This window comes from Cyanistes caeruleus, chromosome Z, assembly GCF_971803275.1.
Source record: "Cyanistes caeruleus chromosome Z, bCyaCae1.hap1.1, whole genome shotgun sequence".
Classification (NCBI taxonomy): Eukaryota; Metazoa; Chordata; class Aves; order Passeriformes; family Paridae; genus Cyanistes; species Cyanistes caeruleus.
The window spans coordinates 5,605,081-5,725,929 of record NC_141732.1 but is presented as its reverse complement, the minus strand read 5'-3'; the positions used below and the strand labels follow the sequence as shown (position 1 = coordinate 5,725,929).

At 45.8% G+C, this 120,849-nt stretch overlaps 6 protein-coding genes and 2 long non-coding RNA genes across 12 annotated transcripts; 3 read left to right on the top strand and 5 right to left on the bottom strand.

The window, feature by feature from the left end:
* The first annotated feature begins 11,233 nt into the window (after positions 1–11,233).
* Positions 11,234–23,506, top strand: LOC147648023 (uncharacterized). Its single transcript, XR_015280228.1, has 4 exons — positions 11,234–11,477; positions 12,446–12,483; positions 12,915–13,025; positions 20,593–23,506. It is a non-coding gene; the product is annotated as an uncharacterized LOC147648023 (long non-coding RNA).
* A 6,665-nt stretch (positions 23,507–30,171) lies between these two features.
* Positions 30,172–36,170, bottom strand: LOC147648022 (maestro heat-like repeat-containing protein family member 7). Of its 2 annotated transcripts, none has more exons than XM_086867428.1 (16): positions 35,528–36,170; positions 35,258–35,428; positions 34,929–34,996; positions 34,668–34,784; positions 34,331–34,479; positions 33,856–34,003; positions 33,419–33,606; positions 33,192–33,329; positions 32,798–32,912; positions 32,481–32,621; positions 32,110–32,286; positions 31,831–31,986; positions 31,570–31,671; positions 31,099–31,201; positions 30,767–30,823; positions 30,172–30,490 (listed from the first exon to the last, which is right to left on the bottom strand). In XM_086867428.1, exons 1-16 carry the CDS (start codon positions 35,652–35,654, stop codon positions 30,291–30,293), a joined length of 2,157 nt encoding a protein of 718 aa, XP_086723554.1. In that variant the 5' UTR covers positions 35,655–36,170; the 3' UTR covers positions 30,172–30,290. The 2 variants fall into 2 exon arrangements, with proteins under 2 accessions (XP_086723554.1, XP_086723553.1); XM_086867427.1 differs by having other exon boundaries at positions 34,668–34,796; positions 35,528–36,115.
* Positions 36,171–41,764: 5,594 nt separating this feature from the next.
* Positions 41,765–44,094, bottom strand: LOC147648021 (uncharacterized). Its single transcript, XM_086867958.1, has one exon. It carries the CDS (start codon positions 43,545–43,547, stop codon positions 42,003–42,005), a length of 1,545 nt encoding a protein of 514 aa, XP_086724084.1. The 5' UTR covers positions 43,548–44,094; the 3' UTR covers positions 41,765–42,002.
* A 2,303-nt stretch (positions 44,095–46,397) lies between these two features.
* Positions 46,398–49,295, bottom strand: LOC147648020 (uncharacterized). The gene has a single exon (XM_086867733.1). It carries the CDS (start codon positions 49,016–49,018, stop codon positions 47,318–47,320), a length of 1,701 nt encoding a protein of 566 aa, XP_086723859.1. The 5' UTR covers positions 49,019–49,295; the 3' UTR covers positions 46,398–47,317.
* An 802-nt stretch (positions 49,296–50,097) lies between these two features.
* LOC147648019 (uncharacterized) lies at positions 50,098–51,661 on the bottom strand. 2 transcript variants are annotated; one of them, XM_086867732.1, is made up of 2 exons: positions 51,444–51,661; positions 50,098–51,243 (listed from the first exon to the last, which is right to left on the bottom strand). In XM_086867732.1, exon 2 carries the CDS (start codon positions 51,222–51,224, stop codon positions 50,253–50,255), a length of 972 nt encoding a protein of 323 aa, XP_086723858.1. In that variant the 5' UTR covers positions 51,225–51,243; positions 51,444–51,661; the 3' UTR covers positions 50,098–50,252. The 2 variants fall into 2 exon arrangements, with proteins under 2 accessions (XP_086723858.1, XP_086723857.1); XM_086867731.1 differs by having other exon boundaries at positions 50,098–51,293; positions 51,444–51,660.
* Positions 51,662–51,795: 134 nt separating this feature from the next.
* Positions 51,796–53,156, top strand: LOC147648018 (uncharacterized). The gene is made up of 3 exons (XR_015280329.1): positions 51,796–51,889; positions 52,806–52,909; positions 53,034–53,156. It is a non-coding gene; the product is annotated as an uncharacterized LOC147648018 (long non-coding RNA).
* A 7,565-nt stretch (positions 53,157–60,721) lies between these two features.
* Positions 60,722–74,556, top strand: LOC111945641 (RNA polymerase II elongation factor ELL2-like). Of its 2 annotated transcripts, none has more exons than XM_086867730.1 (11): positions 60,722–60,838; positions 61,504–61,688; positions 63,827–63,893; positions 65,154–65,395; positions 67,459–67,583; positions 67,999–68,089; positions 69,413–69,734; positions 71,716–71,782; positions 73,422–73,593; positions 74,027–74,071; positions 74,212–74,556. In XM_086867730.1, exons 2-11 carry the CDS (start codon positions 61,560–61,562, stop codon positions 74,308–74,310), a joined length of 1,359 nt encoding a protein of 452 aa, XP_086723856.1. In that variant the 5' UTR covers positions 60,722–60,838; positions 61,504–61,559; the 3' UTR covers positions 74,311–74,556. The 2 variants fall into 2 exon arrangements, with proteins under 2 accessions (XP_086723856.1, XP_086723854.1); XM_086867728.1 differs by having other exon boundaries at positions 60,723–60,838; positions 65,151–65,395.
* Positions 74,557–84,244: 9,688 nt separating this feature from the next.
* On the bottom strand, positions 84,245–98,863 carry LOC111944987 (serine/threonine-protein kinase PAK 3-like). 2 transcript variants are annotated; one of them, XM_086867719.1, is made up of 15 exons: positions 98,593–98,863; positions 97,655–97,692; positions 97,092–97,214; positions 94,028–94,162; positions 93,406–93,750; positions 92,792–92,959; positions 92,253–92,469; positions 90,168–90,231; positions 89,430–89,478; positions 88,588–88,700; positions 87,869–87,986; positions 87,083–87,182; positions 86,415–86,611; positions 84,935–85,072; positions 84,245–84,514 (listed from the first exon to the last, which is right to left on the bottom strand). In XM_086867719.1, exons 1-15 carry the CDS (start codon positions 98,669–98,671, stop codon positions 84,422–84,424), a joined length of 1,977 nt encoding a protein of 658 aa, XP_086723845.1. In that variant the 5' UTR covers positions 98,672–98,863; the 3' UTR covers positions 84,245–84,421. The 2 variants fall into 2 exon arrangements, with proteins under 2 accessions (XP_086723845.1, XP_086723846.1); XM_086867720.1 differs by lacking the exon at positions 97,092–97,214 and having other exon boundaries at positions 98,593–98,833.
* Positions 98,864–120,849: the final 21,986 nt, after the last annotated feature.

Below are 120,849 nucleotides of genomic sequence, written 5' to 3'. Positions count from 1 at the left end.
GATGTTTAAGGCTCAGCATGAGGCCACATGTCCTGGTACTACTTTCATCTTGAAGTGTCTATCTGAACACCACTGGAACTCAGGAGTTTGTATCTTTATGCGTGCTTTTATGTATCTTTTCTCTCTTTTTCTTCTTCTAATTCCCTCTTCTTGGAGAAACATCATTTTGAGTAATTTAACATCAAACAAATTTGAAGTCTGCAAAGTGGAATGGGTCAAGTTAATGCTCTGAGAAGTGTTTAATGTTGATTGGGTGCTGTACCAAACCTTTTGCCAAAGCTCACTGATTTTCTAAAGTTTTCCAGTAAAGTTGTTTGGACCCCTCAAGAATCTATTTTTGTTTTTTCTCCCATGCATTTAACCCAGAGTACAAGAACCATTTTAACATAATCCCTTTCAAAATGCCCTTTAAGCAAGTTGCTTGGGACTTTACAGATGGTTGTTCTTCCTCTCAACCCTCTCAAAATACCTTTCTTTGCTTTTTCTGTGGAATTCCAGCCTTCAGCCCTCGTTTGGTTACCCTTTTGCTAAGGACAGATTCAGCATTAAAGGCCAGCCCTGCTGGGAAGATGAATATATACCTTTGAATCAGCTCCAGCCAAGCTCCACAAGTCAAACAGGCAGATGTATTTCACCAAAAAAGAATACCTCAAAAAGCAAAGGACAGTTCTCTTTTCTTCATCTAGATTAGGATATACATCAGACATAGTTAGTTTCTTAAGATGAACTCAGTAACAAGACATGAATTTGAAATCAACACTGCCACCATCAACAAAATAAAACTGCATTCGGGAAGGAAAATGTAATTGGTTTAGAAGCACATACTGTAAAGGCAGAACAACATCATACATTAACATTTCTGTGTATTTCACACTCAGTATTAAGGTGTTGACTTGTTGGGTTTAACCTGTAGTCCCATGAATGATTATGTCCCTTAGAAGGGCCAGAAATAGGATGCTCAGATATATAAGAAGTAAGAATTGTAGTGGTTTTCTTCTTGTTGCTGACTTTACTGACATTAAGGCAGAACATTCAGTGTTTACAGTGACAGTACAGATCCTACTGCATAAAGGGCAGTGACATGGAAAAAGAATTGTTTACAGCAAGACTGGTTAGAGGCTGTTCCTTAAAAAGTTTGTTTCAAGTGCCACAGAAAGAAATTCTGACTTAGTACAGAAAGTGAAACAATTAAAAATTTTGGGCAAAAACTCCCATCTCCTATGTCTCAGCCTCAATGTAGAACGTTGTCCATGGGGATATTTTAATGTGACACAGGGAAAACTGCTACAAAATGCTGATAACTGAATGACCATTGCATCTGAAGCATATGTTGATCCAGCAAGCTCACACCACACTGATGGTCTGTAAAGGATGCCTGTGATTTATGAGCAGAACACCATTTACCCACTTCCCAAAAAGTCTACAGATTTGTCAAAATACAGACTACAAATCTCTTGTTTATAAGCATTTCTTGAAAGACATCTGGCACTTGCTTTTCACAGGATTCATCTGTAAACCAGCACTATATTATACTAGAATTGTTATGAGATTACACTTGCACAGACCCACATCAACTATTTAAGTATGGGACTTCGAGCAGCAAACGGTGCAGCTCTTTGTGTCAGAGACTGCCCTTAAGCATTTTCACACCACCATTCACAGCAATTCAATCCTGATAGCAGTGGCTCAGATTTACTACAGCCTACAATATAAAGACAAGATCACTGAAACATTGAGACTCAAATAAAACAGTAAGAAGAGCAACCCCAAATTGAAAACAGTAAAAATTAGAAGCAAGAAATAAATAGAGATCCTTGATGCACCAACTTCAGGACACAGAAAATCTTTTTAGTAATGGATTGCCTACACCTACAATACGTCTTTCTTAATGCTATATTAACTGGATATTTATACACAAAAGTGACTGACTACATCACTAAATCCATTTTTATGCTACTACAAGAAAAACTCCAGCTTCCATTATTTCATGGAATCTTTTCTATTTTAAAGCAGCACAATGACAGTCTCCTATTCAAAACTCTATGCTAGCTATTCATAAACCATTGGGAAAGAAAAGTCTCAAAACAAAACAAAACTAAACTGCAAAGCATAGAATTAATTTATCCAAACAACATTTTGGAAACCCAAACTGCTGTTCGGGAACAAAAGATGCTCACCCTCTCAGTATTATTTTTTTATAGCACGCTACTCAAAATGATTCCTATTCAGCAACTGCTCTGATTTGCTCCAATGCTGAGCTAAGAGTCACCTCAGACACTGACTCAGTGAGGTAGGGATTGGCTTTATTCGGCGCCGGGTACATGGGGGTCACTCCTCCTAACACACACACTCAGCACTTTACACAGCACAGTTTATCGTTCAATTTCATGCATGTTCATTACATTCCTTGGGATAGGACTGGTTATGCAAGTTACTTCTTGAAAGTCATTCATATCACTAGCATTACTGACTCACCCATGCAGTGTCCTGTGGTGATTGCTCTGAGGAAGGCTGCGAGTCTTCCACAGGGGTCATTCCAATGAAGGCTGGCAGTCTCCCTCACTTTGCACTTTTCACCTTTCTTTCTGAAGCATGAACAGTCCTTCATCAGCAGTTTCTGTGCCAGTTTCAACAGGTTCTGCTCCTCTTCTCTTCTCTTCTTAAGGTGCATTCTGTTTATGTTGACAAGGCTAAGGTGCATCCTGCTTCTTAGGCTTGTGATTAATATTTGCTGACTCTTAATAGTTAATTCATGCTTACATGAGTAAACTATTGATCAACTCCTTTCAACTCCAGCAGCAAATAAACCCACAAGTCCATCAGAGACTAATCAAAATACAATCGAACCACCACTGAAAATGTAGCTTTGCTTCCTAGGAACTCCATAGAGAAATAGACCCAAGGTTTCTTCACTTAAAAGCCTGGGTAAATCCAGGCTCATACTCACTGTTACAAATGAAATTGAAATTTAGTCAATTTACGTCTATTGAGTTAACAGCAATTTAATAACAACAAGAACAAAAAAAAGATACAGTTTAGTGGGATTGAATACAAGAATACAATTTAATAAAAGAATATAATTTAGTGACTTGAATAGCAATTTGGTATAAAAGGACTACCATTTAGTAAAAGAATACAATTTAATAAATATATTCATGTATATATATGTACATATACACACACATACATATATATACACATACATATATAGACATATATATATGTGTGTGTGTGTACATATATATACACACACACACACACATATACATATATATATAGACACATATATGAATATAGCTTGCCAGTACTTAAGTATGATTAAAGCATAAGCAAAACCGACCGGGGTATGGAGAGGGCTTCCCGCCCTACCTCACGTACAAAACAAAGCAATTCAAACTAAACTTATATACTGTATGCTTATACATATCCCTTAATGTTTCCCGCAAATCTCATCCTATTTCCAATTCTCTAATTTTCCATCACTATTCTTCACAGCGCATGCCTCACTGGTTGCTAGGGGGTCTTCAGTCTTCTTTTGGGGGGCTTTTGGATGAAGGCTTACACTCATCCTCATTGTCCTCTGGATGGCCTTACAGGTTGCGTGTGCACACTCAGCGTTGTGTTATGGAAGTAAGCATTATGTTCCACTAATTAATCTTACATTTCATAATTTCAGGCTTCATGCCTAAAGGCGTTCCAACCTTGTCCATCTCAAGGTCAATTTTGTCTTGGGACATTACTTAGCTCAAAACTACATCCTGTACCTTAATTTTAACATGTAACACCTGTAAAGGGATACATCTGCCTTGTAACACTAATTCCCTTGATTGCTACTAACAATAACTTTCTAAATAGTAACAATTTAGTTAGCATGAATCATTTCCATTTATCACACTCATGATATCCAAGAATTTGCTGCCAGGGTGTCACAATCCCCAAGATGGGATTCCTGATGTGGTTCTTTGATTTGATTTTAGAGTACAAAAGATTATCAGGAAACCAGGGACTTAAAAAGTGAAACACACTTTATTGAGTGCTCATCAGCACTAATATGTGATAGAGGGGAAAGAGGAGAAAGCAAAGCAGAAGGAAAAGAGAGTAAGGGGATTATAGCTACCAACGTCGAGGTCCACTCAGCCATCCATCAACACAGGGTCTTCTGTCCATTGGGGAGATCTCAAAGGAAGGTAAGTTTGGGGTGTAATTTTATAGATATTACAAAGCAAGGGGCATAGGGCCAAAACCAGAGGAGATTGATGATCATTGTGATGAATTCCATTGTGCAGGGGGCAGGGGTAGGGTAGAGAGCAAACCACATCTTGCAAGCCTTTGTACACCAGCAGGAACGAGGGCAGTGTACCGTGCAACCACCTGCAAACAATCACCGAGCAAACATCCACCTCAGCTAGGCCCAAACCCCTAAACCAAGTGCCTTGTGACATTCAGGGCCTCAGTCTCCGTCCCTGAGACAGTTGTGAGACAGATGAGAGAATCTTCATCTCTTACACAGGGTGAACACATGAAGCTCCAACACCCAGGGACACAGAGGCAGAGACAGACACGGACACAGACACAGACACGGACACAGATACGGATGCAGACACAGACAGAGACACAGACACAGACACAGACACGGACACAGACACGGATGCAGACACACACCGTTGGATGCACACACATCCCTTGCACTCACGCTTTTCCAGCTGAGCTGAGGACAAGAAGTGACCATAATATCCCGGGCTCTCCAGCTTCACTGCAAGGCATCCGACAGCCTTGAAGGTCCAAAGTGAGCACTGGTCGGAGCTCTTTTTGCCCGGAGTGAGCCTGGAGGAGCTCCAACAGCCCGCAGCCCCTGCCCAGGCACAGCCCGTGGCTCAGCCGGGGCCGCTCCGCCTGCGCGGGGCCGCTGCCGGGGCTGTGTCGCGGCTCCTCCCGCGGCTCGGAGCTGACGCGGCCCCGGCGGCCCCGGCCCGGCCCCGCTGCGCTCCGAGCACGGCACCACCGCAGCCAGGGGGTCCAGGAACGGGCGGACATCCCGGGAGAGGGGAGAGAGACCTTGGCAGAGGGAGAAGTGACCAGCAGAGGGGAAAGATGCTGGCAGAGGGGAGGAATCCTGGAAGAGGAAAGAGCGGGAGATCCCGAGAGAAGGAGAAGCTCTCGGGATAGAGGGGGAGACCCAGGGAGACGGGGTAGAGCTCGACAGAAGAGAGACCCTGGCAGGGGGAAGAGCCCGAGAGCAGAGCGAGAGCACGGGAGAGAGGGAGAGTCCGAGAGAGAGGATCCCGGGAACGGGGGGAGAGCCCTGAGAGAAGGGGAAGAGTCCAGGGCAGAGGGAGAAGAGCCGGGGTGAGAGGGCATCCTTGGGAGAGGGAAGACGGCCGTGGAGGGAGGGGAGAACCGCCTTGGCAAGCGGGGAATCCCCGGATCGGGGAGTCTCGCAGCTGGGCTGAGAATGGGCGCGGGTCAGCGCGTTTTGGGAGAGCGCTGCTGCGGGGATGGGTCCGGAGCCGGAGGCACGTGGAAAGCAGCTGCTCGCAGCCCCGGCGGCGGTGAGAGCACGGCCTGTCCGGAGAGGCAGCGCGATGGGCACCGCTCAGGCTCCCAGCGAAGCAATGGCACCGCTCGGGTTCGCCGCCGCATCCGCGACAGCTCGGAGCATCGGAGCCTCCTTGGAGCCAAGGCTGACCTGCGCCAGGTGCATTGGAGCATCACCTCTGTCTTGAGAATCCACAACGAGCACTGCTGGGCAGGGACTGCAGATCCCCATTGGAGGCAGGGAAAAAAGAGCTTGGGGTGGCCCAAGACTCTGGAGGTTTCACTGAGGGAAAAGCCTACTCCCCAGGGATTCGCCACTCCTGGCGTTCGCCTGCGCCGGAGTGCAAAGACCACCGTAGAGCCAGCCGGAGCTCCGGTGCAGCGTCACCCTGTCCCTCTCTTTGAGGTTTCTGCCGTGCAAACAGGGACAGCTGAGTGGGACTTGTCCCTGCCCCATCCTCAGCCTGGCACGGTCAAGCAGACAGCAACTGCCCCAGGGTTACTGCCAGGTTGTGTGGCAGAGGTTACTGCAGGACCCAGTGCCACTCGGCTGTCCCTGCTGGGAAGGAAGGTGCCATCCAGCACTGGAGGAGCAGGGCATGGAAAGGTAGACACTGCTCGATCTGCCTGTAGAAATTAGCACAGTGCCTGTCTTTCAAAGAGAGGGGCCTATGTGAGGCTTTGGAGTTTCCTGAAAGGTAGAAACCCCAGGCACAGAAAACACCATTTCTAGAGCAGTGGCGGGGAAAACGTCCCATCAAGTTTAGACACCAGAATTCACGGATGAGTGGGACTCTGGCCCAGGTTTGCCTGTGATGGCAAGGCACTGCACATGAAGATGGAGGTGCAGATGGTCTCATCTGCCCCATTTCTGGGTCTTTCCAGGAAGCAAAGGAATCCTGAGTGAGCCTGTGAAGCACAGAGCTCGGAAAGTCATGGTTTAATGTTTTTTGTTGGTTTTTTTCCTGTGGACATGTCGTGGTTTTAAACCAACAACTAAGAAAATTACTTATTTCTTGCTGTGAGATATGGATTAGAACAAGAGCAAAACAGGCACACAACATAAAAAGGGAAAAAAAGAAAGTTTATTGACAAACTACAATAATAAGAACACCACAATAAACTTCCAGAAAAACCTTTTCATCCCCATCTACCCACTATTCCCTTGTTCACATGACAACAGAGACAAAAACTTTGGAACTCTGATGGTTAAAACAGTCCCAATTCTTGCTACAGTCTTTTCACCAGTCTTTGTAGGGAAACAGAAGTTTCTTCCTGATAATTTATGGAGTTTCTCACAAGAAAACTGTTTTTGTTATAGTTTTCCATTGCCCTAATGTTAGCTGCCCAGAGCTGCTATTATTAGAGCCCACACCTCCCATTTTCACCTCACTCTGAGGTGTGTATGGGCCATAAGTCTAGAGATAGCATTTTTAAGGATAAGTTATTCAAAGGCAAAAAAGTCTTCTTCATCTGTTTCTGTGAGTTTCACTAGAAAACAGTTTTCTCATTGCCTCTCAAGGTTTCAAATCTCCCAGCACTTCACTATACCATAATTACTCTACTTTTTACTCAAATTTACACTTTGAACACTTTATTCCTCCCTAGATACTGTATCATGAATTAAAGGAGTTCTTTTCAGGACTTCATTTTCCATCTCCACAGTTTTAACAGAAAGATATTTCAGCTTAATTAAAGCATCTTCTTAATTCTCTACCTTTCCTGAAGCTTCTTTTCTTTCCTGTCACTGGTAGTTTATAAAGTCTCTTTTCATGTTGATCATTCTCTATCTCTCTCTCTGGATAAAAAGATTAATCCACAAGTCTCATCTGGGTAATGAAAGGGTTAAAATCTTGCCCAGGCTTTTTGTAGATGGTTCGGTGATCTCTGCCAAACAGGAGCTGGAGTCGTCTGCGATGGAAAGTTCTTCATAGCTGCACTGGAGAGTGTGGTCGCTGCTCCAACCCGCTGCAAGTCCAGGGCCTCTCTCTTTCTTCACTCGGCAGTTTCTAGTGAATGTAGTTACAGCAAAACCTGCAGCCGAGCCAGAGATCGGCCCGGCCCGGCCCGGGCCCAGGGAAAACCTTCCGCAGGCCCACCCCCCATCTCTCGGTCTGGAGCTGCTGGGCCCGGCCCAGTCCCCGCCCGGCCGCATGGCCTGGGCAGGGAACGGGAGGCCTGGAGCTCTGCCACCCTTCACAGCCAGGAAACAAAGAGAACCAAGAGAGCTCTGGTTTTACACTTTAAGGTAGGTTTCACAAGTTGATCCCACTTTTCAATGGCCTAAACTGATGTCAATTCTCAGCAATGATCGATAATTGGTCAGGAGAAAAGACTCCAGGCAGTTCCAAGCAAATCCAACTCCCTTAAAGGTAAAGTAACTCCATGAGAGGACAGCATCCATTTGTAACATCAGCCTAGCCAGCATCCAACCCTGTCACCACTCATCATTTCACTGAAGAAAAAAAAGATGAGAAAAATATGACAGAAGACATTATTTTCATAACTAGTGTACAGTAGGACTGTAGTGTAGGACTGCCAAGCAGTTTTATAGAGTAACATTGCCAAGTAGTAGGACTATAGTGCAGGACTGCCGAGCAGTTTAGCAGAGTAGGATTAGTAGAGTAGGATTGTAAATAAATAAAGTTTTCTGAAACATTAACTCAGTTGGAAAATTCCCCTCCTTCTGACTCTTTCAGAAAACTCAAAGAAAACCATATTGTTTAATGGGTGTGTGTTGCATTCCGTTTGTTGATTTTGTTTGTTTAACTTGTTGGTAGGGTCTTGTTATTCCCCCACGGTTATGTAATGGTTTTACCCCCCCCTTGTCAATTTTGTAAACCCCTCCCCTTATTCTTAGACCTTCCCTGTCCATCACCCCCAGCCTGCCCCTAACCCATGTCCATCATTGTAAACCCTACCCTTTGTTCCGGCACCTTCCATGCCCTTCACCCCTGGCTCAGTTTGTGGTTGGTTCTCTAACTGCTGTTCCGCCTATGTCCCACCCCTATTAGTCCCCAGTATTGTAAACCCCTCCCTTAACTCCTCCCGCATTGTACCCTGACTGGTCCCTGGTTTGTACCCTCCCCCACTTAAATCCCGAAGCACGGAGGTGCTCGGGGCTCAGCTGCTCTCATCCTTCACCGTCCCAGTCCTTTCCCAGTCACCGCTCCCTTTTCCTCAATAAACCTGGTTCCTGGGAAGCAATCGAGACTCTGAGCCTCCTCCATCCCTCCACTGAGACTCGCGACGCCTGAGACCGCAGGGCCTGATTGCGAAGGGCTCTGAAGGTTCGGTCTGAGGAATATCACTCCCAGACCGTTCCCCACTCTTGGCGTTGCCAACAGCCAAGTAGTGCAGAGCTAGCCAGGGCGTAAAGGGCCATGGAGTACGGCGTCAGGTGGGAACTTGACCCTTGCAAGAGAAACAATGGATTGGTCAATGGGTGGGCAGTTAACTTTTGAAAGAGGGACAGTGCATAATGGAGGCATTGTTGGCATGGAGTCGGTATTCTGAGCCATTGTGGTCTCATCTCACGTGCCGGCCGTGTGGGAGCTAAAGCTGTCACTGGGAAAATTGCACTCCTGAGCAGGAGATACAAGGCCTGGTTCTGGGCTGGAGGGGTGAGAAGGATGAGATGCCGACTGTTTTGATGCAGGGGATTTCCTGAAATTGCACTGCCTACCTGCCCCTCCCGCCGAGCACCATGCTTCATCTCCTTCTCCTGCTCAGCAGGTTTCTGGGAATCCAGGGCTTGGTATGTATTATTTGCTACTGCAACTAATGGAATAAATGTGCTTTGCAACCCCTGTTGTGTCTTGGCTTCTTTTCTGATGGGTCTCCTCCTGAACCTATGACAATGACTACTTGAGACGCTCAGATCAACCCTGCTCTCATATCAATGAATTCTGAGAAGTGATTTAAATATGTCAAATAATCAGGCAATATTTAGCCTGTGACTTTCAGCAAATTATTGAGTATGTCTCTTAGTTCCAAGGATACAAACTAGTAGGTGAGATTGCTGGGTGTGCACAAGTTAGGAAAGGTGGTGTAGTTCTTTTCGTATTACTTCTTGTATTACTTGTTGCTGTGGGATCTCAGTCTCCTCAGGGCTGTGTTCTCTTGGGATGCTCCTTCACAAGGAGCTCCAGTTATCTCAGTTCTCCAGGTCAGGAAGAAAACTTCAAAGCTCAGAAGGCTCTTTTTTCTTGTGTTTATTAAGATGTTATCAAAATACTTGGCAGGCCTTCCCACACTTCCTGCACAAGTTCAAAACACCATCACCTGGCTCACTTTGGCTCTGAAGGCATAAAATAGCCCCAAACCATGTGGCTGTTTCATCTTTATATCCATTTCTACCCAATTAATAATGGACACATGTATTGTTTTTATATATTAACAAACAAGTTTTCTGTATCTACTTACGTAACTAAAACTGTGGCTAACTTTCAACCAATCACTCTTTGTGCTCTTACAAACTGCAGAATCGTGGAGAACAACTAAGAACTTTTTCCTCCATCTTTACTCCATCTATTAAACACTCTAGAATCAGTATTTTTTACTTCAGTGATACACTAAACATCATAGTACTTTCTACTTAACTTTTTGTAAGTCCTGCTTTACCCAGGGATATTTGGAAGCCATTCTGTCAGTGACGGACAAGATCAATACCTTTTTGGAGAATACGACAAACAGAGAAATAATCCTCCATTTCTGGATTCCTACAGAAGGGATTCCCCACACACCCAGGGCAGAAATAAAGTAATGCCTCCTTTCTAACTCTCAGCTGGCTGTGGGAATCAGCCTTGCTTGTTAACTTTAACTTTGGCAATTTCCATTGAGCAGGTAAGAAAGGTCAAAATGAAATTTTCCAGCTGTTTCCCTCTGGTTTACCTTTTTGGGGGACAAAGCTTTCTGCTACAGGTGCCTTGAGTGTGTGCAGAGTAATGCAGCTCCCACACACTCCTTGGTTTTCCTCCCAACTCATCATCACTTGTTCCCAGGTGTGTCCAGATCTGGCAGGAGAAAGAGCCCACAGCACAGTGGGCACCGTGCCCTGCCCAGCCCAGAGCTCTCTGGCACTGAGCAGCAGCAGCAACAGCAGCAGCAGCACTTTTCAACCTGCTCCTGCCTTGGCTTCACCTGGGGGACAGAAGCCTCTGGAAATCAGCACTGCCACTCATGTTCCCAGCTTGGAGCAGCTGCTGCTGCTGCTGCTGGGTAGATCCTGCCAGCTCAACTGCTTCCAAATGGGAATAAAGGCCAAGGTAGAGATGGACAAACAGAGGAGCCCTGGACACATCCAGTAAATGAACAAATATATGGAGAGATTTGTTAAGAATTATTTCAGCTGTTATGGCAACAGTGTTTTCTTTCCTGGTTCTTTGCAATGCTTTGGGCCATTCTCTTGGTCTGGTTGCCTTGTCTTTGGTCCCATGTGAGTGCTCAGCTGGGGAACAGGCTGTAGGTGCTTGGGCCACTCTTGCTTTTACTCTTGGATCCCTTGAACAATGGGATTTGTTTCACCATGGGAGTCTGTGCAGCTTTGTGACAGAGGAGAACTTCCCAGGCTATTTGGTGTTTGCTGCAGGGGAGGTTGGGTTACTTTGCATAAATTTGCATAAATTTCAAGGCAGAACACTTGCTTTGTGATGTCAGGGCATGGTTGCCACATTGTCGTGGTGACAATCAGAAGGTTGCCTTGGTGCACAGAAGGCCTCAGTGTCAGAGCAGCTCTTGGGCTTGCTCAGTGCAGGAGCATCCTCCTGCTTGAGGCATTTGTCAGTGGGCAGCTGCACACTGACAGGAGCCTTGTGATTCTTGTGTTGGAGCAGTGTCCGCAAACTGCCACAGCAGTGCTCCAATGATGGAGCCACTCGCTGCTGCAGTTTGAGGTGTTTACGGCTTTGTTTATTCCGGGTATTACCTGACTAATCTGGCATGTAAGTAGAGGTTTTCCCTGGGTGTAACCTAACTTGGCTTTTGTAGGTCTTCCTGCCTTTTCTTAGTCACTGGGTTGATTTTGAAACAGAAGGATCATTAGGATGCCACTGCTTTACTAAAGCTCCTATCGACACATTCAGCAAAAACGGGGTATCTGTAGCCAGGCGTCTGTAGGCAGCATTTGCAAGGCAACCTGCAGGGGTTCTGTTCCCTGTGGAGGAAAAGGAGAGAAAGGAAGGAGAGTCTGTGGCAGCAGAGTCTGTCCTTTCCTCACTTTGCTGGGTCGAGCAGGACACCTCTGAAAATGTAGACTGAGAGATCTTCTCGGAAGGCCTTCTAAAATCTCTGCAGTTGTTCCCAGAATTCAGAGAAAGATGATCTTTTTTTTTTTTTTTTAATTTTATCATGAAAGGATTTGACTATCTAAGTTCACTCTTTTCTGAGTGCTAGAACAGCAATTCCCTTTGCAATGAAGTGCAAACTCCAAAGCAGTGTGTGTCTGCTCCTGAACCCTGGAGCTGGTGCTGCACTGTTTCACAATAGATCTGCCACAGGCCAGGGGGACTTAGGAAAGCTGTTCTGGGCAACTGTTTTCAGAAGTTACTGAGAATTAATGCATATAACTAATAAAATAAAATAAATAAAATAAAATAAAAAAAAAGGTATTTGTAGGAGAGAATTAAAAAAGATGCTGTATGTCTTGGGTAGAACAGAAGATTTGAGCATTAAAAAATAATATGCATTATCTTGATCGAGATTCTATTCATATATGTGCAAAACAGGCCAAAGTGCAGGACCGACCAAGAACATTGCCCTGTTCCCTTGCTGCATGTGTGAAAGAATTGTGTCTCCTGAGGGATGCTGTCAGAGGAAAATACCCTCTGTTTGGGTTCACTTATTCTATGGGATTCAGCAGCCCAGGCAATTTTCTCACCCCATTGCGTTCATTTTCCCTTGCTCACTGTAGGTCACCTGAGGTGTGTATTCGGAGGTGCCAATCCTGAGGTGAGTGAGAAAGGAACCTTTGATATTCAAGTGTTTAGGAATGGTAAAGCAAACTGTTACATTAGCTTGCAGCACTAGAGTATAGATAGCCAGCTGAGTAGGCTGAAAAGAAATACTTTTCCATGCAGCAGCAAAAGCAAAGGTGTGGCTGCTTCTTTCCTAATTTTCCATTTCAGAGCTTTAAAGAACTAAAAGCTCCGTTTTGCCCAGGGAACCTTGCTTGCTGCTAGTAGCCAAAGAGGAATGTGGAATTCACAACCATATGCAATAGGCTTGAATTAACCCTTTTTCAATTAGTGGGAGTGACTTAGATTCCTTTTGTTATCAAAGCTGATGATTTTGCCTGAGTAGAGCAGGTTGTAGATGTGAAAAGCAATCAAGTTGGAAGTAATAAGTAATGGCCTGTCTCTCCTGCTTGTCTCTTTCCACAGAGCCCAGAACCAGCAGCAGTCTCTTCCCTGGCTCCCTGTGCTTCTGGAGAAGAGGCCAAAGAAGAGCAAATTGAACAAGCGGAGCACAAGTAGCCTGAAAATTTCATGCCAGTAAGTGCCAGTTCTGGATGGAGCTGTCTTTAGTGAGGGGCAGAGCTGCAAGTTTCTGGCCAGCCAGCGCTTGCTGTTGGAGGCTGAGGGTGCTGAGGGCTGGAGTCCTGGCAGCACCTAGCCATTCCCTCCAGCACAAGACAGCTGGGAATTGGGCTTTGAGCTGTCGTGCTGAGGCACCAAAGCGCTGGTGCCTGTGGGTGAGCATGTGGCTGCTTGGCTCAGTGCAGTTCTGTCTCTTGGCTTCTCCAATGCCATGGCCAAGGGCACTGGTGGGAGTTCTGGGCCTCACGGGGCTTGGTTTGTTTGCTTTCCCTTTTTAGAATTCTGTGTTCAGCTAGTGAAACAGCTCTGTAGTTTTGTGAACAATTCTTCACTTTTACAGAGTCTGGTGGCCCATCTGTCCTTTGGCTTTTGTTAAACTGTTGCCATGACATGCTGCCGCATTTTCCCTAGCCAGCTCCCAGCACCGGGCCAGGAGTGGGCTGCTCCGGGGAAGCGCAGGAGCTTAGGGCTTATGCTCTATGGCACTGGCTGTCCAGCGTCAGGGGCAGGAGCAAGGACGAGGGAGAGGTCTTACATGTGGCTTCCAAAAGGGATTTATTCTCTTGAAGGATCCAGAAACAAAAGATAAAAGAAACGGGGTGTACAGCAACTTCTCTGCGGGGGAGGAGCAAGGGGCGTGTACATATAACAACCCAACAGGGAAGACTTAGGGGAGGAGCACAAGGCGGGGTTATATAATACATAAACCAATGGAGAACACAAGGGGAGGAGAGTGGGGCACATGGGCCAATGGGGCTCGGAGGAGCAGGGGAATTCCAAACGGGGCGGTCCAGGCAGGGGTTGGCACAAGGGAGGATTGACAACTTCATGGGCGGGGGAACAGCGAACATTCGGGAACAAGGGGCAGGTATCAGGGTGGATTGGCAACCGGGGTAGGAGGGCACAACTGGGAATAAACTATTACCAAGGGTGGGGGGTACGACTTAACAATACAAAAGATAATTGGATCAAATAAAATGAATAAAAATATACCACAACACTGCCAGGAGATGATAATGTTGTCCATGAAGCTGTGAAGGCCATGCTTGTCCCATGAGGCCAAAGAAACAAACTGCGTGGTTCTGAAGCCTTCCTCTGAGGTTAAAAGCATAAGCAACAAGCTTCTGTGGATACATTTTGTGGTGAAGTCTGCAGCTTTGAAAGCTGCTTTGAAGCCTCGACTGTGGGGTGACTGAAAATCCTTGAGAACAGGAAAGGCGTCTCCAAATTCCAGATGCTGTCTTTGAAGTCAAATGTGTAACGTGGTGCCCCGGGGGGCTGCTTGGGCCCAAAGCACCCAAGGGTGTCGCTCAACAGCAGCTGAACGTGAGCCAGCTTGGGCCCAGGTGGCCAAGAAGGCCTGGGGCATGCTGGCCATGTGTCAGCAAGAGTGGGGCGGCAGGAGCAGGGCAGTGAGCGTCCCCCTGTGCTGGGCAGCACCGCGGCCGCAGCTGGAGTGCTGTGTCCAGTCCTGGGCCCCTGTGATCAGAAAGTCACTGAGGGGCTGGAGTGCGTCCAGAGAAGGACAAGGGCACTGGGGAAGGCTGTGGAAGACAGGTCCAATGAGGAGGTGTTGAAGAAGCTTTAGCCTGGAGACAGGCAGGCTGATGAGGGACCATCAGCATCCCCTCACTGCATCCAATTATTATTTTAGACACTAGAGGGGGTCACATTAATATGGTTTTTTTGGTTGCATTTTTGCACTCTTAGGAATCAAAACCTGTTGGTTTTTTTTTTACTTTTTCCACAATGGAAAGTTGTTTTGCTGCATATTTCCTGCCTTTTTCCAGTACTGGGAGAGGTTCTGATACAGTTTTAATTTTCCATATGGCAGTTGTGAACGATGGAGTATTTTAGCACAAGAACACTATTTTGAGGTGGGGACTTTGGTGCAGGAGGAGCTGTTCAGGTTCTTGGACAATCAGCTGGGCCTTGCACATCAAGTTCAGATTAACAGTGTCCGTGTCTTTGGTAGCTCTCATCCCAGCCCCTGTCACGGGAGCAGTTTGTTGTGTTTGGAAATGGGGCAGGAAATCAATGGCCTTGCATTCCAGCTGGTCCTCAGTGATCAGTGGAACTGAGAGGGGCAGGGCTTCATTTCTGATTGCAGCCACTTCAGCACCATCAGTGTGGTCGAGTCCAAGAGAAGAACTTCTCTCTGCACAGATGCAGAGTGCAGTTCCCAGTGCAGTGCTCTGGGTCTGATCACATTCCATAAGAACCAGCGTGCTCCAGATTCCCCAAGTGTGATTTATTGAAGCAACAGGAGAGCAAGTTCAGCACTGCTGCTGATGGGGGCACTGGCTACCAAGTGTTGATATGTGCTGGGACAGAAAGAACAGTAAAGAGAATTTATATGTAATAATCAGATCTCTATATCTGAGATCTATCATGTATGTATGTATGTATGTATGTATGTATGTATGTATGTATCTATCTATCTATCTATCTATCTATCTATCTGTCTATCTATCTATCATCTACCTAACATTTACATTGTGGAATCTTTCCATCTCTTCCTTAAAGCAGTTGAAGGTATAAAGGTCACCTAAAGGCATCCCTTTGAGGACAGGAGGAGAGACAGGTTCCATTGACTGATCCAGAGCAGGCAGAGATGATTCCCTCTGCAGAGATCGTTGATTTTCCCCCTCAGAGCTCTTTTCCTCCTCCACTGTCTTCTGCTGTGAAATCTTCTTTTTATGCAACAAATTGCTGCATGTCCTAAGGGAGTGGAACAATCTCAAGCTCTAGGTGGAGTTTGGAGACTTTGGTCATACATGCATTACATGACACATGGTTTCCTTCATTGGCATCCCTCGGGGTGTGTCAGTTCATTTGTTGATGGGGCCTTTGGAGGATCTCTGTTAGTGCCGCTCAGAATTCTCAGCTGACAAAAGAGGGAGGATAAACACCTTGGTCCTCTCCCATATACTCAGGTGGCCATAGGGGCTCTCTGACCTCCATCAGAGGATCAAATTGCACACATCCTTATCTCCTGACCGAGCAGGATTTCTAACAAGAGTGTAGATGTCAGAAAGGCAGGAATGGTGGTGCAGGCCTGAGGAGAACATGAAGTCCACAAGTGTCTCTCACAAGGGATGAAATCACACAGGAAGCCACCTGCAGAGCCAGGGTGGAGCTGTGGGACAGGGCTGAGTGTGAGTGACTATGGAAAGACAAAGAGGACAGAGTAGAAGGGGAGGGAGGCCCTCAGCAGACCCTTGAGAAATGGCACACATTTCCTGTCAGCTGCCCAAGAGTCTGTTGGGGATTCAGACCCAGCTGGACCCTGATTGTACTGCCAGTGTCACTTTGGAATCTGTGTCTCCCCATGGGCAGAGAACAAGCCAGGAGAGCATCAGCACAGTGCTTTGGGAACGTGTGAGCCCATCAGTTGATGACTTCAGCGGGAGAAAATGCAGCACTCAATATGAATGATCAGCAAGTCTCATTTATTGGTAACTCTAAAATCACTTATATCGCACCAATAATTAGGCTCATACATAGTGCAAAAGCAAGCTTATTATTGGATATTTTCATTTAAGGTCAACTCCACCTAATTCCACATTCCTGTGATCACTCATCTGTGCTGAATTCACATTCTTCTGATCACAGCATCCTGTTCTCAGTTAACAGTTATCACTAAGGTCTTCCTGACTTTGCAACATCTCACACTGACTATACTCTATTGTCTAATTCTTGCTAACTGCTGCATGGGAATATGACCTTTGCTCTCTAGCCATTCCTCTATAATTCCCCTGTTTTCTTTTTGTACTAACAAAACTGTAGAAGTAGCCTTCTTTACCATGTTTAGCAAGCATTGCAGTATGCAAGGAATAAACAGTAACACAATCACAATGATCAATATAACAACAATTGCCATTTGTGCCAAATTTTTTAACCATCCTGTGAGACCTAGGGATTGAAACCAATTTTTTCATATTGTTCTGTAGTTGTTGAAGACGTGTATGAATAGACACTGAATGGTCAGAAAGATTCATGCAACACATCCCATCAAAGTCTTCACAGCCATGGCCCTGTGCTAATAGCAAAAAATCAATAGCAGCTCTATTCTGCAATACAGCATGCCTAACACTGTTCATATCTGTTATGAATTCACTCAAGAGAGTGATATGGTTCAATCAGAGAAAAGTTTTATTAATTACAGCAAGCAAGCAATAAGCAAAAGATCAGCGCTGGGTGACAGGGGAGCAGGAGAGTTCCCACTCCGCGAAACTGCCGCACCGCTGGTTTCCGTACTCCCCCTTTTAACACGGTTACGTGTCCTTTCTCTGGCGTCTCTGCGCATGTGTCTCCAGTTGCTAGGGGGTCTTTTTTCTGCCTTCTGGTGGTCATGGGATGAAGATCATAGGTCTTCCTCAGTCTTATCCTTTTGACCTTTCTTCACTGTTTTCTGTTAAGGCTTATCTTTGGTGACTTTCTGGAATTCAAGAAAGCTCACAAGGCTGTTAGTGATTTATGCAAGCGTCAGTAGCAACCTTCAACCTCATCCTGATTCCACAAAGCATAGTTTTGTAAAGCATCGTATCTACATGTTTAGGCGAACAAAGGGTCTCTGCTTATCACAATCCCCCCTTTTTTCTATTCTTTACTTTTGTTCACTAAATCTTTGTAGTTCTCTTTTACTTAGTTCTAAATAATCTTCTGTCTCTTCCGTATTTAAGGCTTCATATTTAGCTTGTATTAACATAAGGTGAGCTACTTCTAACTTGCTTTTCATGATGCTAATGATTTTGTTGAAGATGCAGGGGCCAAAAGTAAGTCCTAAAATTAATAAAATTAGCGGTCCCGCTATGGTAGATAGCAGAGTTGTTAACCAGGGAGAATAGTTAAACCAGGATTCGTATCAACTTTGTTGCATTTCTTGTTCTCTCTTTCTCTTTTCCAGTCCTTCCCGTAATTTGGCCATAGTTTCTCTTACTACCCCACTTTTGTTTACATATACACAGCATTCTTCCCTGAGTGCAGCACATAGGCCCCCTTGCTGTAAAAATAATAGATTTAATCCCCTTCTGTTTTGCAAGGCCACTTCAGCTAGTGAGTCTAGGGAGGCCGTGATGTCTTTTATAGATTTATCAATTCTTCTTAAATCCTCATCTACTGAAATTCTAAGCTCTCTGAACCCCTGCTGCTGATTCGCTAAGGACACTACACCTGTTCCTAGTCTAGCTCCTCCTATGCCTAGCAATATGGCTACTGTTAGTGTCCTGAGGGGTTCTCGCTTCACCAAATGATGTTCTGGGTTTTGGTATTGTGTATACACATATTCTTCAGAATGATAGATAATCCGGGGAACTATTATAACCTGTATGCAAAATTTGTAGGTTTCATTAAAGGCTGTTATAGAAACACATAGGGTTACTCCTAAGGTGTTACAAACCCATTTAGTATTAGGTGCTGGAATCAGCCACTGAGCCGGCTTGCGAGGGTCCTTAATCTGCATTTTTTGTCTGACATAAATGATTCTTATCTGGGGGCACATTTCCTAGACATTTTCCTTTTCCAGTGACTCAAGATAATGTTATTCCTGGGGTATCTTCTCTTCCTGTTTTCCATAAGCAGGCAGCAGGATTGGTACCGTTTACCCTTTTTGGTTCTGCTATGGAGCCTATGGCTTCATAAAAGGGTGGTTAATGTTATAGCATAACCAACATTCCCTAGTTAAATTTGGGTGTGTATTATTTAACACTTTAAAGGTAGCCTGTAAAATTTTCAAAAAGGGCTTCGTTTCCATATTCTTGGGTTATCCCTACCGTGGTTGATACTTGGAACTTGCTATTTTCTAGTTTTTCTGAATCGTTATTCTGATCCCTTACTTTGGGGTCTACTGCTCCCCACACCACTGGATTTGGTCCAACAGATCTCGAATCATGGGGAACCACCTTTTTCTTTATAAGAATGTGCACTCCCCGATCCTTTCCGGGTTCCCATACCCTGAGACCCCAGGTTCGTCCCAATAACCACCCAGGGTCTTGGGATTGTGTGATATTGATATAGTGAAATTTGCAAGTCCCAACATACATTACTGCTCCCGAGGGATCTGTCTTGGGCTTTATACATCCGTGTGGACCCCTTTCAACCTTTAGATACTTATCTGGGTTCTGTACTTTCCACCCCATGGAAATTGTCTCACAGCCCCAATATCTACAATAAAATTCATCAGGATAATTACAATATCCCCTGCCTGGATTAGAAGCTGGGCACATATATAGTACCTTAGGCCCGGGCCGTTTATAACTAGTACCCTTCCACTTAATGAGAGAGTCTAGTGTAACTTGAAAGCTAGGGGCTCCAGAGGTGATCTGGATAATGACCTGGTCTTCCCATCAAATTAAAGACCAATTGAAGGGTTTGTGATTCTTGCTTGTGCAAATGTTAAATGTGCTGATTAAGATTATAAATGTTACTGACTTCTTTAATGAGCATTGGCTTCCCCTGCTATAATAGAGACTTTTCTTTTGTGAAGAGTCAATTTGGATTCTCCAGAAATTATTTCGCTGGGTTGTCTCATTCTCACTCTTGTGGCATTTCCAGGACCATGACCTTTTGGTCCCATGTATATTGTAGTGTTTCCCTCCACAGTTTATTACTCTTCTGCCTCTCCTGTCGTCAACCCGGCTGCCGCGGGACACGGAGTGTACCATCTTCTTGGCAGCAAGAGTACTCTTCAGGAGGGGAATTACTCCTTCTTTTATTGATTCTTTGTATGTATTTTTCCCAACTTTTATGTTTTACTAAAGGGGTATTGCATCTCAATTCCTGGAGCCACTGTCTGCACAACCCAGCTACTATATTTGCTACAAAAGGCGCAGGTTCGTTTGGATGGTAACAATAATACAAGGGATTGACTCCTTTTGAGTAGATGGCCCACCACTTCTCTGATCCTGTCTCAAACTGTCCTGCCCGTGTTCTGGTTACTAGGGCCCAATCAGTGAGTCTCCTCTGGTCAGTGTAGCAAGATCTACACACGCCTCTTGGTGGATAGCCTCTATGACAGTGGGTCCACCAATGTTCTTCACATATTATACATTTAAAACAGACAAAAGGGTAACAATTCTATATAAAAGCCTTTATGGAGTTTACTATTCATAAATTTCTAAGCAGGTTAATAGTTCTTGGATGTTATTTTGTTCGGGATATCTTAAGTTTCAAATCCCCAGCCGGGCTAACCACTTCCCAGTTATTAGCTTTTGGTGGCTTCACAGGTCCTTTTATTTGACTGGCATGTGTCCAGCCTTTCTCTGCCGTTCGGACTGCAGAATCAGTTGTTAGTAGGACTTGATACGGTCCCTCCCACTTCGGTGTTAGGGGGTTCTCTTTCCAACTTCTTATCAGCCACTCTCCGGGTTGTACCTGGTGTAATATAAAATCCAGTGGTGGTGTTTGAGCTATCATCCCTTTTTCCCACAATGCCCTTTTGAACTTCATTAATTTTATTAAGTACTTATTGATGTATTGATCACTCACATTTGGATGTGTTTGAACTTCCTCTATATTATAGGGCATACCGTATAACATCTCAAAAGGGGAAATTCCCAAATCTGCCCTTGGCTGGGTTCGAATATTCAGAAGAGCTAGTGGAACACACTTAACCCATGATAATTTCATTTCCATCACCAGCTTGGTAAGTTGCTTTTTTATTTCCCCATTCATCCTTTCTACTCTTCCAGAACTTTGAGGGTGCCAAGGGGTGTGTTGTTCCCACTTTATTCCTAATGCTTCTGCCACCTCTTGAGTTATTTTTGATGTAGAGTGGGGACCTTTGTCAGAGTCTATTGTCTCTGGTACTCCATATGTAGGGATTATTTCTTCTAATAACACCTTTACAACTGTTTGTGAAGTTTCCCTAGATGTTGGGAAAGCTTCTACGAAATGGGTGAGATGGTCTACTAGGACCAGGAGATATTTAAGTCTCCCTACCTTCGGTAGTTCTGTGAAATCAATCTGAATATTTGCAAAGGGTCTTTTTGCCAGGGGTCTCCCTCCATACGGTAATTTTCTGAGATTTTTCCTATTCGTTTGTAAACATGGGAGGTAGCTTCTAGTAATTTGCTTAGCTAAGTCTCGAATACCTGTGCTCATATACCTTGCAGTAAAATAGTCTGTTAACCCCTGTGCTCCCCAATGTGTCCTTTGATGTATTTTTTCTAATATTCTTTGAGCTATGGCTTTTGGTAGTACTTCCCGGCCATCTGGGAGAAACCATCTCCCCTCTGGGTTTTCTATTGCTCCTGTCTCTGGGAGTTTTAACCTCTCTTCCTCAGTAAATCTACTTCTTAAGTCACTATCCCTATGTTTCAAAATTTCTTCATGCCCCCCTCTTTCTTTTAGGACCATGGTTCGTAATGCCGCTCGTTTTGCCTCCTGGTCGGCGGCATTATTTCCTCTACTCCTCAAGTCCATTCCCTTCTGGTGTCCTTTTAAATGAACCACTGCCAACCTTTTGGGCCTTCTCAGGGCTTTTAATACTGCAATTATGAGCTTTTGATGAACTAAATCTTTCCCTTGGGAGTTTATTAAACTTCTTTCTTCCCACAGTTTACCGAACGTATGCACCACTCCATATGTGGTGGTGCATACGTTCCACTATATCTGGAATCTGTACATATTGTCCCCTCCTTTCCTTCTAGTAGTTTCAATGCCCTTAATACTGCACACAATTTGCAGGCTTGGGCTGACCAAGATTATTCTAATGGACCTGATTCTAGGACTTGCAAATCAGGTCCTTGTACGATGGCATAGCCTGTTTTCCTCCTTCCTTCTATTACTCTGGAGGACCCATCCACAAACAGCTTTTCTCCGCTTTCTAATTTCTCTTCTTCCAAATCAGGTCTAAATTTGGTTTGTTCCTCAATTGTAGTTATACAGTCATGTGTCAAAGGTTCGCCTTCAGGTTCTCCATACAAAAATGCAGCCGGGTTTTGTAAAGTAGTGGTTTCTAATATTAAGTTTGGGGCCTCAACTAAAATTCCTTCGTACTTTAGAAGTGTAGCATCTGAAATCCACTTATCCGCCTTTTGTTGTAACACACCCCGAATGTTATGGGGGGACATTACCTTCAAATTGCTATTAAAGGTGACTTTCCTAGCTTCCTCCAACAGTAGGGCACATCCTGCTACTACTTGCAGACAAGTTGGCCAGCCCTTACTCACGGGGTCCAAGATCTTTGATAGATACCCTATCGGCTTCTTTCTCCCTGCCCACTCCTCAGTCAGGACTCCAAAGGCAATTCCATTTTCCACATTTACAAACAAATAAAAGGGTCTTCTCAAATCTGGGAGACTCAAGACAGGAGCATGAATTAAACTTTCTTGTAGCTCCCGGAATTTTTCTGTGTCTTCTGAACTTCATTTCATTAATCCCTCCTATGTCAATTTATGATAGAAAAATTTAACTTTGCTGCTATAGTTTTCAATCCACTGTCTACAGTACCCTGTTAACCCCAAGATTTGACGTATCTGCCTTTTACTTTTGGGAACCGGTATTGACAGAATTCCTTGTATCCTTTCAGGGTCTATCTTTTTCTCCCCCTTTTTAAGGTAATGGCCTAAATATTTTTCTTCTTCTTCTACAAATTGGAGTTTTGCCTTGGATACTTTCAATCCCTTTAAACCTAGGAAATTTAACAACTTAATACTCTCTCTCCTTATATCTTCCTCCTCTTTCCCAGCTAAAAGCAAGTCATCTACATATTGTATCAAAGTCACTCCTGGGTCTGTCTGATAATCCTGTAAAAAAAAAAAAAAAAAATCTGCCCCAATGCTTGCCCAAACAAATTGGGGGATTCCGTGAATCCCTGGGGCAATACCGTCCATCTCAGTTGTTGTCTCCTCCCCGTATCTGGATCTTCCCATTCAAATGCAAAATAATCTCGGCTAGTCTCATCAAGAGGACAGGCCCAGAATGCATCTTTTAAATCTATAACACTGTACCACAAACTGTCGGGTCCCAGCTTACTTAGTAACGTGTACGGGTTTGCAACTACGGGGAACCGTGCTACTGTGCGTTTATTAATTTCTCTTAAATCTTGTACCAAACGATAAGTCCCATCTGGCTTCTTTACTGGCAATATGGGTGTGTTAAAAGGTGACATACATGGTTCTAATAGTCCCTTACTTAACAGTGTATCAATTTCTGGTTTCAACCCTCTTCGTCCCTCAAGTGACAAGGGATATTGTTTTATTCTAACTGGGATATCTGGGTTTTTAATAGTGACTGAGAATGGGGTTATCCTCAACCGTCCCACACTCTCAGGTGTATACCACACTTCTGAGTTTATTTTGTCTTCATCTTCTACTCTTAAAGGGCATAGCCTTATCTTCAACTCCTTATCAACTGTATCTAAATGTATTCCTAATTCAATAATTAAATCCCGTCCCAACAAATTATCATCTGCTTCTGGTACTAATAAAAAATTTCCCAACCCAATTTTTGACTCTGATTCTATTATCACATCTTTAATAAGCCCCACTTCAAAGGGTTCCCCCTTTGCCCCCACTACCGTGGCAGTTTCCTTGGATATACTACATCCTTTAGGTAAAAACTGAATGATTGATCTCTCAGCTCCAGTATCTACCAAGAATATTATTTCTTGGTGCTGGGGACCCACTTTTAACTTTATCAAGGGCTCTTTCTGGTGTTTTCAGGTCCCCAGAATAAAGAGTCCCTGACCCCCCTAGTCTTCTTTGAACATCTTTTCATCCTGGATCCTCACCCTACATTCTCTCTTAAAGTGTCCTTTCTTTCCACAATAAAAACAAACTTTAGTGTTCTGTCTTTCATTTGAATCTCTGATCGGTCTCTGTTGTTTCCCTTTCCAGCTTTGATCTCTACTCTCTCTCACAGCAGCCACCATCATCTTAATTTGCCGCTTCTGAGCCTCCTCTTCTCTCCTAACATACACTTTTTGTGCCTCCCGCAAAAGCTCATCCAAACCTCTGTCTTGCCACCCATCCAATTTTTCTATCTTCCTCCAAATATCCTCCCAGACTTTTGCCACAAATTGTGCTTTAAGCAGTGCTTGTCCCAATTGGGTGTCTGGATCCATTCCGGAATATAGTTGAAAATTCTTTCTTAACCTTTCCAACCATTCCGTAGGAGTTTCGTCTTTCTTTTGCCTCTCATTGAATGCTTTATTTATATTATGACCCCTTGGGACTGCCTCCCTAATTCCTTGAATTATAATAGTCCTCAAATCCTGCATATGTTCTCTGTGTGCTGGATTTTGATGATCCCAATGGGGATTTTGGAGGGGCCACTTTACATCTGCCAGTGGTCCCTGGACATGCTGAGCATCCCAAATGCGCATTCCTTCCCTTCTAATCATGTTTTTCTTTTCTGCCGTAAATAAAATATTCAGGATAGATTGTAATTCCTCCCATGTGTACATATTGGGTCCTAAGAATTGATCAACTCTTTCTGCAACCCCCAATGGATCTTCCAGGAAATGCCCCATTTCCTTTTTGAAGTCTCTAACATCCTCCGAACTAAGAGGGACAGATACAAACCCTATTCCAGCTTGGGGGCCACCCATTGGCATCTCTCTTAATGGGAATAGGTTCTCCTGTTTCCTTCTGGATCTATTCCTGGTAACAGGCCCCACCTCTGGCAGGTCTAAATCCTCCTCCTTGGGGTTTGGAGGGGGAGGAGCTCATGGTGGTGGTGGTGGTACAAATGGAGGGGGGGGTATTATCAAAGTGTCTTCTTTTCGGGGTTTCTTTTTCTTTCCCTTCCCCTCCCCCGAGTTCTCTGTCAGCTCAAATATAAAAACCTTGGGATTTACTACCCAGATCTCTGCATAAGCACTTTCCTGTGAGCTAAAGGGGATCTTTGTATTTACCCAGGAATTTAATTTTTGTTTAACCCAATCTTCGGTTGATACAAATATAGGCCAAAATACATTCTTTGAAATTTCCTTTCCTCCCCATATTTCTACACAATAGTAAATCATTTTTGCCCTATCTTTATTTTCTGTTCCCGGGAAATGTTTCTAATTATCTAGTATAAAACCCAATGGACTATCTCTAGGTACCGGTGGGAGTTTAATAGATACAGGGTGCTTGCTCTTCCCCTGCCCCATTCTTCCGGAGTGCCTTCAAATCACACAGCCTCTTTCACTTCCCCTGGTTTGTGGCCCACGCCCTCGTGGGCTAATGGGAACCGTACTACTGAGGGTCCTCTCTCGCTTGGGGAATCTGGCTACCAGTCCCCCTCTCACACACACACCACTTTGCCACACTCCGGGATCCCAACCCCGACCGAACAGTTCCCGTAATACTCACGAGTCCTGTGTATTTGCTTATTGCCTTAAATTTAGGTTCGTCGGTGCAACCGAGGCAGAAACCGGTCCTCCGAGCCGCTAAATGTTAGCAGGGCGCCCCCCTGGTAGTGCTGAGAATCTGTCCTACAGATTGCATCCGAGTCACGGGACCAAATTTGTTATGAATTCACTCAAGAGAGTGATATGGTTCAATCAGAGAAAAGTTTTATTAATTACAGCAAGCAAGCAATAAGCAAAAGACCAGCGCTGGGCGACAGGAGAGCAGGAGAGTTCCCGCTCCGCAAAACTGCCGCACCGCTGGTTTCCGTACTCCCCCTTTTAACCCGGCTTCCGGGTTACGTGTCCTTTCTCGGGCATCTCTGCACATGTGTCTCCGGTTGCTAGGGGGTCTTTCTTCTGCCTTCTGGTGGTTGCGGGATGAAGATCATAGGTCTTTCTCAATCTTATCCTTTTGACCTTTCTTCACTGTGTTCTGTTAAGGCTTATCTTTGGTGACTTTCTGGAATTCAAGAAAGCTCGTAAGGCTGTTAGTGATTTATGCAAGCGTCAGTAGCAACCTTCAACCTCATCCTGATTCCACAAAGCATAGTTTTGCAAAGCATCTTATCTACATGTTTAGACGAACAAAAGGGTCTCTGCTTATCACAATAGCAATGTAATAAAGAATTGGGTGAATAAAAATTCGGAAGAAAAGGTTTAAATAAAGTATGTGTAATTATAACTAATGAAAATATGGAATAAAGATTTCTCCTCCAGGTCGAGGTAGAATTCCTTTTTCAAAGTCACGGATTGCAAAAGAACCCCCCCAGATAACAAACCTCAGCAGGCTCATCAACTCGGAGGAAAGGACAGGACAAAGACCATCATAAAAACAAAAGAACTAGCCTGAAAGTCTACCTCCGGACCAAGACAACGCCCGGCCGATTTCGGCCGGAGACCATCAAGCAAGACAAAAGGGATGAGCCTCAGGAAAATGGTCGTTGCCAGAATTGAACACCACACCCGCCAAACCTATGCTAAAGAAACTCAATCAAGGACAAAGAAGAGACTACTCCTCCGAGATATCCATCGGCACTAGCCCGGATCCCTCGACTCTGCTGTGATGAAATATGTTAAAATACATACAGACTCACTTTGCATTTCAGGAGACTCTGCCCGGATACTTACTGACTCAATGTTCTAGGCCAGGAAATCCATTCACCCGACAATCAGGGACACTTGGTGAATGGAAACTGGTTGGAATTCTAGCCTGGGGACATAAAATCCCTATAAAAACCCAGGCCAAAGAACCCTCAGACGTGGATTTGGGAGCACCTATACCTTGTGTATAGACCCTGTCCACCCAGCGCTGTGCTGCTTATTTTATTGTGGTTTTTTCTCTTTGTTCGAATTTATTATTGTTTGATAATAAATTTTCTCTTTTATATAACCCGAAATTGCCTTTGCATTTATAACAGCAATAATTGAGATTGTTGTAAACACCAAAGTTTTTTGTCTTTATGTTGTCATGTGAACAAAAGAATAGTTGGGTAGTGAGAGAAAAAGAGCAAAAAGTGAGAGAGTTGGGTTTTCTGGAAGTTTTATTCTGGTTCTGTTATTCTTGTAGTTTTGTTAATAAACTTTTATTCCTTTTAACTTCTAATCCTGTTTTGCTCTTGTTCTAATCCATATCTCACAGCAAGTAATAAGGAAGTTTTCTAGTGATTTTTTAGTTGCTGCTTTAAAACCACAACAGGGGACTTGTAAGGAGTGGCCTGTTCTGTACTTTACACTTGCTTCCCAGAGCAACAGGTCTGATCACAATAGCCTATAGGAATTTCCCCACCTCTTGGCCAGCTGCCCCTCGCTTTGAAACAGACTGTAAAAGTGACTTTCTAAGTCACCTTCTTAGAGAGAGATCTCCCCACAGAAGAAGACACCGGTGACCCCGTCTTGTGTGTTGGTAGCCATAACCCCCCCTTTTTCTCTTCACTTTGCCTCTTTATCCCTCTCTCCCCCTCTCTTTCTCTCCCTCTCATCTATCGCATAACCCATGTTACTTGCACTAAAATAAAAGTGCATTATTGCTGTTGTGATTTAAACTGAAATCCCTTGGTGTCCTTTTTGCACTTGGAGATCCAACAAACCTCTCATGACACCTGCTTGTGCTAGCAGATCATGACATTTAAATTGGTGGCATGGACAGCATTTCTGACAGACAGAAGAGGCTGCAGGTTTTGTTGTGCAGTCTGTATTAGGGGAAGGATGTTTCGCTCCAGCTGCACCTAGCCCGACACTCCCAAAAGAGTGAACAAAGGGGGGAAACTCGAATTTCCCGCAAACTGTACACGCCTAGGTGAAAATCACCCCACACTCGTTTGAGGGCTCTGTCTTCAGACTTCTGCAAAAGATCTCAGTGCAAAAGGGCGGGACTGTTTTTTCTTGTTGCTGTGTATGAATTTTGACTGCTTGGTGTAGCAAAGAGACAACAAGAATTTTAAACTGAAGGAGTGCTTCCCAAGCAGATTTGGTCTCATCACCTGTCGCTGTCGGACACAAAATAAGTCACACGGATGCAGCTCAAGAGATGGTGAAGAAGAAGCAAACTTTATTTCTTCTCTCACAATTTATAGCTTTCTGACCATGGCCAGGGATTGGGTAGTCAGCATAACACCTTTCCAACCACACTGGCCGTAAGAGATGTCCATCAAGAGACGTGTAACAGAAGGAATGCATACATATCTATGTTTATAGTTACTGTCCTGGGAAAGTTCTTTAGAAACTATGTCAACAAGCTCCAAAGCGGAGTTTTCAGGGCGACAGTCACCCACACAGGGAAGCAAAGGGTGATACAGCAAAAGCTGTGTGTGTGCATAACTTAAGTTGATACCTCCCTGCAGTGGTTTTCCCTTTGTAAAAATGAGTGAAAATGGCAGTGCAGAAGTTAAAGCTGCATTTTATGCCCTATTAGCAAAACACAGTGCCAGACCTTCTCTGGGAGGGGAAGAGTGTGCACTTAATAACTGGTTTAATTTGGGAAATGTAATTGATACAATATGTTCCTTACAACATGAAACAAAATTTAAACTGGGCAAAAATATATACTCTGCTCAGTTTTGGGAGCTTGTCTTACAGAAGCTATAGAAACTCACTTTAAGCAAAGAAGCAAGGAAAGAACTATTATAGACTCCCTTCAAAACCTGGTTGAAATTTTGCAAAAACAATTAGATGAAGAAAGGAATGAGATCCACCTGTTGCCAGCGGCCCAAAGAGATGTGTTAAAAATTCAAAGTGTGCTTGCCCACCAAAAGAAATAGAGGAGAGAGAAACCCCTCTCATTAATCAAATTTACCCTCAAAAAGAGCTAACCGATGAAAAATTGTGGGGAGCACTGCTGTCCTAGCTGGAAACCTTTAATCAAAACAGAATATAATGATATCAATGATGAAGATATCGATCCGCATACAACCACTGAAGAAATCCTGTACACTGCCGCTGAATTGGCTAAGTTGAAAAAGGCGTACAGGCATTTCCCTCACGAGTCAGAGACAAAATATGTATTGTGATTATCTCTCACTGGAGGAGATCAGATTCAACTGACAGGTGAAGAAGCCAGTGGGTACTGGGGACATGGGGTCTTCTCAACAGCAGGAGACAGATGTAACCCGTGGTCCCTAACTCAGCGTGCAATTTATTGGGCAGCAGGGCTTAACCCCTTGGAAAGAGGAGACTTATAGCTATAGTTGGTACCCCTGACCAACTACTGGAAGACATGCACAAAGCTGCCTGCTTGCAAATGATACATGACAGAAAATCAGCTACTGGTTATGAATCACCAATGCAATTACCTGTGAAATGATGAGCCCTTTAATTTGAGGCCTTCCAGAATCACTTAAACCTAGAGCAATTCTCCTTCAAAAAACCATAGCAGCTCTAACTCCTGTTGTTGGCACTAAAATAAAAGTGCACTGTGGGGGCCAAAGAATCGGGTGCTGGTGATCCCCTGCAGATCTTCATCATAGGCCAGGCACTTTGCCCTCCCAGTGAGAAAAGTGTCTCTCCCAGAAACCCTTTGGTGTTACATGTTAAACTCTTGTACCCCATTGGTTTTCTTCCCTGCCATTCCACCCTGCTACTTGTATCCAAGTTTCCCCCGCCCCTTCCCTATATAAACCCTGGGGTTTGTTTTTGTTTTGTTTTGTTTTGGTTTGGGTTTTTTTTGTTGTTGTTTTTTCCCCAGTTGAGTGGAGCTGCTGTGCTAGCCCCCTTGGCAGAGGGCCCTGCACTAATAAAGGCTGATTTCTTTGTGGTAATTGCTGGCCAGAGCTCTAGTCCTTTTTCTCCCTGCATTGCCTGGGAAGGAGCTGCTGCTTAACAAGTCATCACTTGCCAGGCCAGGAGAGGGACATGCCAGTGCCACTAAGAGCCGTCCTTCTCAGGACGCTTTTTCAGGAAGGTCGCAGCACCCCTGACATCCACCCCACCGCAGCAGTGCACCATTACTGTGATTTAAAATTAAATCCCTTTGTGTCCTTTTGCACTGAGAGATCAAACGAATCTCTCACGAGGTCCACCTGTGTTAGCAGATCATGACAGAGCCCTCAGCAAACCAACCAGCACACACACAAGGACACAGATGGCACTTCCTGGCTGGGACAGGGCTTGTGCCTTCAGCAAAAACACCAGAAGCCAAGGGTTTCTGGCCATTTTCCCCGCACCATTCCACACCTGGGCAGCTTGCCGAGCACAAGCCCTTTTCCCCGTCTTCCGCTATACCCTGTACACCATGGGCAGCAAAAGAAAGCTCCTGGGAGCTATGTCTAACATAACATATCCTATATTTATATACTAAAGAAAAACAAAAAGAAGAAAAGAACAATCTTCAAAAAAAGGGAAATCTTTGCCTGCTCATGTGGCCCCAGCAGACAGAGCCTGCCAGATCAGCTCTCTGCAGACCTCCAGCAGCACAGCCAGCTGAGGTCCGATAGACGAGGCCGTGACCTCCATGCCCTGCGGAGCTGATCTCGCAGCCTCTGGAATGTGGAGATCGGAGCGGGGTCTCCTGCCCTCAGCAGGCACAACGTCTGAACTGCCAGGCTTCCGACCTCCAGGCTGCTGTCATCCATCGTGTCTTCAAGGGCTGGAAGAGAGACAAACAGATCCCAGACCTGCAAGGGCCCCCGGAAAGCCCCCTGCCAGAGCCATCCCAGCTGGCTCTTGCCATGGCCAAGAGGGAGCAGGGACCAAGGGGAACAGCCCAAAGCTGCGACCATGAGCACCCCACATGCTCCTGAAATCCCGGTGTGCTCTGCCCACGCTGCCCCTCATCCGCACATTGAGCAGAGCCCTCCGCAGCCAGGCCAGGACTTGCAGCTCTCCCCGCCAGCCCCGCTGACAGCCCGCTGCCCTCACTCACATTGGTAAATGAGCTGCAGCTCTTTCTTCTGCCCCATCAGGAGCCGCCCGGCAATCCCTGGGAACACAGAGCCTGTCAGGGCCCCGGCGGCACAGCTCCCTGCCAGCGGCGCTGCCAGCCCTGGGGCCACACGCCCTCCCGCCCCGGCAGGGCTCAGTCCCAGCCCTTGCCGCATCCTGACTCAGCCCAAGGGCACGGCTGCCAGAGGCCGGCAGCAGCCCCGAGAGCAGCCGGGGCTCCAGGGCGCCGGGCCCGGGGGCCGCTGCCGGGACAGCAGCAGCCGGGGCCGGGGCCGAGCTGCGGCGGGGAGGGAGCCCGGGCTCGTGGCTCACCGATGAACCTGATGGCTGCCGCTCGCAGGGGCTCCTGTGGGTTCTGCAGGTATGGCAGTGCCCGGTGCAGGTGCTCGGCCGCTCGGCTCTCGTCCTGTGCCAGCTGCAGAGAGCGGCAGGAGGGAAGGGTTGGCGCGGGCTCTGCCCCTCGGCCGGGCGCTGCCTGCGGCCAGCCCTGGCCTCCCGTAGCCGCCCAGCCCTGAGGCACCGGGCAGCAGCCGCTGGCGCCGGGCTCTGGAGGGGGCAGAGGGCCGGCTGCTGCCCGGGGAGCCGCGGTGCCGGCCCGACCCGCAGCCCCAGTGGCTCGGGGCTCCATCGGCAGCCGGCTCGGGGCCACAGGAGCCTGGAGAAGAAGCCGTGCGGCCCCCGGCTGCGGCACTGGGCAGGGGCGCAGCTGCCAGCCCCATACACCGAGCGCCGGAGACAGGGGGCTTCTCCAGGCTAAGGCTGGGCCTTCCAGGCCGTCCTTACCAGGACCTCAGCGAACTTCCACAGTTTCTCCTTCTTCACGGTATTTCCAAGATCTCTCCTCTTCAGGAACTTGGCCATGCTAAGCAGTGCTCTCTGAGAGGCCTGGAGAGCAGCAGAGACTCGCAGATGGCCCCACAAGGCAGGGCACAGGACCCGCATTCGTGTGCCAAGGCCTGCAGGAGGCTGCAGCCAGCAAGGTGCCAGGGCAGGAGGCAGCCGAGCCCCATGCCCGGGTGACAGCAGCAGCCAGGGAGTCCTCACCTCTGCTACACGCTGCTTTTCGTCATGGCAGTGGAAGAAGAGTGGCAGCAGGCTCTGGCACATTTGTGTCTCCAGGGCTTCTTTTTCCATTTCAACTAAAACAATCACCAATGTTTGGAAGAGCAGTATGGACACCAGCTGCACCTGGCTATTATTCTATATGGAAGGAAGAGAAAAAAACCTCAGCCCTGTCGGCACGGGGCTCAGCAGAGCACAGGCCTGGTGCACCAAGTGTCCAGGCAGCAGCCAGTGGCCTCGGCTGGGGGCACAGAGCCTTACGTGGTCAAAGAGTGGTGGGAGCACCTCAGCCAGCTGCAGGGCGATGGGGCTGGGTATCAGCATCTCCTTGTCCAAGACTACAAAGCTGAGTACCATGATTGTCATCCTAACTATTTCTCCATCTGCGTCCCGCAGGAGCTCCACAAGCCTTTCAGTCAGGCTCCACATCTTTTCATTCTGTGTGGAAGACAAGTCTGTGAAATGCCACCCTGCTGCCACAGGGCCAAGAGACCAAAGGCCTCTCCCAAAGCACTCAGGCAGCTGAAGCGGGAGGCAAGAGAGCTGCCAGCAGCTGCCTCGGTGCCCGAAGCCCAGCCGAGCCCAAGTGACTTTGTTCCCCAGTGCAGCTTCTGCCACTGCCCACTTCTCACCATTGAGGGATCGTCACTGAGCTTGAAAAGGGCTCTGAGCACTAGATGACGCTTGTCCCTGCACTCGCTACTCAGGTGCCTTGAGAAGATTTCCAGGAGCCTGTTAGCACCACGTTCACTCAAGTCCAGGTAGTCCAGGATCTGAAAGGCACAGGACAGTGACAGGGGAGCCAGCCGGCAGGAGCAGGAACCACACAGGAAACAGGGCCCAGGCGGCAACCCAGGGCATGGGCACCGTCCCAGGCAGCTGCAGCTATGAGAGGGCAGAGAGGTGGCAGACAGCTCTGCAGGGAGGCAGTTCTGGCCATGGGGCTCACCTCCACAAGGAATGCCAGGGCAGGCAGATCCCAGCGTGCCTCCTGTGTGCTAAGAACCCGGAGCAGGTAGCGAGCAATCCGGGAACACAAGCGTTTGGAGACACAGGATATCTCCCTGCCAGGGTGAAAAAGTAACCAAGTCTATGAGCCAGAGGGACAAACATCTCCCAGGAATGACTGAAAAGTCCTGATCTTTCACCATGATCCTGCAAGGGGATCTGAGCCTTTTGGGAGGTGACTGCTCATGGGAGCCTTCCTCTCCCAGACTTTTCCAGTCTCCTTGGTCATCCCTTGGTGATGAGGCCCTTTGGCCCTCAACAATGGGGACTGTAGACACAGGGCAGCCTGGGCACAGGGCACAAATGCCAGAGGCAGTGGGGAGAAGGGGTCTCACCTGGCCAGCAGACCCACGGCATAGTGGTGGGTGTCGGCACAGAGCAGCGTGTCCCAGCCACACTTGCGTTCCATTGACAACACCACTTCATTACAGCGCATTTGGCAGAGCAGGGACTTCAGGGTCTGCACTGCAAACCTGTGTGCACAGCAAAGCCCAGGTCATACTGGGAGCACTGGCTCCTGCCCTGAGGACATGGCAGGGACAGGAGGACTGGGATGGAGCACCTGCTGGGGCTGGTGGCAAGGCCGTGTTGCTCCTGGCATCCCTTCCAGAAGGCATTGAGATCCTCTGATATATCCAAAGTGCTGAAGAACACTTGGAAGAGCAGATGCACAAAGAGGCGGGGGAAATACACATTCACTACCCGTGGGACACAGGGCACCTGAAGGAACTTCCACATCACCACTGTTGCCTGCAGAGGACAAAGCACCCAGGGATAGTGCCCAGTGCCAAGGTATCTGTGTGGCAGGGCCTGAGCGTGGCAGGGCAAGGCAAGGGGAAAGCCTTGGGGATCTCCACGCCTGGTGCCCCTGAAGCTGTCCCTAGGCCAGGTTTCAGCCCAGTCCCTGAGGCAGGCAGATGCGGTGGGGGAAGGAGGAAACAGAGCTGTTTGAGAGGCGGTCAGCCATGGGGTGAGCAAAGGCCAGTTGCAGAAACTCACAGCCAGGGCAAAGACACCCGTGTTGTCCCCATCAGAGGTGCACTTGCTGTGCTCTGGCCAGGTTCTCAGCACATCGAGGAGTATCTGCATCACTGGCTCCACAGTCCTGCTCGAGCACATGATGGTCTTCCACATGGTCACTGCAGCTCTGTGGGGTGACAGTTCTGTCTCATGGGGATCTCAGACACATCCCCGTGGCCTGGGCAGCAGTGTCAGGGGGAGCTGAGCTGGCTGCCAGCTCTGCCTCTGCCCGCTGCCCCTCACTGGCAGCGGCACCCAGGCAACCCAGCCCTGTGGGGACAGGGCCCTGACGGGGCATGGCATGGCAGCAGGCTCAGGGGCCAATGGAGCAGGGCTGGGAAAGGTCCCAGATACACAGGACCCTGGAACTCTCTGTTGGTCAGACACCTGGGCCAGGCTGTGCAGGCTGATGGGCTGGGGAGCCCTGAGCCCTCTGGGCACATGGGCCTCATACCTGTCACACGTTGGGGCCACACGCAGGAGAGCAATGACCACGTCAGCGGGCTGTGCCTCGGTCAGATCCAGCAGGGTCCTGCCCAGCCTGGAGTCAGCAGACTCATTAGCCATGAGGCACTGGTGGATGTACCTCACCATGGCAGGTACCTGGAGAAAGCACAAGGGGAGACTTGGAAAGCTGCCAGAGGGAGTTAGGAATGTCCCCAGCTTCCCCAGAGAAGTGCTTCCCTTGTCACCACGCTGCAATGGCCTCAAAGGCTTAGAGTGATCAGCAGGCGTGGCTTGGGAGGCCAAGCGATCCCTGGAGGATCAAACCCTGGCCACAGGCTGCTTACTTGCTCTGGAATGGAAACACCCTCCTCCAAAATGAATTCCAGCATGGCAGCACTGGTGTCGCTGGTGTAGACGTCACCATCTTCCATGGACCCAGTGCCCATGACGCTGGTCTCTTCCTGCCAAATGCGCTTGATGAATTTGCATGTTGGGTAGGGGAAGGAAGGGTGGGAAGAGAGGGATATTGCATGGAGTGTTCCGAGCATGGTGCTGAGCTGAGCAGTGCAAGCAGGCCCAGCCCAGTTGGGGATGGCTGCAGGTACCTGTGCAGGTGTTTTGTGGAAGAGGCCACAGGCAAGGTCCTGCTCTTGTGTCTGGTCCACGGCTGCATCTGGGAAAGAGTGAGAGCAGCCAGAGCTGAGGGGCTGCAGGAGTGGCCAGAGAACGCAGCCCAGCCCTGGGCTGTCCCCAGGCAGGGACAGCCCCGAGATGCCCCAGGGGATGGAGCACGGCCACTGCTGGAGGGCAGCCCCAGCCCCACTTGTGTCCTGTCCCTGGGTGTGTCTCCACAGGATAGGGTGGGATGGGATGAAATGGGATGCAGTGGGTTGGGATGCGGCAACCAGCCTTTTGTCCCAGCTCTGCCACTCACCCTCCTCCAGTGGCTGGAACTCCTGCACCTCTTCAGTCTCCACTTCTGGGGCAGCTCCACGACCTTCTTCCTCCTCCTCCTCCTCCTCCTCCTGCTCTTCCTCATCCACCCAGGCCAGCTTGGGCACTCTCGGGGGTTGCTGCTCCAGATCTTCTCCAACACTCTCCCATCCTTTCCATAGGAACAGCACCAGGGGATGGCATAGCATGCAGTGGGATGCGGCCAAGCTAGCAACAGGCACTAGTCCTAAGGCCAAACTCTGCAACTCACCCTCCTCCAGCGGCTGGAATTCCTGCATCTCTTCAGTCTCTACCTCTGGGGCAGCTCCAGGGCCTTCTTCTTCTTCCTCCTCCTGCACCCAGGCCAGCTTGGGAACTCTTGGGGGTCGCTGCTCCATGGCAGTGCCTGGATTTATGGTACTTGCAAGAGAGATGCCTTTAGAAAAGCTCCGAGGCAGGGAGTCCTGCAGTCGTGCCTGGAAGGCACCTGCAAGACTCAAGTCCTGGCAAGACTGCAGGACAGCAAGTTCTGCACTCGGGTCTTGAGGGCTCCTGCCACAAGGACAGGAGGCTCCTCCTCAAGGATTGTGCCCTGGTCTCAAGGGCAGTAACTGCAGGGATGGGCGATGCCTCAGAAAAGCTCCGAGTCCCACTGTCTGCCCTCGAGGGCACCTTAAGAAGATAAGCCTCAGCAAGGCCACAGGTCACCAAGTCCTGCAGTCTGGCCTCGAGGTCACCTGCAGGAATGACGGCTCAGAGAAGCTCCGGGTCACACACAAATGAGTGTGCTGTGCGGGGGCTCCTCACAGCACTGCTCTGGCGTGTCCTGTCTCGTTGCATGCACCGAGCACTCTGGTGTGGTCTTGTCACCACCAGCTCTTGTCCATTCCACCGTTCCATTCCACCGTTACCATGCTGCACCATGTCACTAACGGCCCTTGCACACACTGCCACCTTCCTGGTTCCTCCCCCATTGTCGTGGTTTTAAACCAATAACTAAGAAAATTACTTATTTCTTGCTGTGAGATATGGATTAGAACAAGAGCAAAACAGGATAAAACTTAAAAGGAAAAAAAAAGGTTAATTGACAAACTACAATAATAAGAACACCAGAATAAACTTCCAGAAAAACCTTTTCATCCTCTATCTACCCACTTTTCCCTTGTTCACATGATAGCAGAGACAAAAAAAACTTGGAACTTTGGTGGTTAAAACAGTCCCAATTCTTGCTACAGTCTTTTCACCAGTCTTTGTAGGGAAACAGAAGTTTCTTCCTGATAATTTATGGAGTTTCTCACAAGAAAACTATTTTTGTTATAGTTTTCCATTGCCCTAATGTCAGCTGCCCAGAGCTGCTGTTATCAGAGCCCACACCTCCCATTTTCACATCACTCTGAGGTGTGTATGGGCCATGAGTCTAGGGATGGCATTTTAAGGATGTTATTGAAAGGCAAAAAAGTCTTCTTCATCTGTTTCTGTGAGCTTCACCAGAAAACAGTTTTCTCATTGCCTCTCAAGGCTTCGAATCTCCCAGCACTTCACTATACCATAATTACTCTACTTTTTACTCAAATTTACACTTTGAACACTTTATTCCTCCCTACATACTGTATCATGAATTAAAGGAGTTCTTTTCAGGACTTCATTGTCCATCTCCATAGTTTTAACAGAAAGATACTTCAGCTTAATTAAAGCATCTTCTTAATTCTCTACCTCTTCTGAAGCTTCTTTTCTTTCCTGTCACTGGTAGTTTATAAAGTCTCTTTTCATGTTGATCACTCTCTCTCTCTCTCTCTGAATAAAAAGATTAATCTGCAAGTCTCATCTGGGTAATGAAAGGGTTAAAATCTTGCCCAGGCTTTTGTAGATGGTACGGTGATCTCTGCCGAACAGGAGCTGGAGCCGTCTGCGATGGAAGGTTCTTCATAGCTGCTCTGGAGAGTGTGGCTGTCTCTGCTTGCTGCAGGTCCAGAGCCTCTCTCCTTCTTCACTCGGCACTTTCTAGTGAATTTAGTTACAGCAAAAACCTGCAGCCGAGCCATAGATCGAGGAAAACCTTCCGCAGGTCCCCCCCATCTCCTGGCCGGGAGCCGCTGGGCCCGGCCCCATCCCCGCCCGGCCGCATGGCCTGGGCAGGGAACGGGAGGCCTGGAGCTCTGCCACCCTTCACAGCCAGGAAACAAAGAGAACCAAGAGAGCTCTGGTTTTACACTTTAAGGTAGGGTTCACAAGTTGATCCCACTTTTCAATGGCCTAAACTGCTGTCAGTTCTCAGCAATGACCGATAATTGGTCAGGAGCAAAGACTCCAGGCAGTTCCAAGCAAATCCAACTCCCTTAAAGGTAAAGTAACTCCATGACACAGAGGAGTCCTGATTGAGGCTGTGAAGCATTGAGCTTGGAAAATCATGGTTAATTGAGTTTTCTTGATTTCTTTTTTTCCCTTTTGGGCAGCATCCATTTGTAACATTAACTGAGCCTGTGTCCAGCCTGGTGCCACTGATCATTTCAGTGAAGAGGTGGAAGGAGGAGAAAACACTGTGATAATCCCATCAGGACCATTTAATCCAACACCAGCATAGAGTCAGATTGTAGACTAGGATTGTAGAGTAGGGTTATAGAGTAGCATTGTGGACTAGGATTGTAGGGTAGGGTTATAGAGTAGCACTGTAAATCAATAAAATTTCTGAAATTTTAACTCATCTGGAAGATTGCTTTCTTTCTTACCCTGTGAATAAGCTCAGCATTTCCTTCTGAGTTGTCAGTTGTCTCTTAAAGGTGCAAAGTGATATTCATGGCTTCTTTGGTGTACTTTGAAAGTGGGGAAGGCTCTTCTTCAGTCACCCTCTCCAAAGTCCATTGCCTTTGGAATTTGGCTCACTGGCTGGGTTTTGGCCAGCTGTGTGGTATGTCTAATTGAGGCAGAAAGGGCAATGGCATTTGCAGGTACAAGCAGTGGAAGGGTGCGGCAGCCAAAACATCCTGTGCAGATGTAGGCCTTCAGCTGTGACTCCAGAGCATTTGGGTTCCTGCCATTTGGATTTGTATCCCTGTGGTGGTTTCACATTGATTGATATTTGGAGAAGAAGAAAGAAAGCACCCACGGAAGTGATTTCTCTGAGAGGAGCTGCTGGGAGCTCCTTCTGTGCCTGGGAAAGGTCAATAGCTGGCTAGTGCTGAGAAGTGACAGCATTTTGAACCATTTAGAAATGAGGTCTGCCTCTGTGAGATCTACATTTTAAAAAATAAAGCTTGGGAAAACTCTCTCTTGGCTTCTGGACCCAGAAGGTGACGGAGCTCTGGTGAGGCCGGCCCTGCTCACCCACGGCCTGTGCTCCTGGGAGAGGCTGGGCCGGACCCCAGTGGCTCCTGGACAGGAGATGGAGGCTGCAGAATCCCAGCCCCAGGCAAGGCTGGGCCACAGCTGCTGACATCTCGCTGACACTAAACCCTCTCCCCAGCACACACCGATGGCTCCAGGCCGAGCCTCCCCTCCCAGCAGCTGCTGGGCAGAGAGAGGGGGCCCAGGGTAGCCTGAAATCATCATCATAATTGCTGCAGCCACTGCCCACGACCATCTGCAGACCGGGCAGGATTTAAGCCTTTCATTTAACCCTATCAGTGCACAGATGAGACCTGCAAACCACCATTCTCCCCTCAAGAGAAAAGGACAAAGAGGGGGCACGTAGAAGACAATATGAAGATACTGAGGTCAGTAAAGAAAGATTCAAAGAAGGTGAATGAGGAGATGTCTCAGTGTTGGGCTGAAAAATTCTTTTGGTAGCACCATGGAGATAGACAATGATACCTGGAAACATCTCCTTCAATTCATGAGAGAGGATGGGGGAATGAAGCATTCAAACTGTGCATGTGAACAGAGGCATGCATTGATAAGAAGCCAAGCAGATGTTGCAGTAGCTGTGATCCCATGAGAAGCTTGAACAGAGAGCGAGAGAGATGAGAGTGAGGAAGACGTTTTGTCCCCAGGGAGAGAAGAAGAAAAGCTCTGTTCCCAGAGATGATGACAGAGACAGATGAAGGGAACCTTTGCCGTTGAACAACTCATCCTTAAAATAATAGCACATGAGTTCATAGCCCATGAAGACACTTGTAGCAGGGCTGTGAAAATGGGAAGGATTTCACAATTGCAGAACTTAACCTGGGCAGATGCTATTTGTGGAAATGAAAAGCCATGAGAGAACTGTTTCTTGTAGAGAAGTCTCGATGGCATGGCAAGAGAAATCTTCTCTCCCTACACGAACTGATGGAAGACTATTGTCTAGTTGGTACTGATTTAACATCCCATGTTTTGTGTCTAGGCTGTCAGTTGGGAAAGGAAAGAAGTTAGTCACGGGGAAGGAAAGGAGTCTTGGAAGTATTATTCTGATGCTTCTCATTCTTGTAGTCCTGTTAATAAAGTTTCTTTATACCTTTTATGTTTTGAGCCTGTTTTGCCCTTCTCCTAATCCATATCTCCCAGCAAAAACAAATGAGTAAGTGCACTGGTGATTTTAGCCAGTGCTAAACCCACCACATTATTTAGTAATTATAAAATAGAATTATTACAAGAAAAATAATTGTCCTGGTGTGACTTTATATATCTTGAGTTCTGCACCTTTAAGGTTTGCTTTGGGAGCTGGGGGGAAGTTGAAGCTGCTGGAGGCTGATGGGACTTTTTTCTCCTGACCAATTACTAGTCATTTCTGAGAACTCCCAGTGATTCTGACCATTGAAAAGTGAGATCAACTTGTGAATACCTATCGTAAGGCTTAAGACTGGGAATTTCTTGTTCTCTTTGGTTTCCAGCGTTTGAACAGGTAACAATGCTCTGGCTCCGGCTCAGCCTCTTCCTCCCCAACCAGGCCGGACAAGGCCGCGGAGGGTGGGGGGAAGGAGAAGAGCGGAGGCGGCCGGCCTGACTTGGTTTGCAGTTTGTGCTACTGAACTGAAACCTGACTCCATGAACATCTGCAGCTTTCCAAGACTTGAACTCTTTTACTACCTGGATGAGACTTACAGATTAATCCCTTTTTTCCAGAGAGAGGGGAAGAGAGAGAGGGGGATAATCAACATGAAGAAGACATGATAAAACCATCAAAGTCAGTGAAGAAAAGAATTAAGTTTTAGATGGGGAAGAGAGAATAAGGAAATGCTTTAATAAGCTGAAATATTTTCTGTTAAAGCTATAGAGATGGACAATAGTGTTCTGAAAATAAAGAACTCCTTTAATTCATGACAGAGTTTATTGGGAGGAATGGAGTGTTCCAAAGTGTGGATTTTGAGCAAAAGGTGGAGTAGTTGTGATACGTGATGTGCTGGAACAGAGGGGGAGAAGTAATAGTTGAAGATTTGTGGCTTTGTAGAGGCAAAGAAAATCTTCTGTTTCCAGGGAGGCTCAGAGAGACAGATGAAGAGAACTTTTGCCTTTGAATAACTCATCCCTAAAAATGACATCCCTAGAATTATTTGACCCGTAACATTCCTTTTAAGTCTGTTTTGCCCTTCCCCTAATCCATATCTCACAGCAAGAAAGAAGTAAGTTTTTTAGTCTTTTTTTTTTTTAGCTTGTGCTTTAAAACCACGGCACACCATCACCGAGTGCTGCCATGCTGGGCGTGCACAAAGTTCAGTGTAAACTGGAGTCCACAGCACCATAGACATAACTGGCACATTTTTCTCCATTACTTCATCAGGAGAGTGCAGGTGCAGTTTGCAGGTGCACAGGAATCCAGTATAGCCCCGGGGCTGGAAACACAGCCCCAGTATTTATCATGACACTGGAAAAGGGTGAGGCTCTAGAACATTTGCAGTATATCCACTACATCATTGTATGAGGCAGCACAGCAGGGCAAGTTTGGAAAGGAGAGAAGATAATCCAGATCCTCCTGAAAGCTGGTTTTGTCATAAAACAAAGTAAGGTCAAAGGAGCTTCCCAGGAAATTCATCTTCTGGGAGTAAAATATCAAGATGGATATCATGCGATTCCAATGAATTCAGTGAAGAAAATAACAGATCTGTCCCCTCTGACTGAGCAAGAGGAAAGTTTCCTAGGCCCCCTGGGTTTTTGGAGAATGCATATTGCAGAGTAGAGTCAGATGTGACTTAGAGGAATAATTTTAAGTGGGGTCCTGAACAAATTAAACTGTTTATACAGTAGCCCTTGGGGTAGTCAATACAGGACAAGATGTGAAAAATCTGGTGGATTTATGTTGGGGTGGGTAAAAACCTTGACTGAAGGCCATGTAGTTGTGGAGAGTAAAGTATCACCCACATTGCCCCCTGTTTAGTTTTATGTAAATGTTGCCAGAGAGTTCTATAGTTTCTTTGTTATCACTGGTTAAGATTTGGTGCATTATTTTACATATTCCTAATCCTCAGCTTTTTTTGGTCCCTTTCCCTCAGATGCCGCCCTTACCTTGGTTTATATAAGTTACTGTGTTACCCTGTCCCTCGACTCTTGTGTGCATCCCCATATGATGAGTTCGGTGGGAGAAATGCAGCACTCAATATGAATGATCAGCAAGTCTCGTTTATTGGTAACTCTAACACCACTTATATAGCATCAATAATTAGGCTCATACATAGTGCAAAAAGCAAACTCATTATTGGATACTTCATTTAAGGTCAACTCCACCTAATTCTACATTCCTGTGATCGCTCATCTATGCTGAATTCACATTCTTCTGATCACAGCGTCCTGTTCTCAGTTAACAGTTATCACCAAGGCCTTCCTGACTTTGCAACATCTCACACCAACTGTACTCTATTGTCTAACTCTTTCCCAGCTAACTGCTGCATGGGAATATGACCTTTGCTCTCTAGCCATTCCTCTATAATTCCCCTGTTTTCTTTTTGTACTAACAAAACTGTAGAAGTAGCCCTTTTTACCATGTTTTGCAAGCATTGCAGTATGCAAGGAATAAACAATAACACAATCACAATGATCAATATAACAACAATTGCCATTTGTGCCAAATTTTTTAACCATCCTGTGAGACCTAGGGATTGAAACCATTCCTCTAAAGGATTTGTTTCTGTGGTTAATTTTTTCATATTGCTCTGTAGTTGTTGAAGACGAGCATAAATAGACACTGAATGATCAGAAAGATTCATGCAACACATCCCATCAACGTCTTCACAGCCATGGCCCTGTGCTAATAGCAAAAAATCAATAGCAGCTCTATTCTGCAATACAGCATGCCTAACACTGTTCATATCCAAAAGCAAATCAGACAAAACCTTTGATGTAATATTAAACTGTTTTCCTGTCCAACATGCCAGTCGTCGTAACTGTGTTAAGGCTTGAGCACTAGATACTCCAGGTGTAAAAATAGATGACACAATCACTGTAGGACGTTCCCAAAGTTCAACCTTATCTTTGCATTCTGGCCCCAATTGGAACACACTTCTCTTTGTTCGTAACCTGGTTCTATTGGCTCCTAAGAGTTGCTGTACAGTGGGTGCAAACAAAGTCAATTTCCCAAAATAACAAGGCCCACCATAAAGGTTTGCTGGCAATCCTTGCCATGCACGATCTCCACAGATTAGAAAAATACCAGGTGGTAATTGTAAAGGTGTACTACTAGAATTTACTTTGTGAGACCAATTGCCACAGTATGCATCATTATTTTGCAAATATAGCAAATTTTGTGGAGAAACATTTGTACCATTTGGCCCATGAGACCTTTTGGCATAATTGTTCCTAGCCCAATTGACAAAAACCAAACAGTAGTTGCTAGGGGCTGAACCTAACAGTCTTAACTCTTGTGGTTCTGACCCAGTAACATTTAAACCTGTAGCAATGTTCCAATTTTGAGCACCAATGGGATTTGCTGAGATTAAACCTGTGTCACAGATATTAATCATTAATTTACCTGGTGGAATTTCACATAATGTATTGTTTGCTTCCTTGGGTGTTTTCCAATTCTTTGTCCAGTTTTTAAACATTGTGGCATTGAGTGAATCATCTAAAGGTGCGCCCACTAAACAAGTTCGAAAAGCATCCGAAGGGGTAGCCATTGAAAGGCAAAAATTATCCTGTCCAGTTTGATTAGCCCACGTTACCCACATATTTTGTCTTTCATCCATGTCAATCAAAAACCCTTCATTTCCCTCTATTATAGTAAACCACAACAACAACCTGATCAGAAATAGTCCTTTAAGGACTTTAAAAGGATTGCGGCAGTTCAGCCAGCATCTTGGCTGGATCCCATGTGAGATCTTGCTTCCCTTTTCTTTTACCCCTCTGCCTCGCCCGTCGATTCGGTTGCTTCGAACCACAGGGTGTTCCATCTTCTCGGCAGCAGGGATAACTTTCAGGGAAAGACCCTTTCTCTCGAGACTGCCGTTTTAAGAATTGCTCCCAATTTTTATTTTTTACCCCTGGAATATCACACCTCACCTGTGTCAGTGTCTTGCGACAACGTATTGTGGTTATTTCAATAATATATGGTAAAGGGGTATTAGGATGATAACAATAATTTTCTGGATTTATGCCAAAAGCAAAAATCTCCCACCATCTATCAGATCCTTTTTCAAATTGTCCTGTTTGCACACCTTCCTGTAATGCAATCTCAGTTAAATTTCTTTCAAAGTTATAACACTCTGTACAAATCCCTCTTGGAGATCGACCCCACTTAGAATGTATCCACCACTTTTCTTTACACACTTTACAAATGTAACATACAAAAGGATAGCATTCACAATTCGGTACTGTACACAAGATTTTCATGTGAGAGTTCATCAGATCCCGTCTCTATGTTGATGGTAGAGAGCGAGAAGTATCTGCTAAATTTTCTGGATCAGCTGAAGGTGAATCACTGGGATCAGCAGGTTTAGTCCATCGCCTCGGCACCCAGACAGGCCCTGTGGGGGTAGACACACAAAGAAAACCACGTCCCCAATAGAGTACTTTGCAGGGACCTCCCCACAGACCTGTTTTTGGATCCTTATAGCGAACCCATATTGGGCTTTGAGATTTCTCTGCCTCAGGTGCACTATGACGTATTGCTGCAGGCAAATTACTGTTTCCAAAAATACACAGAAAATTTAAAACAAATAAACAGCGCAATAATCGTTCTTGTGGATCTTTGATCTCCCTAAATTTATTCAGATATTGTTTTAGGGTACCATTTGCTCGTTCCACTATTGCCTGACTTGTGGGGGAATGTGGAATCCCTGTTATGTGTTTGATTCCCCATGATTGCATCACCTGCTTAATTCTACTACTGCAATTAGCAGGCCCATTGTCTGTTTTAATAGAACGTGGAACTCCCATGACTGCAAAACAACTTACTAAATGTCGCTCAACATTCCATGCTTTCTCACCAGATTGAGCTGTAGCCCAGATGTAATGACTGTAAGTATCAATGGTGACATGTACATATTTAACTCTCCCAAACTCTGCAACATGAGTAACATCCATTTGCCACAACTCATTAGCCTGTAATCCTCTAGGGTTTACCCCAAGACCTAATCCACTACCTTGATTATGAAAACTACAAATAGGACATGCTTTGACAATAGCCCGAGCCTCCTCTAAAGGTATCTGAAACTCTCAATGGAGACCTTTCGCATTTTGATGAAAGATGGCATGAGCTTCTCTAGCTAATGTCTGTGGTGGGACAGGACTATTTTGTGACAATGAAACCAATCGATCTGCCCTAGCATTTCCTTCTCCTAAACCCACATCCCATTTGTGGCTACGAATATGGATAATAGCAAAGGCAGCAGTCCTCAACTTTACTGCTCTTTGAAGTTGCAAAAACAGTTCATATAAACGAGGATTTTTTACTTCCTTAATGTCTGCATTTTCAATACGTTCACTCACTCCTGCAACATATAAAGAATCAGTTACCACATTAACAGGACCCTTAAACTGCACCAAAACCCAAACAACAGCAACTAATTCAAGAGTTTGTAATGTGTCCTCCTTTTGAGCTGGAATAATGTGATGATTCCATTGTCCTTCTGAATTTTGCCATGTAGCAGCAGCTGTACGAGATTTCTTTCCAGCATCAGTGAACACAGTTGATGCCTTTGGTAATGGCACAAATGATCGTTTGGGCTTTTCAATCCAGTTCTGCTGGCCTATCCATCGTAGTGGTATTCGAGGCACTTCCTCAGTACTGACCACACTACTATTGTTAAGCAATGCTTCCTGCAGTGTGGAGCTGTGAATTAAGTACCAATCCAAAGTGTCCTTTTTTATTGGTATCTTAATTTCAGCTGGATCTGTGCCCATAATTTGCCACAATCGCTTCCGACCTTGTTTTATCAGGTTTGCTAAAATTTCAATTTTTTGAATCAAGGTATGTCTCTGATGTAGTGGTGGCAATAACCACTCTAATACCCATATCTCCCCCGTTTTCTTTTGTTGCTGCGTTAAGGCACCGATAAGATATTGAGGGCCAAACCATACAGTAAGATTAATGTCCAAGTCTGGATCTCGCCTACGAACAACACCTGGCTGGATACAGTCCATTATTTTATTGAGAGTTTCTGGTTGTTCACTGGTGACCTGTATAGATGCTGTAGGATCAGTTCCTTTTAACAAAGGTCGTAAGTATTGTAAAAGTTCATTAGGAATACCCACAACAGGTTTAAGCCATTGTAAATCTCCAAGCAATCGCTGAGCATCATGAACAGTATGAAGTGACATGTTCAATGACAGTTTCTGAGGGGCAACATACTGCTCAGTTAAAGTCCACCCGAGATATTTCCATGGGGATGACTGCTGTATTTTCTCAGGTGCAACAACCAGTCCATTCTGAAGTAGTTGTGTTTGAATGTCCTTAACTTGTTTATCTGCAAAAGGTTGTGACTGAGCAAAAAGAATATCATCCATATAGTGATAAATAATAGTTGTAGGCCATCGAGCACGTAGTGGCTGCAAAGCATTATCAACATAAAGTTGACACAAGGTAGGAGAATTACGCATACCCTGTGGTAAAACTGTCCATTCAAACCTCTTGTCTGGTTCTGCTTGATTTAATGAAGGCAAGGTAAAAGCAAATCTGCAAGTATCCTGTTCATGCAGTGAGATAGTGAAAAAACAGTCCTTTAAATCAATTATTAACAAGGGCCAATCTTTTGGTAACATTGCAGGATTGGGCAAACCAGGTTGTAGCACCCCCATTGGCTCCATTTTTTCATTTACTGCACGTAAGTCATGCAGCAATCGATATTTCCCAGATTTCTTTTTTATAACAAAAATAGGAGTATTCCAAGGACTTGTTGAAAACTTTAAATGTCCTTGTTGATATTGTTCCAGCACTAATTGATGAGCTTGTTGCAGACTTTCCTTTTTTAAAGGCCACTGTTCAACCCATACTGGTTCCTGGATTATCCATTTGAGTGGGATTGGGAAAGTCCAAACAATGGCCTCTATTCTAAAGGGTGCTCATTGGTCAAAACAACACCAAGTTGTGACAAAATATCTCGTCCAATTAGACATTGAACCTTGTCTGGTAATGGAACAATTGACAAAATAGAGCTGATGACCTTCCCATCTAATTGAATCTGGATTTGTGGAGACCTTTTTGCTAAAGTTAAACCTTCCACCCCTGTAACAGTAACCATACTAGGCAACATAGGCCATTCCTGGGGCCAATATTGTGGAGCAACAATACTTGAGTCTGCCCCAGTATCCAATAGTCCTTCTAATTGGTGGGATTCTCCATTATAATTGAGAACAACAGTTCGCTTGGGTCGAGTGTTTAAGTCCAGAGTAAGTAATGTAAGTCCTCCTGTAGAACCAAATCCACCCGTACCCCGTGATTGATTTTTCAATGGTGTCAATTGATGGGTATATTGCGGCAGCAGCACCAATTGTGCGATTCGCTGTCCCTTATCAATTCTGGCTGGTGGTGCCAGTGTATATGCCATGACATATATTTCACCAGAATAGTCCACATCAATTACTCCAGGTAAAATAAACAATCCAATTAAACTAGCAGATGAACGTCCCAACACTATTGCACCCATAGCTTTTCCATTTATTATCAGTGGTCCAATAATTCCTGTGGGAATCTTGTAGGGCTGTGATGTCAATAAATCCACAGTCACTGAGGCTGCCAGGTCAAGGCCGAGGCTCCCTGCTGTGGCAGGCTGGAGGGAAGTTGCACTGATGTTCCGGCAGCTGCTATTTGTGTCCTGGCACGGCGGCTTCTCGCGCTGGCTTTCCCGTTTCCCGATCGCCGGTGGCAAGCACTATCAGCATGAGCATTGGACCGACACTGATTGCACCAAACAGATGACACAGTACATTCCTTTCGAATATGTCCAAGGTTGCCACAGCGAAAACATTTGAATCGGGAGGCTGGAATCCTGCCATTGTTGGTTGTAGCCGCTTGTAGGGGTGCAAGAGCTGCTAAAACCTGACTCTGATCAGATGCTAAGTCTTTAATTGCCTGGACTAACATTGCCTGTGAACCCACTGGTATATTGGACATCCTCTCTAATGCCTCTTCAATAGTCCAGTTAGCATTTAGGGAATTTAAAACTGACCTGGTTGCTGGATTACAATTTTGTAATGCACATTGTTTTAACAATGCTCCCCTCATATATTCAGGAACACCTGCCCGCTCTATAGCTGAAGCCGCTTTATCAATAAATGCTCCAAATGGTTCATCTCGCCCTTGCTTAATACCCATATAAGATGGAATACCTCCTGGCTCCTTAATCCGATCAAATGCAGCTCGCGCTAACCGCATACCTTCTCTCAATTTATCTGGTCCCAAAATAGCTTGTGCTTCAACTGGACTATATGGTCCTAGTCCCATAAGTTCCTCCAAAGTTAGTCCATGCAGTGGATCACCTGCCTGTCTCTGCACATTCACACTTTCTTGACAATAAGCTTGCCAGTGTGCATTAAACAACAACTGCTGATGCTGACTAAGGATCAATTTCATAATACTCTTACAATCTGCAGGCAACAAAATCTGTGTACCCCACAAATAATTAATAATCTGTCTAACCGGTTCACTGGTCACTCCAAACTGACTGACTGCAGATCGCAACTGTGATAACCATTTCCAATCTAAAGCTGTAATTTGAGCTTGTATTCCTCCCCCTTGCATTGGTGCAAAGGTTACAGGACATGCTACTTCCAATACAGCGTCTGCTATTTCCTTATCTCCCTCTTGCAAAATATTCCGTGCTAATGTAGCCCATGTTTCTCTTCTTTCCCGTGCAATAGCCTCACTTAACTCACGCCCTACCCCAGAGACAGATTTATTTCCCATAGGGGAGGATGGTAATGGTGCTGAAGGCTCCGTTCCAGAATCAGGGTTAGTAGGTGAAGGAATTTGAGATGATACAAAAGAATTAGCAGCTGGAGCAGGAGTCAGTGGCTGAGCGGGGGAAGTCAGTGGTTGCGCGGGGGGGTTCAAAATTACTGTATTTGTGGCGGGTGGCAATGGACACTCATTAATTCCCTGTAAAATTCTGTTTTTTGACATAGCTGTAGATGCCTGTGTGGCAGCTGCCTGTTCAGCCTGATACTGCAAAAGAACATTATGAACTGTCCACCACAGTTTTCCCAGTTTTTTAGCAGCTTTATCATCATCTAAAGTAGCGTCCCACAATTTATCTCCAAGTTTTCGCCACTCACTTAATTCATGAACTGTATGGGGATTCTGAAAACAACCCTGAGCATACCCATAAGCAAGAAGTCCAGGAAGCTCCTTGCGCAAATCAAAATCTTTAACCTGTCGCTTTTCTAAAAAGCAGGTAAATAAATCATATGCTGCTTGCCTTTCCATCTTACCATCAGCACTGTTGCAGCCCTACAAGGTTTCGGCAGCACGTTACGGCAGGACTCTCCTCTAAGGTCACCTGGGCACGGCAACCCTACTGTGTGATCAGGACCCTCCTCCGAGGTTGCCTGGAATGCAGCACAGCTGTTGCTTTTCACCGTCCTTGCTGCGGAGGACCCGTCCCCTGTCACCGACTCTCGTGGCCAACTCCTTTAAAAGGTCCCAAAGGTCCCAAAAAGCTCTGAATGTCCCAAAAAGTCCTTAAGGTCCCAAAGGTCCCAAAGGTCCCTGTTCGGGTGCCATTTGATGAGTTCGGTGGGAGAAATGCAGCACTCAATATGAATGATCAGCAAGTCTCGTTTATTGGTAACTCTAACACCACTTATATAGCATCAACAATTAGGCTCATACATAGTGCAAAAAGCAAGCTCATTATTGGATATTTCATTTAAGGTCAACTCCACCTAATTCTACATTCCTGTGATCGCTCATCTATGCTGAATTCACATTCTTCTGATCACAGCGTCCTGTTCTCAGTTAACAGTTATCACCAAGGCCTTCCTGACTTTGCAACATCTCACACCAACTGTACTCTATTGTCTAATTCTTTCCCAGCTGACTGCTGCATGGGAATATGACCTTTGCTCTCTAGCCATTCCTCTATACCCATATGTGTTTGGATTATGTGTTTGTTATTTTGCTTATTAAAGATCTTTTTTTTTGGGTCACACAATCATACCCATCCCTATTTATTTTCTCCACCCTCTGCCCTGAAAAGGTTTGTTGCAGCCACCCGTGCTGCATGGACCCTGTCCAGGCACCCAGCAAAGCCACTCTATCACTCCCCTCTGCCAAGTGGGCAGGTAAGAGAAAATATAGAGGCAGGCTGAGGGCATGGTCCTGTGGCAGGAGCAGCTGCCCCTGATGCCTGCTGTGCCTATGGCTTCTGCTGCTCTGTGGGTGTGCAGCTGCAGCAGAAGCTGTGGGAAGAGGTGCTGCTGCCATGGCCATATGGCTCTGGGACCCCATGGCTGTGCCCCCCAGTGCCTGAGTGCCGCCCACAGCAGTACCCAGAGATTTTCTGAGGGAAATCACAATTTATTTCCTTCTCCTTGAAAAAGGTTTGCAAGAGCCCAGCTAGAGCTACTGGTGGAGCAGCCTCTGGCAGGCCTAGGGAGAGTTCTAGGGCCCGGGCTCCTTCTTTTGTCAGACATGTGGGGGCCCAGTGCACAATCAGTCCCTACCCTGGGAGGAGATGCAATTGATGCCCTGGACAGGGGGAAGCCTCTGATGCACCAGCTTCCTCCTCCTCATCGGAGCCTGTGGGGCTGCTGTTGGGAGTCCCTTGCTGGGAACTGCTGGAGCTGCAGCTGTTGCTGCTGAAGCTGGAGCTGCAGCTGTTGGAGCTGGAGCTGCAGCTGTTGCTGCTGAAGCTGGAACTCCTAGAGTTGCTGGAGCTGGAGATCCTGGAATTGCTGGAGCTGGAGCTAGAGCTGGAACTGGTGGAGCTGGAGCTGGAGCTGGTCTCAGGGCCATTGTTCTCATCTTCTGTGGGCAGAAGCCTCTGGGCCTCCTCACGGTGCTGGCCCATAATGATGCTGATGACATCATGGACCAGTGGTGCTGTGTGTTCCTCGAGGAGAGGCTGCAGCACCTCAACCAGAATCCCAGCATTTGGCCCGTGGATGCAAAGGCCATGCAAGATGCTGCTCTCTATGGCATCTACCACCCACCACCAGCCCTGGTATATTCCTGCCAGCCTCTCATGCAGCCAGGGCCGCACGGATTCCAGGAGATGCTGTTGTTGACGGAAAGTTTCTGCCCAGACCTCAGGCAGGACACTCCCCACAAACTCCAGCCCTGAACCTTCCTGCTCTGCTGGAGACACTGTCCCCTGTGGAGAAGATGAAGGGGACACCACAGGAGGATGGGAGCTGTTCTCATCCAGAGAGCCAGGAGCTCTCTCTGCCTGGCTGCTGCCATCTGGCAGCTCCTCAGGGACTGTGATGGGTATCTCCAGATAGTCGTCTTCTCCATGATCAGAAAATCGCACAGTCACTATTGCTCCTCTGCAGAGTGGGCACACTGGATTTCTCTGTGTCCACCGCAGGATACAGCCCAGACAAAACTGGTGGTGACAGGGCAAAGTAGAAGCCACATCCTTAAAAGTGTCCTGGCGGACGGGGAAGTTGCTGTCAGTCTCTGTGGACATTTTTGTGCTCTTCAGCACACTGGGGAGAGATAAGGATCAGCGGCTGTTTTCCCTCACTGCTCCCACCTCCTGCAGGAGGGAGAGGCCATGGTCATCAGCTGTTCTGGGGCAGGGAGGAAGAAATGGCCAGGCTCCTGGGGAAGGCCACCCTCCCAGCTCTCTGAGTCCTGTCATGCACCCCACAGCCGCCCTGGTTGGACATTTTCCTGCACAGCTTACCCTCAGTGCTGCATCTGCAGTGCTTGGCTGCCTGAAGCAGGCAGGGCAGGGAAAACAGGAGTGATGGCTCTGAGGCTGGCACCAAGATGGGCCAGTAACAGGCACCACCCAGCACTAGAGAAGCCTGGCTTGATCCTCCAGTCCTCACAATGTTGCTTGGATGGAGTTCAGGCTGCAGCCAGACTGGCCCAAGCTCTGCCAACTGAGTAGAAGCAGTGAGGAACACAAGGTCGTCATCCATTCCTTCTGTGATGTCACAGTCCACTGCTTGGTGATATCAGTCCCCACTCATCAGTGACAGCAAAACCTTTCACCTTCTGGTCACCCCAAGATAAGCAGTGAGGGGAGTAAGGTCACAACCCATTGCTCAGGGATGTCACAGTCCACAGGTTGGCCACATCAGCCTCCTCCACCTGGTGATGTCACAGAGCAGACCTTCCATCCCTGTAGGTACATGGCATCAGAGAGAAAAAAAGGAATATAATTTCTTACTTCCAGCTTCTACCTTCCCATATTGCTCCCTCCTTGGTCACCTGCAGCTTGTGTCTGTGTCTGGGTGTCTCATAATGCTTTTAAAGTTCTCCCTGGGATACACTGACAGGGCACAGGGAAATAATTCAAAGCAGTGCCAGGAGGCATTAGTGAAATTGGCCAAATAGAAACTTTCTAACACAGTTTTGAGTATTGGAAAGCAGGCATTCTTTATTACACTGTGCTGGTCACTCAGAGGATCCCTCCTCTAATTGAGTGCCCCGAGTGTCAGGTGAACAGAGTTTTTATCATACACACTGATTACATGTTCATTCGCTATCCCTTCTTACTTTGATGTATATTTATTACTTTATTTTACAAATTTGCACCCATTATTGGAAGTCCTTATAGTTTTTGGGGTTCTGTACTTCAAAAAGTACACTGTTCAGTGTACTTTTTAGGTGGCTGTCCCTCGGCCCTCACTTTTGAGTAAGCACAATATCATTTTTTGCACAATAACTTCTGCTTTGTCAGCTTTGCAGAGCTGAGCTGGCATCCTGCTTTTGTTTTGCATGACTTCTGTTTGCCTAAGTTACATCCTTCATCCACTTCTTCAAGGCTGTGCTGCTCTGTTCTGTGGTCCTTACCAAGTCCCTCCTTTTCTTGAGATAAACTTCCTTGTGGGAACTAGTTTCTTAATACTTCTATTTCATTTTACAGCATGAGGCCTTATAACAGGTATAGACTGCTATTTTAACAAAGTCCAGGTGTGTAAAGTTTGGTCCAGATTTCTTCAAATCCCCAGGAGATGTCATCTTGAGCTAAGGAGTTTTGGCTCTTTTGATTCTGGAATAATGTATCCATGATTTTGCTGTGTCCATTTGAATGCAGTAAGAGTTGGCTACAGAAGTTGGAAAGGTCCTACTTTGGCTGTAGCAGAGCAGTTCCCCAGTCTTTCAAGCACACCCAAGCTCCTGGCTGGAACTTGTTCACTGGTATGTCCAGTCCTGTTGATCTGGTATCTTTGGGTGACTTTACTTTTAAGATAGCTTTGGGAGCTGGGGGGAAGTTGAAGCTGCTGGAGGCTGATGGGACTTTTTTCTCCTGACCAATTGCTAGCCATTTCTGAGAACTCCCAGTGATTCTGACCATTGAAAAGTGAGATCAACTTGTGAATACCTTCCTTAAGACTCAAGACTGGGAATTTCTCTTTCGGTTTCTGGCTTTTGAACAGGTAACAATGCTCTGGCTCGGCCTCGTCCCCCCCAACCAGGCCGGACAAGGCCGCGGAGGGTGGGGGGAAGGAGAAGAGCGGAGGCGGCCAGCCTGACTTGATTTGCAGTTTGTGCCACTGAACTGGAACCTGACTCCATGAACATCTGCAGCTTTCCATGACTTGAACTCTTTTACTACCTGGAGGAGACTTACAGATTAACCCTTTTTTCCCAGAGAGAGGGGAAGAGAGAGAGAGAGGGGGGGATAACCAGCATGAAGAAGACATCATAAAACCATCAAAGACAGTGAAGAAAAGAAGTAAGTTTTAGATGGGGAAGAGAGAATAAGGAAATGCTTTAATAAGCTGAAATACTTTTCTGTTAAAGCTATGGAGATCGACAATAGTGTTCTGAAAAAAAAACCAAACTCCTTTAATTTATGACAGAGTATATTGTGGGGAATAGAGTCTTTCAAAGTGTGGATTTTGAGCAAAAGGTGGAGTAGTTGTGATACAGTGAGGTGCTGGAACAGAGGGGAGATGTAATAGTTGAAGATTTGGGGCCATTAAGTATTGCCTTCAGCGAGGTAGAGGACCTGGTTCAGGAACGGCACGGTGACCAACCCCAGGTCACTCAGTCCATTTGCACACAACACCAATGCCATGAATGGCAAAAATGGCATTTATTGGTGAAGAATTTGACACTTTAAAACCTAGGTTCACAGTGTCACTCCCATCTGGTTTCATCACAGCTAGGTGTTATTGGCTAATTACGAGGGTCATTACCGTAAACGATGGAGGAGGGGGTTAACTATCTTTCTGTTACATCCCGATATCTTTTGACCGCCGGGCCCTAGCTGCCCACAGTTAAGAGGCAAAGAAAAATCTTCTGTTTCCAGGGAGGCTTACAGAGACAGATGTAGCCCTTCTGCAATAGTGGGAAACTCTCTCTGATGACATTCCCAAAGGTACCCCAATTTAGGTATTACTTGGTTCAACAGTATTTTAGCCACTTCCCTAGAGTGGTTGGTGTGACAAGGGAAGTCTTCTGGCCAGCCAGAAATGGTACCCACCAGAACTAGGATGGATTTATACCTCCGTGTTCTGGGAAATTCAGTAAAATCCATCTGCCACTATTCACTTGGAACACCTCCAGATTTTATGGCTCTTAGCACTGCGTTGTGAACATCAGGCTTGTTTCTATTACAAACTATACATTTTTTGAGTCTTGATTGTACAATCTGAGCCATTTCAGACCCAATTATAGATTTTTTGCAAATTTTTCAAAAGTTTTTCAGTAGTCCAGTGAATGGCTTTGTGTTTGCAATTTGCTATTTCACAGAAGAGTGATCCTAGGACTACTTTTTGCCCAGTTAGGATGACTGCCAATCTTATGGATGAAACCTTGCTTCTATACTTTCAATTCTTTGACAATCCCTAGCACTATACTCTGTTTTGTCTACTGGGAGAGGTATCTCTGACAAGAGTGTTAAAACTTTGTTTTCTAACATGTCTTTTTCTGCAGCCTCATTGAGCTTAATATTTCCCCATTTCCACTTTGGTCTTATCTACTTGGTGTGCTCTGCAATGCCTGATGGCACCTTCCACTGGTTTCTTGATACTTTCAAGTTGAGCCAAGATTTGTTTTCTGTTTTTGATGGATGTGCCTTGAGATGTCAAAAGGTCCTCTTCTTTCCAGAAGTCCCATTTGCATGTACCACTCCAGAACTTTATTTTGGGTCGGTTCAATTGTTAACTCATTTTCCTTTACCCAATTGCAAAGCTCAAGAGATTGGAATTAGTTCTACTTTCTGGGCAGAAACATCAGAGGGGAGTGCCCCCAGTTTGATTCCCAACCTCGTGTTGTGGAGTCACTGCATATCCAGGTAGCTGGAAAGGAAGATTGAGGACATGGTCCTGTGTCAGCAGCTGCTCCTGCTGCCCACTCTGGCTTTGGCATTTGCTATGCTGCAGGTATGCAGATGCAGCAGGATTTCCTGGGGGAAGTGGTAGCGCTGCTGACACGGCCCTGAGAGTCCAGGGGCCCATGGCTGTGCCCCCCAGCACAGGGGGTGAGCCACGGGGGGGCAGAAGGGGAAGGGCATTAGAAGGGAGAGAAAGCAGTGTCCAGGGACCGTGTGAGGGAAATAACAATTTATGTCCTTTTGGTTGAATGAAGAGTTCCAAATGCCCTGCTAGAGCTGCTGGTGGATTGGCCTCTTGCAGGGCTGGGGAGAGCCCTGGGGCTAAGGTCCCTTGTCCTTTTGGGGCACCAGGTCCACCTGGGCAAGTGGCCCCTGTTCCAGCCAGGAGCAGAGGTGCTGTTCCTTCTGCCCTGGGCAGAAGGACCTGCCACTGTCAGCCCTTCTTGCCACAGGTCCTCCTGATGCTGGTCCTGCCCTGCAGGGATGGGCACAGGTGAGGAGTGGCTGTGAAACCCAGGGCAGGGGGTTTAACATGAACTGCTCTCAGTGAGTTGTCTGGAAGTAAGAGTTTTCCTTCTTCTGCTAACCAAGGCTGTCAGTGTTTCTGTGTTTGTATTAATCAGAAAGATAAGAGTATAGGTTTGTGGTTTAATGGAGAGCAAAGGGGTGTCTGAATTCAATTGATTTCAATTTTTTTTTTTTTTTTTTTTTTGTAAAATGACAGTTTGTCCATGAAAAGTCTGCAAAACACGCACATCTTTTTGGAAGTGCACAGAACCCACTGTCTGTGACCTCAATACTGGCAGAGTGACCCTTCAGAACCTTGAACTGACTAAGCAAAGGCATGAACTCTTTTGTCTTTGTTTAGAGGAAGAAAAATACCAAACCTGGAAAATCTGACTTATTCAAGAAAGTATAATTCTGTTCATCATTCATTCAGACACCTGTGAAGCCAGGCCAATAATGCTCTCTTCAATGATTTAACACAGCTGATTGACATAAAATCACTTGGAATTTTGGCCTCAACTGTCAATGATATTTTGAATATGAGAAAGTCCATGTAGGGGGGGAACAGAATGCATTTGGACCATTCAATTTTTAAATTTTATTTTCAACACACAGATCCTCTCATTTTTCCTTCTTTAGCCTTAAGCATTAAAGTCAATCATCTGCAGCTCAAATGTAACTGTTTCTGCTCTTTTGCTTATTTTTTTTGTTTTTTTTTTGATGAGCTGAAAATATTCAATTGTAATTTGCTTTATAGAATTGTCACTGTGGTACTGGAAAAAGACCACAGGACTTTTCTCCCACCATAGATTTTTAAATATTTTAAAATATTTTATTATATTTTTATTCTAATAATCTTTTATTATAAAGATTATTTGGCAATATTTAATTTTTGCTTTCTTTGTAACTTTATTAAGTCTGCACTTTAAAACAAGCGCTACCTAGCAGGCTTTCAGTTCAATTACAGCAGCTGCTTTTCAGCTGGCTAATTTTCCTGTAGGACTAGACAAGGAAAGTAATCACTTGCATAATAAATGGAATTGATTTGTGCTAACTAACTTGTAACTATTTGGAAAGTTCCTATTAGAAGCAATCAAAAGAATCAGTGTTACAAGGCAGATGTACCCCTTGACAGATGTTACAGATTAAAATTGAGATACAAGATTTAGTTTGGAAGATAAGTGATGTCCCAAGATGAAAACAACCTTGAAATAGACAAAATTGGAACAACTTTAGGCATTGGGCCTAAAAATCATTAAATATAAGACTAATTACGAGACATACATAACATAACGCTTGGTACACACATGTAAACCTGTAAGGTTATCCAAAGGACAATGAGGAAGAGGAGAAGCCTTCGCCAAAATACCCCAAAAGAAGACTGAAGACCCCCTAACACCAAGTGAGGCATGAGCCGTGAAGAAAAATGACGTAAAGTCAGAAAAATGAGAAATAGGAGGAAACTTAGGGGAAACATTAATGAATATGTACAAGCATACAGTATGTAAGTTTAGCTTGAAGTGCTTTGTTTTGTACATGAGGCAGGGTAAGAAACCCCCTCTGTACCCTGGTCAGTTTTGTACGTGAGGTGGGGTGAGAAGCCCTCCCCGTACCCCAGTCGGTTTTGCTTATGCTTTAATCATACTTAATACTTACTGGCAAATTATATATATAAATTGTATTTTTTATTTAATTGTTTTCGTTTATTAAACGGTATTCTTTTATATCAAATTACTATTTAATTTACTAAATTCTATTCATTTTTATTTAAACTGGTGTTAACTCAAGGGACCTGGTTGTCTGAAATTCTAATTTCATTTATAACAATTGGGAAATTGAGTTTTCCACATTGTTGCAGAGTAGGAATGGTATTCCCCGGTTTAGCGCTCACACTGAACCACCTCAGACCATGTGCCACTCACTGACTTCCCCACCACTTTCCCTGTGGCAGGATGGAGAGGAGAACACAAATAGGTAAAGATCATGGGTTGAGATAAGAACAATTTACTAGAAACAGCAGTGAAACAAGAACACAAACAGTAACAACAACACTAAAAGCAGAGTGTACAAGAGGTGAATGAGTCACATAGGACCACAAAGGACTTGACATGCCCCATGACTTACAGCACACTGGCCAAGGAAGAACAAATGCCTTCCATTTCCCCCTGCCATGTGGGAGGTGGCATGCAATTACCCCAAGGTCCTGTCCATGCTCCTCCTGGCTGCTGCAAAAGTTACCCCTGTCCTGGCTGGATCCAGGACACAGGATCTGCCCTGTGGGTCCTGGCTCCTGCTCTGGATGAGAGCCCCCACGGCATCTGCCCCAGCAAAAGGGACTTGAGGACAACCTCTCACTCACTGACATTCCCCCTCTGCCCCTGCCCCAGCTGCCTTTTTGCCTCCATCCCCTTTTTTTGCTGCAGCACTGCTTAGGAGTACTTAAAATGCTCCTTTCCAGTTTTCTTTAAGTGCCTCGTTGCTCTGCATTTTGGCATAGACACAGTTTCCAGGTTGATGAGATGTACCTGAGCATGCAGATTCATCAGGGATGGTCAAACCAGAAACCTGTGCAAAGATGAGAGCACTTGTCCCAGAGATAATAGACATGGTCTTAAATTTTCATTTCCTATCATATTATTTTCTCCAGAAAGGATTGCAACTTGGTGAGGTCTTCCATAGAGCACTTCATATAGGCTGACTTTTTCTTTAGAAGCCATTTGAATTGTGGTTCTCAGAAGGGCAAGGGGAAGTGCTTGTGGCCAGTGAGTTTTCCTGACCAATTTTACTCCTTTGTCTTTTTACACTCTGATTTGGTCTCTCAACCTGGCCACTGGGGTATGACCTCCATGGGCTAAGTAGGTCCCATTGAACTGGGAATGTTTTGCATAGATTTTGTAGAATTTAAGGCATGAAAAGAGAATCTCTATCTGATGACATTCCAAATGGGATCCCCAACCTGAGTATTATTTCTTGTACTTCTCTAGCTTTGTTGGTGTGGCAAGGAAAATCCTCTGGCCGTGCAGAATATGTGTCCACTAAACCTAATAAATAGCTATATGGCTCTTATTGAGGTAACTCAAGAAAATCTCTTTGGCATTAAGCTCCTGCACTACTTCCCTTTTTTGTGATAGTTACTGGCAGTCTTCTGTAAAACTGTGCATTGCTCTGTAAGCAGATTTTACATTTTCTCTCTATACTTGTCACAATCCCTGTCAGCCTAGCGCTAAGTAGCTGCCTTTTCAAATTGTCTACCATGCTTTCAATACCCCAATGAGTTTCTTTATGTTTATCTTCTACAATTTATCTCATTGCTTGTGGCACTCTAACTTGTTGGTTTCTTGCTACCCACCACCCTTCAGGATTCAATCAGGCATTAAAAGCTTTTGCCAATTGATTATCTGCATCATGGTGTTTTGTGACTGGTTTGGAAAGGTTCACAACTTAGGGAAAAATTGCTTTGTTCTGCCACCTCTCTAGCAGTTTTGTCTCCTACTCAGTTGCTGATGCTGGCTGGTGTTTGGCTGAACTGGTGAGCTTTGCAGTGCATTATTGGTACTTTAGCAGGGAACTGGACACTCCCAATGCTTTCCCTATTTGATTGGAGATCCTGATTCCCTGTAGAAGGATCGAGAAACTTAGTAGGATTCACGGCAGTAGGTGTCTTTAGTGCCATGTCTTTAGTTCCAGGAGTACTGCCTGTTACTTTAAGATTCTGCTCAGGGATAACCAGTGACCTCCTTTTTGCTCTAAACTAGACACAAGCAGATGCAGGACAGAAATTGACATTTATTTCCCCATTAATTTTCAGACCTATTCAATCAGTCAGGACCATGGGCCCTCCTACTTTGATGCACACAGGCCATCCCTCAAGTACATTATTCAGTTCTTTTTTGAGAAATATGCTCCTTTCCACTGGTTCTTTCCTGCATTTCTAGTCTTTGAGCTAAAAATGGATCTACTGTGCAAGGTGAAGGCAGTCATGTATGAAGAGTGCCAAGAGCTCAGTCAATTCTGGTAACCCCAGAGCAGAAGTCATGAAATTTAAGATATGAAGAGCCTGTTGGACATTCAGGAGTCCAGTGTAACACCTCCTTGATTTCCTTTGATGTTTCATACAAAGGCTTTTCCAATAGTCTGTAATTGGGGATCCATAATCAAGACCATGCAGTCAATCACAAAAAAGGACACAGTTCTTTTCTAGATCTGGTGTTGGACAATTTGCTTTCTTCCTTTCTGTTCCTCAAACTACCCTGTTCTTGTGTGTGTGGAAGCCAGGAGACCAGACATGCACAGATATGGACATGGTCTTGTAGAAAAACACACACACAAAAAAAGGAAAGACAAGATTTCTTGGTATATACAGGATAATTTTATCCTGTATACAGGACAGGATAAATAATACAGTATTATTTACTGTAATACAGGACACATTTTCAATTACATGCTTTTGTTCCCTCCCCCTGTAATGACAAGACAAGGGTTTTGGTGCATGGTTTAAATCAGGAATAAGCTTGTGTATGGGGAAAATGCAAATATAAACACAGTGTAAAATATTTTCCAGATGTGTCAGTAACTTCAATGGCCACCAGTAGTCAGCACACCTATCAGCCTGTAATTGTGTTCAGGATCAGTGCAGGCTCTTCCATGTCAGCTCCTCCTGCAGGGCACGTGGGGGCCTGGGTGTGCTGCTGGCTTGCTTTCTTTTAGGAGGCTGGGATGAGGAAGGCTCTGGGGGTTTTTGTCAAGGAGATGATATTTGAGTGACCGTGTACGTGCTCAAAGGCTCACAGACTGACCGGCCTATGGCAGGACTGACCAGTGCTGGGAGGGCTGCACCTTGCTGCCCTGCTTAGAGGTGTTAAGCTGCTCCTTCACCTTGGAGACAGCCAAGTACAACACTTTTGTGCAGAAACACTCTGTTAGCCCTGGTTTGCACAGCTGCAGCAACTGGGATGGTTGGAGCACCCCTTTCTGCACTTGGAAACCAGCTGAGTCATTCATGGGACAGGGCTGGGAATTCCCCACATTTGCCCATTTGGAATTCCCTCTGCCCCAAGCGTGTCACATCCCGCTCCTCAGTGACATCCCACCCAGCCTGGAACATGGAACTCCCCGTTTCCAAGGACACGTGGCCATTGTCACCGGCACACAGCAGGCCCGCTCAGACCCTTCCGTGGCTGCAGCGAGAGTGGAGGTGTCACAGTGCTAGGGAGTGTTGCTCCAAATTCCTTGGTTCTAGCACAAGGTGATCAAGAGGCCAATCCACGCACTGAGTGGAGGTAATTCTTTACAGTTCTGTGCAGAAAGTGGGGCTCAGTGGTCAATCCACAAAGCCACTACCACAGGAATCAGAATGTTTTAGTATTTAGACCTTTCATCAACTAAAGTAATTAGTGTTCTTTGTCTCCAAGTTACCTAGTTCTTCTCATAATCACTATTCCCTCTACTATTAGATTATGATCCTGTCACTTCTCATGCTAATTAGTCTGCATGTTCTGTCTCTATGTTCTTTGTGAGAGCTTTCTGGAGTGAGTGGCCATGGTTTGCCCTGCCGGAAATTCCCTTTTACGCCGCTGGAGTAGATTCAGCACAGTTGCTGCTTTGGCTTTAGTAGTTGGCTCCTAGTCTTGGGGGTTCTGTCAAATGTCCTTGTGCCCATAAATTCTGCATTCTTTGTGTCCACCATCAGTGGTACAAACTTCTTCCCAAGCCTTGCTAAGCTCCCCTAGGTCGGAGATAACTCTTGCCTGTCAAGCCCTACACCTTCAAAAGGCAATTCAGCCAAGAAGTAATTTGCCTTTCCAACACCTGGCCATCACTTAGAGCTTGTTGGCTACTTTGTGTTTCATGGAAATAATCTCCCTTCTTGTTGATGAGTCTTGGAAGCCATAAAGGCCAAAGAGCAAAGAACACCTTTTCCTAACATCAAGTTTACATTTCCCAGATTTTGTGACAGAAGCAGTGGCTGTGTGGGAGCGGGAGCAGCCAAGGCAGAGCCGGATGGCCGAGCAGAGAGCCTGGGCACGATCCACCATGTTCCACAGGGCTCTAATCCACACTGCGCCCCGCAGGGCCCCCAGCACCACTGCCATGCCCGTCAGGGTGACCCAGAGGTCCCAGGACCAACAGGTGAGGGGTGGCTGTCGGGCTCTGGGCGTTGACACCGTGGGGGCTTGGCCGTGGTTTTGGTGTCAGGGGCTGCTGACCCTGCGGGTCCTGCTGTGCAGGGCTGGGGCCCCACTGGTGCTCCAAGGGCCCCTTTGAGGCAGCCGCCCCGCTGGAGGCGATTCACAGGGATGACACCCAGGAGGTGCCAGTGGAAGTCACAGGTTCCCTGATGGAAGTGGCTCTCAAGGATGACACGGAGGAGGTACCAGTGGAAGCTGGAAGTACCCCATGCTGTGACATTCAGTAACCTCATGCTCTGGGCATGGCTTTTGGTCCAAATGCATGGATTTCTCATTGTCCCATGTTTTTAATGGGGTCACTGAAAATGTAAGGATAAATGAAGCCCTTGAACAGGAATTTTTTTTGATATTAGGAGTAGCCATTACTTTATTCCTGGCTCTGGTGCATAGTGGAGAACTTCTGCCACATGCATGCCACTTCCAAAGCTTTTCCACTTATTCATACCTTTTTATCAAACCAAGAAATTACTGTTCATGGCTTCTAAATGACATCATTCTTCTCATTAACTACTTTTCTATTGTATTGGCTCGGATATTGGTGTCACCTTTCTCATTTCAATTAGCCCATATTTTTCAGACTGTTGATTAACTTTTTCCCAGACGAGTTGTTTTGAGCTCTGAGGCAGAAATGTTTTTATTAGTGTTTGTCTCCTGGTTACTCCAACATGTTCTTGGAGGGCTATGAAGTGTAGATTCCAGGTGTCCAGCCTTTTATACCTCAGGCTTTGTTCATTGAAGCTTATCAGGGTTAGTTTTGGAAAACGACAACTTCTGGTGATCTAACAATCCAGTTGTGACAGTTGACTGCCAAAAGATTCTTAGCTACCTGCTCTCTAAAGTGGGAAATGACAGTGCTTAAGACTGATAGAGTGCTTATGATTAATATACTGCTTATGATTAATTAAACAATTACTTACAAAGTTAATTAAAATTATTAGGTAGGAAAAAATGCAGGCTAAACAAACAATGAACAACTGCATAAGTAATGCAGGCTTACGTTTTGGTCACTTACACAATTGGTTTCCCTTCTTCTATAAAATGCACAGATGCTCTTAGAGCATAGTCCTTTGTTAAGCTGATGTAAAAGGATGCGAAGTTCAGGTGACTCCCTGTTCCCCTTCATGTCCTCTCCCTGTCCCAAGCTCTGCCAGTAGTGATGAATGAAACAGAAATATTAATGGAATTGTGTTGAGGCAACACTTTGTGCAAGTGACATGGATGAAGGATGAACAGTCTCACAAGCAAAATGTAGAAGGATTTCTAAAAGACTGCTGAATATTGCTTTCACAGATGTTTGCAAGTGATCCTCCTATTTCTTGAAAAGTTCAGGCCAATTTCAGATGAGCAGCTTTTCAGCTTCACTGACAGCCAGTTTTGCCTTCAGAATGAAGCCCTTGCATGGCAGTCAGGTGTTTTTGTTAAAAAATATGATTATGCTAAAAGACATTTTAGTGATTTTTAAGCAGCACATTCAGGACTAAGTGATGAGTTCAAGCCAAGCAAGCCAAATTTTGTCACATCTGACTAACTTAGGAAATTGAACTGTTTCCATTTTAACATCTATGCAAATAATTGCATCTTGAGCTGAGGAAACGAGCAAGGGTTTCCATGCCTTTTACAAATGAAGTTGATATTTTGCAGTTGAAGTTGTTCTTGGAGCTGACTCCAGAATGGGTTTCCTAAGTTCCAAATAAATCCCAGTGTGGGGTCCTGCCCCAACTTTGTGATCTTTCTGTGAACCACTCTTGCCACGTTTGTTAGCTGAGTGCTGGCCGGTTCAATTACACTCAGGCACTTGATTTCAAGGGAAGCTGGTGCCCATCAATTCCAGCAACTGGGAAAGGATGACTTGGTACTTGAATGCTTGGCTGCATTAGAGGCTAAGTGACGGTCGCTCTCTCAGGGCAGTTTTGTAGCCGGCTGCTTTCAGAGGGAGAATTGTGTCAAAGCAGCCCTTTGTAGTTGATAGGAGAGCAAACCTTTCCAAATTCAGCTCTTGTTTAAAATTAGGGACCTGCTTAGTCAGCAAGAATGGAGTGCGGGCTGAATGTTTTACAGAAGATTTCTTTTTCCTTTTAGCCAAATACCGGGGAGGCGTCACACACTGGAAGTGCGCAGGTTGTCAAATTGTCTAACCCACTTGGAGGTATGGTTGCTTTTCATATTTTGCTCCATGTCTGTAAGACTTGAAACATGGTAACTCATTTTTGCAGCATATTCTTGAGACAAGGGGGTGTGTTCAGAAATCTCAACTACGAGTGCTTTGCTCTTAGGTCAGCTTTGCAATCCCTTGTCACAATGGCATTCAGCCATTGGCCTGTTTTCCCCTGAGGAAGCCTGCTTGTTCTTCCTTGTTCCCATGCTGATTGACGGCTTGGAATTTTGAGCATTGAAGTCAAGGGTTGCACCACTGCAAGCACATTGGGCTAAACCATTCACCTTAAGTGGAAATTGAAAGAAAATGACTTTGAGGAAGTTGCATAGAGAATTTCATCAGGTCAATATGCAAAACTTTGCTTGATTTCATTTTTTGTCTTGGTCATTATTAGGTGACTGTTGCCACAATACCCTCTTGGGTTCTTTTCAAGGCAAGTAAAAGGAAAGTCATGATGTCATCTTCCCCATGGATTTTGTCATTTCCCACAAAGAAAACACTCCAATGTGCTTAGGTGGTGTCGTTTGTTTTTTATCTGTTGTGAGTGTTGTTTCCCCAAGGAGCCTGGCTCCAGGCACACACAAGGTGGACATTGCCATTGCAGGCACTCCGTGGTGCTGCCTGCAGCAGTGAGCTGAGCCAGGTACAGCCAGCTGCCCTGAGAAAAAGGAGCTCTCACCTGGCTGTGGCTGCAGTCCCCTGCCTGCAGGGACATGCCTGCCACTGGAAGGGCAGCTCTTGCCCTGCTTTAGCTCAGTCTAGAGCATTTTATGGCAGCATCATCCTGGCTTTTTGGAGAGACAAAATTCACCTTGCCAATTTCTCATTGGGGATGTTCCGTTTCACATGTGAATGATGATTTGTGTGATTCTTGGTGGTGATTTACATAGATCCTAAGGGCATATTTAACATTTAGTGACTGGGGTCTGAGGACTGGCAGTGGTGGGACAATCATGGAACTTGGGGCCACTTTTGCTTTGGGCTGGCACTGGGAAACACAGGTGAGACAGATCTGGTTGCTGGTAGGCTACAGGGTACCTCTGCAGCATGCTCCATGCGGTATCAGTTAGGGAGTGGGATTTGTCACAGAATCAGAGAATGCGCTGTGTTGGAAGGGATCCACGTGGATATTTAAGTCCAGCTCTGTCCCCAAGAATTGCATCATCCTTTGAAATCAAGTTTCTTGACTTCTCCCAACCTCCCATTTCACACTTCTTTATCTCTTTTCCTTTCCTTTGGGAAAACAAGCAGATGTCAAAAGAGCTGAACCGAGCGCTTCATGTCCTGAACCAGAGGGAAAAAAAGCAAAGCCCATGAAGCCTGCAGACAGTGAACAAAATCCTTGCACTGCTGTTTATCACCGACCCTACAAGGACAGGGTGATTCACTTACTTGCTCTGAGGGCTTACAAGAAGCCAGAGTTACTTGCTCGCTTGCAGAGAGATGGAATCAAGGAAAAGGATAAGGGTACCCTTGGAAAGATCCTCCATCAGGTGAGATTGTGGAGTTTGTGACAGCAATTTTTCCACAGTACTACTCTCTTCTTCCTCATTTTCACTTGTTCCTATCAGCCCTCTTTCAATTAGAAATTAGAAACTAAGCAGTGGCTTATAGAATGCTCCATACACCTAAGTTCAGTTTGTCCATCAACATAGTCCAGATGCCTCAAGCTGCAAGTCCATGTGAGGAAAAGGAAAGAAAACTTCAAAATATTTGAGGTCTTGGTGTTTTGCTAGAATAGCTGGCAATGAGTAACGCTTTGTAGGGTTGTTGCTGCTCATGCCTCTTTTAATCCTCTCTCTTTTCCTAGCACTGTTGAACTGTTTCATGCAGTAACTTCACAGGGGTTCCTTGATTTTATGAAGTGGTTTGTAGTGGTACCTAAAATTTCCTAGGATAAGTTTGAGAGGAGAGACGTTTGGAAAGTGCACAGGGCAGCATTTCCTTTTAACAGACTTGGTGACCTCTCAATGGTACTTGGCTTCTGCTGGGATCTGTGAGGATTGCCTGCCAGGAAAAGGTGTTCCAAGCAAAAGCTCCATGATAAAGGTGGTAGCCTAAATTTGAGCACAGGGTTTCTTTCCTGTCGTGTAGATTGAGTCTTCATCTTGCTTGGAACAATGTTATTCAATGCCTTCTCCAGTGCTGCTCTATCTTCTACTGATATTTCTTTAGGATAACCAGTTAGAAGATGCACACCCATGGAAAGATGCAGTGGTTTTGTCCTTCTGTTTTAAATATTCCCTGTTCCCTTAGGCTAAATGTCAAGTAGGAATATTTCTGTTTTAGGTAGGAAAAATTGTTTCGAACATAGTCAAGGCAGGAAAATTCAGCATGGACAGAGTTTCAGTTGATCACACAGGGACTTTTTAAGAACTTGATAGAAGGATTTCATTCCTTGACATTCTGAAGTTTGTTGCTGTGGTTGCTCAGGGCAGTGGCAGGGTTTTTGCCTGCTGAAGACACAAATTGACAATTTCATGAGAGCCATATTCTACCATGCCAAGTGAGGAAGCCCATTTAGATTTCAAATAGATTAGAAAAATTTCACAGCTCAGCTCCTTAGAAGGTAGAGGGTGAAAACATTTTCTCCTGTTCCACTGCAATGTTTAAGATTGCTTTGGAGGTAATGTCCTGTAGGAGGTGTGAACTGCCTCAAGGTACTGGTTTGCATTCTGAAAGGGCTGTGTGAGCACTGCACACTCAAATGCCTTGCTCAGGCTTTTCCAGATAGCAGAGCAAGTGGGAGTTTCTTTTGTATAAATGTAAAATGGGCAGCCTGAGCTGGCTGAGATGTGGTACACACACTCTTGCTTCCCTTCAAACACAACCTTAGTTCTGATTTTAAGACAGGAATTCCTAATTCAAAGTAGCTTTGTTACTTTTACATTTCTTTAAGCTGTTGACAGACAGACATCATCACTGACCCAAATCAGCAATATTTAGCATGTTTTCAAGGAGAAAAAAAGGGTAAATTGTTACAGATGGTGGTGATGTGTTGATCATGTATTCAGTGTGTTGTAGGGGTCAAGCTTTCCTGTGGGCTTTTCTATGGAACTCTGAGCAGGTGTGAAGTGGTGAAGCCTAAACCAGCCCTTTTGATATCAGTGATCTTGAGGTTTTACTACTGCATTTTACCTTTTTGAGTAGACTTGGTAGTTGTCTTGAGGAAGATATGAAGCTCGCTGCTTTTCAAAGGAATACAGCAAGGCATGTGCATGGTCTTCTCATGGCAGCACTTTGCTGGAATGAACCCTGGCTCTGCCACATGAAGAGGGACTCTGGGCTTGACCACAGTTCTGTCTTGTAGCACTTCATGTTGGTTTCCAAGGAACACTTGCTAGATAGAAATAGAATTATGTGGTTGTTTCTATTTGGTGACACTTTAATATAGCTGAAAACTCATGCAATAAGGGAATCATTCATCTCTCTACCAAAAGATGTTGTTTAGTTCGAAGTGGGTGTTCACAAATCATTGTTGAGAACCAATTCTATTGCTTTAGTTTACATACAGCACCCATCATGAATGGTTGTTCTCTTAAATGTCTGCCTGTAGGTAGCCAACCTGAATCTAAAGGATAATTCCTACAGTCTGAAGGAATATCTGTTAGAAAGCATTCAGGACAATTGGCCTGGTTATACTGATGTAGACAGAGAGAATTTGAAGTTGATACTTTCCAGGTAAGTTCAGTCTTTAGGGGAAGGATAAGAGTCTTTTCAGAAGAAGGCCCTAGGAAATGAAGCCTAGATTCTCAGAGTACGCTGAGGTAGCAGGGACCCATTGGGATCCAACTAATGGCCAACTCCTGGCCCTGCACAGGACACTGCAAGAATCACACCATATGCCCAGGAGTGTTGTTGAAACACTTCTTGAAGCCTTGCTGCACTGACCAGTGCCCTGGGGAGCCTATTCCAGGGCTCAAGCACCCTTTGGGGCAAGAATGTTTTGCTGACATCCAGCCTAAAGCTGCCTCAACTCATCTTCATGCTGTTTTCTTGAGTAATGACACTGAAGGTCAGATTTACCGGCAAGGAAAGACTTATGGCTGTTGACCATTTAGAGCTTGTAGCCTGAACTCTTGCACCATCCTTCCAGAAAAACAGCTCCATCTCAGAACACAAGCAGCACCAGCCAAGAGCCATCTCTGGAAGCTTCTAAGAGAGATGCTTCAGCAAGGCCTGCTCAGGTAGTTTGTGCATTTTTAACATTCTGGAGTGTGTATGAAGTTGCAGCACACTTGCTAAATAGCTTTCACACACTTGCTGCTGGTGTAAAAGCTGTGCTGGGAATGTGCAGGACCAGGCCAAAGCACGTTAGTCAGTAATTCTGACTGCTGGCACAGGAAGGTTGTGATCAGAAGAGAGGCTCCTGCAGGGCTCGAGCAGCAGCGTCCTGAGCCAACTTGTTGCTCTGCCTGGAGCCTTGAGCTCAGTCTCCACCCTCAACTCATTCCCTGCAGAAGGGCTCAAAGGATTAGCTGTGCATGTATGACAGAGGCACGTGAGAAATCTACTGTACATGAGAGGCTGCAGCATGGTGGAGCAGATGGGGCCCTCTCACTCTCTTTCCCCCCTCTCTCTCTTTCACTCTCTTTGTTGACTCCAGCTCCAGACTATGCACATGTCAGGACCAATGCAGGATCTCCAGACCCTTGATATTCTCTCTTGTGTCTCTCTTTTCTCTGCCTTTATTTTTCTCCTGTCTCACTCTGCCTGGGCACAGCATGGCTGTCCTGTTCTACTCCATCCTCGGCCCTGAAGTTTGCAGTGGGAGTGGGGAGCTTGTGGCCGTGTGCTGTGGCTTTGGAGCCAGCACCTTTGAGAAGGTCCTTGGGAGGTGCTGAGAGATGATTGAAGGGCACTGAGGAAAAGTGAGGGCCCCTTAGTCACCACTTGTGAAACTCTCTTATAAAAATTTCAAGATCCCCATCTATGAGCTTTTGAGTGTGAAGTGTGGGGTGGCTGCTGGAGTGAAGGTCACTCTTGTTGAAAGCACAGGAATTCCTTACATGTGACTGAGGTTTTTGTTCAGCCTGATGAGAATTCACTACCATCCCACCTTGTACTGACAGATTGTGGCAGTGAAGATTAATCCCGTCTTTACCACATAAAACCTGAAGCCAGTCAGGTGCCTCTTTAGTAAATCATGTGGGTGTGTGACAGCAAAAGCTGAGTCTCTTCCTGGTGTGTACTAGTGGAAATTGAGACCTAGGCAAAACAGACCAGACCTCCCCCTCTGTGGGGAAACCTTTGATAGAGCTGCTGAAGGGAGTGTCTTTCTCCCACAACTTGGAAGAAGGACATGCTAAGTCTTAAGATGAGAAAGTAGGAGTGAGATAGAGAATGTATTTACCTGCAGTATTTCCTGGTTTCAATGCTGTTTTCATTTAAGATGTATTTTCAAGCACTGCCAGTTCAGAAATGCTACTTTTTCAGAATGGGAGGGAAACCTGATCTAGATAGATAAATATATCGACATAGATGAATGAGTTCTTTTGTTATTGTTGCAGAAACGGCCTCTGGCTTCTGACTTTAGCGGTCCTGTGATGAGCAAGAAGCGGAGAATTGCTCGCCAGCTCAGTTACAACCAGCCAGCAGCTGATGGCCACTTCTCTTCCTTGCTGCTGCCTTCCACATCCACTTCCACTTTGAACATGTCTCCAAGTGTTGGCTCCGTTTCCCCCTGCACCTGTGAGGTGCAAGAACAAGACAGATTTCAGAGTTCTAGCATCCCAGAGCGTTCTGGGGTGCAGGAGGAGATCCCCAATTCTAATGGAAAGAAAAACCAACTGGGGAGGCTGAAGCAGCTGTGTCCCTGGGAATTCGATGAAGGTATTAATGCGCTGCCTTTCCTAAGCCCTGGGTGGATAACCGTGGTGTAAAGATTTGGTTATTAAGAGAAGCTTCTGCCCAAATTAAGGTGCAAGTGCAGCCCTTTTCCAGTGTCAATAGTAAAAATGTTATTTAACAGTTAATACAAACCGGGGAGATAAAAAGAAATTAGGGAAGAGAGGCAGGGTGGGAGAAGAGAGAGACATTAAGTAGGAAGATATCAGTACCACCTGGATTCTGTGTTGTCCAATTGGTCCTTCTTCCCTCTGGTCTTCTTGGTGGTGGGGGTTCCCAAGTTGCTCTGGAAGTACCACCTTTATAGTGGATCCACAGGGTGCTCACAGATGTTCCCACACCTTGGGCTAGAAGTGATGGAAGTGTTTATTCCCTTACCCACAGTGGAATGTTTGTCTGGTGTCCTAATTGCAAACCTTCAGCACTGTTAGGCCAAGGCTAGTGCTTTCCTTCATTCCATCTGTGCTTCTCTCAAATTCCCCTTGTGCTGCCTTATCTCTTATGGGAGCATCCTTCTTGGACAATGTTCTCAAGTAGATAATTGTGTTCTTGCACCTGCTGAAAAGGCAGCTTTGAAGGCTGCATACATGAAGGCACTGCTCTACATTTCTGCTCTACCATTATTCCTTGCTTGATGGTCATGAAAAACTCAGACTCTTTTTTCTGCCATTGCATTCCATTGTAACTCTTGGTTTAAAAGACAGCAGCAGCAAAGGCCAGAATCTGTGCTGCTGCAACCTTATCTAAAACTACCTTAATTTTTAGAAATTCTCCCTCTGTAGTGCAAAACCAATCAAGAAGAAAGAAATGTCCAATAGATTGCTGTTGGGAGAACGTGGTTAAAAGGAAGAGCCAGGCACTAGAAAGTCACAGGGATTGGATTTTTTCTTTTCATTTGATTTCTAGTAAACACACAGTTGACTCAGACAGTTGATTGAGCCACCACTTTTTCCATCAGCAGCTTTTCAAGTCTGCATGCTGGAGATAGAAACCTGTCAGACATTTACTGCAGACTAGTTTACTGAAACATGTAAACATCTCAATGATTTCATCATTGTTTGTTGAACTCAGCCTTTCCATGGCAACTCCATGGAAGCTACAAAACCTGGCCTGTGGTTTGCTGGAGTTGTAGTTTGAAGTGGCCTGGGAGCTCCTCTCCATCCTAGCTGCAGAATTTCTTTCTTCAAAAGCTCTAGAAATGGTACAGACTGAAAACAGCATTGAAAAACTAACCAGAAAATCCACAAGGGGCACTTGATTTGTCATCAGAGGGACACACCCAGTAGGGCAGAGTTCAGTTGCTTTGTTAAATCTATGTCTTGTCCCTTTTGGAGGTTGAGCTTGCAAATGACAAGGGTTTTTTAGCCTGGAGGCATGTCTGCTCTTGCAAGTGGTGCTGTGCTTGTAGAGACAGGTGCCTTGAGACGGTCTTAGCACATTTCTTTTCAGCACATACACATGGTAGCTGCAAACCTTGGATGTCTTTTGGAAAGATTCCTGCTTGAGTCTCTAAAGATGTGAGCATTGTTCTTCAGAAGCGAGTTAGAAAATTCTGCCCGGCTGCTGTTGGAAAAATCTGTACTGTGTTTCAAGTTGGGGCTTAGGCTGAAGCTTTTGTGTGGACTGAGCCATGAGAGCAAATGCACTTTTGGAAATGAAATGCCCACCCCAAAGCTTACCAGCTGTATTGAACATACTGTGACTATTGCTATTTCTGTCCAGTTTAATTACCCCTTTGACACTTCTGTTTATACTTCTGCTACACCATGTAGCAATGCAGAACCTGTAGAACAAAGTGGCCATCCTCTTTCTAAACCCTGGGACTGGCTACTGTGGAGAAGGTCACATGTGCCCTCCTATCATGAAATGCTATGAGAAGGAAGCTCTAAAAGGACTAGTTCAAGCCAATACAGTGGGTGTTTTTGGATATTTAAGATTATATAATAAAGATCCTACTTTTTTGCAGGCGAAACAAAAGATACTTCCATTGCCTCTACATGCTCTGCAACAGCCAACCAGCCAGACTACTTGAGGTGAGTAAAATTGCCATTAACTCTTGCCACTCTCAGTGGGGTGCAGTGTCAAGCTGTTTCCTGTGTGGAAAGGATAAGTTGGGAAAGGTTTGGCTGGGCCTCCAAGGCTCCGAGCTGAGATGAGCACCGAGGTGGGTTAGGCCTGGAAAGGCCCTTCCTTGCTGCAGTGCAGGTGCCCAGGGCCAGCTGCAGCAGTGGTGCTGCATCCCGTCATGGGATTTGCAGTGCAGGAGGGGAGGGGGAAGTGTGTGTGTGTGTGTGTGTGTGTGTGTGGTATAAAGCAGTGGGAATTGCTCTCAGCTTCTGTCAGAGCTGTGATGTTGGCAAGGGCAGTCATGCCTCCTGCAGCCCTTGGGCTCTGGGGCAGCCGCGGCCTTTGGAGCAGGCGCGGCAGGGCCCTGGCTCATATTGGATACAGCCAGGGATGTTCCGTGGGGAGGCTGAGGGCAAGGCGGGCCCTGCAGGGGAGCAGCTGAGGGAGGCCTGTGGTAGGGCTCTTGCTAGGAGATGTCCCTGGGCAAAAGCCAGTAGTCCAGGCTATTGCTTCTCCGCTACCTCCCAAAATGTTGAAAGGCCTCTGCAGTTCTCTTTTCAAAACCATGCAGCACACCAGTCAGGTGCAGCTGGCCTGGGGTGCATCAATCGTATATGTTGTCTGTCTTGGTACTGAATTTCAAGTTGTTAAAGATTTCCTGCTTGTAAATATTAATCTCAGATGCTTTGAAGGATTCATTCCCATGAGGAAAGAGTTCTTGTCATCCAAAAAGAAGCCTGTCTTCAGGGCCAGAGCAGCAGAAGTACTGGTGTGGCAGTGTTGAAGTGATATCTATTATTCTCATTGCCACTTCATCTTGGATTTGTGTCATGAGTTTGATAGAACTGCACTTGTGTTGATTTGAGGGGGAAGGGAATGAAGAAGGCTTTACTCCCATCAGTGGCTTCAAGCATTAATGACTTTTGCCCTCCTTAAGAGCTGATGTGGTTTGGGGTTTAGTTGTGGTTTCAGACCAGTCTGCAGTTTGTTTCTGTGCCTCTGATACAAGTGCCTCAATTCAATGGTCAGTGATGTAACTGCTGCTCACTAGAAAAATGAAATTTTATCCTTAACTCTGCTTTGCTGTTAGACAGACAAAAATGGAGCTCAAAAGTCCAGCTCTGCACCCAGTTCATCAGAAATGCAGTCCCTGCCAAAATAGTATTGCAGATGGATTTTCAAAAAGAAATGTAAATGAAAAAGTTTTCCTACCCAGAAAGAAAGAAGATAAAATTAGGCAATGTTTCTTCTCTCCCTGAAGATGCTGTGTTTGTTAGTCCTTTGACATTGGAAATCAGTGCCGATGTTTCCTAAATGTGATCCTCTTGCTAATGAAGAGAACCTCTACAATATAAAACAGTAGTTACTAGGTGTCATAGAAATGTGGCAGATTTTTAGAGCTACCTGACTTCATTCTCTTGAAGTACATCAGCTTGTATGTAGAATCATTGAGTCCCAGAGTGACTGACTGAGAGTTTGGTGGTTTGTGTTTGACATTCACCATGTGCTTGTTGTAACAGTACAAGTGTGCTTTCTGGAATAGAAACATATCAGAATATTCTCTTAGAGTACACTCCTAGAAAAATAGTCTGATTTTTCCATCAGAAAATACGTAGCCATAGTCTCCTTGGACCAACGCCAGCGCTACAAGGATGACTTCAATGCAGAGTATGAGGAATACCAAAATTTATATACTCGGATTGACAAGATCAGAGAGCACTTCACACAGCTTCAGGAACAATGGAAGTCTGTGACCACAGGCTCTGAAGCCCATCAGGTAGAGAAGGATAAAGCCATGAAGACTGTGCTTCATCAGAGCAGTCCTTTGGATTCCCTGGAGCTGCTCAGTGAGATGCAGGGAAACTGAGGAATTGGCATATATGCTCAGACACTGCTTGGGCTGGGTCAGATTTTTCACAAGACCCTGCCCATAAAACCCTGTTTGAGCTGTCTGAGAACAAACCGTAAGGTGAGAGGTGTCCCAAGCAGAGTCTTAGAGCATGTGCTCCTTCTGGTGCCTGTTGAGAGGCTCAATTGCAGATCTTGGGTGATACTGGGAGTTGGGGATTTGTTGTTGCAAACCTCCCAGAAGAGTGGTGGCTCACAGAGAAGAAAATCTCGGGAGTCAAACGGAATGCATTTGTAGTGCTTTAGTAAAGTTTGTATTTTATGGTGGTAGTGAAACATTCTTTGTGTGTTTTTTCTTGAAGATGCTGCTTCATCGAATCCTAGCAGATTATCAGCAGATACAACAGGTATGTTTGACACCAGATCTGCAGAGCGTGGTTACTGCTGAGTCTGGCTCAAGGCTTTTTTAAAGCAAAGCACATCTTGTAAACTCTGCAGAAGTCTTTGCCTGACCTATTTTTTTTATTTTTTTATTTCTCCTTCATAGGGTAGCCCCAGCTACTTTGAAATGAAGAACAGGTGCCTGTACCTCCACAACAAGCTGTCACATATTCAGAGCCTCATATCTGAATTTGACAAGCATTAAGTGGAGTCCTGGCACCAGGCAACTGCTTCAGCCAGAAATATCTATGAACTCTGGATTTTTTATTACAACTAGAAGATTAGGTTTTTAGGATTATTTACATTAGTGTTGAACAGTAGGTTCTGCTAGCAATAAAGAGTAGGTTAATTCCAAAAAATATAGGATTAGTTCAAAGAAATTTAATAAGTTTAAGAATTTCAAATATGATAGTATTGAACTTTAAGAATAAAGAAATTTCCCTTGTGACAACTCCTTCTCTCATTGTTACTTGTATCATATTGGAGAGGCATTTTTCTTCTGGTCAATTATTTTCTCCAAGATGTAGGTTTGTCCACTGAAATAAATTTATCAGGAAAGTGTTGAGGCCCAGTACCTCTACTATGAGGTTGCCCACATTTTAAGAAAATATTAGAGGAAAAGGAAATTCTTCATGATACATATAGGGGTGTTTTCCAACCGTTCTCCTTAATGCACACTCTTTGCCTTAAGTGGTCCAAAGAGCAGGAGTCTGGACAACCCCCTCCCCCAGTCAGCTTGTTTGGGAGGGTTACAGAGGAATGTGTTATGGGCTGCTCTAAGCTGTCAGCTGAAGCAGCTGCCAGGACTGCTTGGAGATCATGGCCTCATCTTGTCAGTGAGCCAAGGAATATCCAGATCTTTTGCAAGTGTTCCATAAAACACAAGGAGAAGTGTTGGAGGCAAGGCTCTTCATGGGGTTTTAAAGAGAAATTAGTTTAATGTATCCCTATGAATACTCTGTCTGTTTTGTAGATTTATCCAACATAATAGGTCACAACCAGTCTTTCTAGAGAGACACAGATATTGATTCCTACACAGACCTAAAGGGATTTTGAAGTCTTGTCTTTTACCTAAGTCTCGTGCCATTAATTTCTTCAGCTGAAAGGGTAGAGGTGTGTCCAGCAATGCCATAACCTTCTTTTGGAGAAGAATATGAAACTGACTGAGGGAGGACAATATCTGGGAACATTCAAAGGGGCTGTGAATGCCCCTTTCTTTCTTGGAGACTATTTCACCAATTCCTCAATTGTCTGCATGCCAACAATGTTAAGCCTCCTGTATGTGAGACATCTTGGGGTGTTTGGTCATTGAACACCTGATCCATTGTTGCCCTTCCGTTCAAGTGAAGTTCAAGAAAATGTCACCTCTATAAACCCTGAGACTTGGGTCTTGCTTTGTCTGGGCCAGGGGCTGCTCCTACAGCTCGTCAGTGCAGCAGCACAAGGAACGGTGACGTGGGGAGCACGGGGTGAATTCTGCTGGGGTGCCTTCCCTTGGGCACTTGAGGACTGCTGCTGGTGGACGGAGCATGCAAGAGTGCTGCTGTTGAGAGTGTGGGCTGAGACAGAGGTTTTAGAGGCACATCCTTATTCTGGGTCACATTTCACTCTTGCTGTCAACTGCCTTTAGGATGTGTAATGTCCACATACTCCTTAGACCTGTGTGTTTCTGGCTGTCATTTCTGTCCACATCCCTAAAAACCAAAGGAGAAATAAAAAAACGCTCTATTCCAAACAGGAAGAAATAAAAAATGCGACAGTCTTATATGGAAAATGACCTTCTGAATTTTACAATTAGAATGACACCAATTCAGTAAATGATAGTTGCTGGAAAGCTGCTTTATATACCTGTTAAAAATGATTGTATGAGCTCAGGGCATTTGGTGTAGCTTGGATCTAACTCTGCAAGGGGAACAAAGTAGGAGCATACTACCCAAGGCAGTATGGTTCTATGATTCTAAGAAGCTACAAAAAGTATCTCCAGTGTAACAAACAAGTATGCTAATATATATCCATAAGTAATCACGTGAGACTGATTAGAGAAGTGGGTTTTTTTTTTATTTCTTTTTATCAAAATTTTACATATTCAATTTAAAAAATACATCATTCAGTCAAGGTACGCTAGAAGAAAAACATACAAATGTTTCAGAACATACCTATTTAAATAGTTATTCTTTATTCTAACTTTCTATTTTCTTTTCTGACTTCCTAATTTTTTGAACTTTTCTCAATTTTTCTAACTTTCTGTTTCCTATTTTCTAGTGGGTTTTTTTTCAAAACCAATACACCATGGCCTAAGGACAATAACCAAGGTTTTCCGACTTTCATGTGGAAAACTTTACTAGTGCTGAAAACTTTTTTTCTCAGTCTCTATAAAGCTTAGTGCTACTCTGGGAAAAGGACACACCTATCTAGGACTGCAAGAATGAGGGGTGTAACCTGTTTTTCAAAGCATTATTTTCTAAAAGTTAATTTTGAGAGTTATCTCGAATGAAGGACTCAGGAGTTGCATCTACTTCAACTTAAGCCTGAAGATATCATTTCAAATGCTCTAGGTACTGTCCAGGCACATACAAATTCACCACTGACCTCTTTCTTTGATCCCAATGCTGCCAGTGCCAGGGCAGTTTGGGAGGTGTTGGAACCAGTGGAAGCATTCCAGAAACATTTCATTTGTTCAAAACCACTTCCTTAAATAACTTTATTTTACAAATTGGTTTCTGATTTTTAATTTCTACCACGATATAAGGTGGGGGGTTTATACATAGCAGTTTTTCCTTTATGCCTTACACAGTTATAAATACCTAATTCTTCTTATTATTAATCTAATATCTGTGATAGATACATCACAGCCTCCACTAAGACCAGGGAAGAATAGCAACTCACAAAGCATCATTATCTACTTTCAGTCATATTTCTAAATAATAAAAGTAGCTGCTTTAAAAATAATTTTAAAATACATACATTTCTACAGAAGAACACCTTAGAGAATGTGGTAGTTTGGCATTTAGGAAAAAAGTGGAAAACATCCATGGACAGGATTTCTCTGAGTGAGGCTGCTGGGAGTTTCTTCTCTACTTGAGACCAGGCCAACAGCTGGCCACTTCTGAGATTGACGGCTTTTTGCAGCACTGAAAACTATGTTCACTTTTGTGAATACCACCTTTGAAAGCCAAGCCCGGCAACTTCTTGTCTCTTTGTTTGCAGCCTTGAAAGGTATCGGAGCTCTGGTGCGGCTGGCCCGGTTCCCCCGCGGCCTGTGCGGCCTGGGGGAGGCTGGGCCAGACTCCAGCAGCTCCCGGGCGTGGGATGGAGAGTGCGGGACCCCCTCGCCCAGGCCAGGCCAAGCTCTGCTCTGGCCCCTCCTGGGAAACCCTCCAGCTCCCATTCCAGCGGGGTGGCTGAAGCCATTTCCAGGGGGACCCCTGGCCCCAGGCTGGGCCGGGCCACGGCTGCTGACATCTCGCCCCCCTTGGCCCGCACAGACGGCTCCAGGCTGAAAACCATCCACTGCCTTCCAGGGGCTGCCCAGCTGAAATCTGACACCATGAATACCTAGCCGTGGCCTGGGCAAAATTTAACTCTTTCACTGCACAGATGAGATCTGCAGACTTTAATTGCCTCTCTAGTGAGAGAAAAGTCAGAGTAATCGACAGAGAGAGAGAAACCATAAAGCATCATGGTCAGTAAAAGAAATTCAAACGTCAGATGGAAGGAGAATGAGGAGATGCTCTTATCAGCTGAAATATTCTTTTGGTGGGGCCATGGAGATGGACAATAATGTTCTGAAAATAACTCCTTTCTTTCATGAAAGAGTACTGGGGAGAATGAAGTATTCAAAGTGTAAATCTGAGCAAAGGTATCCGTTGACGAAGCAGAGCAGACAGTGGAGTAACTGTGATCCCATGAGATGCTTGAACAGAGAGAGAGAGCTGAGAAAGACCCTTGGCCCCCAGGGAAAGAGCAAAACCTCTGCTCCCAGGGATGATCACAGAGACAGATGAAGAGAACCTTTGCCTTTGAATAACTCATCCTTCAAAAATACCCCTTGAGTTGATGGCCCATGAACACACCTGTGTCTGAGTGGTGTGAAAATGGGAGGAAGGCAGGATGGCCGATTTTTTTTCCTGGGAAGCTGCCTGTCCTGGAAATGAAAAGCCATGAGAAAACTGTTTTCTTGTAGAGAACTCTCCATGGAATGACAAGAAAAATCTCCTTCTCTCCCTACAGAGACTGATGAAAAGACAAGTACTGTCTAGTTGGTAGTGCTTAAACATCCCAAGTTTTGTCTCTATGTTGTCAGATGGGAAAAGAAAGATTGCGGGGTTGTGGGGGGAAACTTTCTGGAGGTTTCATTCTGGTTTCTTATTTTTGTAGTCCTCTTAATCAACTTCCTTTATTCCTTGTAAGTTTTAAGCCTCTTTTGCCCTTTTCCTAATCCATATCTCACAGCAAGAAATGAGTAAGTACTCTGGTGTCTTTTAGCTAGAGCTAAAACGCACCCCATTATTTGGTGCATAGGCTGGGAAATGAACATTGACAAATCTAAACTAGTACAGAGAATGAGAATAAAATTTCTAGCCAGATTTCTTTCTAAGAATTAAAATTTATCAGATAGTCTATGTCTGCAAGTACAGCACATCTGCACCTGATACTGGCAGCATGATGGGGATGCCCAGTAAAATGGAAACATGGTTTATTGTCAGAAGAGTAGTAAGCATAAATCTCTGAAGAAATAATAAGTATCTCTATACTGCCTGAATTCTCTGTATAAAACCTGTGCCTATCAGTGTCTAAAATGCATACTGCCCAGATATTGCTCTGGTTTGGATATCATGTTTTCCACAAAGCCTATTCTTGAATACCTATAAAACATTTCAAGAAAATGAAAACCAGTACTTTCTTATGTGTTGTAAATACAGAAATCATTGGCAACAGACTAACTCCTAGTAAAGAAACTGGGGAAGCTTCTAAAATCTTGAAAATGCAGGACTACAGGCAGCTTAGACTGACATTCACAGAGCTTTTGTGTCACTTTTGCACAGCACTTCATGGTGAAGCATTTAATCCCCACTTTTGATACTTGAGCTGTCTTCTGGTAGAAACATACAAGGATGCTATCAAATGTCTAGACAAGCCACCGTTTAGCTGTAGGCACAAATTTTTCTATGAGTTTGAGCTTCAGAAATATTCATTTTATTCACATCTACACAGTAATTTAAGTTTTGCTTTAATTTTTGATAACTATAGAATGATAAAAACTACTTTTTTCACATGTAAGTTCCATCAATATTATTCCCTACTAATTTTTGTTTAATAATTTCAGTTTTCTTTCATCATCTTGAAAAAGCAATGTAATACTCTATATTTTAGACTCCTGATATACAAGACATAGATAATTATATTCATCTTCTAAAGAACTTTAGGATCTGCAGATGCCAAGTTTTTTTAAGAAATCAATCATTCTAAAACTAACCATCAAATTTTGAGTCTGCAGCAGTCAGCTGAGTCATAAATTGTTTTTTATTTTGTATGTATGTATACAAAAATAAGGAAGGAAACACCTTCTCAAGTTCTGAAATGTTGGAAAGCTTGAATCAGAAAGGAATTATAAATATGACTCCTTAGCAACAAAGGCTAAGGAAGAAATACAAATGAAAGCACGGTTTGAATAATTCAAAGAAACCAGTCTGCTATGCCAGAACACATTCTTTCCCCCAGTAAAACTAAGCTGAGACCCCTCTCCCCAACCTCATAAGGAAAAGTCCAAAGTACCCCTGAGATAACTAAAAATATGCAAAAGCAGCAATTTCTATAGGTCGCACACAAATGTTACTGTATTAGTATACTTTCAAAGATTGGTTAGTAAAGGAATAGAATATTCAAATGTAGAGGTTATAGAAGTAATTGTAAAGGAGAGCTCGCTCTCTTGCCTCTCTTGCTACTCTCTTGTCTCTCTTGCCTCTCTTGCTGCTCTCTTTCTCTGCTCTTGCTACTCTCTTGCTTCTCTTTTCCCACCTCTCTCACTTCTGTTCTCTTACTCTCTTTCTTAGCCATCTTAAGTCTTGAAATCATGTATTCATCTTTTATCCCCTTTTGTCTTGTTCCCTCTGAGCCTGCTTTGAGCTTCATCTGCTGGCTCCTAGCAGGGCTCTATAGCCCACGCCCTGAAATAAACTAACATCTAACTCAACTATAGATGTCTCTGCCGTGCCCCAGACCGTCCACACCCCAAAGTACCTCTTACATTGAAAAGTATCACCAAAAAAAATAATAAAAATGTCTATGACTTTAGAATGGAATTTGAAAAGAACAATTTACCTGTAAAACTATATTGAAAAATATAACAATTTTGATACCTTACTAAAAGAAAAAAAAATTCATCTCCAGCAATTTGTTTTTCCACCTTTTTCTCCCAAGTGCAGTTTCCAGGTACATTTGATGTGGCAGAAATGCCACAGTCTCCAGTTACATACCAAATTACAAAGGCAGATGAAAAAGCAGAATTGAAAGTACAAGAGTGATCATGAGGGATTGAGTTCCTTCATTAGATTTTGCTTCTAGAAGAGCACCTATGCTCAGGTAAAGGCTGGGTTCATTTTGGCATTAGCACATACAGTGTACACCCAGGGCAGCAGCATGACAAGTTCTTTTGGTCAAGAAAATGCTAAATAGCATCTGCAAGGATCATGCCAGTCATAAAATTCTGGGGTTTTCTCTTATGTCTCAGAAAGCATCCACAGCTAGGTTTGTCTCCTGGGGTGTAGCTTATGAGCACACAATGATAACTAAAATTGAACTGAGTCCCCGCTGTGGAGGTTTGAGCTCAAAGTCCCACCACAAAAGTCAATATCCCTGGCAGCACTAGCAAATCTGGGAGGGTCATCACCTCCTCCATGAGCAGCACATTGAAGATTTTTGTTGCCAGATATTGTGGGGACAATGATTATGATTACCAGACAGACTTTTCCCAAAAATGTCACTTCTGCTAGTGAGGTTTTTTGCTCAAAGCCCATGAAAGGCTGTTGACCCCTCTGCCTTTCTTCCCTGGCCATCAGTACCGTAGAGACATGCTCTATCTCCCTCTCTTTATTCCTGATGGGGAAAAATACAATATGAGCACACTAACAAAGGTGTTCTGCAGACTGTTGCAGCAGGCTTTCTTCTCCTACTTAATAGGAGGGAAAATGATGTCATTCTTTAGATATTTGGAGACACTAAAGAACATAGTGATGCATAGGCATTCCTCTGGAATGAAAAGATCTACTCATAGTGTTGTGACAGAACTACAGGCTTTCTCTGATGTCATAAATTAGCAGTAACTCCATTGCTTCTTAATCCTACCCTTTCTATTGTGAACTAACAAATGCTGCAGAAAATGTTTGCATCCTGAAGGATATGAAGAATTTATGACCTGGCTTCTCAGCTTCCCTGCTCTACTGCTAATGTACTCCTATGCTTCTCTTATACACAGATTTACAAAACCTGTTTACAAAACCTGTTTTCAACAGATTCAGTTTAGCAGCCAAAAATATCCATGGAAAAGAATAAAATAAGCAAAAAGGAAATTAGAAGGGGGAACAGATGCCAGTCATGCCACTGTCCTGTAACACACTTAACCTCTGTGCATATGAAGTCCTTGTGCTTAAAATCAATCCTCAACATACATTTCTCAATGCTTCAAGAGAAAAATAAGAGTGATTTCCTACCAAGCAGGGCCTGATCCCCACAGCCAGCTGAGGATTAGAAAGAAGGCATTACTTTATTCCAGTGCTGGGTGTGTGGGGAATCCCTTCCTGAAAAGGTGCACTCCCAGCAAGCTCACCTACTAGTTTGTATTTTTGGAACAAAGACATATTCAATACTTTGCTGAAATTCACAGACTAAACCTTTCCCCGGATTATTTGACATATTTAAATCACCTCTCAGAATTTATTGACATGAGAGTAGGGTTGACCTGAGGCTCTCTGGTAGTCATTGTCATAGCTTCAGGAGGAGACTCATGTAGAAAAGAAGTCAAGACACAACTGGGGTTGCAAAGCACATTTATTCTATTAGTTGCAGTAGAAAATAATACATACCAATCCCTGGATTCCCAGAAACCTGTTGAACAGGAGAAGGAGATGAAGCATGGTACTCGGTGGCAGGGGCAGGAAGGCAGTGCAATTTCAGGACATCCCCAGCATCAAATCCATCTGCCCTTCTCACCCCTCCAAGCCAGAGCCAGGCCTTAGATCTCCTGCTCAGGAGTGCAATTTTCCCATTGACAGCATCAGCTCCCACATGGCCGGCACGTGAGATGAGACCACGATGGCTCAGAATACCGACTCCATGCCAACAATGCCTCCATTATGCACTGTTCCTCTTTCAAAAGTTAACTGCCCACCCACTGACCTATCCATTGTTTCTCTTGCAAGGGTCAAGTTCCCACCCTTTAAACGATACAGTTTTCTCTATTGTCTTCTTGACCTGCTCAAACATGGATCAAATATGGCAGGGCCTCAAACCTGACTCGGGTCCCTGACACAGTCTTTTGGAAACACCCATTCCTCATCTTCTCCTCTGAATGTCAAGAGACTCCTAAAACCACTTTGTTCTCTTGAATGCCTCCCAGCTACCTTCTTAACAGGACCACTCTCTTTATTCTCAAGGCTAAGATAGTCACTTGCACACATTAATCTCTGAAGTGGAGGAATACAGGCCTCAGCACTGTTTGTTAAAATGAACAGAATTCACAAGATTAAGCCCTATTGTTTACACGTCAACATTTTCCCAACACCTCTCCTTCCTTTTCTGGGAATCAAACACAAACTTATAGTCAAGAAGTTCTGCAAGTGCTCTTGCTGCATGAAGCCACATTGTGTCTTTCATTCAGAAATGAAGGAAGAAAACACAAATTGCCTACTGGACCCTTCTCAGGTCCCTTCTTTGCTCCCTTCCAAATCACTACTGAAGGAGAAGCCTCAGGCACATCCTTACTCTCTCTCTCTCCCAGCAGCTCCCAGCTGCATTGCACAGTGCTCTGCACCAGAGAGCACAAAGCAGGCTGGCCTGGTGCCCCTGAATATTTCTGCAAAACACACTGCATTTCACACCTTTGCTGTGGCTCAGTGCAGAGCTCCAGGACTGCAGGCACTTTGTCCCAGAGCTGTGTGAGGCATTGGCTCCTGCACATCTGACCTGACTTGCTGTCACTGCCTCACGCTGGCCTCGCTTCCCGTGGCAGAAATGCCATGCCTGAAGGACACTGCCCTGTGCTGGAGCCTGCGGAGCAGCCCGGCTCCCTCCCCCTGTGCCAGAGTGCTGCACACACTGCTGACCATTGCCAGCAGTTCCAGGGCAGCCGGCAGAAGAGCAGCAATGGTCAGCCAGGGCACCAGCCCTCAGCTGCTGTTTGCCTTTCTCTCCTCCTGTGCAGACTCCAGATGGCCAATGGCACCAGTGTGTGCTGTGCCCAGCACGGCTACGCTTCCCCTCAGGAGCAGCCAGCTGCCAGCTTGGCTCTGAGAGTGGAGGATTTGCCCTCTCCCAGCAAGAGGCACCCAGGGCCGGGCTGCTGCTTCTTGCCGCTCCAAGGGCCTCCTTCCAGCCTGTCTCTGCCGAGGCTCAGGCTGCTCCAGGCTCTGCCAGGGCTCTGCTGGGGCTCCAGCCTGGCCAAGGTCGGGCCCGCTCTCACCTCCCAGTCGCTGACAGCTCTGTACCAGAGGAGACCTTGCAGAGCACCCTCACTGATCTTTCTGCTTTCTCACTTGAGCAAGACTCTCCTCCAGCCAAAGAGATTGCATTTGAGACACAAATCTAAGTGTCAGGAACCCAAATACTCTCAAGTCACATCTGCACAGCCTGCAGCTGCACGGAATGTTTGCGTTGCACCACTCCTCCTTTGGTTTTTCCTGCAAATGCCATTGCTGTTTCTGCCTCAACTGGAAATGCCACAGCTGGGCAAAACTTGGCCACTGGGCCATATTCCAAAGGCAGTGTGATCTGGAGCAGATGCATGAAGAAGAGCTTTCCCCACTTACAAACCATACCAAAGAAGCCATCAATGTCACTTTTCACCTCTAAGGAAAAACTGGCAGTTCAGAAGGAAACATTGAGCTTTCTCAAAGGGTCAGAAGGGAGGGAATCATCCAAAGGAGTTGAGGTGTCATAATCTTTATTGATTTAAAATCCTACTCTATAATCCTGCTCTACAATCCTTGTCTACATTCCTACTCTACAATCCTACTCTACACTCCTACTCTACAATCCTTCTCTAAATTCCTACTCTACAATTCTATTCTAAGATGGCCATCGCGAAAACTGTTCTAAATGGATTAGAACATTATCCTTCTCTCCTTCCACTGCTTCACTGAAAGGATGAGTGGCACCAGGCTGGAGCCAGGCTTGGCCGATGTTACAAATTGATGCTGCAGAAAGGAAAAGAAAACAAGAAGAAAGTATGATTTTCCAAGCTAAGAGCTTCAAAGGCAGGAGAATATTTTTTAAATGACAAGGGCATTGAGTCAGAGTAGGTTTAAGGAGCATGGGGCAGCAGTGGCATAGGTTGGCCCAAGAGCTGGTAGGTGCCCCACCCCTGGAAATAGCTCAGGTCTGAGTATCCTGTTCTCTTTAAGGATGTCCCTGCTCCCTGCAGGGCACTCGGACCACATGAGCTTTACAGGTCCCTGCCAGCCCTGCCCAGTCTAGGATTCCTTACCATTCTCAGTTGAACAGCACCAAGATTGGAAGGGAGGAGGAGGGGGGCACATCTGATGCCTTGGAATTCAGAGGAGAAGGAGCCACCATCCCTCAGCCACTGTTTCACCTGCAGCCCCTTGGCATTTTACCTGCAGGAGCTCCTCAGCAGACCAGCGCTGTGCCTCGTCTGTCTGCAGGCAGCAGCTCAGGAAGTCACGCAGCAAAGCTGAGAGGAGTTTGGGCTGCCGCAGCTGTGGGGTCCCTCCTTTGGCTATCAGGAGTTGAACCTGGAGCAAACAGAAACACAAGGCTCCACCTGCTTCTTTCCCATCTGCAACTGCTCTCCCAGAGCCCATTGTTTCAGCTCCACTCTGCAGTGGCAGATTTTGCCCTGGCAGAGAGGCAGAGATGACTTCCCTGTATCATCAAAAAACACAAGCCCCAAAGCAGCCCCAGCTTTTCCAACATCCTGCAGGTCTGGCTTTGGCAGCTGATTTCATGGACTGATCTAGTTAGTGGGAAAATAAAGACATGAAAATGCATGTTTTCTTCTCTGAGGATTCACACCAGCTTGACAGGCTTCTTGGAAGAGGGATTTTGCTATTCTAACTAACTCTACTCTTTCCAAGTATCATTACATGAAGGGCATCTCTGCAGTGCTTGTCGGTCCCTCAAGCACAGCTGCCATAAAACAAAACTCATCAAGCTTTTTGTCCTGTTGTTGAAAACAATGGTATTTGGAAGAAAAGAAAGGAAATGCCCCAGGTGCTCTTCAGGGAAGGAAACAAACATTTGGGATCCCCTATTCAACACAGATACATTAAGATGCCTCCACAAATGTATTGAGATAAAAATGCCTTTTTGGGCACACAGGAGCCGCCTGCAGCTTTGTCTCTCTGCAGTCTGAAAATTTCAGGTTCCCTTATGTGGAAATAGGAAAACATTCCTGGTGAAATCTGAAGAAAGAGAAGCGTCATCCCTTTGCTAAGCCTCTGCTCGTTGGATACTCAAGTCAATGCATAAACGCTGGGCCCATCCCAGAAAGTGGCAGGAAACAAACTGGAGGTTTTGGCAGGCTCTCCCCATCACCAGGCTCCAGCTTGGTGATATGGAGAAAGTGGCTTGGCTTATGAACAAATATGGTCACTAAGTGTTTCAGCAGCACGGCACAAGAAGCAGCAGGGACTCTGTGCCTTTAAACCATCCTCTCCAGGTTGCAGGCAAGTTTCCCCGTGAGAAGAATGGGGGATGTACTTCTTCTCTCAAAACCACTATTTTAGAAACTTTGTTTGGTTTGAGTTTCTTTCCTTCATTGCTGGAAAAAATAACACCAGTTCTGAGGTGCTTGTTTCCTGTTATTAGGGCCATCTACACAGCCAGAAGAGCTGGAACGATAACCCACAGCAAAACGTTGCCTGAGAATGGAGATTGTTTGCGTGGGGTAAGGCTTGAATTGCCCCAATGATGCAACCAAACCTGCAGCAGATGCTGATGTGCTGCAGGGACATTTCTAGAAGGGGGCCATGGTGGAAGTACTTGCAGCAGATGGTAATGGCATTTTGTCCAATGGCACAGAGAACATGGGACAGGTGAGAAAGAGAGCAGGATCAGAGAGTATTTGCACCTTACCGAGAGAGAACTTCTACTGTCATGAGGGACTTGTCGTTCCACCATTTCAATTCCCACAATTCCAAAAGACCATATGTCCACTTTGGGGCCATATGGTAGACACAGCACCACTTCAGGTGCCATCCACCAAGGAGTCCCAGCCACCGAGCGACGATGACTTTGCTCAGGGGTGAGCTGAGCAGAAAGGCCAAAATCAGCTGAGGAGAAAGCAAAATACTAGTTTTATTTGGATCCTGTCAATTAGGAAACCAACCTAAAGAATTGCCCAGTAGAAGTTGGAGAATGTGCTGTTGCATTTCCTGGACAGCAGTCCCTGCTCTGTTTCCATGGGGTTTATCCAAGGAAATATGGCACTGGCTACTTAAAACATCCCCACAGTTTTCACACTTCCTCCAGCAGCATTTTTTGTTGCCCTGAAGGTTTAGATTGTAGCTCCCTCACTCTCGAAGGGACACACACAAACACACACACACACACACACAGCAATACCACTCTTGAGTGCTTGTGGTACCTTGTCATACCTCTGTGCACATCACAACTGTGCCTTCAGCTCACAGCAGGGGCCACTGCACTGCCAGCAGCACCATTTTTGGGGAGCTGGCAGTCACTGAAAGCAGCCCCACACCCCACATCCCTGGGAGGCTGAACCTCACCAAGAATACACTGACCCAGCTTGACAGAGCCATCCGTTCTGAGAAGGATGTTGCAGCTCTTCACATCTCGATGGATCACATGGTTGGAGTGAAGAAAATCCAGTCCTTGCAGGCACTGAGAGAGAAAACAGAAACAGGGGGGCAAAAATGAGTGATGTGATTTCATCACACAAGCAAGGAAACAGCTGTAAAAATTCCCTTTGCAGGGGAATGGGGAGTAATGGCAGAACACAGTGCCACTGAGAGGAAGAGCCTGCTGCTGCAACAGGAGCAGAGCAGGACCTTTGTCAGGAAAGGCATGGCAGCTTTTGCAACAGCAGCAGCAACTGCTGTTGTAGACTGTCCCCTGCAAACCAGGCAGAGTGACTGCAGCTGCAGTGGGTGTGCTCAGAAGCAAACAGCATTTGGGCTGCACTACTATCCTTTTCAGCTGAGACCTAAAAGAAATTAGTCCCTCTTTTTTTCTTTGCTGTTTGTTTCAAATCCTGCCACCAGCACCTTTGCTTTAGAGGTAAGGAATGCAGTGCAGACAGGCAAAAGTTTAGATAGGCAGGGTGGAGAACAGAAAATCCAAATAGAAACAACAGAACTAGAATACAACAGAAGGACATAAGAGTACAAGAAGTGAGTAGAGTGAGTGCAGGGACACTGGCAGGCAGTTCACTTGAAAGGCTCTTGCTTGCCCATAGCATACCAGCAAGACAGAAACCAAGCTTGGCACATGAAATCACTCCCATTCTGAGCCCCAGTTTCCCAGACAATCTTGCTCAAGCACTTGGAAGCACAGGTGGGATCCCTGACCTCACGACTGACAGCTGCAATCTCTCCTTCAGACATGTACGTCTTGCTGATGACATCAGTCAGAGTGCCTCCGTCCATGTACTCCATCACCAGCCAGAGTTCCTCATGCACAAGGTAGCTGAAAGAAGAAGGAAACAAGGCCATGCAGATGAACATGCATGGCTACTTGTTTTTTTGCTCAATTCTTGTTTCTGGGTCCCTTTGAGACAAGGACAGACTAAAACGAAAATTGCCTCTGGACTGTGCAGTGTTTGCAGTCTGTGCTGTCTCAAGGAGAAAGGCATGTATGTAACAGCCCAGATAAAAAAGCTGCCACGCATGGTATTTCTGGAAATAAGCTCCTAGTCTTCCTGGCATGCACAGTAATGGGAAAGAGGGGCAACAATCCAAGGGAAATCCTCTCTAGGATGGATCATCAGCATTAAAGAAACTTGAAAAACTCAATCCTGAGAAAATGCAGACGCAATGAACTTACAGGGTATTGAATTATTAAGATAGGGCTGATGCAGGTTTTTGAACAATTTTCAAACTGTCTTTACCATGGTAGATGAATGCAGGCAAACTACAGTCTCTTCCCACCCATTGGAGATAAGTAGAGAGATAATAATTAACCAATAATTAAGAGCTCTATTTTCTGCCAGTGCCCAAAGCAGGTTCTTAACCTCTCATGCTTGTATTATGGAAACAAATATTGATGGGATAAGACCATGATCACTCACCTGTCTAAATAATTCACAACACTGGGACTCCTATAACTCTTCATGATCATGATTTCATTAACAGTTAATTGCTTCCTCCTCAGTCCTTGAAGATTGATTTTCTTTATGGCCACCTAAAATGATATTGAAAATGTGTAACTTTGGAAGTTGGCATGGAGCTTCTCACATGGAGTGAGTGATTCTGGAATGGCACAGCCAAGCTGTGCAAAAGCACCTTGTGATTAGACATTGGAGTAATTAGGAAGTGACAATCCAACAGCCCATTGCTCTGCTCCCTTGGGGACAGTTACATGACACCTGACCACTGACACATTGCCTTGTCCACTTGGTAGCAAAGGTGTATCAACTCTCACCCACAAAGCTCTGACCACACCCTCTGCTGCTCTGCCTGCACTTCCAGAGAAGTAATCTGTGCCTTGGTACTCTGTGGATACAGGCAGGCCTTTGGGCTTTTAGGGACACCTTGCAGATCTCTCCCTACGTACAGCTCCCAAGTGGCTAATGAGCTACCAGTAACATTCAGATGTATTTGCTGGTAGCCAGAAATGAGGATTCAGGACTCTGAAGCTCTAGCCCCAAAGAGCAGTGAGATGCTAAACCTTGGTTTTAGCAAATGAGAGCAAGTGGGCACGTCCTTCTCTGCAAGGAACCGCTGCCCTCCTTGCCTTCCTACTGGCAGCTGAGAAGGACAAAGACTGTCCCAAGTGCAATTTGCAGGCTGGCACCAGTCTGTGCTTCCTGTGTCTTTGCTGCACAGCTCTACCCAAAGCTCCAGGCACAGATGTCACCCGTAGGGAAAGGCCTTGAGAACAGCAGAGTCTGCAGGGGCTGTTGACATTTACCTCTCCTCCTGTGGCAATGTCAAGTGCTCTAGAAACCTCTCCAAAAGCCCTAGAAAGAAAACAGCAGCAAAGAAAGGAGAAGCCATTTAGATCTTGCAGTGAAAGCCACTCCAGACAGGAGATCTCTGCTGTAAATACCTAAAAGCTGCGGGTCTGCCAGAAGGCAGATGATACATTTTCCCCTCCAGTGCATGGGCACTGGGCCTGTTTCTGAAGTGCTGGGCTTTCCTGCCTCAGCTCAAAAAGACAGCTTATTCCTTCATCTCGGCTATCAGTTTCCAAACTGGGCAGGTCTAACCTTGAGCACGGAGAATTTCCTTTAGGAAACTCTTGGACAGAAATGTCCCTGAGGATTGTTATCTGACAGCTATCATAAAGGGGCAGGTTGCTCTTTCAGGTAAGCAGGGTTCTTCTCCTGTCATTTGTGTGGCAAAATTCTATGATCTTGAGACATACACAAATGCTAAGGAAATTACCACAGAGCTGTCCCACACTTGAGAGACAAGGAGATCTACCAGGTTCTGCTCCTTGCTGCAGGCAAGACCTTGGTTGGCAGCATGGAGATGTCTTTGGCAATGCCTTCTGAGCACACTTACAAATTCTGGCCAGTACTAAGAGATGGGGCAGACTAACCCTGGTGTCTGAACATGTTTGCAGCTTGTCTGACTTCCCACTTGATGGATATTCCACCAGCGAAACACCTGGCCCAAGGCTGTGTAGAAGTATCTGTGGACTCACCCGCTGCCGAGATTTTCCAGTTCAATGTATTTTCGTATGGGATTTTCCATGTTCACCATTCTCCCTGAGGGAAACAAAATGCAAGATTCTCATTTTCATGCAGAAATATCACCTTCCAGGAGATACGAAAGGCAGCCCCACTGTCTGGGGCTCTGAACCCTTTGTGGTCAGCTGGGCAGCAACCATAACAACAACAAGAGCAAGAGCAATAAGCCAGGCAGTTCTGCAGTCCAAATGGCCAGCAGAGAGACTGGTTTTGTCCAGTCCTTTGAAGACTTCTCTTGTTAGGAAATAAAGCCCAGGGAGATGCATTCCCAGGAGAGGAGGGCATCTTCTCCAACTTGCAGCTGTTTGCCAAAAGAATGAATGCCTTTCCATCTGTAAAGCAGAGCAGCTGATGCTGTAACCCATTCCAAGGGGGCTTTCAGCATCAGGACCCTCACCCTGTATGAGCAGGCTGAGCTCCAAGACGCCCTTGCCCGTGGCGCATGGGAAGAACCCCAGTGCTTCCCTTCACCCTGACAGCGCGGATCAGTGGCTGCCATTGGACTCAGCCTCTCAGCACCGCACACGTTCCCCCCACCTTCCCAAGTGGGCACAGCGGGCAAGGGCAGCGAGGACAGCAGTGCTGCTCAGGTGCCGCTGTGACACGCACAGCTGCCCAGAGGAGATGCTGTCCCTCTCGGGAGTCCAGGCCATGCCATGCAGAAGCCGGCCCAGACGAGGGGCTGCTGCCTCGGGCCAGCTCGGCTCTGCAGCGGCCGGCCGGGCGGCAGCGCCACTCTCCCAGCTAAGGAAGGCTCCAGCCCCTGCAGTCACAGCAGCCCTCAGGGCCAGGGCACACAGCAAGGCTGCCAAAGGCCAAGCATGAGCACTGACAAGCCATGGCCACAAGCCACAGCCAGCCTGAGCCCCTGACAAGCTGCTGCCCCCATTCAGGACACAACGGGATTGGCTTTGGCATCAGACACACCGAGGTGTGGATCAATGCCCTTTTTTGTCTCAACAGGTGAAGGTACACACAGAATGAAATGGGATCTTTTCTCAGCCCCAACAGGTCTTTATGGGAGGGCACAACACTGGCAGCTCTTATGGGCAAGAAGCAGATTAAATGGGTTGTGCTGCAGAATCACAGAGGGCTTGATGTGTTTTCCTAGAGACTGATCTGAGCAGGGGTTGGGCCAATGGGTAGCATTCTAAGAGTCATGGGAATGATTTGAATCAGATATGAAAAAGTGCCATGGATCTGAGGAATACACAGTGGAGGGGCTGGAGGCTCCCTCCTGAGAAACGCCTGCGGTGAAGTTTTTTCTGATCACACCATGTCTGTGTGTCTCTTGGAGATATCTTTATAAGAATAAAAGTAGGATATTAATTTCAGATTGTTATACAAGTATCTGTTTTTTCCTTGTGGGCCCAGTGAAAACTGCTCTTGCTCTCTGTTTCTGCTGTCACCTGATGTTCTTTCAAAGGAGTCCTCACTGACAAAAATACAGCATTCTCATCAAATAATGTAGTAGATGTAATAGTGGTAATAAGAATGTTCATAAAAATGACACCAGTAAGACACATGGGGCAGAACAGCTCCTTCAGGATGGAGAAAATCTCTAGCAAAAAAACCCACAAAATAAGCCAGAAAAACCCCAAATTAAAATCAGAACTGCAACAAAACCACAAAACCCCAAAAGCATTCAATTTCTCTGAAGCATTTTGGTTCTGACAAGTGTAGGGAAGCCTGGAGTCTAAGTTGAATTTAGGAATCAAATGTTCTCTTCAGTTTGGCCACTAGCATGCAGCACTTGAATAGATAATTTGCTAGGTTACAGCCTTCTGCTGATGCAAGAACAATCTCTGCTTCTGCCTTTAGGAGAAAACGAAGCCCAGGCAGACCCGAGCCAGTCCAAGATTCCCTCAGAGGCAACAGGAACACCCAGAGTGGTCTCTCACTGCCTTGAAGCACAGCAGTTCCTGTGGGGAGCCCTAAATGTCTCTGTGACACCAAATTGAGGCGGAATATTTGGTACAGCTATGTTGGCACGTGCACACAATTCACTGTCCCTCAGACAAGAAATACACAAGCCATACTCAGAAGCTCCAGGAAGTCGTCCTGTAGCTGAGCAGCATCTGTGTCAGTGCTGGAGATGGATGAACAGCCCGGGCTCCACTTCTCTGGTTGGGGAACCAAGGCTCCTTTAGATGATGCTGCTGCTGCTGCTGCTGCTGCTGCTACTGCTGCTTCTGCTGCTGCAGATGATGATGATGATGATGATGCAGCAGATTCAATAGAAGAGCCTGTGTAGATCTGAGAGTAGAAATGAGTTGGTGTCAGAAAGATGACCGGCAGAGATTGCCCTAAGTTATCTTTACAAACACAAGCCCGTAAGAAGTTGCTCTTAGCCATATGCCAAGCTCATAAACTGGATTATTTTGGATGCCTGCTTCTGAAACCAAATGATCAAAACCAGAAGTTGGTTTTGATTGAGTTCATAGACACCTTCGTATTCCATTTTCATGGATTTTCTGAAGGATGACTGCAACAATGACCATTCCATTCCCTCCCAAGGATTCCTTTCCCCCTCCAAGGGCTTCAGACACAATTGTAGCTCTTTGTCCAAATGTTCTACCTCTTCCCACTGAGTCCACTTTTCCTCCACCATCTTTGAGACATGCTCAACCTTCAGCATCTCTGCTTGGGACAGTTGCTGTGCCTCACGCCAACCTTGGGGCTCTTCATCACCAGTCATTTGCTGGAAGCCTTTGCGGGCTGCCAGGTGAGGTGTCAACACTCCAACCTCAAGTCAAACAGAACAAAGCAGTCAGAGACTACAGCTTGTCCCTTTCTGCCAAGGCTCATTGACTGTGAGGAAAGGGAACGAGCAGGAGAGGAGCAGATTCCCCAAGGGATACAGACAGCTTGTGGCTTGTGTTCAACGTCTATCTGGGTGACTGTGTTCACTTGCAAAAACACCTGAAGAAACAAGGAGAGCAGGAAGAGGCCAGCAGGAATGCACTCAGATGAGTGCTGGCAAAAGGGGAAAGCGACATGTGCCACTGTCCAGAGCAGTAGCTGGGATTCAGCACACCAGCAAGTTTCCTTCAAAGCAGCTGGGATAGACACTACAGCAGGATGGCACTGAGAGGCATCACCCCAGCTCCCTGCTGCTCTGCAGAGGAAAGGCAAGAGGGGCTGAAACCACCAGACTGCAGTGACTGCAGTGGCTATCGCTGTTTCACTCACTTGTTTTACTAGAGAATCCTTCTTCTGAATCAGGTGATTAATTTTCTCTATGACAATTTTCAGTTCTTCCTCCAGCCTCTTCTCCTTTGCGTCGATCCTAGCCTCTGTTTCCTGCAGCTCTGCCTGGAGATTTTCCTTGATGTCCTCTAAAAAACACGAGAGAGACAGCTTGATGAGTGGAGTGACTTCTACTCTTTCACTCACCTGATTCTGCTGATCTCCTCTCTGCTGATGGAGCCTCATCTCCTCTTCGGTGCTCCTCATGTCTTCCTGGTGCCTTCCCTTCACTGCCACAATGGCACTCTGAGCTTCAGGCAACTCTGCCTGTGGCTCTGCCTTGATGTTCTGTACACACAAATGGAGAACAAGTGACTGGGAGCTGCCATCAGGCTCAGCTTTTCCCTCTTTCAGCCTCAAAATCACACTCATTCAGTCGCTTCTTTCTGCCTACTTAACCACCTCTGCTTCCACTGTAACCCTCCTGTCCCAGAGCTGATCTCTGCAGATTACAAGGCTCTGTGCTTTCAGTGCTTCTAGGACTCCTGGCCTCCTCAGTCCCAAGAGCTGTGTTTTATGCCCCTCTTCCTGCCCTGCACTCTGTCACCTGCTGAGTCAGGCTTACCTGGCCATTCTCCAGTGCCTCTTCCACCTGCTGCCCAAGCTGCTCTTCCTGCTCTCGGGCTGGCAACAGCTCTCCCTCAGTCTGGCATGGCATCTCTGACAAATCAATCTGCTCCTGCTCTTTCTCCAGAACAACCTGCACAGAAAGCAAGAGAACATGGCCTTCTACTCCCCACACAACATTTGTGGCCCAAGACTCAAACACTGATGGGCTCACACGTTCCCAAAGCACTGTGCTGCTGCTCTCCTGGCTTGTTCTCTGCCCATGGGGAGACACAGATTCCAAAGTGACACTGGCAGTACAATCAGGGTCCAGCTGGGTCTGAATCCCCAACAGACTCTTGGGCAGCTGACAGGTAACGTGTGCCATTTCTCAAGGGTCTGCTGAGGGCCTCCCTCCCCTTCTGCTCTGTCCTCTTTGTCTTTCCGTAGTCACTCACACTCAGCCCTGTCCCACAGCTCCACCCTGGCTCTGCAGGTGGCTTCCTGTGTGATTTCATCCCTTGTGAGAGACACTTGTGGACTTCATGTTCTCTTCAGGCCTGCACCACCATTCCTGCCTTTCTGACATCTACACTCTTGTTAGAAATCCTGCTCGTTCAGGAGATAAGGATGTGTGCAATTTGATCCTCTGATGGAGGTCAGAGAGCCCCTATGGCCACCTGAGTGTATGGAAGAGGACCAAGGTGTTTATCCTCCCTCTTTTGTCAGCTGAGAATTCTGAGCAGCACTAACAGAGATCCTCCAAAGGCCCCATCAACAAATGAATTGACACACCCCGAGGGATGCCAATGAAGGAAACCATGTGTCATGTAATGCATGTATGACCAAAGTCTCCAAACTCCACCTAGAGCTTGAGATTGTTCCACTCCCTTAGGACATGCAGCAATTTGTTGCATAAAAAGAAGATTTCACAGCAGAAGAGAGTGGAAAAGGAAAAGAGCTGTGAGGGGAAAAAAAAAAAAAAAAAACATCTCTGCAGGGGGAATCATCACTGCCTGCTCCAGAACAGTCAATGGAACCTGTCTCTCCTCCTCTCCTCAAAGGGATGACTTTAGGTGACCTTTATACCACCAACTGCTTTGCAGCAGAGATGGGAAAATTCAAATGGAATATCTGATATTTATCAAATCGAAATAGATAGATAGGTAGATAGATAGATAGATAGATAGATAGATAGATAGATAGATAGATAGATAGACAGACAGCTAGATCTCACTAGATAAACTCTCTTGCTATATTTTCTATCCCTACACACATCAACATTTGGTAAGCAGTGCCCCCATCAGCAGCAGTGCTGAACTTGCTCTCCTGTTGCTTCAATAAATCACACTCTTGGGGAATCTGGATTGTGTCGGTGCTTTGCTGTCAGACCCAGAGCACTGCTCTGGGAAGTGCAGTCTTTGTGCATCTGTGCTCAGACAAGTTCTTCTCTTGGACTCACCCACACTGATGGTGCTGAAGTGGCTGCAATCAGAAATGAAGCCCAGCCCCTCCCAGCCTCTCTGATCTCTCAGCACCAGCTGGAATGCAAGGCCATTGATTTCCTGCTCAATTCCCAAACACAACACCTATTGATCAACCATGGGCTGCCAAAAGGCATGGGCACTGTTCACCTGAAAGTGATGTGCAAGCCCTGCTGTCTGGCCTAGCACCAGAACAGCTCCTTCTGCCCCAACATCCCCACCCCAAACTATGTGTTCTCCTGCAAAAATACTGCATTTTCCAGAACTGCCATCTTCCAAATTCAAATTCTAACAGAGTCTCTTCCAGTGCTGCAAGTGGGCAGGAAGGGTTGAGCCAAAGCACCTTTAATGGCTGCAGAAGGAGAAATTACACAGTGTTCTTCCTGCTATCAAACCAAAAGACAAATAAACAAAGCAAAGAATGAAATTGTCACCCACTCCAGGGTCTAATCTTCTTGGCTGCAGGGAGGGGATGTTTGGCAGGAAAGTGGCCCAAGTGGTGAGCACTGTCATGTAGGGATTGATGGAAGTCTGCTTGAAGCAGACTTGAAGCACCACGGCGCTGCCCAGCACAGGGGGACGCTCAGTGCCCTGCTCCTGCTGCCCCACTCTTGCTGACACATGGCCAGCATGCCCCAGGCCTTCTTGGCCACCTGGGCCCAAGCTGGCTCACGTTCAGCTGCTGTTGAGCGACACCCCTGGGTGCTTTGTCCCAGGCAGCTGCTCAGGCACCAAGTTGCACATTTGATTTAAAGACACCATCCAAAATTTGGAGATGTCTTTCCTGTTCTTAGCAACACAAGACAGCACTCAAGGACTTGCGGCTTTATCCCAGCCTCCAGGCTCCTGGGGAGTTTTCAAAGCTGCAGACTTCAGAAAGAAAAGTCTCAACAGACATATGGAGTCTCTGGTTTTGCCTCAGAAGAAGGATTCAGAACTGTGCAGTTTGTGTCTTTTGCCACACAAGAGAAGAGCGGCCCCACATGGATTCATGGACAACAAAATCATCTCTTTGCAGCTTATCAAAAGCCAGAAGAGACGTGGGCTCAGAGCACCTGTCAGCTCTGCTACTGACTGCTCTGCCTGAAAAGGCAAAACAACAACCTGGCAACAAAGGCACCAAAATCCCTGATTTCAGTCAGAAATTCCACATCCCCAGTGTGTCTCTGAAATACTCCCAGGTAAGCACACTCAAGAAGCTCATGGGGACAAACCACCCCAAAGTGCTTGTGTGGTCAGATCCACATCTTTTGTGCCTGCAGCTACTTGGCCAGTCTGTAGGGCACAGGACTCTCCAGACCACAGTGTCCTCTCCAGAATGTGACATGGCTGAGCAGAGTGTCTTTGAAATGCTCCCTCCTCTGGGCACAGGGAGCCTTCATGCTTCAGGCTGGCCCCTCTCAGAATCCCAGCAATTGGGGGCCTAAACATGACAGATCAAAAGTCATTTTTCAGCTGTCATTGCCTGGGGTGACTTGCTAGATGCTGGCAGGACTCCAGCACTCAGCAGCCTCAGCTACCAACAGCAAGTGCCGGCTGCTGAGGAACTTGCAGCTGTGCCTTGCACTGAAGACAACACCAGCCAGAAGTGGCACTTACAGTCTCTGAATGTTCAGGCTGGGGTGTGACCACTGCTGGGGGCTCGTGGTCATTTTGCTCCTCTTTGGCCTCTTCTCCAGGAGCAGAGGGAGCCAGAGAAGAGTCTGCTGTTGGTTCTGGGCTCTGTGCACAGATAGTAGTGTTAGGGACAGGCAGCTACCTATCATTTATAACCTTACTTCTATTCTGCTCTATTTCTACAACCAGCTCGACTAAGGACAAATCATCCACTTTGATAGCAATGGGATTCTAAGTCACTCCGACTAAATGAAAATGGCTTAATTCAACTGGACTGCAAATTGTCTGAATTAGATCTCCCACCCTGGCTACTGTCAAGAAGCAGTGTTCTTTCTGCAAAACTGGTCTTCTGGTTCTTTTAAAGCACTGAAGTGGAAAATGAGGAAATAGGCAGCAATGCCTTTGCTATCACTGCTGCAGACATGGAAATGGATTTCCTTTCAGCCTACTCAGCTGGCCACCTACACTGCTGCCACAGGCCAAGCTCCCAGCTTTCTCCACAATTCTCTAACAGCAGGAATATCAAAGGTTCCTTTCTCACTCACCTCAGGATCGGCACCTCTGAACACACGCCTCAGGTGACCTGCAGTGAGCAAGGGAAAATGAACGCAATGGGGTGAGAAAACTGCCTGGGCTGCTGAATCCCATAGAATAAGTGAACCCAAATACCAAGAGGGTATTTTCCTCTGACAGCCTCCCTCAGGGGACACAATTCTTTCACACATCCAACAAGGAACTGGGCAATATTCTTGCTTGTGCCTACACTTTGGCCTCTTTTGCCAGTAAGTGAACACAAACTTGATCAAGAACATGCAAAGTGTTCTTTAACACTCAATGCTCGATTCTTGTCCTACAGATAAAGTAGCTTTTGCTCTTTTTCCTTTCAGGTACTTTTTTAAAAGATAAGTTGCATGCAATAATTCTCATTAACTTGCTGAAAACATTGGCCCAGAAAATCTTCCCCCAAATCCCCCTGAGCTGTGGCAGTTCTATTGTGCAGCACAGCAACAGCAGCTCCAGCGTTCAGGAGCACACACTCGCTGCTTTGGAGTTTGCACTTCATTGCAAAGGCTATTGCTATTCTAGCACTCAGAAAAGGGTGAACTTAGTCAAATCCTTTCATGACAAAACTGAGAACAAAAGAAGCTTTCCCTCAATTATGGGGAGAACCACAAAGTCTTAAGAAGGCCTTCTGAGAAGGTCTCTGCATTTTCAAAGCTATCCTGCTTGAGCCAGCAAACTGAGGAAAGGACAGACTCTGCTGCCACAGACTCTCCTGTGCAGGGAATGGAACCCTTGCAAATGCTGCGTGCAGACCCCTGGCTACAGGCATCCCGTTTTTGCTAAACTTGTTGACAGGAGCTTTAGCAAAGCAGTGGCATCCTAATGGTCCTTCTGTTTCAAAATCAACCCAGGCACTAAGAAAAACAGGAAGACCTACAAAAGCCAGGTTAGGTTACACCCAGGGAAAACCTCTACTTACATGCCAGGTTTGTCAGGTAATAGCCGGAATAAATAAAGCCGTAAACGGTGCAAACTGCAGCAGCGAGTGGCTCCATCATTGGAGCACTGCTGTGCCAGTTTGCAGACACTGCTCCAACACAAGATACACAAGGCTCCTGTCAGTGTGCAGCTGCCCACTGACAAACGCCTCAAGCAGGAGGATGCTCCTGCACTGAGCAAGCCCAAGAGCTGCTCTGACACTGAGGCCTTCTGTGCCCCAAGGCAACCTTCTGATGTCACCACGACAATGTGGCAACCATGCCCTGACATCACAAAGCAAGTGTTCTGCATTGGAATTTATGCAAATTTATGCAAAGCAACCCAACCTCCCCTACAGCAAACACCAAATAGCCTGGGAAGTTCTCCTCTGTCACAAAGCTACACAGACTCTCATGGTGAAACAAACCCCGTTGTTCAAGGGATCCAAGAGTAAAAGCAAGAGTGGCCCAAGCACCTACAGCCTGTTCCCCAGCTGAGCACTCACATGGGACCAAAGACAAGGCAACCAGACCAAGAGAATGGCCCAAAGCATTGCACAGAACCAGGAAAGAAAACACTGTTGCCATAACAGCTGAAATAATTCTTAACAAATCTCTCCACATATTTGCATATTTATTGGACTTGCCCAGGGCTCCTGTCTACATATATCTCTGCCTTTATTCCCATTTGGAAGCAGTTGAACTGGCAGGATCTACCCAGCAGCAGCAGCAGCAGCTGCTCCAAGCTGGGAACATGAGTGGCAGTGCTGATTTCCAGAGGCTTCTGTCCCCCAGGTGAAGCCAAGGCAGGAGCAGGTTGAAAAGTGCTGGCGCTGCTGCTGCTGCTGCTGCTGCTGCTGCTGCTGCTGCTCAGTGCCAGAGAGCTCTGAGTGGGCAGAGCACGGTGCCCACTGTGCTGTGGGCTCTTTCTCCTGCCAGATCTGGACACACCTGGGAACAAGTGATAATGACTTCTGGGAAAAACAAGGGGTTTTTTTGGGAGCTGCATTACTCTGCATACACTTGGGCCACCTGCAGTACAGAGCTTTGGCCTTCAAAAAACATAAACCAGAGAGAAACAGCTGGAAAATATTTCATTTTTACCATTTTCATTTTCTGACAGATTTAAATCACAACTCAGAATTTATTGACATGAGAGTAGGGGTATCCTGAGGCTCTCTGCTAGTCATTGTCATAGGTTCAGTGCCAGGGTCTTCATTTCTTCATGTAGGAAGAGGAATAACACAGCACCAATAGGAGGATCAGATCATTTGTTTATTCTCTAAGCTTGGTTACTTTTATACTGTATACAGATCTATTCATACAAGTATCCCCTGTAGAACTGGCTGCACACATCCTTGTAAGCATTTGTATTGGATAATTACGTTTGTGTATATGGGACCAAAATTTGTGCGTTCAACTTCTCTATCTCCTATCTTGTTTGGCTCTTCCTTTGTGTTCTTTTGCTGACCATGACTGTTCCTTCCCTGTCTGATAACCTTGCCCACGTTCTTAACTCTTTCTCTTTGAGGTGAAATTTGTTCTAATGCAGCCCAGGGTCCTACATCTCCCCTTCTTTTCTTTAAAATTGGAGGAACTAAATGCTGCAACATTTGTTGAATGCATTGTAAGAAACAAGGAAGAAGCAGCAGAAAGCTTAGAAATACAATCAGTAACATTATTGCCCTCTTGACCAAGGCCTGCCACCAACCCCTTAAACCCAAACTAGCAAGGAAAAGGATCATGTCATTCTCTGATATGCTTCATGTTTTCATGTAGTCCTGCCATTAGTTTATGAATATTTTGGGAGTGCTCAGATAAGTTAAAACAACACATTCCTTCAAAATCCTCACATCCATGTCCATGTGCTAATAACAAAAAATCTATAGCTGCGCAATTCTGCATGGGTGTCATGCCGAATACTATCAACATCAGTCAGCAACTCACTCAACACTTTCTTAGTCAAATGCAACTGTTTGTCAACCCAACAGGCAAGACGAGCTTTATTTTTCACATTCCTGGCAGCCAGTCCCTCTGGTAAATGGAAAGATGTTGCAATGACAGTCACCAATGATGGTAATTGCACATTGGCATTACAAGTCTCATCAAAATTCCAAATGGATCGATGTGATCTTTGATAATGACTTTGAATGGCATTCAATAAATTCCTCATGTGGGGAGCAAATAATTTTAGTGGACCAAGAGAGCATGGTCCACCAACAGGTCATCTTGGAATACCAGGCCATGCTCGATTCCCACAAATCAAAAAGAATCCTGGTGGGAGTTCCCACTCTCCTGAAGCGTTTCCTGTCAGACCCCCTCTTTTTAATCTGTTCCATGGAGATTGTCCTGTAACATTTGGATAACCTTCAAACAATGTTTTTTCTCCTTGCTTTTGTAACCAACTAATCCTAGGATCTCCAAACCAAACTACTCCTGTACCATTAACTGCTTGCCATGGTGGGACCATACTGTTGCAACTAGGCAGAACAGTAACATTGACATCTAAGGTTGGGAAAACACTGGCTAACAAATCCAGTTCTTGAAATGGAATAGGATATGATCAGTTCAAATTTGCAATTACTCTTTTCTGCCAGGCTGCATTGCACACAGACAGCCAAGTATACTGTCCCTTTGGACTGAGACAGTCATCACTTCTGCCACTTCTTAAATTTACAATTTTCGGGTCCCCCCAACCAGAAAAATCTGTTTTGTTCTCCTGAAGGGGAATGCCAATTAAGCAAGTTCAAAAAGGGTCATTGGCCTGCTGTAAACTGAGACAAAAATCCTGCATACCAGACACATTAGCCCAGGTTACCCAAACATTTCTTTGTGCTTTGTCCAGAAACACCCCTCACCATACAATGAAAAACCCCCCAAAATCAACAGTAACATCGCCATGGGTGATGGGCATCGTCTTTCTGCCATGTCCCATTCAGGACTACAAACTTGCCAACTTTGGGCAACTCCAACACCCATTCCACACTTGGTGTTCACTACCTTATTGCCTTGCCTAATACGTAAAAATGCAAAGCGTTTAAGAAGCTCAAAGCTAATGTCTGCTAATACTCTCTGTCCAAAATCTTTAATCTGTTTGAACGAGTTTAGAAACTGTTGTTCATGCAGTACTCTGACTGCACCCCTTGGAGCATTCCCTCCAGACAACTGATCTAATGATGGACCACCAAAGTCAGTCAACCATCGTGCTCTAGAGTAGGTAATAACCCGTGTGATACACGGCTGACACTTATACACCTCCTCTCTTTCACGTGCCAGAGTGACTCTCCAACTCTCTTGTTTACACCAAGAACAACACACCAATAGCCAGGGTCAATAGTCAAGCCCTTGTTCTCCACAAACACCTTCAAGAGTCTCTAATTGTCTCTTGTCAACTGATTGTTTTCAAAGAGCCACATAAAATGCAGTAAGATCTGGCAAAAAACCAACTGCATCCTTATTGTCAGGGTGCAGGGCACTCAGCAATGGTGTCAATGCCAAGTTCATTCCATGCTGATGTCTCTTCCATGCTTCAAGACAAAGAGCTGATGTCATTATTCTTCTGTAAGCATGGTTTAAGCCATTTTGCAGGAATCCATGTAGCTGAATCTTTCCCTGTGGAAATACAAGCATAAGCTTTTCCCCAAGTTAATAACTGCATTGGGCCCTCCCATAACCCAGTCAGAGGAGGAAAATATTTAACTTGAATATTTTTTAAGGTAAAATCAGGTTGGTTTGTGTGCATGTGTACTACTGCAGGAGGATGGTCTTGTCGTCCACCTACACTCAACCAATTTATAACAAATAATGGTTTTGCCAATATTTCATGGGGGGAACCCTCTATTTTCCCCTGTTTTTCCAAAGCAGTAAAGTGACTTTTAAGAATGTGATGAAAGCATTCAACAATTGCTTGGCCAGACGAGCTATATGGGACTCCATGGAGAAGTTGAATACCCCAATGTTGTAAAAAATTAGCACTAGAAGTGGCTCAATACATGGGACCATTATCAGTTTTGATCTTCTTGGGGAATCCCATCACAGCAAAATTTGGAGTTCTTCTCCAAAGTTGTTGAGCCGCAGCAGCTGAGGCAGATGAATGGGCAGAAGCCCACACAAATGCTGAGCAAGTATCCACTGACATATGCACATAATGTAATGGTCCAAAAGGTGTAAATTCAGTAACATCAGTTTGCCAAACTCATGGGGCTGGAGTCCCCGAGGATTAGCTCCTCCATCTTGCAGTGGTGTCAGAATAGTGCTGTCAGGACATGCTGCAAGCACCGCTCGAGCCAGTGTTTTTCAAATTCCAAATTGTTTACAGAGAGCAGCAGCAGATTGATGAAAGATACTATGTGATCAGGATGCCTCTTGAATTAGTGTGACCTTCGGAGAGGATGACTGAAGAAGAGCCTTCCCCACTTACAAACCATACCAAAGTAGCCATCAATGTCACTTTCCACCTCTAAGAAATAACTGGCAATTCAGAAGGAAATGTTGAGATTTCTCACAGGGTCAGGAGGAAGGGAATCATCCAAAAGAGATGAGGCTTCAGAAAATTTATGGATTTATAATCCTACTCTAAAATCCAACTCTACATTACTACTCTACAATCCGACTTTCTAATCTTACTCTACATTCCTACTCTACAATATTACTCTAAGCTAGCCATGGAGAAAACAGTTCTATATTGATTAAAACATTACTGTTCTCTCCTTCCACTGCTTCACTGATACGATGAGTGGCACCAGGCTGCACCCAGGATTGTCCGATGTTACAAATTGATGTAGCAGAAAGGAAAAGAAAACAAGAAGAAAGCATGATTTTCCAAGCTAAGAGCTTCAAAGGCAGAGGAATATTTTTTAAATGAAAAGGGCATTGAGTAGGTCTAAGGAGCATGGGGCAGCAGTGGCATAGGTTGGCCCAAGAGCTGGTAGGTGCCCCACCCCTGGAAATAGCTCAGGTCTGAGTATCCTGTTCCCTTTAAAGATGTCCCTGCTCCCTGCAGGGCACTTGGACCACATGAGCTTTACAGGTCCCTGCCAGCCCTGCCCAGTCTAGAATTCCTCACCATTCTCAGTTGAACAGCACCAAGATTGGAAGGGAGGAGGAGGGGGGCACATCTGATGCCTTGGAATTCAGTGGAGAAGGAGCCACCATCCCTCAGCCACTGTTTCACCTGCAGCCCCTTGGCATTTTACCTGCAGGAGCTCCTCAGCAGACCAGCGCTGTGCCTCGTCTGTCTGCAGGCAGCAGCTCAGGAAGTCACGCAGCAAAGCTGAGAGGAGTTTGGGCTGCCGCAGCTGTGGGGTCCCTCCTTTGGCTATCAGGAGTTGAACCTGGAGCAAACAGAAACACAAGGCTCCACCTGCTTCTTTCCCATCTGCAACTGCTCTCCCAGAGCCCATTGTTTCAGCTCCACTCTGCAGTGGCAGATTTTGCCCTGGCAGAGAGGCAGAGATGACTTCCCTGTATCATCAAAAAACACAAGCCCCAAAGCAGCCCCAGCTTTTCCAACATCCTGCAGGTCTGGCTTTGGCAGCTGATTTCATGGACTGATCTAGTTAGTGGGAAAATAAAGACATGAAAATACATGTTTTCTTCTCTGAGGATTCACACCAGCCTGACAGGCTTCTTGGAAGAGGGATTTTGCTATTCTAACTAACTCTACTCTTTCCAAGGATTATTACATAAAAGGCAGCTCAGCAGTGCTTGTTGGTCCCGGAAGCACAGCTGCCATAAAACAAAACTCATCAAGCTTTTTGTCCTGTTGTTGAAAACAATGGTATTTGGAAGAAAAGAAAGGAAATGCCCCAGGTACTTTTCAGGGAAGGAAACAAACATTTGGGATCCCCTATTCAACAGAGATACATTAAGATGGCTCCCCAAATGTATTGAGATAAAAATGCCTGTTTGGGCACACAGGAGTCACCTGCAGCTTTGTCTCTCTGCAGTCTGAAAATTTCAGGTTCCCTTATGTGGAAATAGGAAAACATTCCTGGTGAAATCTGAAGAAAGAGAAGTGGCATCCCTTTGCTAAGCCTCTGCTCGTTGGATACTCAAGTCAATGCATAAACATTGGGCCCATCCCAGAAAGTGGCAGGAAACAAACTGGAGGTTTTGGCAGGCTCTCCCCATCACCAGGCTCCAGCTTGGTGATATGGAGAAAGTGGCTTGGCTTATGAACAAATATGGTCACTAAGTGTTTCAGCAGCACGGCACAAGAAGCAGCAGGGACTCTGTGCCTTTAAACCATCCTCTCCAGGTTGCAGGCAAGTTTCCCTGTGAGAAGAATGGGGGTGTACTTCTTCTCTCAAAACCACTATTTCAGAAACTTTGTTTGGTTTGAGTTTCTTTCCTTCATTGCTGGAAAAAATAGCACCAGTTCTGAGATGATTGTTTCCTGTTATTAAGGCCATCTACACAGCCAAAAGAGCTGGAACGATAACCCACAGCAAAATGTTGCCTGAGAATGGAGATTGTTTGCGTGGGGTAAGGCTTGATCTGCCCCACTGATGCAACCAAACCTAGTGCTGATGCTGATGTGCTGCAGGGACATTTCTAGAAGGGAGCCTTGGTGGAAGTACTTGCAGCAGATGGCAATGGCATATTAGGGCATCTCCTCATGCTCCTTTGATTTAGGACTTGATCTTTTTTTATTAACTTTTATGTTATCTTTTACATATCTTTATAGTTTTCTCTCTCTTGAGAGAGGATTAAGGTCTCTAGGTCTTCTCTTTGCAGTGAGTTAATATCTCACCCAGGCCTGCAGATGGTTATGATGATTTTTGCTGGGTAGTGGTTGAAATAGTTACGGTGATGGATTTGAGGCCGTGTTGTGGTTGTGCTAAGATCTCAGGGACCTGATCACAATGGTCATGGCTGTTCTTGCTGTGTGGCTGGTCTTTGGCCCCTGCTGTTTTTCATTTCAGCTGCAGACTGATGGCTCCCCCTTCCCACTGATGGCAGCCGCATGTGGGGTGTCGCGCTGGAGGGGGCCTGGCTTGGCCAGCAGCTACTCCCAGGGCCCAGCGGACTCTGGCTTGGCACGAGCAGACAGGGCCAGGGCTGAGGCCAGGGCCTGGTGTTAGTAAGATGTTAGTAGCTGTGAATTGGCTTAGCTCTGGCCAGGGCCCTGCAGCCTCCCGTCCCCCACCTGGCTTCTGTTGGGGCCTGGCCCGGCCCCTCCAGGCCTCGCAGGCTGCGGTGGAGCGGGGTAGGCCCAGCCAGAGCCCAGTTACCTTTCAAGGCTGGAAACAAGAGACAGCCCTCTTGGGCTTGCCTGTCTTTTAAAATGTAGAATGCACTGAGGCAGAGCCAGCTTCTAAAATTATTTAATAAGTTGTCACTTCTCAGAACTAGACAGCTATTGGTTTTTTACTAGGCACAGAGGAAGCTCTTAGCAGCTTCTCTCAGAAAAATCATTTTCCTGGGTGGCTTCTTCCCTCCTCACTGAGTAATAATAAATGTAAAACCAGCATATCCACGCATCCTCAGAGTCCCCAGTGTCCATGGAATGGCCAGTGATTGGGGAATGCTGGCAGCCACAGTGATGTCGGTCATCCCTCCTGGTTACCCATGGGACTCCTCAGCCCCTTTTGGGATTTCCTGCAGTGCCAAGCCATGGGGAGGAAATGCCTTTGCTGCCATCCTGGGCAGGATCTTGCTCGGCACATTATGGCCTCATGTCCCCCATGTCTCATTGTCCTCTGACAGCCCCTGTGTCCCTGCACTTCCCTCAAGAGCAGGACTTTGGTGCCAACACCCCAACACTCCAAATCCATGCAATGGCATTGTCCCTGTGGTACCCCCACACTTACTAGATGGACGAGAATACTGCTTAGTTGATCTAGGAATTGATCCCTGGGCAACAAGATAATGTTGCCCTATCACCCTACCAACTTTTCCCCCTCCTCCCTTTCTTCTTTTGGATACTGAGGCAAAGAGATAATGCTTGAGCTAAGGGAAAAAGCTGTAGCTCTGAGGAAAGTAGTTACTTTGTAACAGGGTATGGGAATCAAGCACTTCTCAGAAATCAGTAAATTTAGCACAAGGCAACTGCATAAAGCTAACCACTGGCTATTTGAGCAGACAATCTTATAGAGCACGTGCAGAAACAGAGATAAAAAAGTTCAAGCCTGAGGAACACTTCTGGCCTTCATCCGCAACGACCACCAGGAGGCTGACGACCACCTTGTGCAGAGCCCTGCTACAAGGGCTTCCATAATCAAGGAATTAGAAAATATGAAGGTCAGGAAAGTAGAATGTGCCCAATAAGTTAAAAATGTGTAAAAGTTTGTACTGTGCTTTTTGAATGGACAAGTGGCAGAGCTGTTCACCTCACTCATGGTGTTGAATAAACAAATCCTTGCTCTATAGTCCCTGCACTATGGAGTACTGTTTAATTCACTCCTTTTTGTGCATCATAATCCCAGTATGCTTTTCATTTTCTTCTTAGATTCTTCTAATCATAATATGAGTAAGAGAGCGAGTTTTGTATTGACAAGGCCGAAACAGGGTAACCCAGGACAGAAGCAGCATTTCCAAATGCCATCCTGGGAAAGGACACAAAACAGCGCTGGGGAAGAGCGTCCCTCACACAGCCCTCAGAGCTGCCACAATGCACAAGATGGCGGCTGGGGCTGAGGCAGCCACACACAAGATGGTGGCCAGAGATGAGGCCGTGCCTCTCAGAGCGTTCTGCAGCCTCTACCAGCCCAGCCCCAGCCCCAGAACATCGCAGGGCAGTCAGAGCCCCCCTTCCAGGCATCTGTTTCAATGGACATTGACAGACACCCGGGGCACGGACACAGGGTAGCATCTGTGGTCTGTGCACACAAACACGTACCAGGCAGTTTGTAACCTCAGTTGGCAGTAGTCTCAGGTGAAAATAGAAAAAACTCCAGGGTTCGAATGTTTTAAAATAGAAAATTTCATTTTCCAAAAGAAAGTACCAAAAGCAGAAAGAAGCATCACAGCCTGGTTCTTCCATGCAGGACTCATAGTGAGTGTGAGGTGTTGAAAATGGAGATGGGATTTAACTGAAAGCAGACTGTGCAATGGGTGCTCACCTGTGATATCTATCCCTCAGGGTACCTATTTATTTAGAACACTATGAAGACTATGTAGAAATGAAAATAACCCATCAAACTGCAGCAGGAAATCCATTGTGGCTTAGGTTCTTCTTTATGAGATTCTTTAGGCTGAGCAGAGATTTTGTGTTCAGCAGATGCACAGGCAGAGGCTTCTTGGGCTGCTGCTCTAGCACCCGATATTTTGAGTAGGGAATTGCAGGAAAAAAACAAGAGAAACCCATCAACTACTGAAGAGAAAGAGTCACTGACAGGAAGCAGTGGGTGAAGAAATAAGAGAGGAAAAAGGCAGAAAATAGGAGGTCACAAGTGTGAGAAATGTGAGTGAGGAAAGGAGAGAAATGGGAAGGAGAAGTCAGCTGTGTGTGAAGGTGGGGTGGTGAGAACTTCAGGGCTCGGGCACCTCAGCAGCTGCTTCTGGGCTTTCAGCTCTTTAGCCCTCAAAAGGGCTGCTGGAGTGAAAACAGCTCTTAAGGCAAATACAGAAGAAAAGAGACAGATCTTCGTAGCTCTGATCTCTCAGGAGGTTTTAATTCAGCTTTCTCCTCCAAGAAATCCCAGTTCAAAAGCTGCTAGGGTCGGAGAGAACTTGCTTTTTCTCCGCTGTGGAAAAGGGTGGGTCTGTGAGAAACACAGAATGTATGTAAAACCGGAGGCATGCTGGGGGTGGCTTTTTGACCTCAGCACACCAGTAAAGGTGGCCAGCCAGGGTCTCTCTCCCAAGGAGAGGGCAACCATCTGCAGCCTAAGGGGTCTCCTCCCTCCAGGGAAGAACGGCCACACCGCTGGCCAGATCCCTGGCCACTACAGGAGGGAAGAAAAGGATAGGAAAGCTGAGTGGCGAAGGGTGAGAAACATGAGGAGCAGCAGCTGCTCCAAGCTGGGAACATGAGTGGCAGTGCTGATTTCCAGAGGCTTCTGTCCCCCAGGTGAAGCCAAGGCAGGAGCAGGTTGAAAAGTGCTGGCACTGCTGCTGCTGCTCAGTGCCAGAGAGCTCTGTCTGGGCAGGGCACGGTGCCCACTGTGCTGTGGGCTCTTTCTCCTGCCAGATCTGGACACACCTGGGAAGAAATGATGATGACCTGTGAGGAAACTGATGGATTTTGTGGAGGCTGCATTGCTCTGCACACACTTGGGCCACCTGCAGCACAGAGCTTTGGCCCCACGAAAGGTAAACTAGAGGGAAAGAGCTGGAAAAGACTTTGTTTTGATCTTTCTTACCTGCTCAAGAGAAATGGCCAAAATGAAAGTGACCAAAGAGGGCCCATTCCCCTCAGCCAGCTCAAGGTTCGAAAGGAGGCAGTACTCTATTTCAGTGCAGAGTGTGTGGAGAATCCCTTCCCTAAACTGTGCACATGTAGCAATCTCACCTACTAGCTTGTATCCATGGAACTAAGACATCTTCGGTACTTTGCTGAAACTCACAGGCTAAACATTTCCCCAGATTATTTGACATATTTAAATCCTGTCTCAGAATATATTGAAATGGAAATAGGGTTGTCCTGAAGCTCTCTGGTAGTCATTGTCATAGCTTCAGAAGGAGACCCATATAGAAAAGAAACCAAGACACAGTGGGGGTTGCAAAGAAAATTTATTCCATTAGTTGCAGTAGCAAATAATACATACCAACTCCTGGATTCCCAGAAACCCACTGAGCAGGAGAAGGAGGTGAAGCATGGTACTCGGTGGGAGGGGCAGGTAGTGTCATGGTTTTAAACCAGTAACTAAAAAAAAATTACTTACTTTTTACTGTGAGATATGGATTAGAACAAGAGCAAAACAGGCATAAAACTTAAAAGGAATAAAGAAAGTTTATTAACAAACTCCAATAATAAGAACACCAGAATAAACTTCCAGAAAAACTTTTTTTATCCCCTATCTACTATTCCCTTGTTCACATGACAACAGAGACAAAAACTTTGGAACTTTGGTGGTTAAAACAGTCTTAATTCCTGCTACAGTCTTTTCACCTGTCTTTGTAGAGAAACAGAAGTTTCTTTCTATTTATGGAGTTTCTCACAAGAAAACTATTTTTTGTTATAGTTCTCCATTGCCCTGATGTCAGCTGCCCAGAGCTGCTAGTATCAGAGCTCACTTCTCCCATTTCACATCACTCTGAGGTGTGTATCCAGCATCACTCTCTGCTGGAGAGCAAGTAACACAGGATTTGCTGTCCTTGTAAGGCCATAGTGTCTCTTAGAAGTCACTGCAAAAAGTGGTGTCAGTATGAAGACACAGAGAGCAGCATATGTTTGTTTTCAAATTCTCTCAATGCTTTAACCGCATTTCTACTCTCTTTTTCTTCCTCTAACTTCATGATTTTTGAAAGAAGGGTAGCGTTTCCTTGTGCCTTTTCTGGGTCTATTGGGAGAGAGGCAATCTGCATTCCTTGAACGACAGAATGTATCAGTCTGATCAGACAAGGGTAGGAAGATGACTCCGGTAATTGAACATCCTATAAAGAATACTAGCTTTTTCCACCATGCCCCTTGCCCAAAAATTTGATCCCACCAAGAAGCTTGTAAAATCGAATTCCATTTCTGGACGGGTACATGGGCTACTTTCTTTATTTCAGCAGCTAGACCCTTTATAGTTTCTCCGAAGTCATCTATTTCCATGCAACACTCTGACTCGTTATATCTGCCACACACTCCTCCCTCCTCAGCTAGCAAATAGTCGAGAGCGAGTCTGTTTTGGTATACAAAAGCTCTCATCTGGGAATGTTGTTTTGCTAGGAGTTCCAGGGCTTCTGAAGTGTGGTTTGAAACAACTTCTACCACAGCCTGTAACCTAATGAGCCGATTGAGGAGGTAGATTGGGGTCCTGTATCCCCAACTGCCATCATTTGCCCATGTTGCCGGTCCATAATATTGTATGATCCTTTCGGCGGGCCATTCCTCCCCCTTCCATTTGTGGTTACCTCCGGCTATTGGTAGTTCCCGTTTTAATTCCCTCTTTTGTCGGGCTAGAGTTTCAAAGAGGGGAGCACCTAAAGACCTACTTTCATCTTTAGGTAATGTAAAGAAGAAAGGCCGAATTATTCCGAGTGTGCATGACCCTTTCCAATTTCTGGGCAATTCACTGTATGCTTTCTTTCCGCATATCCAGTAAATCCCATCCGGTGCCTTCCAATCTCTGTTAAGTTTTGCCGGGTCCTCCCAATATTCCCTCAGGCCGAGAAAGGCATGGAAGGGATTCGCCCCGTCCTGTTTGTTCCAACATAAACCAATTAAATCTACCCATTCGCAATTATTTTCCCGAGATTGGCTCCAATAGCCCTCGGGTGATTCCGGCTGCCAGATTTTTGTCTTTTTATCTGAATTTACCGAGAGAGTTTTTACACACGGGGTGTAACCAACTAGCTCAGTGAATTCCCTTCCTTCCCGACTGATGCAAATAGTTCCAATGATTCTTTTGTCAATCACCCACCCCTCTGGTCGCCGGGTTGTTTTGGATAATTTTAATCCTGTCCACTTAAGTAATTGTTCCGGGGTTAATCCTTCTCCCTTCCATGGCCATCTTTTGGCTGATTTTAGGCCGCCACATATCCAACAATTAGTTAATCCTAATTCGGTAGCTATTTCCTGCATCAGATCTATAAATAGATTCTGATTAGGGCTAGGTAGCTTCCAATTATCGTATTGTTTTTCTAATTGCTCATATTGCTCACTGAGAGAGTTTAACCTCTCTTGTTCGAGTCTTTTTCTCTTATTTTCCATTTCCTGCCTTTTTAGTTCAAGAGTCAATTGTTTTATTTTATTTTCAGGGTCTGAACCATCCTCGTCTTTTGCAAAACAGATCACCTGATCAAACTGTAGACACACTCTGTCATCGTCATTTTTCAGTAAATCCAAAACTATAGGTTCATTACTGAATGACACTTTCGTTTCGTGTTTCAGGTTCCTCCCTTCCCAGTACAATTTCCCTCCCATGGTACAATATTTTAAGTTTGCTTTATTGTAACACAAGGGGTTGACTCTGTGATACGCAATGAACGTCGACTGTTTCTTTCCTCCAATCCAGACAGTTTTATTACACTGCCCGCAGACCGAGATTGGGGAAACCCCTCCTATTTCTCTCTTACTTTGTAGATGGGTCGCTTGGACCTCTTTTCCCCCTGTGATATGGGATTGCCTTTTTCCAGTACTTATCCCCGGGGTGGAGCACCAAATTTTCTTTTCCAGCTTACACAGGTCCATTTGGGTATCATTTGCCCAGCATTCTCCTGCGTGCAATTCCGGAGGGCAAGTGATCAATGGCTCGGTTCGTGTGGCAGTTTGGCACTGCTCACACTTCCCCAGGGAGGTCGTCTCGGGGCCCATTCTCTCGGTCCAGCACATGGCTAGGTTCAGGATCGTCAGGATTCCCCACAATCGCATCCCTCTGCCATTCCCTCCACCCGTACAAGAACATACGGCGGGGATAGCCATCTTCTCGGCAGCAAGGACTGTCTTCAGGGGCCCTTGACGTCCTGATGGCAAACCTCCTTTTAAAGGTTGCCCACCGAGATGCCTTGATCGTGCCGCTCCTGCACGGTACTTTTACGTTTCGGCGGCACTCAATTATTAGAGGTTCCGCTTTACAGTCCAAATGGCCTCGTAGTCCCTTTTGAAAAAATCGGAACCACTCCGGAGAGTCGAGTTCCAAGATACCCACCCGGGTAGCAAGTGCTAGAAAAAGGTTGGTCTGTTCTAATTCCTCTTTGTAACACGCGGCACACAACCCTCTCGGTTTTTGCCCTCCCAAACAATGAGTCACCCACGTTTGTTTACAATATGCACACTTAAAATGTACAAAAGGAAAACAATAACATTCAAAATTGGTGCAACTTATCCTGTCTTCGCTGCTCATTTGCTGTTCCGCTGAAGCCTGATTTTCAATTCTCCCGGAGGGGTTACAATTTTCCACTCGGGGGGATCGTGAACCGAAACTTTCTTCACTCGGGAAGAGTGTGTCCAGCCCTTCTCAGCTGTGCGAACCGCGGTGTCTGTAGTCAGGAGGACGAGGAATGGTCCTTCCCAGTGAGGACTGAGGGGTTGCTCTTTCCACACTTTGATCAGTACTTTGTCCCCTGGTTGAATTTGGTGGATCGGAAATCCCAACGTGCTGCTCTGAGGAATCAATCCTCTTCTCCTTAACTCCTGTAAGTTTTTATTTATAGAAATGAGATAAGGTTGGAGTTGCACATCCTCTGTTTGAGGATGTTCAACCGGCATACCATGCTTGTATGGCATTCCATACAACATTTCAAAGGGGGACAGTCCTGTTTCTGAGTTCGGCATGGTTCTTATATTCAGCAATGCCAAGGGAAGACATTTGATCCAGGACATTTTTGTTTCAATTGTCAACTTGGATATTTGTGATTTTAACGTCTGATTCATCCTTTCTACTTGCCCCGAGCTCTGAGGGTGCCAAGGAGTATGATATTGCCATCTGATCCCTAATGCATCGGACAACTGTTTGATAATTTTTGAGGTAAAATGTGTGCCCTGGTCCGAATCAATATGGTCTACAATACCATATCTAGGAATTATTTCTTCCAGTAGAATTTTAGACACTGTTTGGGCCGTCGCCTTAGCTCTGGGAAAGGCCTCTACCCAATGTGTCAATTTATCTACTATAACTAACAAATATTTGTTTCTACCAATCTTTGGTAATTCTGTGAAATCCACTTGGATTCTTTCAAATGGTCGGTATGAGAGTGGCCGACCTCCCCAATTGGTTTGCCGAAAATTCGCTCTGTTTACCTTTTGGCATATCACACATCCCTGTACCTCTTGTTTTGCGAGCTCGAAGATTCCTTTACACCCGAAGAATTTTAAAAATTGTTCAGCCAATGCCCTGGTTCCCCAATGGGTTTGTGCATGTAGTCTTTTGAGTATTCCTTTTGCTATCCCCTTCGGGACCAACTCCCTCCCGTCAGGTAACCACCATTTACCCTCTTTGAAATGTCCACCTACCTTTCTGAAGTCTTCCTGCTCCTTTTCCGAAGGAAGCACTGAGACCTCTGGAGGTTCCCTTGGGGCTAGCTCAGAAATACTTACGGTTAACAATGCCGCTCTTTTCGCCTCTTTATCCGCTAAATTGTTTCCCCTTGTATGGAATTGTCGTCCGGTCTGGTGTCCTTTTACATGAACCACAGATATCTCCTGTGGCTCTCTGACCGCTTCTAAAATTTGTTTAATTATTTCCTCATGTATCAATCCTTTTCCTTTAGTGTTGATCAGACCCCTTTCTTCCCAAATTTTCCCGAAGGTATGCACTATCCCAAATGCATACCTCGAATCGGTATAGATGGTTCCCCTTTTTCCCTTCAAGCCTTTGAGGGCTTTTAGGAGAGCAAAGAGTTCACATGCCTGTGCTGACCAATTTGCCTTTAGGGGACCCGATTCTACAGTCTGTCCTGTTATGCCGTTTATGATGGCATATCCTGATTTACGTTTTCCTTCTATCATTCTCGAGGAACCATCGATAAACCATTTTTCTCCTCCTTCCAATTCCTGATCCTCCAGATCGGGTCTTACTTTAGTCTGTAATTCTACTGCCTCAATACAATTGTGTAGTAGCTTTCCCGTTGGTTCCCCGTACAAAAATTGTGCAGGGTTTTGTGCAGAGGTTGTCCTTAATTCCAGTCCTGGCGAGCTGATTAACATGACTTCTTATTTCAGAAGCCTTGAATCTGTCAACCATTTCTCTGCTTTTTGCTGTAAGATGTTTCTTACATCATGTGGGGTATAAACTATCAGGGGAGCTCCAAATGTTACCTTTTTGGCTTCCCCAACCAACAGTGCTACTGCCACAATTGCTTGTAGACACGTAGGCCAGCCCCAACTGACTGGATCTAGGATTTTGGACAAAAACCCTATGGGTTTCTTCTTTTCTGCCCATTCCTGGGTCAAAACTCCCTGTGCTGTTTGTCCACTTATATCAACAAACAGTTGAAACTCTTTATTTATGTCTGGTAATGTTAGAACTGGAGCAGTGACGAGGGCATTCTTTAGTTCCTGAAATTTAATTTCGTCTTGCCCTGTCCATTTTAATCGATCTGTATTTAGCCTTTCATACAGAAATTTCACCTTCTCGCTGTATCCTTCAATCCATTGTCTGCAATATCCCATGAGCCCTAAAAATTGCCTAATTTGTCTCTTGGTTTGTGGGGCAGGAAGTTCAGAATTCCCACCACCCTCTCGGGATCTAATTTCTTTTTCCCTTGCGATATCCAATGTCCAAGATATTTTACTTCGGGCTCTGTGAATTGCAGCTTGGACTTAGATACTTTCAACCCTTTTTGTCCCAGAAAATTCAGCAGGGAAATGGTACATTTCTTCACCTGCTCCTCCGTGATTCCGGCGATTAGCAAATCGTCTACATATTGTAATAGTTTTGTCCCTTCCTCTGGAGTGAATTGAGTGAGTAGTTGCTCTAAGGCTTGTCCGAACAAGTTCGGAGATTCGACGAATCCTTGTGGAAGGACTGTCCACCGCAATTGCTGATTTCGATTGGTATCTGGGTCCTCCCACTGGAAAGCGAAAAAATTCCTACTCCCTTCATCCAAAGGACATGTCCAGAATGCATCTTTTAAATCAATTACACTATACCATACATCCTCTGGTGAGAGTCTGTTTAGTAGAGTGTAAGGATTTGCTACCACCGGAAACCTGGTTCGGGTTCTAGCATTTACAGCTCTCAAGTCCTGAACCAATCAGAAGTTCCCATCGGCTTTCTTTACTGCCAGGATGGGGGTGTTATGTGGGGACATGCAGGGTTCGAGGGTGCCTCCTTTGAGCAGCTCGTCAATTATTAATTTCAAACCCTTCCTCCCTTCGGCTGGGATGGGGTATTGTCGGATCCTTATCGGATTCTCTGGATTTTCAATTTCAATTTTGATGGGAGCAATATCTAATTTTCCCACTTCCCCTTTTGAGTGCCATACTCGGGGGTCGATTTCTTTTTCATCTTTTGAAGTCAAATGTAACACCTTTACTACTAACTCTGAATCTTTCACAACGATATTTATTCCTAAAGCTATGATCATATCTCTTCCTAATAGATTGTAGTCTGCTTCTTCCACAAGCAACAAATTCCCTAAACATATCTTATTTTCCGACTCGATTTCTACCTCCTTGATTACCGAGACTTTAAATGGATCTCCCTTTGCGCCAATTACAATTACTTTTTCTTTACTCGTTTCACACCCTATAGGTAATTTCTGCAGGGTGCTTCTCTCAGCCCCGGTATCAACCAGGAAACTCACTTCCTGGCGGTGGGGACCTACCTTCAATTTTATCAAGGGCTCTTTTGCTGTTACTGTCCCCATTTGAAAGAGCCCAAGACTTCCCTAATCTTCTTTAAATATTTGTTCATCTTTCATCCGTTTCCTGCAATCCCTTTTTATGTGTCCTACTTTCTTACAGTAGAAACACTCTGGAGGATCCTTTCGAGGAAGAGTTTCCTCCTTCTGAGATCCCTTTTGTTTCTTAGGTATCGGTTTACCCTGTTTCTGTTCTTGTTTTTGAACTTCTTTTACTGCAGCCACTAATATTTTGGCTTGAAGTTTCTGTTTTTCGTCTTCTCTCCTCATATAAACCTTTTGAGCTTCCCTTAGAAGCTCTTGGAGACTCTTCTCCTGCCATCCATCAATTTTCTCAAGTTTCTTCCTAATGTCCTCCCATGATTTAGCCACAAACTGCGTTTTAAGCAGGACCTCCCCCACCGGGGAACTGGGATCAGTCCCGGAGTAAATCTGCAGACTTCTCCGCAACCTTTCTAACCATTCAGTAGGGGATTCTTCCTTTCCTTGACATTCCCCAAATACTTTGCTAATGTTCTGTCCCCTGGGGACCGCCTCTCTTATTCCCTGCACGATGATATTCCTTAAATCTATCATGCTTCTTCTTCCTTCCTCGGTCTGGGCACTCCAACTCGGGCTCACACTCGGCCACTTTTGGTCGCCGGGTGTTCCCTGCGGGTGACGCCTTTCCCAATCTCTGATGCCCGCCTGCTTAATCATTTCTCTCTCCTCTTGGCTAAACAGGGATCTCAGGATGGCCATGAGATCTTCATAGGTGTAAATACTATTCCCTAGAAAATCGTCTAACTTTTCGGCCACCCCAAATGGGTCATCTAGCAGTCGCCCCATTTCTTTCTTGAATGCTCGTACATCCCCTGAGTTAAGGGGCACGTTTACAAATCCAATTATTCCGGGGGCGGTTGGCACTTCCCTGAGAGGGAACATTCGATGCCCATTTTCTGTCTCTCCCCATTCTCCATTCCCTATTTTTGATTTCCACCGAGTCCTGCTTGCAGGAGGGGAACTGGAGTTTGCGGGAGGTTTTCCCCTCATTGCTGGCGGAATGTCTGCCGCAGCTAAGTGACTCAGAGGGTTCTCTTCTGATACTTTCGGTGGTCCGAGCTGTGATGGCCGGACCGGGATTTGTGGAGGGGGTAAGCCCCATCCTTGTGCCAACACCGACTCCAGAGAGGGTGCGGTGGCTGGGTTTTCTGCAGGTGGGGGGGTAGTGAGGGTTTCCGGCACTACTCCCGGTGGTTGAGGGGAGCGTGCTTCTGCCAGTTGCCCCATGGAACCCTCAGGTGCTGACGGTACTACTTGGTCCATCACCGGAGGCTCTACTGGCCCGCGGTATGGAGGGGGTAAGTGATCCAGGGGTTCCCAGGTCTCTGTCTTATGTTCGTTTTTCTGTTTCACTGGAAACAGTCGTACTTTGGTATTTAACCAGAGTTTGGCATATTCTTTCTCCTCAGCGTCTGACGAGACCTTTTTCTCTATGTGTGCGAGTAGTTCTCTGCACGTCCATCTATCAAATGTTCCCAATACTGGCCAAGTGAGACAGTCCCTTAATTCCTGTCCTCCCCAAATCTCGGCACAGTAATAAATCATTTTTGCTTTGGATTTCCCTCGTTTTTCGGGACAACTTTCCCAATTTCTCAACATCCACCCTAAAGGACTCTCCGGTGGGATGTCTAGCATTTGTTTTGGTTCCTCTGATGGGCTTTTCTCGTTATCTAGTTTTTGCACTCTACTTTTTCTCTGCCCCATTTTCTTACGATTCTTACCTGCTCTGCGTTGTGTTCGTTTTTCTTTTTCGCTTCCGAAAGTCCTAGATCGCACCAATACTTACCTCTCGGTTAGCTGTACCAGGGTTTTCTCAGTGTTCCGACTTTCTAAATCTTTTGGCTGAGAGAGTTTACCAGTTCCAGAGCTCGACTGGACGTTCCTTCCTCTCTCAGCCCCTCTTTGATCGGTCCCCTGAGACTCCCTTTAGCCTCAGGCTTTACGAGTAAGGAAAGAGAGACCCTTTCACACAGAATCGCTTCCTTCGCGGCCGGCCAATTCCCTCGCGGGAGGATTGAAGTCCACACTCGCTTCATGACCAGGTTACGTCTCTCACAAACTCGCCCGATCACCCGCTCAACCTCACAGTACTTACAGCAATTTCCTGCGAGGGCGTCTTCGTGCACGTATGACTTTTTATGAGCTACCAAGCCGCGGCTTTCCCGAAGGCTCCTCGCCTTCCCGAGCTCTCTGGATCCATTTCCTCTTTATTATGGTTTTTTCCTAAGCCTAAATTTAGTTCGGCAATCGGAGCGAACTGCGGAGGGTCTCTGCTCCCCAGGCCGCTGAAATCAGCGGGGGTACCCCCCTGGACAGCGAGATTCTCCCACAGTTTCTTCCGATCCGAGTCACGGCACCAATCTGTTATAAATGCAACGGCAGATTAAAGATAAAAAAGATAAATTTATTATAAATTAACAAAACAGCTTAACAGCGAGGAAAAACCACAATAAATGGACAGCGCAGCGCTGGGTGGACAGGGTCTATACGCAAGGTATAGGTGTTCCCAAATCCACGTCTGAGGGTTCTTTGGCCTGGGTTTTTATAGGGATTTTATGTCCCCAGGCTAGAATTCCAACCAGTTTCCATTCACCAAGTGTCCCTGATTGTCGGGTGAATGGATTTCCTGGCCTAGAACATTGAGTCAGTAAGTGTCCGGGCAGAGTCTCCTCAAATGCAAAGTGAGTCTGTATGTATTTTAACATATTTCATCACAGCAGAGTCGAGGGATCCGGGCTAGTGCCGATGGATATCTCGGAGGAGTAGTCTCTTCTTTGTCCTTCTTGATTGAGTTACTTTAGCATAGGTTTGGCGGGTGTGGTGTTCAATTCAGGCAACGACCATTTTCCTGAGGCTCGTCCCTTTTGTCTTGCTTGATGGTCTCCGGCCGAAATCGGCCGGGCGTTGTCTTGGTCCGGAGGTTGACTTTCAGGCTAGTTCTTTTGTTTTTATGATGGTCTTTGTCCTGTCCTTTCCTCCGAGTTGATGAGCCTGCTGAGGTTTGTTATCTGGGGGGGTTCTTTTGCAATCCGTGACTTTGGAAAAGGAATTCTACCTCGACCTGGAGGAGAATTCCTTATTCCATATTTTCATAGTTATAATTACACATACTTTATTTAAACCTTTTCTTCCGAATTTTTATTCACCCAATTCTTTATTACACAGAGATCCCATGGGAGAGGATCACCAGGGCTGGGACCAGCATTGATCCAGCCAAGGGTGTCCAGGGTATTGTGAGCTCTCCACCCAGGCTCTGTGGGGGTACCTTTTTATAGGTAAGGCCATGTAGCCTCCCTGCAGTCCTGTCAGACTTTGCCAGTGGTTCTGAAAACAAGAGGCACAAGGACACCATTAAGACTCTTCTCCCATCCTCCCTGACACCACTGTAAACCTGTGGGAGCCTGCTGATCTTTTTCCTAAAAGCTTGTCTGGTGAAGTTTTTGTCATCTTGTGCCAAGCATAGAACTGCAAGAAATTTCCTGTGGGAAGGGATGGATGGGTGAATCATATGATTTCATGCAGAGGATTGGCACTGACTTGGCTGGAGATGGTGTCTTGTTTCCAGGGTTGTGGCATGGTAGCCATCGAGGATTACCAGGGATGGTTTGTGCCCATTTCACTGCAGTGGTATTAGGGGAAGCTCTGCTGCTGGAGAGCAAGTAACACAGGATTTGCTGTCCTTGTAAGGCCATAGTGTCTCTTTGAAGTCACTGCAAAAATTGATGTCAGTATGAAGACACAGAGAGCAGCCAATCCAGGTCTGCTCCAGAGCCTCAGGCTGAAGACAGAAAAGTCAAACACCTAAGGCAGCAGCACTTCACCCAAGGATAGAGAGTGGTTTGAGGTGGAAGGCTGAATGCTGCTTAAAGTTGTATTTTTAAAAGGTTTGAAGTTATTCTTCCTCTCCAGGTCTGACTTTCCAGCCATGTGAGGTACTCACAGAATGTTTTTACTGCATGTGTTTTGCATTCAGTGTTATTAGGACAAAAATGGCTATTTTGAAAGCATGTATCTTATGAAATCTTGAAGCCATTCTAAGCCTGTATATGTGGCTGTCACATTTGGAAAGGAAGAGGAGGTTGAGGTCAAGTGGTGGGGAAACTCCCCCAAGCCTCCAGTACTGACATCCACCCCTTTTCTCACTTCTGCTCTGCTCCCAGCCTCTCCTTCAAGGACAGCTGAACACAATGGCTGAGCCCAACAAGAATATCACTCTATCAGTCTTCATCTTGTGCAGGCAGCTGGCCAAGTTCTTTTTGTGTCAGGGAGGCAGACTTGGTCAGAGGAAAGCCAGCCCTGATTCTGACTTTTGTGGCTGCCAGGGTGAAGACTGTGTTTTAAGGTTTGTAACCTGAAAGATTTTCCACCTTACCTGGAGATTCCCCTGGGAACTCCCAGCTGAAGACATTCAATTCTCACTCTTCTTTCCTCAAAAGGATAAAGATTTGGGGGCTGGCTATAGACTCAAAATGCACAATCAACAACTACCTACATTCTTTTATATGTTCAGCCACATTCAGTTAAGATATTAGCTCGACAAGCCTGAGCCAGGACAGTCCCTTCTTTCTGAAGACCAAGGATACTTGTTCATATACAAAGACATTCTAAAGACTTTTTATTCATTAACCTGATGAGTTCTGCTCTTTCCAACAACAAAATCTTCTCACCTGCAGCAGGTGGGGACCACCCCATGCACAGGTGCAGCTTCATAAGCACTGCAAGCTGGGATGCTCAGATCTGGTTTGCACCAGGGCTTCTCCCCACTGTGAGCAGGCATGGGACAGAGGAGTAGTGACAGGCTTCTGGGAAAGCCAGCAGGG

Excerpts from the sequence above, each read along its gene's own strand:
- LOC147648020 (XM_086867733.1), bottom strand. The coding sequence starts at position 49,018 with ATGGAAAGGCAAGCAGCATATGATTTATTTACCTGCTTTTTAGAAAAG.
- LOC147648019 (XM_086867732.1), bottom strand. The coding sequence starts at position 51,224 with ATGTCCACAGAGACTGACAGCAACTTCCCCGTCCGCCAGGACACTTTT.
- LOC111944987 (XM_086867719.1), bottom strand. The coding sequence starts at position 98,671 with ATGATGGAGCCACTCGCTGCTGCAGTTTGCACCGTTTACGGCTTTATT. Across the intron at positions 87,987-88,587 it reads GTTGTGAATTATTTAGACAG|CTACCTTGTGCATGAGGAAC; the intron begins GTGAGTGATCAT and ends TTCTTCTTTCAG. Across the intron at positions 87,183-87,868 it reads TTGCAGCTGTCAGTCGTGAG|TGCCTGCAAGGACTGGATTT; the intron begins GTCAGGGATCCC and ends TTTCTCTCTCAG.
- LOC147648022 (XM_086867427.1), bottom strand. The coding sequence starts at position 35,654 with ATGGAGCAGCGACCCCCAAGAGTTCCCAAGCTGGCCTGGGTGCAGGAG. Across the intron at positions 33,607-33,855 it reads CGGGTGTCTTTGCCCTGGCT|GCAACAGTGGTGATGTGGAA; the intron begins GTGAGTTTCTGC and ends TGTCCTCTGCAG. Across the intron at positions 33,330-33,418 it reads CTTGCCACCAGCCCCAGCAG|GTTTGCAGTGCAGACCCTGA; the intron begins GTGCTCCATCCC and ends CTGTGCACACAG.
- LOC147648021 (XM_086867958.1), bottom strand. The coding sequence starts at position 43,547 with ATGGAACACCCTGTGGTTCGAAGCAACCGAATCGACGGGCGAGGCAGA.
- LOC111945641 (XM_086867728.1), top strand. The coding sequence starts at position 61,560 with ATGGCCGAGCAGAGAGCCTGGGCACGATCCACCATGTTCCACAGGGCT. Across the intron at positions 68,090-69,412 it reads CTTCAGCAAGGCCTGCTCAG|AAACGGCCTCTGGCTTCTGA; the intron begins GTAGTTTGTGCA and ends TTATTGTTGCAG. Across the intron at positions 74,072-74,211 it reads ATTATCAGCAGATACAACAG|GGTAGCCCCAGCTACTTTGA; the intron begins GTATGTTTGACA and ends TCTCCTTCATAG.